General features: G+C 40.5%; 11 protein-coding genes across 13 annotated transcripts; 9 read left to right on the top strand and 2 right to left on the bottom strand.

The window, feature by feature from the left end:
• Nucleotides 1–28,098: 28,098 nt before the first annotated feature.
• Nucleotides 28,099–29,490, top strand: LOC310946753 (odorant receptor 131-2-like; the record flags this gene model as incomplete). The annotated part of the gene is made up of 3 exons (XM_083913307.1): nucleotides 28,099–28,110; nucleotides 28,230–28,319; nucleotides 28,627–29,490. The coding sequence occupies 3 exons, from the start codon at nucleotides 28,099–28,101 to the stop codon at nucleotides 29,488–29,490; spliced, it is 966 nt and encodes a 321-aa protein (XP_083769433.1).
• A 5,243-nt stretch (nucleotides 29,491–34,733) lies between these two features.
• LOC310946752 (odorant receptor 131-2-like) lies at nucleotides 34,734–35,672 on the top strand (the record flags this gene model as incomplete). Its single annotated transcript, XM_083913306.1, has 1 exon — nucleotides 34,734–35,672. One exon carries the CDS (start codon nucleotides 34,734–34,736, stop codon nucleotides 35,670–35,672), a length of 939 nt encoding a protein of 312 aa, XP_083769432.1.
• A 10,675-nt stretch (nucleotides 35,673–46,347) lies between these two features.
• LOC310946751 (odorant receptor 131-2-like) lies at nucleotides 46,348–48,061 on the top strand (the record flags this gene model as incomplete). The annotated part of the gene is made up of 2 exons (XM_083913305.1): nucleotides 46,348–46,833; nucleotides 47,585–48,061. The coding sequence occupies 2 exons, from the start codon at nucleotides 46,348–46,350 to the stop codon at nucleotides 48,059–48,061; spliced, it is 963 nt and encodes a 320-aa protein (XP_083769431.1).
• Nucleotides 48,062–53,423: 5,362 nt separating this feature from the next.
• Nucleotides 53,424–55,348, bottom strand: diabloa (diablo, IAP-binding mitochondrial protein a; the record flags this gene model as incomplete). Its single annotated transcript, XM_083913304.1, has 6 exons — nucleotides 53,424–53,629; nucleotides 53,923–54,019; nucleotides 54,154–54,264; nucleotides 54,534–54,659; nucleotides 54,800–54,911; nucleotides 55,212–55,348. 6 exons carry the CDS (start codon nucleotides 55,346–55,348, stop codon nucleotides 53,424–53,426), a joined length of 789 nt encoding a protein of 262 aa, XP_083769430.1.
• Nucleotides 55,349–63,890: 8,542 nt separating this feature from the next.
• Nucleotides 63,891–67,174, top strand: LOC310946749 (odorant receptor 131-2-like; the record flags this gene model as incomplete). Its single annotated transcript, XM_083913303.1, has 2 exons — nucleotides 63,891–64,825; nucleotides 67,159–67,174. The coding sequence occupies 2 exons, from the start codon at nucleotides 63,891–63,893 to the stop codon at nucleotides 67,172–67,174; spliced, it is 951 nt and encodes a 316-aa protein (XP_083769429.1).
• A 9-nt stretch (nucleotides 67,175–67,183) lies between these two features.
• LOC310947685 (odorant receptor 131-2-like) lies at nucleotides 67,184–68,149 on the top strand (the record flags this gene model as incomplete). Its single annotated transcript, XM_083914576.1, has 1 exon — nucleotides 67,184–68,149. The coding sequence occupies one exon, from the start codon at nucleotides 67,184–67,186 to the stop codon at nucleotides 68,147–68,149; it is 966 nt and encodes a 321-aa protein (XP_083770702.1).
• Nucleotides 68,150–70,706: 2,557 nt separating this feature from the next.
• On the top strand, nucleotides 70,707–83,839 carry p4ha3 (prolyl 4-hydroxylase, alpha polypeptide III). 2 transcript variants are annotated; one of them, XM_083913723.1, is made up of 13 exons: nucleotides 70,707–70,897; nucleotides 72,103–72,257; nucleotides 72,376–72,599; nucleotides 75,237–75,386; nucleotides 75,466–75,517; nucleotides 75,676–75,839; nucleotides 76,751–76,927; nucleotides 79,152–79,216; nucleotides 79,342–79,501; nucleotides 79,622–79,684; nucleotides 80,144–80,212; nucleotides 80,790–80,886; nucleotides 81,359–83,839. In XM_083913723.1, exons 1-13 carry the CDS (start codon nucleotides 70,710–70,712, stop codon nucleotides 81,427–81,429), a joined length of 1,635 nt encoding a protein of 544 aa, XP_083769849.1. In that variant the 5' UTR covers nucleotides 70,707–70,709; the 3' UTR covers nucleotides 81,430–83,839. The 2 variants fall into 2 exon arrangements, with proteins under 2 accessions (XP_083769849.1, XP_083769848.1); XM_083913722.1 differs by having other exon boundaries at nucleotides 76,748–76,927.
• A 538-nt stretch (nucleotides 83,840–84,377) lies between these two features.
• c2cd3 (C2 domain containing 3 centriole elongation regulator) lies at nucleotides 84,378–99,542 on the top strand (the record flags this gene model as incomplete). Of its 2 annotated transcripts, none has more annotated exons than XM_083914354.1 (33): nucleotides 84,378–84,502; nucleotides 85,068–85,337; nucleotides 85,415–85,572; nucleotides 85,713–85,891; nucleotides 86,009–86,172; nucleotides 86,269–86,401; nucleotides 86,490–86,642; nucleotides 86,728–86,875; nucleotides 86,993–87,093; nucleotides 87,319–87,522; nucleotides 87,604–87,707; nucleotides 87,788–87,906; nucleotides 88,354–88,485; nucleotides 88,582–89,016; nucleotides 89,151–89,302; nucleotides 90,195–90,438; nucleotides 90,820–91,003; nucleotides 91,100–91,283; nucleotides 91,426–91,598; nucleotides 91,689–91,824; nucleotides 92,319–92,587; nucleotides 92,990–93,067; nucleotides 93,155–93,754; nucleotides 94,143–94,472; nucleotides 94,552–94,690; nucleotides 94,789–94,853; nucleotides 94,937–95,142; nucleotides 95,231–95,361; nucleotides 95,473–95,622; nucleotides 95,720–95,910; nucleotides 96,593–97,379; nucleotides 97,546–97,654; nucleotides 99,405–99,542. In XM_083914354.1, exons 1-33 carry the CDS (start codon nucleotides 84,451–84,453, stop codon nucleotides 99,540–99,542), a joined length of 6,618 nt encoding a protein of 2,205 aa, XP_083770480.1. In that variant the 5' UTR covers nucleotides 84,378–84,450. The 2 variants fall into 2 exon arrangements, with proteins under 2 accessions (XP_083770480.1, XP_083770479.1); XM_083914353.1 differs by having other exon boundaries at nucleotides 95,228–95,361.
• Nucleotides 99,543–100,354: 812 nt separating this feature from the next.
• Nucleotides 100,355–106,940, top strand: LOC310947282 (dicarboxylate carrier UCP2-like). Its single transcript, XM_083914065.1, has 6 exons — nucleotides 100,355–100,822; nucleotides 101,514–101,721; nucleotides 103,292–103,495; nucleotides 104,657–104,758; nucleotides 105,348–105,528; nucleotides 105,648–106,940. Exons 1-6 carry the CDS (start codon nucleotides 100,697–100,699, stop codon nucleotides 105,760–105,762), a joined length of 936 nt encoding a protein of 311 aa, XP_083770191.1. The 5' UTR covers nucleotides 100,355–100,696; the 3' UTR covers nucleotides 105,763–106,940.
• A 6,548-nt stretch (nucleotides 106,941–113,488) lies between these two features.
• Nucleotides 113,489–120,819, top strand: camkk1b (calcium/calmodulin-dependent protein kinase kinase 1, alpha b; the record flags this gene model as incomplete). Its single annotated transcript, XM_083913302.1, has 16 exons — nucleotides 113,489–113,728; nucleotides 113,810–113,857; nucleotides 113,952–114,005; nucleotides 114,109–114,160; nucleotides 114,243–114,352; nucleotides 115,325–115,361; nucleotides 115,453–115,474; nucleotides 115,617–115,705; nucleotides 116,111–116,310; nucleotides 116,507–116,560; nucleotides 116,647–116,720; nucleotides 118,117–118,204; nucleotides 118,309–118,437; nucleotides 119,211–119,314; nucleotides 120,347–120,397; nucleotides 120,726–120,819. The coding sequence occupies 16 exons, from the start codon at nucleotides 113,489–113,491 to the stop codon at nucleotides 120,817–120,819; spliced, it is 1,446 nt and encodes a 481-aa protein (XP_083769428.1).
• Nucleotides 120,820–130,310: 9,491 nt separating this feature from the next.
• ywhag2 (3-monooxygenase/tryptophan 5-monooxygenase activation protein, gamma polypeptide 2) lies at nucleotides 130,311–136,950 on the bottom strand. The gene is made up of 2 exons (XM_083914662.1): nucleotides 136,701–136,950; nucleotides 130,311–133,560 (listed from the first exon to the last, which is right to left on the bottom strand). Exons 1-2 carry the CDS (start codon nucleotides 136,785–136,787, stop codon nucleotides 132,904–132,906), a joined length of 744 nt encoding a protein of 247 aa, XP_083770788.1. The 5' UTR covers nucleotides 136,788–136,950; the 3' UTR covers nucleotides 130,311–132,903.
• Between the last annotated feature and the right edge of the window lie 7,229 nt (nucleotides 136,951–144,179).

Genomic DNA, 144,179 nt, shown 5'->3' with positions numbered 1-144,179 from the left:
TTATCTCCGCTGGACAGCGTGTCAAATGTTTCAAAACAAAGATCATCAACGTCACACAGTGCGCGCTCTAGCGCATCATCAGCATCCGCATTAAAGAGGAAACGAGAAGAGCAGCCTTGGTGGCAAAGGCAGCCGCTTTGGGACAAAAGCAAGCACTGGCATTAAAAGAGGCACAGCTTGCGGCTGAAAAGGAGGAGCTAAGGTTTCAAACTGCCCTAGCGGTGTCTAATGCAAAGATTAAAGTGTATGAAGAATATGATTCTGAAACAATTGATGGAATGAATGAATATCTTGATGAAGCAGTTGTTTCACATGTTCAAAAGGATGTTGATGTGCAAAAGGTGACAACTCCCCCCACATATCCCATGCAGCCTCCAGTCTCATCACTGGGAGCCAAACCCAAGGTTAAAGGGCCATATGAGACAATCACAATGCATGAGCCTAATACTGGTCATCAACGAATAATAAATCATGACAATAAATTATATGATGTTATAAAGAGGCAGACGGATATAACAGAATTGCTTGTGTAGGAATTTTACACACAATACTTTTACACACATACATTTATGCTTGTTACAAAGGCGTGGTTATGTGTCCGCTTGTGCGTGCATATGTGTATTTCAGAAGTAGCCGCTGCTCCATCTTCCATCTTCCACCCCCGCGCGTCGGGGTGTCATCTCTTCCGCATGACTCGTCTTCTTTATCTGTGAAGAAAGCACTTATTCTCATCCTCCCTACAGCCTGTCTGCTTGTATGGTTGTTCCTGTCTCCTTATATGGTTGTTGTTTGCAAACGGCAGTTCTCTAATCTCAACTAGTTGCCAGGTGCGTTTGTGCAAGCTGGCTATTTCATTGTCTTTGTGACCTTGACTGCCAAAAGTTTGTGTGCTGATGTTTTGCAGAAAGCTTTGAGCCTGGCAGAGGCAAATACTATCACACTCTTAAAGGATTATACTTATTGCATCTTATTATTACACTCTCATCAATCATTACTAATACACACGCTAACGCTCATGATTATGATACTTCACTCATTGATTTTTAATTCTTCGATTCCCCCTGTTGATCACGCACCAGAGTGATCATTCCTCTGAGACCACAAAATCCTGGGTGTCTAAAGGGATGTCACGGACGTGGCCTGCCAAATTCCATAATTCTAACAATTATCTGACTATGCCCATCAAGATAGATTACCACTAAAATAATCAATATTACAATATACACACTAAGTGTCCACACACACGCTGTTTGTTTTTCTGCTCCTTTTCTTTACCCTATTTATCCACTCTATATACAGTGATATTTTTTACTAATGGTGTACGTGGATCAATCATAGATTATATGTATTTACAGAAGTCCCTTAACCCTGTTCGGTTAGATCTGTTCTGACTTGGTCTAGGGACCTTTTGGGCTCCTCCCCCTGTCTACACCTTGAAAGGTGAATCCACTTGTCACTTCCCTGTATTTTTACTGCTGTGGTTCTCTCCACCACCTTATGGGGTCCTGTCCACCTAGGGTGTGTCCACTTTCTTTTAAATGTCTTTACATATACCCGAGGTTCTCCTAGCAAAGTCAGTGGGGCCGGTACTGGTCCTGACCCCCCTTGGCTTCGTGCCAATGTTTTTACCCAGCCTTGGAGTTGAGTCACGTAGGACCGTGCCAGTCCTGGTGTGGCCCCTGGCTGCAGCGGTTCCTGTTGTCTTGGTCCGGGGATGGTGCGACCTGTAAATAACTCATAAGGGGTAAAAAATGTTTCTCTGTTCACACTAGCCCTCAAAGAGTGTAGTGCCATAGGCAAACAGTCTAACCATGAGAGACCTGTAGTTGCCATCAATTGTTGCTATTTTCTCTTTTAGAGTCCTGTTACATCTTTCTACTCCTCCCTGACTCTGGGGGTGGTACACGGTGCCATAGGTATGTTTGAGCCCAAACAACCCTTCCACCCGTCTAAGGTCCTTTGATCTAAAGTGAGTGCCATTGTCTGAATGGATCACTCGAGGCATCCCATGTCTAGGGATCCACTCATTAGTCAACCATTTGCACACTGTCTGTGCATCCTCTTTCTTTGTAGGTACGGCTTCTACCTATCCTGAAAATCTGTCATAGATTACCAACAGGTATCTAAAACCGCTGCATGTATCAATCATGTCTGTATAGTCAATGCATATCTCCTCTCCTGGCCCTGTCAATTTTGGACGAGATCCTGGCTGCTGTATCCGTCTACTCTGTGCTGTGACCTTTACATTTTACTACCGAGCTTCTTTCAGTTTCCTCATTTCCTCCTCATGCTTAATAGGCAGACCTGAAGGTGTCACAAAACCTGCTCTCTTTCAACTGACAATGGACTGCTGCACTGGCATATGCAGACTCTGCATGCAGACTGCACAGCAACAGCAACGCTGAGCGACGCTCAGGGAATAAACTCACACTACTCAAAGTGACCTATCACTGAAATGCACCTTTATCTCTCTTGCACAAAATCCACATAGCACATTGTAATATAGTGTTTATCTGCGATACTGTACTTTTATTTTATTTTATTGTTGTTCATATTTTGTATTTTATATTTTATCTTATTTTTAGTACTTCTGATTGCTCTGTACCGCTGCTACGATGACCTAATTTCCCCTCAGGGATAAATAAAGTTATCTATCTATCTATCTATCTATCTATCTATCTATCTATCTATCTATCGATCTATCTATCTATCTATCTATCTATCTATCTATCTATCTATCCATCTATCTATCTATCTATCTATCTATCTATCTATCTATCTATCATATATGTTCACTCTCTTTCCCTCACCATGCTTACAAGCTGCTGTCACTGCCATCACTTCCGCTAGCTGAGCTGACTTTCCCTGATCTTTGGTAACCACTGCCCATGCTGCGCTTAGTCCTCCATTATCTTCTCTGAAACAGCAGCCGTCTACATAGAAGTCCATGTCTGGTTCTTCCAGTGGTTTTGCATGCAAGTCGGGTCTCACTTTAATGGCTTGCGCTGTCAGTGGAATGCAGTCATGTGGGTTTTTTCTTCATCTGGAACTGCTAAACAGCTCGCTGCATTAACTCCTTCGTGTGTGTACGTTATGTTTGGCGCATTTAAGCCGTCCTCTACTTTTCTCAGTCGAGAGCCTGATAAAAAACGGATGATGAGATTAACGCTATTACACTATGCCTGGTCAAAATTTTTAGTTTTTGCCCTGCCACTAGGTGTTTTTCCTTTGCTTTTACATTTGTGGAGTACTGGGGTACCCAAACTGGTGGTCCTGGTTTTACCTTAAATCTGGGTGGCTCTGGCGGTTCACATCGTCCTACGTCATTTTTTCCCTGTGCCCACACTGTGCTAGGTATTCTTCCTAACATGGTTTCTGTCTGTTCATGATCTGTACTTTCCCTGCCCTGTGTTCGTGTGATTATCTTTTTCTCTAATTCGGATTGTGAGGTGGTGTTATGAGTGATCTTGTACACCTATCCTTCTTTGGAGTATGTGACTGCCGGGATTGTGGTATGTTCCCAGTCCTGTAACTGAGAGGCGGTTTTTACCATGGGCCCTAAATCTTTAGCTTGACTTCCTGCTCCTAATGCTAAGCTAATATGGGGTGCTGCACTGTCACCCATGTTGTACCACTCTGCTTATTCTGCAGTGAGCAGGACTTGTGCTACTACTCATTTCTTTGATACATATATACAGTCCGAAGTCCGAAGAGTACTGTGGGGAACGTCAGGGACTGTGAATCCACGGTTTCCATTGTTGATACAGTTTCAAAACATTGGTAATTGGTGGGTCTGGGACCTCATTCAATCGAGCCCAGTAAACATTGGCGGATTGTTGCTGCTGATCAGGATCTTCCCCTAGGATCCATTGTCCATTGTTACATCTTGAAGTAATTGTCTCTAAACAGTCTATTTTTACCCCATTAGGGAAATGAACTTGCACCCCCTGTGGGCCACATAGGATAGATGCTTTGAATCTGACTAGGACATCTCCTCCTAGCAGTGAGATTGGGCATTGCGGCGAATATACATAGCTTTGATGAAACTGGTAACCAGCTATTTTAGTGGTGAGGGGTTCTGTGAAAGGGAGTGGCATTGGCTGTCCTCCAAATCCCACAAGGTCTATGGAATATTTGGAGAGCTGTTGACCAAACTGGGGTTGTATCAGAGTCGAATGTGTTGCTCCTGTATTGATTAAAAAGTCTGTTCACTTCTCCCCGTAGCAAGGGGTCAGCCTCTCCCCTTGCCCTTGACCCTGGGCACCCCTAGTATTGGTCTGGATACCAGGTGCATTGGGGCAACTGGTTACCTGGGGCCAGTTGTGGTTGTGGCGGCACATGCGGTTGTTGCTGCTGTGGAGGGGGTCCCCCTCTTGGTGGCCCTCTCTGGTTTTGTGGACAGTCTCGTGCCCAATATCCATGACCTCCACGCACAAAACACCCATTGTCCCTAGCCTTCGGTGGTCCGCCCCTGCCCCTTCCATAACCTCCTCGAGGATTAAAGCCTTGTCCTCTTCCTCCTCTATAATGTGATTGTGGTGGGCCCCATGGTCCTGGCGGGTTCTATGGTCCCTGGGGAGGGGGTCCTGTATAAAATTGGCCTGCCCTTTGTGGCTTGTGCCTTCCTCTCTTGCTTTTGCTAACTGTAATTTGGTCAGTTGTATTTACAAATTATCTATCTCTGTTTTGCTCACAGCCTGTCTTTCATCTGCTCTACGCATGTGATGTTAAAGTGTCCTGATCCATATGTGTAATGGCTCTGTCTGCTCTGGGGTCATCCTCCATCTTGGCCTGCACCTCCTTGTCTGTTCCTTTCATAACTGCAGCTTTAAACATTGATCCCTGCAGTGGATCTGACCCTGGGTTTGTTCCTGACCTTTCCTGCCAGTCTTTCCTGCATCTAAATCTAATTGGTCTGATGTCCCTGATTCGTATTTCTGTCCAATTAATCCTCTCACATCACCTATGCAGGGATACCGGGACTCTACTAAGGAGCTTTTCACAAAATCTAATATTTTAAAATTTATGGATATAGTCAAGCTAAAAATACTTGAAATCTTATTCAGAGCTGTAAAAAAAAATCTCCCTACAGGTATTCAATCTTTATTTAAATTAAGAAACAATTGCTATAATTTAAGAGGACTGCTTCGATTTGAAACAAGAAAAGCTAGAACTAACATTAGACAAAGATGCGTGTCCGTTATTGGTGTAAAAATGTGGAATGACCTTAATGATAAACTGAAAGTAATTACAACATGACCGATATTTAAAAGGACCTTGAAATTTGAAATAATGAATGCATATGTATAAATTTTATAATTGGAAAAGAGAAAAATAAATAAAAAAAGGGAAATGTTATTCATTTTGATTATTGAATACATGGAAATGAGAAAAAAGTAAACCTTATTTAAGCAAATATGAATTTAGATTTTGCAGATTTAGATTTTTGCTTTGTGAGTATGTATGTTTATATGTATAATATGTTTAAATGTATATAAAGTAAGTAAATTATTTCATTTATTTAGGTATAAGTAAATAAACTTTTAATTAAATATATGTTTAATCATAAGTAAATATGTTGTGTTTAAACAGTTAGAACTGTGATGTTACGGTGGGCTAATAAAAGCAAGTTGCTTCAGCCCAATCCTTTTTTTTTGGTTGAAATTGTCAAATTATTATGTCATTTTATTTAACATCTGATGTATAACCAAAAATAAAATTAATTCATTCATTCATGGTGAGCTCTGTGCTTACGGTTAGACCAGCTAATTTCTGTAACCATATTCCAGCTCCGTCACTAAGTGGTGGTAGTTGTGCATTCATGTGTTCCTCGTCTGCTAAACTAAATGGTTTGTATATCGGCGGTCCTGTCCCTTTAGAGCGCCCTAGAGGCATCATGTGAGATCTTTTATCACGTGTTCTAAACGCTACTGGTCCGTCTGCTCGATGCTGTGCCAGAAGTAGTAACTCATCTTCTAATTCTCTTCGATTCTTTCCCACTAATTCTTGCATCTCTACTAATTGCTGCATATATACTCCCTCATCCTCACCATCACCCCTGTCCTTCACTTCCCCGCCCCTTCTTTTCCTTTCTTCCTTCATGTCTCGTCTAGTCTTAGTTCCTGGTCCTCTGCTTCCGCATTCTGACCATAGTATCTCCTCTTCCTCCCCCTCTGAGCCAGAACTCATCATACTGATTTTTAGATTTATGTGTTTGTTTTTAAATCCCTCTCTCTTTCTCCCGCGTTTGTCGCTTTTCCGGCTTTTACAGTCATAGTCAGAGTGGTCTGAGTCAGTTAAGTCAGTCTCAGGTTTGGGTTTTCCTGCTTTGTGTCTGCGTCTAAGGGGTAGGTGCTTTTTCATTAAACGGCAGTTTTGTCCTTGTTGCTGCTCCCTCTATTTCTCCCTCTAACTCTTCTCCTAGTATTCCTGACTTCCCATGTTCCCTTTCATACTTTTTCTCTTCCTCATACTGTCTCTCCTTCTCATACTGTTTTTTCCTCCTCCCACTGTCTCTCCTCTTCTGTCTGAAGTCTCACCCTCTCAGATTCACCTGTTATTATACTATAGTCATCCTCTCTTTCTTCCCTCTTTCTCCTACCCTCATAATCTGCATTTCTTCTCATTCTTACCTTCATACTTCCTTCTGCCTCAATCGTAGGTAACTGTAAAGACAAATCTGAATAAATGCTGCTTGAGGGTGGGGCTGAGGGTGATGGGGGTGGGTTTGGATAGGGTGGGGGTACTGTTTCTGCCTCCTTCTTTTCTTCTGCTCCTCCTTCTTCTCCTATTCCTTCTCCTCCTTCTTTCTCTTATGGCACAACCTACTAGTTTGTTATTATTATTATTTCTGTTTCCCACTACTTCTTCTCCAACTGAAGTATTTTTACCATATTCTCTGGGTCGCCCTCACCCCATCCTTTACCCGTCTTTAAATATTCCTTCAAATCTGTCAATCTAGTCTCATGTTTCTTTTTATCCTGACTATGAGTAGGCCTTTTCGGAAATGGCCTGTCCTACTACTCGCTGCCAGTACTCATCCAAACCTAATCCTGGGCCTGTAAATTACCTTTAATATAGCACATCATATTCCCAAAATGTGTAGTTGCATTTTCATGAGAAATCTCTTAAAATTAGTTTTTTTTTTACCGTTACTTCCTGTTTTTAGGCTTGTGCTTTTATTTTGATATAGTGTAACCGGAAAAGAGAAAAAAAGGACAACTTTACAGAAAGTTGAGTGTATTGCAAATGGGTCTATCAAAAGTGCACAAACTTAAGGAAATGTAAACCGACAAGTTTGTTTAGCACCTGGCTGATAAGGGCACAAGGTTTGTCATCATTTTGTTTTAATGTGGTGCTTAATGCATTATCAAAACGGGATGTCCTTGTGTTGCTTTGCATTGTTTTATACAAGTCTATTTTAAGCTATCAGTAACGCTGTTTTGGCGCGATTCAGAGCATCTGTCTTTCTGAAGGAGACAATTATTGATCTACACTGCTTGCTAGTATTTAATAAATACAGCATTATTTTTGTGTGCATTAACAATCTTTAGAAGTTAAAGCTGCACACTGACAGTTATAGTATCATTTTTTAAGTTATTGCACTCTATTCTGAGTTTGTAATTAAGATAAAATAGGTTCAAAGGGATACTTCATGATTGTAAATGACAATTCATTTTCTGTAAAAGGTTAAAAACACACTATTTTGATATTGTTGAACATGATATTACATAGATGGTAACATATTATTTTTGTTTTATTACATAGCTCTTACACGGTGTGTTCACGTTGTGTTCAGAGTCTTCAAGGTGTCAAAAGATTTAATGGAGCAACGGTATCATCTATTTTGCCCAAAAATAAACACTTGTGAACCATCAGTTAAAGAGTCCGACCATCAATCAGCTGGGGACGCTACGGGGCCTGCCATAGTTATTTCAGCTGTTAAAGTACTATTTACAGGTATTTATTTATTTTTTATTCACACACACTCGTTATCCGGTCAGTGGATCTAGTCCCCAGTGATCCTCCCCTCACTCAAGCTTCTACTCTACCGTGATAGAGCGGAGTGAGACAATAAATCACCAGTTTTAATGACCAAAAGCCGAGTGTCACAGCCCCGTTATTTATGTACCCCCAGATAAGAGAAGACCAGTGGTGAGTTTAATCGTCAGGCTTTTCTGTGATGTCTGCAACAAGCTTCTACTATCAGCGGTTCCAGACCAGGTGTATCTACCATCACAGAAACCTACTCACACTTTTATCTGTCTCTCCCACACAACAATCCCACAAATAAAAACAACTAGTTTAGGTATTTCTTATACTTTGGTTCCCAGAACCTAGCTCCCAGAGCTACAAGTCGGTGGCTTTCTAAGCTCACCTAGGGGCTATCCCCCTGTGGCGCTTTTAGTCCTTAATGCCTAATGTATATTCGAGGGTCTCTACAGCCTCCGGCCTTTCTGCGTTCCCTGAACATTTTACTGAGCACCGTTTATGCGCCTAGGACCTGTCAGGATTTAAGATCCCAACTCTCTTTTACCTTTTACTCTAATACTGATTCCAAATCAGTTTACCAGGCCTTTCTTTCAAATCGTCAGTCCACTGGCTAAATTTGGATCGAATTAACCTCTAGGAAACATACTGACTTTCTCCACCAATTTAGATTATAGGCCGAATCACATTCTTTACTTCTTAAGAAGAATAGGTGACTGCTTACCTTTCTGAGTGGTGGGCGCCCTTGTGGAGATGTTCAGTCGGTCCCAGGAGGTTCCCAGTGACTCCGTTTGGTCACCGATCCAACCTCTGAAGCTCCTTTTACCTGAGCCTCCTTGTTAGAATCACGTCCGGGGTCACCAAGTTTCTCTGTAGGAATTTTACACACAATACTTTAGTCAAATCAGAAGGACCTCACAGAGTATATATTGCGTAATTCAAATTCTACAGGAGGCTTTCTGGAGTCGTTGGCAGTTTAGTGCGCCAGCAGGCATTTATTAGCAGAAGGACATCGGATGAAACAGACGTCTGGAGAAATGTTCTATCTAGAGTAACTGTGTGCAACACAGTACCCGTAATCAGAGGCAAGAAGTTCTGATATCTATTCTAACTACTCCAGCATTTATGCTTGTTACAAGGCGTGGTTATGTGTATTTCAGAAGTAGCCGCTGCTCCATCTTCCATCTTCCATCTTCCACCCCCGCGCGTCGGGGTGTCATCTGTTCCGCATGACTCGTCTTCTTTATCTGTGAAGGAAGCACATATTCTCATCCTCCCTACAGCCTGTCTGCTTGTATGGTTGTTCCTGTCTCCTTATATGGTTGTTGTTTGCAAACGGCAATTCTATAAACTCAACTAGTTGCCAGGTGCGTTTGTGCAAGCTGGCTATTTCATTGTCTTTGTGACGTTGACTGACTGCCAAAAGTTAGTGTGCTGATGTTTTGTACAAAGCTTTGAGCCTGGCAGAGGCACATACTATCACACTCTTAAAGGATTATACTTATTGCGTCATATTATTACACTCTCATTAATCATTACTAATACACACTCTAAGTCATGATTATGATACTTCACTCAAGGATTTTGAATTCTTCACTTGTCAAACAACAACAGTCAACTCGTTAATCCGCTTGATTTCAGATCTTTTTTGAAAGCCTTTGAAAATGTTATCGACTCAAAAACTGAGAACAATGCAGATAAACTCTTCTTCTTGGAGCAGTTTACTAAAGGTGAGGCACACGACCTGGTGAAAAGTTGCCAACATATGCCCTCTGGTCGGGGTTATAGAGAAGCGGTGCGCCTGCTGGAGGACCGCTATGGAAACCCCCTTAAGATTGCAACGGTGTTGGTTGGTAAACTGTTAAACTGGCCGCAGATCAAATATGAGGATGCCAAAACCCTCCTCAGTTTTTCCCTTTTTCTCGTGACCTGCATGAATGCTTTGGAAGATGTTGACTATATGGAGGAGCTGGATAATCGGGCCAACATGAGAGTGGTGATTGTAAAACTCCCATATAAAATGAGAGAAAGATGGAGAGCTGTGGCCTTTGACATCATGGAGAGAAAGCAAAGCCAGGTAAAATTTGTGGATGATTGATGATGATTTGAAGAGGCAAGAATAGCAAATGACCCCTTCTTTGGCGACCTGCATGGAATAGCAGGTGAAGGAAAAGAAAGAAAAGTATCCGTTGCTGTAAAAATGTCAAGGAAAGAAAATCCAAGAGGCAGTAGTTTTGCCACCAGTGTGTCATTGTGCAGTGAACCTGTCAATACGACCTATGCATTCATCGATCCGGGGAGCTCCAGAACCTTTTGTACTGATGCACTGGTCAAACAGCTTAAACTGCATGGTAAAGGAACAGAGATAGTTTTAAGCACCATGAACTCAACCAAACGTGTAAAGGGCTGTCTTGTAAGAGACTTGGAAGTTCGTGGGATCAATGAGGACAAATACGTGACTCTCTCAACGTTGTTTGTACAAAAGAGGATTCCCGTTGGAAAGAAAAACATCCCTTAACAAAAGGACATTAACAAGTGGTCTTACCTCAGAGACATGAAATTACCACACATCGATGCTGATGTAGGACTCCTTATTGGTAATGACACACCTGAAGTTTTTGAACCTTGGAGAGTAATTCACAGTCGAAACAATGGACCGTATGCTGTCAAAATGATCCTGGGATGGACAGTCAACGGACTAATAAGGGCACATGTGAAAAGTGAACAGCAGGCTGTCACAGTTAACTGGATAGCAGTGGAAAACATAGAAAAGATGCTGCTACAGCAGTACAGCATTGGTTTTCCGGAACACGGTCGTGATGAAAAACTGGAAATGTCGATCGAAGACAAAAGGTTCATGGAATCCGTTTCAAAGTCTGTGGAATTCAAGGAGGGACACTACTACATGGAGCTACCAATGAAAGACTCGGAGATAAACATGCCGAACAATCGAGACGCGGCAATCCAGCGTTCACTCACCCTTAAGAAAAGGCTCAACAGGAATCCTGACTTTCATAAAGAGTATTCTAACTGCATGGCAGATATGTTGACTAAAGGATATGCAGTCATGCTCCCAGAAACGCAGTTAAAGGGGCAGGTCGGCACAGCTTGGTATATACCACACCATGGTGTATACCATCCACGGAAGAAAAAGCTTTGTGTTGTATTTGACTGTTCTGCTAGTTACCAAGGGGTGTCTCTTAACTTAAGGCTGCTCCAAGGCCCAGATTTAACTAATACACGTATAGGTGTGCTGACTCGCTTCAGAGAGGAAAGCGTGGCCATGATGGCCGAAATAGAGGCCATGTACCACCAGGTGAGAGTCCCGGAGAAGGACACTGACCTTCTGTGCTTTTTCTGGTGGCCAGACAGAGACCTGTCCCGAGAGATGGCTGAGCACAAAGTAGTAGTTCATCTTTTTGGGGCCACCTCATCTGCCAGCTGTGCTAACTTTGCCTTGCGCAAAACCGCAGAGGACAACAGGACAAGGTCATTACCAGAAGCTGTGAAAACAATAATGAGAAACTTTTACGTTGCAACTGCCTAAAGTCAGTAAGCAGTGAGAAGGCTGCCATAGCATTAAGAAAAGAGCTCACAACACTATGCGCTGCCGGAGGCTTCGAACTGTCTAGATGGGCGAGTAACAGTCATGCACTTTTGAAATCTGTGCCGGAGAACGACAGAGCAAAAGAAGTGAAAGCATTAGACCTTGTTAAAGACGCTCTTCCCATAGAAAGAGCTTTGGGTGTGTTGTGGTGTGAAAACTCAGACTCTTTCAGATTCAAAGTTTCCATGAAAGAGAAGCCAAACACAAGACGAGCAGTTCTTTCTACGGTCAGCTCCATATATGACCCTCTTTGGTTTCTTGCCCCTGTCATACTCCCTGCCAAATCCATTCTGCAAAGGCTGTGCAAGGAAAAAATCACCTGTGATGACGAAATTCCTCAACACCTTTTGCATGACTGGGGAAACTGGATGAACCAATTACCCCAAATATCCAACTTCCAAATAGCAAGGTGCATCAAGCCAAGGGATTTTGGTCCGATTGCCACAGCCAAGCTCAATCGTTTTTCAGACGCCAGTGAGAGTGGCTATGGGACAGTGTCATACCTGAAGCTGACAAATAAAAACGGTCATGTTCATTTCGCCTTTATGATGGGTAAAGCTAGAGTAGCCCCGCTGAAACAAACCACCATCCCACGCTTGGAGCTTACTGCAGCGGTGATGGCTGTAAACATGGATAAGGTAATGAAAAGGGAGCTCCAGTGGGACCTCCAAGCCTCAGCTTTTTGGACAGATAGCACAGCTGTGTTAAGATACATCACAAATTAAGCACTAAGGCTGAAAACCTTTGTGGCTAATAGAATTGCCATCATTAAGGAGGCCACAAAGGTTGAGCAGTGGAACTTTGTAAACACCTCTGAAAACCCAGCGGATTGTGCCTCACGGGGACCCACAGTGGACCAGTTTTTGGCCAACCAAACATGGCTGCAATGGCCTGCCTTCTTGCAAATTGCAAATATGGGAGCGGTGGACAAGCCTCAATGCTTGAATCTTGGTGAGGATGATTCAGAGGTGAGAAAAACAATCTTGGCGTTCTCTGCAGTCACTGTGGGCTTGTGTGCAGTGGAAAAATTGATAGACTACTACTCGAGCTGGTGGCGCTTAAAACTGGCCATAGCCTGGATGCTGAGAATAAGAGACTATCTGGTTTCAAAGACACACAAAGGAAGAAAAACTGTAAATTCTGCTTCCCCCCTTCAAGGGCCGCTGACTGTGGAAGAATTGAACGGAGCAGAGGTGGCAGTTGTGTGATACTGTCAGCGTTGCAGCTTCCAGGCAGAAATCTCAGCTTTAGAAAAAGGAAAGCAATTGCCAAAAAGAAAAAGCTCCATTTACTGATTGGATCCTTGTCTTCAGGATGGCCTGCTCAGAGTTGGTGGACGATTACATAAATCTGCCCTGCCTGAAAGCTCAAAACATCCCATAATAATGCCAAAAAGTCTCCATGCTACTAACATGTTATTGCAAGACATTCATGAAAAAACTGGACACTCTGGCAGGAACTACATGCTTTCTCCACTTCGATAGCAAAATTATATTTTGTTATGTTGTTTGCAGAAAATATCATGCAAGAGCTCAGGAGCTAAAGATGGCAGACTTGCCTGTGGATCGGCTGATTCCTGACAAACCCCCATTCACACACGTAGGGATGGACTACTTTGGGCCCATAGAGGTCAAAAGAGGTCGCACCATCATTAAAAGGTACGGTGTATTGTTTACCTGCTTAACAAAACGTGCTCTGCACATCGAAGTCGCTTACAGCCTGGACACAAGCTCGTGCATATATGCTATCCGACGCTTCATGTGTAGAAGAGGACAGGTGGACCTCATCCGATCCGATAATGGGACAAATCTAGATGGGGCTGAGAGAGAGCTCAGAGCTGCAATAAGAGAAATGGATGAAGTCAAGATCAAAAACGCTCTGGCAGAAAAAGGAATACAGTTGCTCTTCAACCCACCGGCTGGACCACACTTTGGTGGAATATGGGAGAGGCAAGTAAGACTGGTGAAGAGAATATTAAAGTCAGTGCTGGGTGAACAAACTATGGACAATGAGTGCCTACAAACTCTGCTCTGTGAAGTGGAAGCAATTGTTAATGATAAGCCCATAACCACTACATCTGATGATCCAGGTGATGTAGAGGCTTTAACTCCAAATCGTTTGTTGCTACTTAAGAAAAAGCCACTGCTTCCCCCTGGTCTCGTCAGTAAGCGTGATTGGTACTCCCGAAGACGGTGGAAGCAAGCCGAGTATCTGGCCGATTTATTTTGGAGGAGATGGACCAAAGAGTATCTCCCAAGCCTTCAAGAGCGCCAAAAGTGGAACAGGATAAAAAGCAACCTCAAAGTTGGAGATGTTGTCATGATAATGGATGAAAACTCGCCAAGAAATTCCTGGTTACTAGGCAGAGTGGAGCAGACTATGTTGGACACCAGAGGTCTTGTTCGTCGGGTCTAGACTAGGAACAGCACCCTCAAAAGGCCCATCGACAAGCTCCGCCTTGTCTGTGAGACTGAGACCTGACTAATAACTAATGACTGACGACTGATTGACATTTACAAAGGGGTGTAAGCAGATCGCTGCCCCAGAAATCACTATTTTCTTTTTTCAGCATGGACCCAGATGATCAAGGATAAAGTATACTTCTGTATTGCTATATTATGATATGTACATGTATGAACCATAAAGACGAAAAAGATAGTATGGTTTAGAAAGTATATTAAGTAGTTAGCAAATATTGCCAAAAGTATCATAACAGTCATGATGCTCTGCTTAAGTGAATTATAAGTTCCCCGCCCTATAATTAGGGGCTGGGTTGTAAAGGCCATTTCGTTTCGTTTGTTTTCTGGGGTGCTTGTGGGCGGGGAGGAGGGGACGGCGGACGCAGCCAGGGAGAGAAGCACAGGTGATATGAGTTAGGTGCTGATTACTGTCTTTGTACAGATTCAGCGGTAGCGTCACGCCAAATCCTTTGATCGTGAGTTAAAACTTTTGATTGTGAATTAAATAAACAAATAACTGAGACATAAACAAAGCCATTTTTGGTTTGTGGACGCGCATCAAGGTCGGACTCTCGCTGACTATAGTGTCACCTAATTCACCTGGAAGGTGTCACTACACCTCCCATTCCTCTCAAAACTACTGAAAAGACCCGTCTCAACACAGCTCAAGCAATACCTCTTCTCCAATAACCTGTACAAAACATTCCAATCCAGCTTCAGAACCCATCACAGCACTGAAACAGCTCTACTCAAAGTAACCAACGACTTACTCTCCTCTGACTCTGGCTCCCTCACCATTCTCCTCTTTCTCGACTTCAGTGCTGCCTTTGACACCATCAATCACTCTATCCTCCTCAGCAACCTGCAATCCATTGGCATCATTGACTCCGCCCTTTCCTGGTTCACTTCCTACCTTTCTGAAAGATTCCACTACATCTCCATCAACAACCAAAAATCCCACATCCTCCCTGTCTCACACAGAGTCCCTCAAGGCGCTTGGTCCAATCCTCTTCATTCTGCACATGCTCCCACTAGGTCACATCATCCGCCGCCATGGTCTTCGCTTTCACTGTTATGCCGACTATACCAGCTGTACATCACCACCAAAGCCATTACTCCCGCCACTCTCTCTACCCTCACCGACTGCCTCATTTACATCAAAACCTGGATGAACCACAAATTCCTGAAACTCAACAGCAATAAAACGGAAATCATCATCTTCGGCCTAAAATCCATCCTCCCCACCTTCCAGAACTTCTCCCTGTGCATCAATGGCAACTATGTCACTTCCTCCCCCCTGGTAAGAAACCTCGGCATCATCATGGACCCCACACTCTCCTTCAAGTCACACATCAACCACATCACCAAAACTTCTTTCTTCCACCTTCGCAAAATTGCACGCCTTCGCTCATCTCCCTCCTCCTCAGCCGCCGAAACACTCATCCACGCCTGCATCACCTCCAGACCTGATTACTGCCACAGCATCCTTTATGGCCTCCCCTCCACTGCACTTCAAAAACTGCAATATGTACAATACTTGACCGCCTGACCGCTCACTCACTCCACCTCCAGAGCACACATCACTCCCATCCTCCGTGAACTTCACTGGCTTCCCATACAACAATGTATCAACTTCAAGATCCTCCTCACCACCTACAAACCCCTGAACAACCTTGCACCCTCATACCTGACTGATCTCCTCCAACACCACTCCCCCACTTGCTGCCTCCACTCTGCTGATGGCAACCTTCTCACCCCCATCACCAAAACCAAGTACCAAACCCTGGGGGACCGAGACTTTGCCAGAAACAGAAACACTCCCATCATTCAAGAGTCAGCTTAAATGCCATTTCTTCAGGATCACCTACAACAACTAAAATCCAACATCTTCCTCCCTCTGATTGTTCTGCCCTGAATATGTTTAATATGTTTAAAAGACACTCAAAATGACTTTGCAATGTTAATTTACTGTTTTCTATCTTTATATGAAATAGCGGCGCTTTTATTTTGAAAATCTCCTGACTAAACGGAAGAAGGAAGTAGAACATAAACAGAGGAAAAAACGTGTCTGTACATCGTCTCACAGCAGCATCAATGCAGTTTATCTGCCAGAAAGCAATGGTTGTAAGTGTGACACATCGTTTACAGGTGTTAATGTGTTAATATCTTTCAATGGCATTTTGTGTATTAGAGTAACAGTATGCTGTTGTGGATTGTGGGACAGTAGTGTGTTTACTTACTTGCAAATTTGCCGTGTTTTCTAGCCTGTTGAGTTAATATTAAGCAGCTGATACTGTAATATGTTGATACTCTACAATACAAAAGGATAAAAGGCAACGTCAGTAACCAGCTTAAAGCGCACATCTTCCTCCAGGCATTCAGTGGCCAGTGCTGCTGCTAAGGCCAGAGCCGCAGCTGAAGCTGCACGCACCATAGTCTGATACTGACAAAAAGAGTTGGAATTAAAAAAGCAGCGAGCCAAATTGGATTTAGAAAAAGCTACACTAGAAGCAGACCTAGAAGCACCAGAATTTAAAAAGGCAGCTGCTGCTGCTAATGCAGAGGTTGAGATTTTAGAAGCTGCAGCACAATCAGAATATGAGGATATAGGGAGCGTCATCAGGAGTGACACCTCACCCCAAGTAATTCAAGGACAAACAGAGGCATATCTGGACCATCAAGCTCAGACCAACTTCAGTCCTAACACACCTGCACCAGACACACTGCCCCCTCCCCAAATCAAAGAGACACAGCCAGTGACAAGGCAGGAGCCCCCTGAATTAAGCCCCATTCACCGCCATGATTGTTCACCCACAACACCAAGGCACACAAAGGCTTCTGCTTTTAATCCAGCTGCTAACATGATAGACTTTGCTAACTATCTGGCACGCAGTGAGTTAGTAACCACAGGTCTTACCAAGTTTGATGATCAGCCTAAGAGCTTCAGAGTGTGGCAGTCTTGCTTCCTTAACGCCACTCAAGACTTAGACCTATCATCTGAACACATTAAAAGAATTTGAGCAGTACATGTCACTAACCCTGAAGCAGCACTGCAGATGTCTTGGACAAGGCTCAGAGAGTGCTATGTTACCCTTGAAGTGATAGAGAGTGCTCTATTCAAGCACTTGGCCAATTTTCCTCGTCTCACTTCAAGGGAGAATATTAAACCAAGAGCACTTAGTGACCTGCTCATGAAGCTGCTCTCAGCAAAAGATGATGGGTACTTACCTGGACTCAGTTACCTTGACACACCTCGGGGCATTTACCCTATTGTTGAAAAGTTGCCAATAAACTCACAAGAAAAATGGCTTGATACTGGGTCAAGATATAAAGAACATTATGCTGTAAGTTATCCCCCGTTTTCCTTCTTTGCTGACTTTGTCAACACTGAGGCAAAAGCTAGAAATGACCCAAGCTTTGTTTTAATGAACAACAGCCACGCTAATCTCCATAATGAGAGGCCCATAATAAAGAATGATGGTGTGAGAACAACTATATCCGTCCATAAGACAGACCTGTCAGCAGCAGAAGGTTCAAACTCAATCTATAGAGAAGAGACAGAGAAGAAAAACAGTGATGATCCAGCTAGATACTGCCCACTTCACAACAAATCTCACCCTCTGGAAAAGGGCAGAGCCTTTAAAATGAAACTGCTGACAGAGCGCAAAAGATTGCTGAGAGATCAAAGACGATGTTTTAGATGTTGCTCTGCTACCCACATGGCCAAAGACTGTCTCGTGGAGCTGAAGGCAACAAGTGAGAGTGGTCGACACTGCACAGCCATGCATCCAGACATAGACTTCTCAACAGCAGTGTCATCTGTAACAGAGCCAGACACAGAGCAGCAAAAAAACACGCCTTCAGAGGTTACATCAAGGTGCACTGAGGTCTGTGGAGAGGGTCTCCCAGCACAATCTTGTTCAAAGATATGCTTAGTTCAAGTTTTTCCACAAGGACAAAAGGAACGCTCAGTCAAGATGTATGCCATCCTTGATGACCAAAGCAATCGCTCGAGTTTTTCCAGCTTTTTGGTATCAAAGGCTCTCCTTCACCCTACCTGATGGGATTCCAGGTACAAGCAATAAATGATGAAGTGTGTTTATACTTACTGCCACTCATTGAATGCAATGAGTTCATGAGCAATCAATCAGAAATACCCTCACCAGAGGTTGCTCTTCCCACACCCACCTGAGACCTGTGGCGCCTTAAATTCCAAAGCCTGATCTTAAGGCGCAGATCCTGATCTTACTAGGGAGAGACCTCATATGTGTCCACAAGGTGAGACAGCAAATCTGTGGGCCCGACGATGCACCTTTTGCCCAGCGTTTGGATTTAGGATGGGAGATAGTGGAAGAAGTTTGTATTGATAATGCTCACAAACCAACTGTAGCCGAGACCAACGTCCTGCAGAATGGACGTTCGTCCCATCTGACGCCATGTCAGAAACACATCAGCGTCAAAGAAAAAGGGAGCTACTGCGGGGAGCACAGACCCATCAACTCTACTCACCTCTCCAGCTATTCTGGCAACAGTGTGGCAGTTCAAGACAAACTTGCATGACAAACAGAGAATGATGACAAACCTGCATTGTCTTTCAAGGACGTAACATTTCTGGAGGTCATGGAAAAGGAGTTCCACAGAGATGAAAAGAACAGCTGGACCGCTCCTCTACCTTACAGGTCACAGAGACCACACCTGCCAAATAACCGGAGCTTGTTTACCTAACTGCCGGCATCCAAAAAATGTTCTATGGATTCTTGGTGAGATAAGACCACAAAGAATACTTAAGATTCCTCTGGCACAAGGATAACGATCAGACTAAGGAGGTGATGGAGCTCAGGATGCGAGTACATGTGTTCGGGAACAGCCCTTTGCCGGCAGTTGCTATATATGGCCTCCGGAGAGCTGCCCAAGAAGGTGAACAAATGTATGGCTCTGACTCTCGCCACTTTGTTTAGCGACATTTTTAAGTGGCTGATGGGCTCATCTCCCTCCCATCTGAGACTGAAGCCATTGATCTGCTCAAGTGCACTCAAGCTTCGCTAGCAGAATCAAACCTGAAACTGCATAAAAGCGCCTCTAACAGTGTCACAGTGATGCAAGCCTTCACACCTGAAGACCTGGCTGCAGGCCTGAGAGACCTGGGCCTCGACAAAGAAGAGCTTCCAGTGCAAAGAATTATAGGTCTGTGCTTGAACATAGACTCTGACACTTTTACATTTAAAGTGGCAGTCAGCGACAAGCCATTTACCCGTCGTGTAGTGTTTTTCACGTCAACGGACTCTTCTACCCATATTGCTTGGTTGCTCCTGTGACCATCAAAGGGCAAGCCTTGCTCAGAGAACTTTTTGCCGACATTCACGGGGACACAGAACTTCCTGCAGACAAGTTAAACAAATGGGAAACATGGAAAGAGTCATTAAAGGACCTGAGTGCCCTCCATCTTCTCCGCTCATACATACAACGGTCCCCCTCTCCAGTGCCACATACACAGAATTATGTCTTTTTTCTGATGCTTCAAACTGGGCAATAGGGGCAGCAGCTTACCTCAGAGTTGTCATGACAGATGGACAGTGCCGAGTTGGCTTTGCGTTCAGAAAGGCTAAGCTGGCTCCTCAACCCGAGCCCACCATCCCTCGCCTCAAACTGTGTGGAGCTGTGCTGGCCGTCGAGATGGCTGAACTGATCCTTGTCGAGCTTGACCACAAACCAGATGCAGTGAGGTTCTATTATGATAGTAAAGTTGTTCTTGGTTATATATACAATGAATCAAAGCAATTCTTTGTGTATGTACACAACCGTGTTCATCGTATACGTAAGACAACTTCCCCTCAACAGTGGCATTATGTGCCTACAGGACAAAATCCAGCTGATCTGGCCACAAGATCTGTTGCAGCATCCCACCTTACCAGCAGCATGTGGTTTACAGGGCCAGAGATTCTTCACAAACTGTTTCTGGCTGAAACACAGGAGACCTTAAAGTTGGTGGATCCTGAAACCCATAGAGATGTGAGACCTCAACTGACCACCCTTGCTACCTGCATTGATGAATGTAAACTTACCTCAGGACGTTTTCAAAGCTGAGGGCAGCTTCCTTCTTGATCCATCAAACTCGTTTGCTCAGATCTGACTCACCAGCGACATGTAAAGGATGGCATCGATGCAGCAGACTTCGTACACCAGAAGAGCTGACAGCATCCAAGCGGGTCATACTCAAGTATGTTCAAAGGGATGCTTATCCAGAGGAGTACACTGCACTACAGGAAAAGAGAGCAAATTCAAGAACAAGCACAATCCTGTAACTTGACCTGTCCATGAATGATGGCCTCTTACGGATCAGAGGACGTTTGAGACATGCATCGATCAGTCAAGAGGTGAGAAATACAATCATTCTCCCAAATCAACGTCATGTCACAACACTACTGGTGAATCATTACCACATGAAAGTTGAACACCAAAGGCGACAATTCACAGAGGGTGCAATCAGGGCTGCAGACCTGTGTTGCTGCAAGAGGTTGATAAGTTCAGTCCTTCATTGCTGTGTCACCTGCTGCAAGCTAAGGGTAAGACTTGGGGTCCAAAAGATGGCCAACCTACCTCCAGAGCGCCTGAGCTCATCAGAGCCATTCACCTATGTAGGAGCAGACGTTTTCGCCCCTGGGAGGTTCTCACTCGACGCACCAGAGGTGGCGCAGCTTAGAGCAAGTGCTGGGCCATACTTTTCACATGCATGGGTACCAGAGCTGTGCATGTAGAAGTTATAGAGTCGATGGATGCAGCCAGCTGCATTAACGCCCTCCAAAGGTTTACCACTGTAAGAGGGCCAGCAAAGCAAATGAGATAAGATTGGGGAACAAACTTTATCGGAGCCAGCTCCGAACTGGGTATGAGACCGGATGATCCAAAGCAAACAAGCACTTTAAAGTACTTACACGGGAATGGTTGCACATGGGAGTTCAACCCCCCCACATGCATCCCACATGGGAGGGGTGTGGGAGCGCATGATTGGCGTGGATACGTCTCAGGTTCAAGCAACTGAAAACATCCAAAACATAACAAAAGAGAGAAAGACAAGAGTTATATGTTTTACTTGCAAGGAGAACGGACAGAGATGCGTTCAGTTACAATCTTCTACCGCTCTGAAGCACACTCTGCGGAGCCCTTTCTTTTTATTTCCTTTAGTCCCTTTTTACAATATGTGTTATAGCTCTAAAGGTGAGGGGGCACACAACTGCAACTCGTCACATATAAACAATTCATTATCTTTATAAGGGAGAGTGGGCACATGTTGCTCTTCCTTAAAACACGTTCTGTCTTTAATCAGTTGAGCAGTGTCTGTTTTTGCACAGATACCTCTTTGGTGACTCATCAGCAGTCATGCTTATCTGATTTCTTCGACCTGTAAAACAACTCTACAAAAATTAGCTGTTCACACACACCAAGTAAGGTTAGATTTTATGTAAAGGCAATTTGAGTAAATATGAGATTACTTTATGTACAATTATTCCAACATTTCCCTCCTGTTTATCACATATTTGCTCAAATTCTCATATCACTTTCAGTCAGCCACGTGTCTGATTTTCAGCTGTAGGATTATTTTCACGAGCACAAATACATTTACACTCAGAAGTTTCTTAATACTTGTCAGAGTCATAGTCTGTTGGATCAGGATGCAGTTCCGGCAAATCAAAAGGAGTTTCCTTGTCGTTGTCATTGTTGCTTTCATCATCACCTTGGGGATCGCTGCCAAGCAAAGGATACATTTGCTCCACTTTGTTCTCCATGGGTGAAATAGCTGTAGTAATGAGACGGTTAAGCAAAGCACACAAACAGGGAACACAACAGCATCCACACAAGGTTAAAATTGCAGCAAAAACTGCTATGGAGACTAGGACAGAGGACACCAAAGTTCTATACTTCCCAAATGCATCTATCCAGGAGTCCCACATAGTGGTATCGACTCCAGAGTGTTCCTTCATCTTACTGTTGAGAGTACAGAGCCATTCTATGGCCTTGGTGAGGCTGCCATCAGCAGCAGTGTTGTTAGGGATGAAAGTGCAGCACTGTTCACCGAACATTGCACATACCCCTCCTTTCTCGGCCAGCGTCCAGGGCTATTCGGTTTTGGAATGCCATGAGGGAAGTTGCAGCTTATTGATGGTGAACTGCTTCGAAGCCACTGTGTGTTCCTAGCTTTTGCACGTTGTAGTGGATATAATTGATTCTGTCGACGTTCTTGTTGTACACCACAAGCAAAAAATAGATTCAAAACCTGAAGATATCTGGTGTGCTTCTTTATATTCATCTGGCACCCCTCGTGGAACTCCTATAGCATCAATGTATATTGGATCTCTTAGATCTATCCATTTCGCAGATCTTTTCACACGTTGCCACTGTTCAGGCTTTACGCTGGATCGATTAGCTGCTAAATCTGCAGCAGACATATGATGAATAGATATTGGCAAGAGCAATGTTAGGAGAGCACAGTATCCCGTCACATCTCTCGGTAATTTATCAAACAATGTCTCGTCCCCACACCACCACCAGATGTCGATCCGTGACACAGGTTTAAATTATCCATCTACGGGCACCTGTTCTTGTGCAACCAGACACTAGCCTCCAAGTCATCGTCGAGGTGGACGCTTCAGATCTAGGAGTGGGGGCGGTCTTGTCCCAGCGAGCGGTTTCCGACAAGAAGATTCACCCTTGTGCGTTCTTCTCTAAGAAACTATCCCCGGCAGAGAGAAATTACGATGTCGGAAACCATGAGTTGCTAGCCGTTAAGCTAGCATTGGAGGAGTGGCGACATTGGCTGGAGGGGGCAGAGGTTCCTTTTGTGGTGTGGACGGACCACAAGAACTTGGCCTACATTCAGACGGCCAAGAGACTTAATTCCCGTCAAGCCAGGTGGGCCTTGTTCTTTGGTCGATTTAACTTTACTTTGACATACATTCCAGGGAGTAAGAACATCAAGCCTGATGCACTCTCGCGGCAGTTTGGACCTGCCGAGAAGGAGGAGCGCGGTTTGGAGAACATCGTCCCTCCATCGTGCATCATGGCAGCATTAACCTGGGAGATCGAGGCCACGGTCAGGCAGGCGCAGCGCTCGCATCCCGACCCAGGTGGTGGACCACCGGGATGTCTGTTGGTTCCTGCCGGTGTTCGCTCGATCTGTTTTTTTAGTCACTAGTTTAGCAGCTAGGAGGATTGCAGTTTTTTCTGTCTTCCACTATTTTTTCTTTTTTGTTACTTCTGATTGTTTTGTACCGCTGCTACGATGACCTAATTTCCCCTCTGTGATAAATAAAGTTATCTATCTATCTATTTATCTATCTATGTATTTATCTATCTATCTATCTATTAGTTATCTGCAGGTAGTCCTGCAGGCACCTATGTCACATAAAAAGGTAATAGGTTTACCGTTCGCGTACAAATGACCTCTGGTTTTATACTATCCATAGAGAGCCGGTCCTGATAATTTAACAGCACTTCCCCTGTGTCCCTGTCTGTTTTGCGCTCTCTGAAACCTCCTCTACCCCTAACTCCTTGGTAGTAAATCTCCTCTTCCTCGTCCTGAAAGAATGTACTTACATAATCCCTGCACTACGTCCATTGGCCCTGCAGCAACCATTGGCTTTGCAGCAGCTCCTTCTTCTTCACTTTCCTCATCCCTATGTCTCTCCTGTCTTCTTGTCACTGGCCCTGTCTCATCATCCTCCTTCCTATGAAACAGCACCTCTTTTGCTTTAGCTTTCTCTACACTTTCAAGTACCGGTCTTTTACTTTTTCTGTCCCTCTTCTATTTTTACCGCTGCCTTCATCCAATATTCCGTATCCTCGTACCCTTCTTGTTTAATTTTTTTTGGATTCTTTTTGGTCTTTGTTTTTAATTGTATCTTGTAGTGTAGTTATTTTTGTGTGTTCAGCCGGCCTTCAAATTTGTATTTTTTTATCCATTCATTGAGATGTTTAATTTTATCAGGATCCTGTTTCTCTATAAACTTCCAATCTTTACTTGACAATTCATCTTTTGGTTCGATTTTGCTTCCCCCTTTTCCCATTTTTGAGATTTTGGTCCAGTCCTGTTAACACCTAGGGTGTTCTAAAAACTGGTTTTAATCAGCAGGGTAGCGATTAAACTACCTTTTGTGGTAACTCTCACTTCAGCTCTTTCGAGTGGAGAATTCTTGCCTTTGCATCCACAATAGGTTCGCTACTTGTAGTCCTACTGTTTTGCATGAGGTAAAATACCTAGTGGTATTTTGATCTCCAATCACACTCACAATCACACTTTCATTCACACAATTTTACCGATTTTTACTTCTGAACTTTTAAGACGTTCGGACCCCACTTGTCCTTTTACACAGAGCTTTCTGGTCTCTGTCTCCCAGTGGGTTTAACGACACAGGACCCCGCCTTCCTTTACACAGAGTTTTTGATTTTGGCGGGTGGGCTGATTTCCAGTCCTGGAAAAGGATCTTAAAAGACTTTTCCAGGAGTCCCCCACACCCGCTGGAATCCTTCAGGCGTGTTGGTATCCGGCTCGAAGGACCAAATAAATGTCAGGTTGAAGCAACCTAAAACATCCAAAACATAACAAAAGAGAGAAAGACAAGAGTTATATGTTTTACTTGCAAGGAGAACGGACAGAGATGCGTTCAGTTACAATCTTCTACCGCTCTGAAGCACACTCTGCGGAGCCCTTTCTTTTTATTTCCTTTAGTCCCTTTTTACAATATGTGTTATAGCTCTAAAGGTGAGGGGGCACACAACTGCAACTCGTCACATATAAACAATTCATTATCTTTATGAGTTTACAACTCTAAGGGAGAGTGGGCACATGTTGCTCTTCCTTAAAACATGTTCTGTCTTTAATCAGTTGAGCAGTGTCTGTTTTTGCACAGATACCTCTTTGGTGACTCATCAGCAGTCATGCTTATCTGATTTCTTCGACCTGTAAAACAACTCTACAAAAATTAGCTGTTCACACACACCAAGTAAGGTTAGATTATATGTAAAGGCAATTTGAGTAAATATGAGATTACTTTATGTACAATTATTCCAACAATACGCGTTTCCATGTTGCTGCGAACCAAGCATACTCACCTGACGCATGATGTGCTATGTACTCTAATGGCAGAGGTGTGGGCTATAATAAACACTAGACCTATAGTCCCGGTCTTCTCCGATCCCTCCTCTCCAATGCTGCTGACCCCTGCTATGCTTTTGATCCAAAAAACAGGTGTGTCTTGTCCACACGGCAGTTTTGGGGGAAAGGATCTTTTCAAGGGTCAGTGGAGGTGCAGGCACTTGCTAATGAGTTTTGGAGCCGATAGAGAACTGAATATCTCCATACCCTTCAGCCAAGGCGTAAGTGGCGCACAGCCACTTACGACATGCTGTGGCGCACAGCATGTCTCCTGGAAGTCGGAGACATTGTGCTACTTAAACAGAGTGATTCCCCCCGCAACAAGTGGCCAATGGGCCTAAACACATCTACCAGTCCAAGCAGCGATGGGAAAGTCCGCAAAGTTGAGGTCAGGACAACATCACATGACAGACTAAAGACATTCTTAAGGCATATCACTGAGGTGGTCTTACTCCTGGCAAAAGAAAGCCAGACGGTTAAATCTTAAGTGGCATCAGTAAATGACAGACGGGGAGTGTTCTGCCCTGAATATATTTAATATGTTTAAAAGACACTCAAAACGACTTTGCAATGTTAATTTACCATTTTCTATCTTTATATGTAATAGCGGTGCTTTTATTTTGAAAGTCTCCCAGAAAGCAATGGTTGTAAGTGTTACGAATTGTTTACAGGTTTGATGTGTTAATATGTTAATATATTTTAGTGGTATTTTGTGTATTGGAGTAACAGTATGATGTTGTGGCTTGTGTGAGGGCAGTGTGTATACTTACTTGCTAATTTGCTGTGTTCTCTAGCCTGTTGAGTTCATATTAAGCAGCTGATACTTTGATATGGAGCAAGCCGCTCACTTCCCTGGCTCTTCAATAAGGAGTTTGGCTGGCTGTTTATCTGTATTCACGCAAGAGCAAAACACATAGAGAGAACAGTACAGTCATGTTCTTTTGTTCTTGTGTCGTTTAACATACTTCCTGTTTGATTGTCAGTTTTTTTATGTGTAAAGCGTCTTTGAGTATGGAAAAAAACGCTATATAAAATTGATCTATTATTTTAATTATTATTATTTTTATTATAAATCCAGTCTTGCGAGACAATCCAGATCTTGCGAGCTCAATTGTATTTTATATATTTTTTTTAAAAATTGGAGAAGATTGTCCAAGCAACCAAACCAATCAGCGTTGGTTTTGAGGCGGCTCGAAGTGTGACGCAAGAAGATGCGACTGTTCATTGTAAACAGCGGTGGCTTCCTCGATTGAGGTGAGCGGAGCTATCAAGCAGCCACTCGCTTACGCTTTTTTTTGTTTTCTATCTTTCTGTTGGAATATGGACCGGGCACCTGTTATTGTGCCTTTTATCCATAAATTCACATTGCACAAATGGCAAATATCCTTTCCTGACACGTCATAAGCTTTGTTGATCTGATTAGTTGATTTGGCCTGTCTATCACAAACAGGGTTGGGGAGTAAAGGATTACTTGTAACAGCGTTACGTATTTAAAATACAAAATCTGAGTAATTGTATTCCGTTATAGTAACAGTCTAAATTGGTGTATTCGGAATAGATCAGCTATTCTCCGGAGTAAACAAAAGGCAGCGTGTCCCGGTCGAAGCAGCATTATTAAAAACAGCATTAAAAAACCTGAAAACAATCTAAAGTAACCTCATTGTAGAGGGCAGAACTTCAAAGGAAGTTAGGGTGAAGAAAAAGAATGAACAAAAAGAGAATAAAAGTTAAGAAAGTTTAAAAAAGCGAACTCAAAGGCTGCAGTAACAGGCAGCATGCAACTTTCACGCATGCGCACTAGATGTGATGGGGCACATACATTTAGGACATGTAATCAGTAGGGAATACATTTTAAAAGTAACCCTCCCAACACTGATCACCAACATAGGTGGTGATAGACAGATGATTTATCCGATCAGCAACCAGTATTTCCGCGTCTTCCAAAAGAATTTCCAACCGAGAGTTCCCAGATGAATATGCAGCGCAAACGCGAATTATGCGAATTATGTGAATTATGTGAATCAATCCATCTGGTGGAGTGAGGTTGCCATTAATCAGAAAATGCTGTCAATAGCCATAGTAAATTAAATTGGGATTTTAGGAATAATATCACAATACCCATCCCTCCATACATGCAGAAGATGGGGATGCCACACTGCTTGCCTTTCTACACTAAATATTGCCTATGATAATAGGCATAAATAATAGAGTATTTTATTTTATTACAAATATCATTATTTAGAGGGAAAGGTAATTCTTTCTCTGCAGAAATAAAACAGAAATAGAAAGAGTGGGCTAACAGCATCTCCATATCAACTTAAAAAGTGAAAATATGTTCAAGTTTTGGTCTTGTTTCTGCTGCTGCTCCAAAGTGGTAAATACATTATCAAACAGAGGCCCACATGACATATGTAACATTCCTACACATTATTTGTAATATTATTGTACAATCTTTTCAGGAGAAACTACTATTATAAACTAAACCAAACTAAGAAATGTCCCCTTTGGGGGACTAATAAAGGAATATCTTATTCCCCCTTAATATTTGTTCAGTGTAAAATCGTCATATATTATGAGGATTCCATCATGACTGCTGACAATGTACATAATTTCCCTCAGACACAAAATAATTGGGCCTCCAAAAACCTTCATCAGGTAAAATAAAATAAAAACATTGAAAGGACTGTCCCCATATTTAAAAGATCAGGTTAAACCAGTTTTAACCCCACTGTGGTTTGTTGCAGTTTGGATAATTTTAATGGAAATGTCGAGCATCTGCCCTAAAATTTGCCCTGTAAACCTGAAAAAGTGTAAAGTAGATGTGCATTATGAGAAGTTTGCATTTCTTTGTGAAACAATCTCTCCAACACACACAACAAGTAACTATAGTTACTATGGCCAATGAGGTATGTTGGAATAGAATTGCTATCTCAGCAATAATTGTGATGACAACATTGTATTTAGCGAAGTCTGATTTGATGTTCCCCTTGTGTTATAGTTGCTCCTATAAAGTCTTCATACACAGTCCTCTCTCAGAGGGCTGCACAGAGCACCGCAGAAGACCTTCATCTATCAGGCTGTGTACCACAACACCACATTACTGAGGGATGGTTTGGTAAACTTAAAGATTTTTTGTTCTTTGAGTTGCTGATATGTAATTGTCACATTCATCATACATATATACTACTGGTGTGTATTGTGTTTTCTTTGGTCAATAGAAATCTTTATAGAAATAGAAATCAAACCAGTTGCAGCTGCAAAGACATTTATATTGAACTTTTTATCCTTATTCAGCACAAAGAAATTGGGCATCAGAAAGTAAAAAAATAAATAAATCAGAGAAATATATGGCTGATAATACCTCGTTGGGTGGTGGCAAATCCTTAATACGAAGCATTAATTACAAGGTAATTTCAATTCAGTTTTTTGTAGCACTTTTCCTTTGCATAAACTTTTTGCTGATCACAACCTTTTTTATGAAGGATTTCTTACACACAACCATGCGCTACATCTTATTTGCTAATACATTGGTTTCTGATAGTTTGATCTTGATTCTATCAAATCTCTTGCTCATCTTAGACCACCTTAAATTGACCATGCAAATATGGTTGTGTCTCATTATCTACATTTGTTTAGCCCTTTACAGTTTAGTCACGCCAGTTACTCTGACAGCAATGACCCTGGAACGTTATGTGGCCATTTGTATGCCCCTGCACCATGGAAAACTGTGCTCCACTCACAACACTATGTACTGTATCCTCATCATTCACGGCCTCAGCTCTGTATCCTGTATTGTGGTTGTCACCATCTTCTTTGCATCAGCCTCTCTTAGCTTATATAAACAGTATAGGGTATGTACAGCTGAGGTGTTCATTTTATTCAGATGGCAGGGTCATATATTGTCAGCTATAAATCAGTTTTACTTCTTGATTATGTGTATCATTATTGTATTCTCTTATGTCAAAATAATGAAAGTGGCCAAAGCTGCATCAGGAGAGAATAAAAAGTCAACACAGAAAGGGCTCAGAACTGTAATTCTTCATGCTTTCCAGTTGCTGCTTGGTCTCATCCAACTTTGGTGTCCATTCATAGAAAGTTCTGTACTTAGCATTGATTTAATGTTATACATTAATGTCAGGTATGCTAATTACATAGTTTTTTATCTTTTTCCAAGGTGTCTGAGTCCTCTCATTTATGGCCTCAGGGATGAAAAGTTTTTCCTTGCATTGAAATACTATGTTCTCTGTGGTTTGGTCAAGAACAGTTCTTTTCATTTGACAAATTAGAGCACTACATTTTCTATAGGAATTAATTTTAAATCCAAAGTGTATTTTTGTCTCAGTTAATATTGCAGTAACTCCAATCCCTTCATGACTGTGTTTACATTGTTGAGATGACTGCACCATTCAGCTATTAACCCCACAGTCCTATTAAATCCACACAATCTTTTGGGCTGATTGATCAGTCATGCAGCTAATGACCCATGAAGATCCCTAATAACTTCATCCACATGGTACGTTGCATTGATATCCTTTTTATAATGCCATTTTCTCTTTTCATGTGTCACTCAAATTCTAATACCCCTTTGCCCCTTTTTATAATGTATTGTCATGTTTGATATATCTGTTTTTACTTGTACGTTTCGCCTGTTGTATGTCGCTCAATAAATGTTGATTGCAAAAAAAGCATGTTGGTATTTTCAATTTAAGCTACATTTGTGACAGGTTACTCTCTTTTTTATATATTCTGCATCTCTGTTTGTTTGAGATGACTGTATTATTTCAGACTTAGCTTTTACATATACCATGTTGATTATGATTGATTATGCCTTTATTATTATTAACGATGTAATTTTAGATAACAACCTAGACAGCATTCTCCTTACAGAGACATGGCTTGGCACTGATGCACCTGTTGTTCTCACGGAGGCTTCCCCACCAAAGTTTCACTTTTTATTTTCTACTAGAGGAACAAAGAGAAAGACAAAGAGGAGGCGGAACTGCGTCAATCACCAAAGACACCATGTTGTCAAATGACGTCTTTTTTATCATTTGAGTATCATGCCTCTGTTTTTAGCAGCCCCCCATCCTCTGTATGACAGTCTACAGACCACCCCGCTATTCCACCTCTTTTAACAGTGAATTCTCAGAGCTACTGTCAATAACACATAGCATGTATAACAGAATACTAATAACCGGTGATTTTAATTTACACATAGATAATTCCTCAGATCCTATGTCGAGAGAATTTTTAAACCTTCTCCATTGCCTTGATTTTAATCAACATATCACGCAGCCGACCCACAGCAGGGGGCGCACCTTGGACCTGGTCATAACCTATGGCCTGTCCATTGGTGCGCCCTCTGTTGTGGACCTGGCTGTGTCTGACCATTTTTGTGTGTTTTTTACAATCACCAGTTTTAACCAGCCAGAGGCCCCAGTGAGAACAGTGAGGAAACGCTATCTAACTTCTGAAGTTGCTGCATATTTTATCCAGATTTTACAGAGCACTCCTGCAGAAATTTTACCAGCACCATGTGATTTTATTGTTGACAATTTTAACCATAAAATAAAATCAACGCTGGACTTGGTGACTCCACTCTCAATAAAAAGAAATATGACAAGACCGACACCCCCGTGGAGAAATGCAGAAACTAAAAAACTAAAGAGAGACTGCAGGAGTGCTGAGAGGAGATGGAGAAAAACAAAACTGACAGTTCACTATGAACTTTTAGTAAGTAAATTACTTTTTAATTGCAAACAACATTTTTGAGAAGTGTCAGTCTGGTTTCAGGGCGAACCACAGTACAGAGACAGCCCTTTTAAAGATGTTAAACGACATCAGGTGCAACTTGGATAACAATGAACTCACAGTCTTGGTACTACTGGATCTAACCGCCGCCTTCGATACAGTAGACCATCACATTTTATTAGATAGACTGAAGAACCTGGTCGGCCTCTCTGGTACTGTTCTTAACTGGTTCATTCCTTACCTCACAGATCGACACTTCTTTGTAAGTATGGATACATGTTCCTCAGAAACCCACAAAATTAAGTGTGGTGTTCCCCAAGGGTCAATTTTAGGTCCAACTCTTTTTAATCTTTACATGCTTCCCCTTGGGGACGTCATCAGGAGGCACGGCATCAGCTTTCATAGTTATGCTGACGATACGCAACTGTATATCGCTGTGTCTCCCGATGACACAGGACCTATTGATGTCCTTTTTAACTGCATTTTAGATATCAAGACATGGATGGCAGGGAATTTCCTACAGCTCAACCAGGACAAAACAGAAATTTTACTCATTGGTCCTGAGGGCCAGAAAGAGAAACTTTTACCAAAGTTACAGAAATTTAAACTATCACAATCTGTAAAAAATCTGGGTGTGATTTTTGACTCTGAGCTCAGTTTTATTCCACACATCAAAAATATAACAAAATAGTTTTTAACTATCTTAAGAACATAGTCCAGAGTCCGCCGGTTTCTCTCTCAGGCCAGCACGGAGGTGCTGATGCATGCTTTTATCTCTTGTCGTATAGACTACTGTAATGCCCTGCTCTCTGGCCTTCCCAAAAAGAGCATTTCGAATCTACAATTATTACAAAACTCAGCTGCACGAGTGCTGACAAGGACCAGAGGGCGGGAGCACATAACACCAGTTTTAAAGTCGCTGCATTGGCTCCCCGTGCGTTTTAGAATTGATTTTAAAGTTCTTCTACTAGTTTTTAAGTGTCTCAATGGTCTTGGGCCCTCTTACCTATCTGATTTGCTTTTACCTTATCGGCCGACGCGGACCCTGAGGTCCTCCGGCACCGGCCTTTTAACCATACCACAGGTTAGTTCAAAAAAGCACGGGGAGGCGGCTTTCAGTTATTATGGGCCCCCACTGTGGAACAGCCTGCCGGAGAGCCTCAGGGTCGCGGAGACCGCTGAGGTTTTTAAAAAGAGGCTTAAGACCCATCTTTTTAACCAGGCTTTTAGTTAATTGATTTCTTTTAGGCAGTGCTAATCAGAGCACTTTTTATCCTTTTTTACTGTTTTAATCTCTGTGTTTTAGCCTTCATGCTTTTATTTATTTTTATGGCCTCATGTCTTATGCTCTTATGCTTTTAATTTCTATTTCATGTTTTAGCCTCTATGCTTTTTTGCTTTTATGTTTTAGTCCCCCGTTTCTAGCCTCCATATTTTAACCCTTTACTGTTTTAGGCAATAGTTTTTAATCTCCAGTGTTTCCTCAGGGGGCCTGCCAGTTTGGGAGTTGTCTCTGATCTGGCCACGGGGGGTGCTGTCCCGTGGACAGTTCCGGCCCGGGCGGCTAGAGGGCTCTGCACCTTGGTGCGGAGGCTCCTGTCTGCTCGGGTTTGGGTGGTCTCTGTTGCGGTGCTCCCTGTGACCTTGGACTGGGATCTCTCCCGGTGTGGTTGGCCCCCCAAACGGTAGCTTCCTCTACCCTCCTCTGTACCTCAGGTCTCGCTGCCCGGCCATGTCTCTGTAGTGACAGCTAGTGTTGGTGTAGGTGTGAGTCTGTGTGTCTGTGTGTCTGCATGGCTGTGTGTGTTTATGTGAATTTGTGAATGAACGTATATACATTTGTGTATGTCTCTTTGCATGACTGTGGGAGGGTTGGGTTCTTTTAACTTTCTTCTCCTGATTTTATTTGATGTTTCTCTTCTTCTGTACATCTCTGTAAGACACTTTGCGATTTTTTCTTTGACTTTTCTGTATGAAAAGCCCCATATAAATAAAGGTTGATTTGATTTGATGCTTAACTCTTGTTGAATTAAAAGCCATTAACTGAAATCAGGAAATCTCAGAATTAGAATCACCTTCAAGGGGAGACAAGGGTGAATAGAACATGTTATAAATAATAGATATCACCATAACGCTTTCCCAGTTGATTACTTAGATTGGGACTTTATTTTTCCATTTTTTTTAATCACAAGTTTAAACTAGTAAATTAATGCATTTTTTGGACATCTACTTTTATCACTCTATCTTTCAGAAAATACTATCTATAATAAAATCTTCCAAAAATCAGGTTATATAAATTATATATGAACAAACCTTTCTGTAAAAAACTTCAGAGTATTTTTAGGAATAACACTATAAAGTTTGGTTTATCTAAGGACTACAGAAGTGGAGACACACGCCCTGAATCAGCACTATGTGTGGCTGCCTCACTGAAACTGCCGTGCCTTGCCGTGCCTTGTTTCCTCACATGCAACGCTGCAGATTTCCTGAAAAACATTGCTTCTTTCATACTGCTCCCAACTTTGTGAGTCACATTTAAGTGGATTTTCCATACATAAGTCTTATGTATATTTCAACTTCTTTTTTTTAAGGGGGGGGGGGGGGGGGGGTGTTACAAATGCTCTAAATATTGTAATTCCCTCAAGGATCTACACACTACAGCATTTGGTGATGCGGCACTGCTTATATTTCTACTCTTTGTGATTTTCACCTAAGATAATGCCCATAAGTAAGAGCATATTTAATTTCATTACAAATATCATTATTTTAGACGGAGAAGGTTAATCTTTTCTTCACAGAAATAAAACAGAAATATAAGCCAAAAAATGTTGGCTAACAGCTTCTCCATAACAACTTAAAAGGTGATAATGTGTTTAACTTGTGGGCTTGTTTTTGCTGCTGCTCTCAAGTGGTAAATAAATTATCAGTTATTGAAGGTCTGAGCAAACAGTGGCCTATGTGAGGAATGTGAACTTTCTTACACATTATTTTTAATATTGTTTATTCATTTTCACATGAGAAAATACTATTCGCCCATAATATCTGTTCATTGTAAAATAATCATATCTGTTGCCAAATTTTATGATGATTCCATCATGACTGCTGAAAATGTACATCCTTTTCTTCAACCACAAATTGATTGGGCCTCCACAAACTTGCACCTGTACAGGTTCCTCAGGAGAAAACATAATGACAACATTGAAAGAATTTTCCCCATATTTAAATTTCAACCCCACTGATTTCCCTGTAGTCCTGATAATGTGTAGATGTGCATTATGAGTAGTTTGCATTTCTTTGTGAAATCATCTCTCCAACACACACAGCAAGTAACAATAGTTACTATGGCCAATGAGGTGTGCTGTAATATTGCTACATGAACAATAATTGTGATGACGACATTGTATTGAGCAAGGTCTGATTTGATGTTCCCCTTGTGTTATAGTTGCTCCTATAAAGTCTTCATACACAGTCCTCTCTCAGAGGGCTGCACAGAGCACAGCAGAAGACCTTCATCCATCAGACTTTGTGCCACAATACCACATTACTGAGGGATGGTTTGGTAAATTTAAAGATCTGGTGTCCTTTGAATTGTTGATATGTTTTTGTCACATTCATCATACATATATACTACTGGTGTGTATTGTGTTTGCTTTGTTCAATACCAATCCTACCAGCTGCAGCTTTCAGGTAATTTATATTCAACATTTTTTAACCTAATCAGCACAAAGAAGTTGGGCATCTGAATTTAAAAACAGTTTAAACCAGAGATATACGGTATATGGCTTATAATAACTCAATGGGTGGTGGCAAATCCTTAATACAAAGCATTAATTACAAGGTCATTTTAATTCAGGTTTTTGTAGCACTTTTCCTTTGTATCAACTTTTTGCTGATCACAACCTTTTTTATGAAGGATTTCTTGAACACAACCATGCGCTACATCTTATTTGCTAATACATTACTGTCTGATTGCTTAATCTTGATTCTATCAAATATCTTGCTCATCTTGGACCACCTTCAATTGACCATGCAAATATGGTTGTGTCTCATCATCTACATTTTGGTAGCTCTATATCTTTTAGTCACGCCAGTTACTCTGACAGCAATGACCCTGGAACGTTATGTGGCCATTTGTATGCCCCTGCGCCATGGAGAACTGTGCTCTACTCGCAACACTATGTACTGTATCCTCATCATTCACGGCCTCAGCTCTGTATCCTGTATTGTCGTTGTCTCCATCTTCTTTGCATCAGCCTCTCTAAGCTTATACAAACAATATAGGGTATGTTCAGCTGAGGTGTTCATTTTATACAGATGGCAGGGTCATATTTGGTCAGCTATAAATCAGTTTTACTTCTTGATTATGTGTATCATCATTGTATTCTCTTATGTCAAAATAATGAAAGTGGCCAAAGCTGCATCAGGAGAGAATAAAAAGTCAACACAGAAAGGGCTCAGAACAGTAATTCTTCATGCTTTCCAGCTGCTGCTGTGTCTCATCCAGCTGTGGTGTCCATTCATAGAAAGTGCTGTACTTAGCATTGATCTAATGTTATACATTAATGTCAGGTATGCAAATTACATAGTTTTTTATCTTTTTCCAAGGTGTATGAGTCCTCTCATTTATGGCCTCAGGGATGAAAAGTTTTTCCTTGCATTGAAATACTATGTTCTCTGTGGTTTTGTCAAGAACAGTTCTTTTCATTTGACAAATTAGAGCACTAAATTTGGCTGTAGAAAATAATGAGATATATATTCTCTTTTCTTTGTCACTCATAAATTCTAATACCCCTTTGCCCTTTTTTATAATGCATCATCATGTTTGTTCTATCTGTTTTTACTTGTATGGTTTATCTGTTCTATATGGTTCAGTTAATGTTGATACCAAAAAAAAGTATATTTGTGTTTTCAATTTAAGCTCCAGTTGAGACTGCATACTCTCTTTTTCATAGTCTTGCATCTCTCTTTTTCTGGTGTTCTTCGAGTTGTTGATATGTTTTTGTCATATTCATCATACATATATACTACTGGTGTGTATCGTGTTTGCTTTGGTCAATACAAATCCTACCAGTTGCAGCTTCAAGGTCATTTATATTCAACTGTTTTTGACTTAATCAGCACAAATAATTTTTTTAAGGCTACTAATAACTCATTGGGTGGTTATCCTTAATACAAAGCATTAATTACAAGGTGATTTTAATTCAGGTTTTTGTAGCACTTTTCCTTTACATCAACTTTTTGTTGATCACAACCTTTTTCATGAATTTCTTGAACACAACCATGAGCTACATCTTAATGGCTAATACATTAATGTCTGATTGCTTGATCTTGATTCTATCAAATATCTTGCTCATCTTGCACCACCTTCAAGTGACCAAGCAAATTTTGTTGTCTCTCATTATCTAAATTTTGGTAGCTCTATACCTTTTATAAACTAAAAATAAAATGATTGTCTCTTTTTGTTGAGACAAGGGAGCACATTTCATTTCAACATTGGGGGGCACACATTAAGATTGGAGTGTGGGGGCCCAACCTGCATTCAGGGGAGGGTATATGCAACAATTTATTTTGGTAATGTTTTTATTCCTTTAAATGAAACACAGAAATGTAAATATTAAAATCTAATAATATGACTTGAAGCCTCCTATTCTTTATTGACTTTCTTCTCAAAATCTCAGATTATTATACTTTTTTATCTGACAGGGGCTCTAATATAAATTTGCGGCTGTATTTGAATCTTATGCCTCAACATCACTTCTTCTTATGTTTTATGGCAGATTGAACTGTTGCTTTTGCATACTGCCCTTGTCCCATTCAAACAGTTCTTCAAGATAAAAGTTTGCTGCTACTTTGATGTTGTTATTGTGGGGGGCGAGGGGACAAATACACATGCTCTAAATATTGAGGGGGACATGCGTCCCCCCTAGATCTGCACACATGTGTAATGTATATAAAATGTTTACCGAAGGAAAAGTAAAGTGAATGATAACATGTATAATGCACACAAATTTGCTCTTTTGATGTTTTGAGAAGATGCGTTGAAAATCTTTATTTCTTCATGTTTAAGCATCATTTGCTGTCTGTAATCCATTGCTTCTGTATAGATATGTGTTTTGATTGCTCTGGCAAAATTATATTTATCAAACCAGAAAAGAAACAATCACTTAGCTACACTTCAAACATGCATTAGGGAAATAAAAACCTGGATGACCTGCAATTTCCTATGGCGATGATGGCGCAAACCTGCTTTTACGGGACTGGCTGCTCTACTTAGAGACGAGGCCTCTGTCTCGGTGGAAGTTAGTAGCCCCATTAGCAAGGCCTCTGTCTTTGTCTCTTGCTGCAGGTTGCTCATTGGTGGGTGACACTGTGACAAAACAACTAGGCTCCATGGGAGTCTTCAGGACTGCACCGAGTCTACTCTTCTGACTGGCCAAGGCTGATTGGCTGTGGGGGTACATTGTCGCGTGACTCGTCTGAAAAGTTCAATATTTTCAACTCGCCCGGTGGACGCAATTGTATTGATCGCAATCATCTATTCCCGCCTAACTTGACGCACATTTTGAAGTCGCTTCTGTACATCGACTTTGTATGTAATCCAATTGTTTTGTCACATCTGGCTTTACTTTACTCTGCATGGTGTTGGGTTGTCCTCCAGCACCACAGTAAAGAATTTGGGTGTTATTTTTTTATCAGGATATGTCCTGCAACTCCCACATAAAACTAACAAGAACTTAATTTATTCACCTGCGTAACATTGCAAAAATTAGGAACAGTGGGTTACAGAAAGATGCAGAAAAACTAGTCCGTGCATACGTTATTATCTTATTATCAAGTCTCCAATTGGTCCAAAATGCTGCAGCTTGTGTGCTGACTAGAACTAAGCAAAGAGATCATACTGTATTTCGCCTGTATTAGCTTCTCTGCACAGGCTAACTGTAAATTAAAAAAATTAAAATCCTTCTTCTTACCTACAAAGCTCTTATTGGTCAGACTCCATCATATCTTTAAGAGCTCATAGAACCGAGAATGCAGGGCTACTTGTCGTTCCTAGAGTAGAATGGGAGGCAGAGCCTTCAGCTACCAAGCTCCGCTCCTGTAGAACCAACTCCAAAGTGTTGTCCGGGTGACAGGTCTCTGACAATCGTGGTGGTGCCTGCTGCTGTGGTCCTGCATGACGCCTGCTGCTGCCAATATTACTATTATTCATATACTGTATATTATCATTAGTTTTAGAAATTCTAAAAGTCATAGCCATAAAACATTGTCAGTCGTATTTCTAATTTTATCTGAGCTGTTATTACTCCTACTCATATCATCGATCATATTTATCATTATCATATATCTCTCACCTTAGCTGTAGTTGTTTCTACTATTTATATCACTCTGGTATATTAATTGCCATAACATGAAAGTCATACTTACTTTTGTTGTTGCTTGCATCTCTGGGATTGTCTGTCTGTCTGTCTGTCTGTCTGTCTTTGTGTCTGTCTTTGTCTGACTCTTTCTCTCTCTTTTTCTTTCTCCCCAACCGGTAAAGACTGATGGGTGTCCTTCATCCAGCTGGGTTTGTTTTGAGAAGGTTTTCATTGCCACTGTGTGCACAAGATTGCTGGATTAATACTGTCTGAAATAACTATAATATTTTAATTATGATTATTATTATTATTATTATTAACGATAGTGCTACTTGTTGTTGCTCATGGGGGAATTTTTGGGTCTCTTTAAATTATGAATAAGTCATTGAGTGTGGTCTTTACCTACTCTATATGTAAATTGTCTTGAGATAACTTTTGTTAGGATTTGGCACATTAAATAAAATTGAATTAACAAGCTAGGCTAACAAGCAAGCAAGACTATTTTGCCAGGGAGGAAAGCCAAAGACAGCAGCCTGGGGACTAAGGGCGTACTCACACTGTCCTTCCGCACCGCGACCCGGGCTTTAGGGTACTTGTCCCCCCTCCCTCTCCCCCCGCGCCCCAGCCCCGTTTGTACTCACACTGCCAGGGCCAGCCAATGCTTCTTGCTGTCCATACGCCATCACGCCGTAACACGTCACACGCATTGATCGTGTGTGCGTGGCTTTGTTTACAAATCTTTCCACAGACCTCTGAGTTTTTGTGCGTCTTGTCGACTGTTTTTGAATATTTTCATCCGACCAAATCTGCAGTAAACACTCCACCTCCGCATCACATCAACGTGAACCTTTCACTGCCATTGTTGTTGTTGTTAAATGTCCGCGCATGGTCCGTCCTTCTATTTACATGTCCGAACAGGCGGACATAACTCTACTGCCGTAGGGCTCATGCTCGTGCTCGTGCTCGTACACGTGCGCACGGCTCCGCTAAAGCCCACCTCTTTCAAGCGGGCCGTGGATGGCCCGCTGGCTGCAGTTATGCGCGGAACGGGTGCACTCACACTGCTTAAAGGTACTAGGCTTTAGCTGAAAAAAACGGTTTTGGCCCCGGCCAGAAGGACAGTGTGAGTGCGCCCTAAGTTACTTTGTGGTTGTAACAACTTAAATTCCAACATTCTGGTCACAGCAGACTGGAGGCAGTCTGATCCTGGTGCAGGAGTTTTTGCTGTCTGAACCTCGGCTACTACTGTGGCTAACAGTCTCCATATATCTCATCTCTCATCTCATCTTCATCCGCTTATCCGGGGTCGGGTCGCGGGGGCAGCAGCTTTAGCAGGGGACCCCATACTTCCCTTTCCCAGGCCACATTAACCAGTTCTAACTGGGGGATCCCGAGGCGTTCCCAGGCCAGTGTGGATATATAATCTCTCCACCTAGTCCTTGGTCTTTCCCGAGGCCTCCTCCTAGCTGGACGTGCCTGAAACACCTCCCTAGGGAGGCGCCTAGGGGGCATCCTTACTAGATGCCCGAACCACCTCAACTGGCTCCTTTCAACGCAAAGGAGCAGCGGCTCTACTCCGAGTTCCTCACGGATGGCTGAACTTCTCACCCTATCTCTAAGGGAGCCTCCAGCCACCCTCCTGAGAAAACCCATTTTGGCCGCTTGTACCCGCAACCTCGTTCTTTCGGTCATGACCAAGCTTTCATGACCGTAGGTTTTTTTATCAACAACTACAGACCAATTTCAAATCTACCATTCATAAGTAAAATAATTGAGAAAGTTGTACTCCAACAACTAAATCACTTCTTGGCTTCTACTGGCTGCCACAACAACCTCCAGTCAGGATTTAGACCTTTTCATAGCACAGAGACGGCCCTTATTAAAGTTATAAATGACATCCGTCTTAACACAGATTCTGGCAAAACTTCAGTACTAATGCTATTGGACCTCAGTGCTGCATTTGACACTGTCGACCACTCAATACTTTTGGACAGGTTGGAAAACTGGGTGGGGCTCTCAGGCACAGTCCTAAACTGGTTCAAGTCATATCTACAAGATAGGAACTATTTTGTTTCCATTGGCGACTTTGTATCAGAACAAACCAACGTAACGTGTGGAGTCCCCCAAGGTTCAATCTTGGGGCCGACTTTATTTAATATCTATATGCTCCCACTAGGACAAATCATGCAAAATAATAACATTGACCACCATTGCTATGCCGATGACACCCAAATCTATGTAGCGCTATCACCAAATGACTATTGCCCCATAGATCTACTGTGCCAGTGCATTGAGCAGGTCAAACACTGGATGTGCCAAAATTTCCTTCAACTAAATGAGGATAAAACTGAGATAATTGTTTTTGGTGCTAAGAAAGAAAGGTCTAAAGTCATCCAACACCTTCAATCACTGTCCCTGAAAACCTCAAATAAAGCCAGAAATCTTGGGGTTATTATGGATTCTGATTTACATTTCGACAGTCACATCAAATCAGTAACAAAATCGGCCTACTATCACCTTAAAAATGTAACAAGACTTAGAGGGCTCATGTCAGCTCAAGACTTAGAAAAACTTGTCCATGCCTTTATAACCAGTAGGCTAGACTACTGTAACGGTCTCCTTGCAGGTCTTCCCAAAAAACTGTCAGGCAGCTACAGCTTGTTCAGAACGCTGCTGCTAGAGTTCTAACAAAGACCAAAAAATGTGAGCACATTACACCAATTCTTAAATCATTACACTGGCTTCCTGTACGTCAGAGAATTGATTTCAAAATCCTCCTGCTCACATATAAATCACTTCATGGTCTAGGGCCGAGGTATATCACTGATATGCTCCCACTACATAAGCCTTCTAGATCACTAAGATCCTCTGAGACCAATCTGTTAGTGGTTCGCAGAGTAAACTCAAATCAAGGGAAAGCATCTTTCAGTCATTATGCAACAAACAGCTGGAATAAACTTCCTGAAGATTTGAGACTTTCACCCACTCTGACCACTTTTAAAACTAGACTGAAAACTTTTATGTTCACCTTAGCTTTCTGCTAAATCTTCGCACTTTTAACGTCCGCACTGTTTTGATTATTGTCTATGTTTTTATTCTCTTTGTCTTCCTGTAATGCATTTGAATTCATGACATGTTGTGCTGTGAAGCACTTTGAGTCTGCCTTGTGTATGAAAAGTGCTATACAAATAAAGCTGCCTTGCCTTGCCTTGCCTTGCCTAGGTAAGGGTAGGAACGAAGATCGACCGGTAGATCGAGAGCTTTCCCTTCCGGCTCAGCTCTCTTTTTGGCCGCCCCACCTTACAATGGATAATCTTTATTGACATAGTAAAAAGGACATTCATAAAAAATGGGGGAGGAGACTTTCACAGGGAAACGGCTACTACATGCCATGAAACCCAAAACAGGCTCCAACTGGTGTCCACTGCAAACAGTCTAACACAGGGCCAGACATCTGGCTTAAAGCACACCACTCAGCATGGTACACTGTCACCCTCTACTGGAGGAACTGCAATTTACACATGGCCCGTAACACTGCAACTCACACCAGCCCAGGTTGTAGTCGGAACTCCCCACTGCACTCCCCACCCACGCTGTTAAACATCCAAAAAGCCTGTGAATGTTCTCATTTGTCCAGGTCATCGTTATCCCCAAAGCAATTTCAGTCAAAAGCAACTGGACTTGGTTATTTGTCTAGGAAGATGTTTCACCTCTCATCCAAGAGGCTTCCTCAGTTCATGTACGCAACTGACCAGGCTGGGACTGGTCCAACCTCTCACAAGGCCTATGATGTCACAGGAAACCCTTTGTGCTCCAAGTGCCAACAGCCGTCGTTAGAGTGACAGTCGTTGGTGGGAAGTAGGTTTCGACTTTGTTAGTGCTCTATTGAGTCTTAGGGCACAATAGAGTACTGTACTGTACTGTCCTTCCGCACCGCGCCCCAGGCTTTAGGGTACTTGTCCCCCCCCCCCCCCCCCCCCCCCGTTTGTACTCACACTGGCTGGGCCGCCGTAACACGTCACACGCATTGATTGACGTCGTTGCGATGCGTCGCTTTGTTTACAAATCTTTCCATAGACCTCAGAGTTTTTGTGCGTCTTGTCCGACTGTTTTTGAATATTTTAATCCGACCAAAATCTGCAGTAAACACTCCACTTCCGCATCACACCAACGTGAACCTTTCGCCGCCATTGTTGTTGTTGTTGTTAAATGTCCGTGCTGGCCGCAGTTATGCGCGGAGCGGGTGCACTCACACTGGTCGAACGCACAAGGCTTGACCCGAAAAATCTGTTTTGGCGCGGTGCGGAAGGACAGTGTGAGTGCGCCCTTAACGACAGTCGAGTCACAGGGGGCCATTTGTGAACAGTTGTTCTTTGAGGTTATATTGTTAAATCTCCTGGGAAGGAATGAAAGGGCAGCATTGTAAATTGGAGATAAGTGGTGCCTCAGACCTCCTCTTCTGTTCAGCAATGGTTTCTCTACTTTTGCATAGATGGCTTCTTTTACTCCTCTTTCAAACCATCTGTCCTCTCTGTCCAGGATATGGACATTGTTGTCATCAAAGGAGTGGGCTTTCTCCTTGAGGTGTAAGTGGACAGCAGTGTCCAGGCCTGAGGAGTTAGCTCTCCTGCGTTGGGCCATGCGTTTATGCAGTAGTTGTTTTGTTTCTCCAATGTAGAGATCTTTGCATTCCTCGTTGCATTGGACAGCATAAACCAGATTGCTTTTGTGGGTGTGTGGTGTTCTGTCCTTGGGATGTACTAGTCTCTGTCTGAGTGTGTTACTGTGATTGAAATACACAGGGATGCAGTGTTTGTTGAAGATCCTCCTGAGTTTCTCTGATACCCCAGACACACACGGAATGACTATGTTGTTTCTCTTGTTTTCTTTTTCTTTTTTAACCACTTGGGTTTTCTCTCTGGAAGCAGCTGCCGGTTTCACAAAGGTCCAGCTGGGGTATTATTTATTGTTTTGACACCGATAGAATTCCCAAGGGGACTGGAATTTATATTTAACGTTGACAATTAATGTTGCTGTGCAAGATTTTTATCTTGACGTAAAAAAGAAATAAAAGGAAAGAAAGAGAAAGTTCTCAAAATGGTAATATAAAAGACTAACTCTTATGTCTGAAAAGTGACCTTAAATGTTTCTTAAATGTTTTTTTTACTTGGAATAGTCCTAATATTTAAAGGAAGAGTGTTCCATAACAAAATGGCTCTATAGACAACAGTGCTTTTCATTGAAATAGTTATTGTACTTATTTCATTTCAATCTTTCATTTCAATCTGCTGCTAAACTGCACAGTGCGTATTGTTGTATATTGTATATACCTACGCTTAACCACAATGTCTGTTGCACTCTGTCACACTTAGTTCATTGCTTGATTTATTTTACATTAGCTTTATTTTTGATTTGATTTATGTTTTATGCTTATTGTTACTCTGACTCTTTCCCACCTTTGTATTGAAACTGTTGCAAAATAATTTACCTCGGGATAAATAAAGCTTCTTGAATCTTGAATCTTGAATAGGCCGTGGTAGAGTACACCTTGAGTTGAAGCTCTGGTACTGTAGTGGTGAACATCAGCATTATAACCAATCTGATTAGAAAGAGCTGTAGGATACTTGTGATTAATGTTTCAAATAAATAACAATGAACTGTTGGATAACCTATGAATAACATTCAGTCATCCAAGTCAAGAATGCATTCCGTCAACACTAGATCTATAAGAACAATAAAGAGTAAGTCTAGCTGCCCTATTTTGAGCTGTTTGTAATTGTGTAAGCTCATGGGTGCAGAAGCCCAAAGAACTGAACAGAAATCCAGATGACACAACACCAATGTGTGTACTACCTGTCTTGGTGGCAATTTGATTGATATGTCCAGACCACGAAAGTGTATTACTAAGAGTAACAACCAAAAGTCTTACTTTAACATCTTGTTTGATTGACTGTCCTGAAATCTGTAAGTTAAGTGTAGGATTTTTTACTAGACTATGTTGTGGACCAAAGACAATACTTTTACTTAAGATATTTAAAACCAATCTTTTAACCCACTCAGAAACAGCATCTATTTCCTTTGAAAGGACAGAGTGAAGTTATCCTATTGTAGATGCAGCATGAAATACCAACCTGGATTTTGAGTCAAGAGAGTGTAGGATAAGGAAAGAACTCTACACGTATTATAATTAATTCATTGTTCACCTTATTAAGTATTAATTAGGCTAATTATATTATTCCTCGTCAAAAATATAGACAGGTAATGAGGACTAAGCCCGATGGAAACCTAGTCACCTGCAAGAATTACAAGAAAACGTTTCTATCAGTTTCTTTTATCAATTAAATGTATCAATCTGAAAACATTTGTTCTCGTAAAACAGTGACCTCAAAACTATGCAAAACAGAATGAAAGCTCACAGACAACAGCTGAGGTAGGGGGTTTTTACTACAAAAATATGAATATGAATATATTTATATACACACATGACACACATGAGCAGTCTTCAGACGTGCAGTATCCCGGGTCTTCTCCCGAAGTTCAGGGCAGGCAGAACCAGGTCGTCAGAGGCCAAGGAGTGGATGGCCTGTCCAACAGGGTGGCATGTGATAGCCTCTCAATAGGGGGTCGCTTCACTGTGGCACAGATATTCAGCGTCAAAGAGTCCCTTTCGTTGTGATCCCTAAATCTTCAGCTTTAGGCCAAAAAGAGTCTCTCTGGAGTCTTCAGCTTCGACAGCTTTCAGTTTGGTGGATGAGAGAGTCAGTTGGTCTCTTCTTGCGAGCTCTTGGTGAAAACTGGACTTTGATATAAACTTAAATAAAAATAAGCTTGCTCTCAAAAACAAGAGCACTAACTTAAAGCAATGTTTGACTGATTAATAAAATGTTATTAATCAAAATAAAAACACTGAACATCATTGAAACAAAGTCAGGCAGAAAGTTACTTGTAAAATAAAGACAAAAATAAACTAGATCGATGTTACAAAATAAAAGACTGTACAATAGGCAAGACTAAGACAAAAACCAAGACAAGACTAGGATTCTAAAGACTGAGGAGACAAAAGAAGACAAAAGACTGAAGAAGAGAAGTGAGAAATCTGAGGAAATCTTCTTCTGAGGAAATCTTCTAGCAATCTGAAGAGACAGATGGGGTCTGCTATCTTTAAGTAGACCTGAATAATTAGATGCCTTCATTTTCCCACTTAAACTGGAAGAGATCAGTTTTCATATAAATTTACAAATCAGGCCAAGTGTAGGAATTCGACGGTGAATACAAACATCAACACATAATGTAAACGTTCCTCTACATCAACAGTAACATCAACATTTTCATTAGAATAATCATTTGGTGATAGTGAATATATCTTGATAATGTGTTAAAATAAGATCCTCAATGATAATATTTGGTATGATTGAATGATACATGCATACAGACTGGGACAAACTTAAAATATAATCCTTAGTGGATCCTTAATGTCAGTACTTACATAATCAGGTTAAATATCACCACATTTCTGTAACTGGAAAGCTTGATCATAGAACGACCAGAGTCGTTCCAAACAACACTAATTTCTTTAATCAATGAATCACTTTATTAATCACTTTATCAATTATCAATTTGGCTAATTATGCCGACCTTCGACCTCTACAGGATTTCTTTTTAACTTTGGCATAGGTTAATTACCTGTTAAAGTAGAAGAATACTTTTATCAATTTCTTTTGTCAATTATTTTATCAATTTCAATCTGAAAACGCATATTCTAATAAAACAGTGACCTCAAGAAAACAGAATGAAAAGATCACAGACAACAACTTGGGTTTTGGGGTTTTACTACAAAAATATGAATATATTTATATACATATATTAACAATATAATAGGTTATAACATGAAATGACACAACACCACACTACTAAGATTAAATTGTCAGACACTTTTAATCATAGGTGAGTTAATGGATTTTTTAATGTCTTTAGATCTACAGTTTATGAATTGTGGTAGTGTCTAAAAGATTTCTGGGGGTTTATAAGAGAGTAATGGCGGCCAATAACTCAGTGAATGGTGGTGAATCCTCAGTGGAGATTGATTTTCAGGTGATTTTAGTTCAGTTTTTTGTAGCATCTTTCCTTTGCATCAACTTTTTGCTGATCACAATCTTTTTTTTTATGAATGATTTCTTGTACACATCGATGCGCTACATCTTATTTGCTAATACATTAGTGTCTGATTGTTTGATCTCGATTCTATCAAATATCTTGCTTATCTTGGACTACCTTAAATTGACCATGCAAATATGGTTATGTCTCATTATTTACATTTTGGTAGCTCTATACCCTTTAGTCACACCAGTCACTCTGACAGCAATGACCCTGGAACGCTATGTGGCCATTTGTATGCCCCTGCGCCATGGAGAACTGTGCTCCACTCGCAACACTATGTACTGTATCCTCATCATTCACGGCCTCAGCTCTGTATCCTGTATTGTGGTTGTCTCCATCTTCTTTGAATTGGCATCTCTAAGCGTATATGTCACACCGCGGTGAGGAATGTCCTGTCTTGGGCTTTTTGTCTTTTTCATGGTTTTATTTTGAAAAGTAACTCTCCTCTCGTTTCAGGTCACTTGCCCTTCCTCTTGTGTCACCGGTCTGGTGTTTCCCTGATTGTTTCCACCTGTGCTCCCTTCCCTGGTGTATATATTGTCTTTGTCTTCCCCTGTCACGTCGCCAGAGTATTTCGTCATGTCATGAAGCTCCAGCATTTCACAGCCTTGCCACAGAGTTGCCTTGTAAATTGATAAGTATTGCTTTGCTTGTTTTTCTGTTTCCTTGTATACCTCTGACGAAGAGTGATTTTGATTTTGATAAAGTTTTTTGGTCAGTTGTGAACCCTTTTGTTTTCTAGATAGTCATAGCCCTTTGTTTTGTTCCTCCCTTCTTGTGGAGCGCTTTGATTTTGTAATTATTCTCAGCACAGCGAAGAGTAGAAAATTTTATAGCCTTTTGTCCTTTTCCTCCTCGAGAGTGATTTTTTGTTGTAACGTTTCTTAGTTTATTCATTATTAGACCAGTGTAGAGTTTTTGGTTTCTCCTCCTTCGGGAGCGAATTTCAGTTTCTAGCCCTGTTTGTTGTTTTCTTGTCTATCCTCTGTCTGTTGACGAGTTAGAGTTTAAAGCCGTTTTTGTTGTCACTTACAAGAGTTTAAGATACAAGAGTTTCAGAATAAAAGCTTGTCATACTCGTTCTCTGACTGCATCTGAGTCCTCATTTCGCCAGGCCTTGACAGAATACAAACAATATAGGGTATGTACAGCTGAGGTGTTCATTTTATACAGATGGCAGGGTCATATTTGGTCAGCTATAAATCAGTTTTACTTCTTGATTATGTGTATTACTATTGTATTCTCTTACGTCAAAATAATGAACGTGGCCAAAGCTGCATCAGGAGAGAATAAAAATTCAACACAGAAAGGGCTCAGAACAGTAATTCTTCATGCTTTTCAGCTGCTACTCTCTCTCTTCCAGCTGTGGTGTCCATTCATAGAAGCTGCTGTACTTCAGATTAATTTCATGTTATACATTAATGTCAGGTATTTTAATTACATTACCTTTATTCTTGCCCCAAGATGCCTGAGTCCTCTTATCTATGGCCTCAGGGATGAAATGTTTTTTCATGCACTGAGACACTATGCTCTCTGTGGTTTGTATAAGAAACAATCACGATTTATTTTGATTGATAAATTTAAATCATGATGTTACGCTACTAAAATATATGTTTTATACGTGTCTCTGGCTTTATTTGGGGGGAGTAAATTATAAACTAAATATTATAAATGTTTCTTGGAATGTTTAATGTACATCTGTTATTCATGGACGTGTGTGTGACTATATTGCACGGATGTACTTCACATCCTGCTCCCTGTACATTCAAGTGATCCCCAATCTCATTCTTCAAAACCCTTTATGGCTTTTAAAAGTATGATGATTTGTTTGTTTCATATCAGAAACAAACAAATCAGTCTCCGCTATACTCAAAGAAATGGGACTGTACTATCATTGTAAAACATTACAAAACATAATTTATAGTTGCAATGAGAACTGTCGTGAAAATAAATGTTCATATACAGCATATTTAAATGTGTGGGCGTATCATTAATAGTGAAGCCTCTGCTTTATGCAACCATTGCTCTATGGTTTGTCTTCTCAAACTGTACCCTTGTGAATGAAGGTCAAAGATCAGAAAGTGCTATTACATTTCCTGCCTGGAAGGCAAAACTGCACTGGCCCCACCTTTTAACCCCATTTCTTCCTCACCTCATCCCGGTACTAGATTAACTTAAAAGGTCTGTACTTTTATTTACGTGTGAAAATTTGTTATTAGAATAATTGTAATCCAGTTTTCCAATTATTAAATCCTGACTCGGTGGAAAATAAATATCTGTCATTAGATGCACTGAATTTGTCATTAAGCTTTAAGGCCACTTCCACTGGGCACTTTTTTGGGGGTGCAAAAAAGAGCACATGCTAAGGCCTTGATGCTATATCGTTAGTTTAAAAAGTTAATTTCCAATCAATTTCTTACGGCAATAATGACTAATCATTTGAAGATAGGGGATCAGGGGGATTCTGCTGCTTATTTGGCTCATAATCCTTATGGAGGTTATTGATAGGTTGTTTTCACATGAAGTCCTTTTTTAATGAACCAAACTCTGTCCTTTTAGGGTGTTTAAACACTTTAATGTTGCTGCTGGTACAAGGTGGAACTGGCTGTGATATGTGTAAATAATGAAATAATTATTTACTAGTGAAACTTTTATCTTTAAGCTTTTTTACCTGTAGTTATAAAACTGGCCCAAAATGATGTGAAATTGAATATCTTGTTATATCTTGTATATCTTGTTCCAAGTGAAAACTATCCATAATTCAAAGCAATTAAACTCTAAAGGAATGATATATATGAACAGAAAGAGGACTGAGGCCCAATCATGGCTTAAATGGAAGAGAAATTAGTCATCTTTTATATGAAGTAACAATGTGAAAACAAGAAGAACTGGTTCCCTTTTCTGCTGGTCCCCTTTTGTGTCCACTTAAAGATCCTGTTTCTATTTGGTATCAACATCTGATCTGAGTGATCCGATCTCAGGTATGTGACTCTTGTCCACATTAGGGACTGTCTACTCAGTTGACCCCCTCTACCCGAGCCGAAATACGTGCTAATTCGTGTGACAAAGGCGTCATAAAAGTACACAGCTGAAGGTAAACAAACAACAGAAGGACAGGCACGTCCACAGTCACATACACACGGGGGACCGACGGTCAAAGACAAGCTCAAGAGATTCACGCAAGTATGGCTTAAATGGAGTTTAAAACAGTGCCAGAAAAAAAATGTTTAAAGCAGTAATTCACATATTTTGATATTCTAGGCTTATGTTCGGAAGAAATATAATTATTTTCCATGTAACAGATGCTCATATCTCAAAGTGAAGTATATAGGTGGGAGAGGGTAAAGCTTATTAATATTAGTATTTTTATTTATTTTATTTTCTTCTTGGGCATATCCTCTGTTCAAAGCTTCCCTTTTTTAACTTCATTCAGTTTTAAGCCTAGTTTAAGTTTCTGGCTAAATTCATTACAAATGAGGACCCTCTTGCAGAAGAGAGGCTTTCCTTCTCCAGGGCCGCACCCAAACACCTCACACCAGGTTTTTCTTTTAACCCCACCTTTAGAAACCCTAACAAATGTTCTTAGTTTATAAGAGTTCAAAACTTCATTGGTTGTTGTTCTGTTCATGTGTTTGCTGCAGTTCAAAGCAGAAACAGAGATGTCACACACACTCCATCTAAAAACTAGAAAAAACAATCTTAGTAATGGTACTGGCAAGTAATACGTTGAAAGTGGTGTAATTTAATGTAAATGGTTTACTTAATCCTATTAAGAGAGGCAAGATATGTCAAAACTGAGAAGGGAGGGTGCTCAGGTAGCATTCCTTCAGGAAACGCATTTATCTGAAACTGAACATGCTAAACTGAGACGTGGAGGCGTCAAGCATGTATTTTATTCATCCTGTAAATCAGGACGAGGGACTGCCATTCTTATTTCAAATCAAGTCCAATATGAACACATTTCAGAGAACAAAGACAGGGAAGGCCGATATGTAATGAAAGGAAGGATTAAAGGTCTGATGGTAACTTTCTGTAGCATATATGCTCCTCCTGGGAGTGATTGGACCTTTTCATAATAAAATATTTGATATGATGTCTACTGAAGCTCAGGGTATGCTTATATGTGGAGGAGATATGAAGATAAGATTATAAAAAATGGGATCTTCCACCTACAGTTTAGGACAAAGTAAACCCATGATTAATACAATAAACTCAATAATGAAAGAAATTGACATAGTAGATGTTTGGAGAGAGTTTAATCAAACAGGCCGTGACTACACTTACCTTTCTGCACCTCAATCTACTTATTCAAGGATTGACTTTTTCTTTGCATTTAAAAGAGAATAATTAAGAATTCAGTCATCTGATGTAACAATTGATGTGTTTGATCATGCTCCAGTAGTAATGACAGTTGCTAACAACCGATAACAGTTGGCAATAACCTAAAGTCTACACTATGGATATTGAAATCATATATGAATAACCCTCAGGTAGAAGAGGAGTTAGAAAAGGCAATAGATAACTGTTTTAAAGAAAACAATAATGGAGAAGTGTCTACCCTTTATTTTCTATGTATTTATTTCACCTTCATTTAACCAGGAAAATGCCTCTCTTTTACAAGAGAGTCCTGGCCAAGAACAACAAAGGTAGCACAGTTCCACAATTACAGACAAAGGTTAGAAACAACAGAGAACATATAATTATAGTCACAATAAGAACATCATCAACATCAACAAAGCATGTACAGACAGAAGAGTCTGTTTTCATTGAAAAGAAGGGATTTAAATCTGTTTAGAGAAATCAGCTCCTTCAGCCCCTATGGTGTGGGATGCATTTAAGGCAGTCCAAGTTGTGTTGCTTGATGGGAATATTTGCATGTTTAGTGAGTGTTAACAGGATTTTGCCAACAAAATGTGCCATTTTGTCGATAAACTTTTAGATCTGCGTGTGAACTGTTTTGAAAATGTGACTTTTGAGTGGACCAATGTGTTCAAGTGAATGAGAAAAAGAATATTGGCATAGAGGCATATATCTGGATGTACATGTGTGTGTGTCTGTGTCAGTGGTAGTTGAAAGTTGGTAGTGTGTCTGCACAGCAGCAGATCAATGTCCAGGGGCCTCCTTTACAAAGCTTGCTGCACACAAAAACCTTGCGTAGACAGGCGGAAATGTTCAGTGGCAAACGTTGGTATTCATAGAAAAATTATTTGTGGTGAAGCGTGCGTATTCCTACGCCAACTATCACCTATGGTGACAGGCTGTCACCCCACTGCAGTATCGCACAAGTGTCTGCGCATTTGTGCGTAAATGGGGGAGATAGAGAGAGAGGGAGAGAGAGGTATGCAGCAACCAGGTGGGAAATTCAATCCAGAATCCTTGCACAGATAATTTTCTCCGCTGCATTCTGCTACACCACTGGATAAAAGTGACTACTGTACTTTGCCATGTTGTGGTGGCGTCTCCTGTAGTCTCCTGTGACGAGGTGAAACCGAAATGACTTGAATGCAACTTCAGTTCTATGACTCAGTTGTAGTCCATTGTCACTTAATATTACAGAGTCAATGACAGAATGTAAACATAGTTACTGTATATGTATAGTAAAAGCATGATACGACCATATCACATAATATAATCATCTGGTGGTCTGAAATCTTATGCTTAACTGTAAATCAAAACCCACACTGTACGTTGTAAGTATCAACTGCAGGATTTTGGTAACCTCTTGTGTCTACTATAGAGCCAGTGTTGCAGAGAGAAGGGCTCTCACTGTCTGTTTGTGTGCAGTTTAGTGCCTGGCTGTCATGGACCTGCAGAGGGCGCGGATAGGGGACTCCACCAAAAAGGCAAGTTGCAGTTTACATCCAAACTGTTACATAATATATGTAGTAACGACTTTGAATGAATTTAATAAAAGGTATTAATTGTAATTTTTGGCAAAACATGGATATCTTACACACATCTTTAACCTTGCAGCAGAGAAAATCGATACAATCACCAGTTTCGAGATTACTGTCAACAATTCAGTATCAGACCAAAGTGCTCCTGTTCTATTCCTGAGTTATGCAGTCCTTGACAGGGAGTGGCTGGGGGACCTAAACTCTTACATGGACACAAACTGAGAAACTTGGGGAAGGGGGTTAGAAACACTTTATCTGAAGCTGAATAGTCCTTTTTATTGTATGTCTGTGATATTCATGGATTGTTCATAATGATTACAATCTGGGTTGTGCATTATTTTTCTATACCACCACACAAGTTGTTCATCCTTAGGACTGTGAATGTTCAGTCCCAGCCTGGTCATTGCGTACATGAACTGATGAAGCCTCTTGGATGAGAGGTGAAACGTTTTCCTAGACGAATAACCAGTCCAGTTGCTTTTGACTGAAATTGCTTTTAGGTTCATCTTTAGAAAACTTTTCAAAGGCAAAGAAGTAAATTGCTTCAAACCCTCTTTGTTGTGATGTAGGAGAGGTCAGCCGTAACCACAAAGCCATATTACACTTATTTAGGATCCTGTGATATGACAAGGATCCATCGCATAAATACTAAACTAAATACTCAAAGATTAATTTGGTTTTATGAAAACTTTATTACAACAAAACTTACAATAAACAACATTGTGATCAGATGCTGGATAAGCCCTACCACAATATATAGGCCTGCTATAGATTTGATAATCATTTTCCTGAAACTCCAAAAGCAGCTGACATTCACTAATCAAATAAATAGTCTTAAATAATGAGTTATACAACATTAAAGAATTACAAATTGTTAGCTATTTATTTCATTCCGTTTTCAAATTCAGATCTTCTCTGTGTGAATGCAAACATGCAAACATCTTCGAGGCTAAAAAAAAAGAAGGTGGAATAATAGGGAAATCAAACACAGAAAGCTCAAAGCTTTCAAAGGTGAAAATATACACTTATTTTTTGCAATATCTCTGTCTATTTGTTTTAGTCCTCTCGTAGATACGCCTCATGAACCTCATGCCCCTCACTATCCTCTAGAAAGGCAGCATATTCTGCCATCCTTTGGATCTCTTCTACTTTAGTCTCGGCCAACTTCTTGTCTGCATCCGCTGACAGTTTCTGAGCTTCCCCCACCTGCGATTGGGCCACCTGAATGTTTGTCCTCACTGTGATGGACGCCTGTTCGGCTCCTGGAAACACACAGATGCAAATACATTTTTAGTCAAATTGTTGAGAAAGTTCAATGGTTGACATAACACCTGCTTAGGTTAAAACATTTGATGTTTGAGTGACCTTATGAGGGCAGTGCTGTCCACTCCATCCATTTAGTTTAAACTAAAGCTCTACTGAGTGAAAGCATCTGATCTGTACATTTTCAAGTGTTTAGGATTTTAATGCCCTCATTATTCCATCATTATAAATTGAACAGTACTTCAGCAAGCATTGAGAGATACAGCTGTACTCAAGCACACATTTTACAAACCTGAATTATGTGCTGCCTCAGCTGCCATTTTACACAAGTTGACAGCATTGATCCAAGTTGACTCAAAACGTTTGCATTCATGTAGTCTGTCACTTATCTGTTCAGACAAAGAAATGAGACAAATGCAATATATAAATGTATATTTTTTGATTGTTTGTTTTTGAAAAGAGTAAATGCTAGAAAAAAATATGCTAAGGGACATTTAGTCTGTTTTCAACAACACAAACTGACCTCTGCACGCTGGCCATTGATCACCTCCAGAAACGAATCCTTCTCTGCTGGGGTCAGCTTTCCCAGGGTGGCTAAATACCTTTTTTGGACAGCAATGCGTGTGTGCACAGCCTGTTAGCAAATTTGTAAAATGAAAGTCTGTATTTGTACATGTTCAAACTGGAGTCATTATAATAGAGGTATTATCCTCACCATGAAATTATAGAAAGATGTAGAGATTCAAATAATGCTAATTTTGTCAAGTCTATGTCAAAGTGGACATTATTGAACTCTTCTCACACTAATGTTTAATGTAGTGTGGGAGTATTTAGTCCCAAGTGATGAATTACACTGCAATTGTAAGCTGTGAATAAAATGTTTCACATAAGGTGAAAACCTACCTTTGAGTAGTCTGTAAGGGCATCTGTGAGAGCCAAGGTGGTCTGAGAGAGGAAAGTGCTTGAACTGTCTGTAACCAGCGAGGCTGCTCTTCTGATCAGGGAGTCAGGAGAGAGGTTTTCCATTTGCTACAGAGAAGGGGCAAAATATTCAGTGTTTAAACTCCTTCATTCAATGTCTCCAAGTACTGTACAAAAGATGAAGAACCAGAACAAACTTTTTTCCAAAAGGTTGTAATTCATTGGTCTCCAGTGACAGACTGACCCACCTGTTTAAAAGGGATAGCATGAATCCCACGTCCAACACTTAAAGGTGCTATGCTCTTGTGTCTGAACGTCTGTACTCCAGACTTCCTGCTGCATAGGACACTCTTAGAACTGCTGTAGGAAAATGAGGACAGAATAAGAACAGGTTATTAGTCATGATCATTAATATTTTAGCTCAAAGTTGTTGAGGACTGAGATAAAAATCTTCTGGTTTGGATTTTCTTAATCTTCAGCCAATGTTTGAGAAGTAAAACTTTAAGTTGATGTAAACAAATATTATAATCTCCTGAAAATGTTAAAAGCTTGTTTAGAATTTAAAAAAACATAAACAAGATAGTTGCAAAGCTTCAATAGGTAACACTGTAGCAGAGACCGATGTTTTCCAAGTTATATTGCTTAATATTACTGGCCTACCTTAAGAAACGGATACAGGCAGCTCCTTTCCTGAGTGCACTCTTGTTGGTTCTCAGCAGTAAAAAGTCTGTCTGATTTCTCAGAAGTCCTCCAGCAGCATGGCTGGCACACATTGAACACTGACCAACAGCTTGCATTTTGCAGATTATTTGATCTGCTGCGTTTGAAGATATGATGGATGTAAAATTAGTTTCTAACTATAGATTTTCTGTTTTCCACAATTCAAACTAATCTGCTGTACTCTCACTTGTCTTTGTAAAATCAGAAAAATTGTCTTGTTCAGTGCTTGTAATCTTTCAGTCCGCTCGACAATGACCAACTGTCATGTCCTGCAGGTATTTGTAGGGATCCAGCACCATTTCATTGCGTAAAACACATTGATCTGTTGACTTTGCCTGCAAATGTGCGTATACGGCATTATCTGAAAAAACCAACAGGGACAGGTATTACGTGCCATTTTTTCTATTTCTCTCTCTCTCTCTCTCTCTCTCTCTCTCTCTCTCTCTCTCTCTCTCTCTGTATTAATGAGTGCATAATGCCCACATCGCTATGGCACAGACCTGGATTAAAATCAGTAAAGTATCCCTTAATGAATAAATGGAGCTCCAAGTGACAGTGATCCTCAGTGTGTAAGGTGTCAGTTTTTAACGCCACAAAATGCATTACATTTTCATGCGATGTGATGAAGAAAATCTATTATACCATAAGCATTTTGACTGGATGTATATATTGCTTGTTTTGTATTCATCATTTGTTTTGTGTAAAATATGCCAGAGCAACTTCTCATTTAATGCATGATTGTTAAAACTCAAACAACACGACTGTAGCCCACTACTAATCTCTGCTAAAGGCTAAATTAGCTGCTATAACACATTCAAATCACCGACTGAACGGTTTGTATTTGAGTTGCATTGTGGGTTATAAGAAGAATATGTGTAATAAAAATGATGATGTCTCTGATTCTTCTGCATTGATTTGGATCTTTTTTTCATATCCATCATCTGTCCGATAATTAGGGATGGGAATTGATAAGATTTTACTCATATCCATGCCGGTATTGATTCTGCTTAACCTTTCTTCTGGGGGAAAAAAGTAGCCCTTCTAAAACTGTTCTGCAGTGAAGAAGAGAATATTTTATCAGAATTTATGTCCATTCAGGTTTTCTGAGTTAAAGAAAAATCTGCTTGCTCGGTTGGGAAGCAGCGGCACTTGTGCATGGTTCTTCAGCGATAATGAGAGACCTATCTCCCAGCCCAGAGACTCTCGACTTCACTTCATGCAACTGTGGCCCTTGGCCTGTTTAAACTATGGGCAACATTCACCTGGAATTTATCCCTGACATGCCCCCAGCATGGCCCCGACATGGTCATACTGTGGCACAATGTCAATGGAAAAGTGACTGGCCTTGGCACACTCCAGCTCTGTAGTGGAAAGATAGTTAATTCTGATTCCAATTTGTTGGATCTTCTACTGCAGGGGTCCAGTCCTGGAGGGCCACTGTCCTGCATGTTTAAGTTTTCTCCCTGCTCTGACATACCTGATCCTAATGATGTGCTCGTTATCAAGCAGCTGAATCATGTCACAGGTTGGAAAATTGTTAGAATTAGGTGAGTTAGAGCAGGGAGAAACATAAAACATGCAGAGCAGTGGCCCTCCAGGACAGGAATTCTGCACCCCTGTGCTACTGGAACAGGTTCTCAATTCCCATCCCTACAGATAATGCTACAGGAGTGCTGGATAATACTAAAGGGTGCTCTTTAGATGGCATCATAAACATCATCATGATGCTATAATGGAGGTGTTATTGATTTCCATTTTATACTAAAGTTTTACCTTCAGACAGCTTAGAAGTAAGAGCATGAGAATTTGAATGCACACAGTACTTATATTACAGTGGTTTACAGAAAATATCTTAGTTTTATTTGTCACTTCTTGTGTCATTTAATATTATACTTTTGTTCTTGCTGCCAAAAGTTTGGCAATATAATCTATTCTATCTGATAGCAGGGAAATGTTATCTGCTGAGATTGCACCCACTGGGGTTCAGAGACAGAAAGTTTGTTTTGAGCTCAGTTTTTGGTCCAATCACCTGCAGTCCTGATTACTGACGCAGAACTTGCGTAAAGAGCTGACGAGCCCCAGTGAGCTGGTCTCAACAAAGTCACCTTGTTTGCCAAACAAATGAAAACGTCAAGTTGTGCAATTAGACACAGGAACTTTAGGTTAATAATCAACCAGTCTGTTAATTAATAAGCAGGGGATATGTGATAAACTCCCTAACCGTGCTCTGGAGATATCACACAGTACCTCATTTACACTACGGAAACATCTCTTCATGGGTTTCATCATCTTCTTCAAAACAATACTGATATTGCACCTGAAGGTTATGTCTCTATTATAAAACATTATGCAGTGGATCCCCATGTTTCGTGTCAAATCAGTGTTTTCTAACACCTTTAGTTTGTTCACCTTTTGCCGTTCACAAACATCTGAGCAGCCTTAAACATACCTCTGGTTGCACTACCGCATTGTAACAAAAATATATAATACATTCTGTAAAATGTAATTAATCAATATTGAGATCATAGTTATTTATCACAATATTCATTGATTTTAGGGACATTATATTTTTATTGGATACATTTAAATAAAATGCACTGCTTTCACTAATCTACAAATCTTTGAATCGAAATGAGACTTTATTCACCTGAATTCAATGCATCTCCTAGAAGGAGAATATAACTAAAATTGTACCTAAAATGGACTACCTCTTCAACTTATGCTCCTGACAAGCTGACCCTCTAAGTCAAATAATTGGTCATTTTTTACTTAATCAATGAAGATTTCTTAAGTTGATGGTTGGGGATGTTCAACGGTAGTAAGTGCCACTTTATACTCTGTTACAGTCATTCCCTATAGCTGTAATAACAGAATATATAAATAATGAGGCCTGCGCAGTATGCCCGTGTTAACGTGACAGGCTGGCTGTTACTTTAGGAAACCTTTCATTTGATATGTAACGTAGTTTGCTGTGAGAGGAGCACACATTTTAAACATTGATATAAAGTCAATCATTTTCATTTAATTGTGGGAAGCCTAAATCGTGATTGCAATTAATATTCGATAAATTGTGCAGCTCAGTGATCCCAACCAGCAGAACTGTAATCAAATGTTTGTCTTTTTTTAAGTTGAATATCCATTTTAATTTTCTCTGCAAGAAAACAAAAAAGCAGCTTGATATAATTGTAGGTAATATCGCTCTTCCCTAATTAGTATTGATACTTTAAAGTGAAAACAAACCGTATGAATCTAAGATAGATCGCAGTTTATAATTTTGCATATTTTTTTGATTATCTAATCCACAGCAATTTACAAGTATTAATAGTTCAAGGCGCATAATGTCAGGATAATAAGCAACCAGTAGAAACATACAGTCCTGAATGTACTGATCTTTGTATCGACTGTCAACAATATTTACCCCCACCCCTCTATGGTAACATATGTTCAATCAAACACGCTTTCAACAGCCATCTCAAGCGCAACGTCCTTTGACCCTGACTTAAACCATGAACCTGTCATGTGCCCGAAAGTAACACATGTTGTTTATGTGTCTGAACTTTATTTTAACTTAACTAACATTAAGGTTATATCAGTCTATTGCTACTTTGACCAAGTCTGCCTTATCAGTATGGCCTACTCAACATATGTATACAACTGAAAATATAGGCCAGTTTCACAAAAACGGCGATATTGTCAAAATCTTCTATCACGATATAGTCATTTAATACAACACCAATATAGCATGCTAACTGATGATTCAATAAATGGAAAAGCCTATTTTTGTACACTGTATGAATTAAATACTTGAAGAATGAAAATGAAAACTACTGAGTTTTTCTCAATTTAGTAAGCACTTTAGTGCAAAATGAACATAATGTGTAAAGATTAGCACATCATCCAGATGACGTTAATATTACTGTAAAGCAGTTAAGCTGCTGGTTTTCCGGCATCGCAAAATATATACAATAGACATTTGTATATGGATATATATATGTATATATATATGTCGGAATATTGTTTAGTCATGCATTCAAACTTTTTTGTGCATTTTTTCATTATATGTATTAATAATGTGAATATGTAAAGTAAGTCGTAGCTTAATGTAGTGGTGTAAAATTGTTTCCCTCTGAAATGTAGTAGCCAAAGTATAAAGTAACATAAAATATAAATAACCAAGTAGCCTTATGTACAAGTATCTCAAAACTGTACTTTATTACAGTATTGAGAACATTAACTTACCAGTTACTTTCCACCACTGGATAGTGTTTTACTTGACTAACCTAAACTAAGAGGAAAATTAGGACTGGCCTAACACCAAGGCCTTTTAAGAGTCAACAGTGAAGTTCGAGTACACCAATGTAGTGACACCCATTTGGCCCAGTCACAGTAAATATGAAGTAACGTAAAAGAAAAAAAAAGTATTGAGGGATGCTGCCAAAACACTTTGGTCAACAGTTCACAAACTGCATTATACAAGTCACAGCTGAAAGTCCACTCAGCAGAATTACCATAGTGCCAAAAATCAATGAGAGCCCTCTTCCAGCTGGAAAAGTTTCAGTTAAGTGAAAATAATTTGCATCAGCAAAAAAAATACTTAAAGGGGACATTTTGCAGCTTTGTGTATGTCCAGTCTGTCCTGGAGTAAAAGTTTCTCTAAAACAATAATCACTTCGATGTCAATCATTTTCATATATGTTCACCAGCTCTCCTGCACACAATTCTTGTACCGGTATTACTTAATGATTATAGATGATGAGAAGATAATTATTCAGCTGGTTTAGTGCTTGGGTGGATTGCTCCATCAGTCGGTTTTGGTTCACATAAACATCGAATCTTGGTGGCATATGATGTTAATACAGGTTTCCAGCAATGCACATATTACATTACATAAAAAAATGAATGTTGGTAGTTCTTAAATCCCAACGCTAAACAAGACATTTTAAGGTGACCACAATGTTACAATTAACTTTTAATGAAGTGAAAGTGAAGTAAAAAAAGATTTTGCCTATTTTACGCTAACCGGCCTGGAAACCTCCTGCAATGGCTAGTCAGGCAGACAGCAATATTACGTTGTTGAAGAGGGATCTTTTTATATGGATAAAATCAAAGCGTTAGGGATTTTTTTGTCCAGTTCACCGGAGGAGAAGTGGGTAAAGGAGCCCACTCAGTGTCCAGAGGTGACATACCCAGACATTTATTCCTACCTCATTGAATCACCAGGTAATGCAGGCCGGAAATGTGCTGTCTTTCTCTCTCTTACACACACACTCACTGCATCTTTCAGACATTCTATCAATAAATATGGAACAATTACTTGTATTCCCCTTTATTTTCACTGGAAAGGTGGCACGGCCTTTTACATGACATAGGGTTGCTCTCTTCCATATAGAAGTGTTCTATGGGCGGTTCCCCGGCCAGTGTGGACATATAATCCCTCCACCTAGTCCTGAGTCTTCCCCGATGCCCCCTGGGCCTCCTTACTAGATGGCCCAGGGGGCATCTCACCCTATCTCTAAGGGAGACTCCAGCCACCCTCCTGAGAAAACCCATTTCAGCCGCTTGTACCCGCGACCTTGTTCTAGCTTTCATGACCATATGTGAGGGTAGGAACGAAGATTGAGCGGTAGATCGAGAGCTTTGCCTTCCGGCTCTATTCTCTTTTCGTCACAACGGTGCGGTAGAGCGACTGCAATACCGCCCCCGCTGCTCTGATTCTCCGGCCAAACTCACGCTGCATTGTCCCCTCACTCGTGAACAAGATCCCAAGGTACTTGAACTCCTTCACTTGGGGTAACGACTCATTCCCTACCTGGAGTAAGCAATCCACCAGTTTTCTGCTGAGAGCCATGGCCTCAGATTCAGAGGTGCTGATCCTCATCCCAGCTGTTTCACACTTGGCCGCGAACTAATCCAGTGAGTGACCCCCTCACCCCATACTCCCTTAGCACCTCTCACAGTATCTCCCGGGGGAACCCGGTCATAAGCCTTCTCCAGATCCACAAAGCACATGTAGAGTGGATGGGCATACTCCCAGGCCCCCTCCAGGATCCTTGCAAGAGTAAAGAGCTGGTCCGTTGTTCCACGTCCAGGACGGAAGCCGCATTATTTATTTTCAATCTGAGGTTCAACTATAGGACATACCCTCCTTTCCAGCACCTTGGAGTAGACTTTACCAGGGAGGCTGAGTAGTGTGATACCCCTGTAATTGGCACACACCCTTTGGTCCTCCTTTTTAAACAGGGGAATCACCACCCTGGTCTGCCACTCCCTAGGCACTGTCCTAGACTTCCACGCATTGTTGAAGAGACATGTCAACCAAGATAGCCCCTCCAAACCTAAAGCTTTCAGCATTTCTTGACGTATCTCACCAATCCCTGGGGCTTTGCCTCTGTGGAGTTGTTTGACTACCTCAGTGACTTCCGCCAGAGATATTGACAATGATTCCCCATAAGCCTCCAGCTCTGCCTCATTAAAAAAAGTGATAGTCAGATTAAGGAGTTCCTCAAAGTGCTCCTCTCACCAGCGTCCCAGCCTTACTGTAAACAGCTTGGACGGTTCCCCGTTTCCCCCTCCTGAAGTGTCAAATGGTTTTCCAGAAGCACTTTTGGTGCTGCCCGAAAGTCCTTCTCCATGACTTCTCTGAACTTCTTTGAACACCGTCCCATCTCATCCACCGGGGTAAACTCCAACACTGCGGCACTCAGCCGGGGGGTTGTGAGTATCCCCACACCCACCCGGCACCTCACACCCTGGGCAACTCCAGAGAAGAATAGGGTCCAACCCCTATCCAGGAGTACTGTTCCAGAACCGAGACTGTGCATGGAGGTAAGCCCTAACTCTAACTGGTAGCGTTCCCCCCTCCCGCGTTCCCCCTCCCGCACAAGCTCCGGCTCCTTCCCCCACAGAGAGGTGACATTCCACGTCCCCAGAGCCGGCCTCTGCTACCCGTGTCTGGTCCGTCGAGGCCCTTTACCTTCACTTCCACCCATGCAGCGGTGCACCCGACCCCATCAGTTCCTCCTGCGAGTGGTGGGCCCACAGGATGGAGAGGTGCCACGTCTCTTTTTTGGGCTGTGCCCGGCCGGTTTCCGTGGCAACCAGGCACTTGCCAGCGAGCCCTCCCTCTGGGCCTGGCTCCAGAAGGGGACCCTGGTCTTCCTCCCGGCAGGGTCTCTCTTCCTCTTCCTCTTCCTCGTTCTTCCATAGATTGTTTGTGAACCATTCTTAGTCCGGTCCCTCGCCTGAGACCACTCTGCAATGAGACCACTCTGCAATGAGACCCTACCAGGAGCACCAGGATCCAGACAACTCAGCCCTCAGTTTCACAGGGACACACAAACCTCTCCACCACGATAAGGTGATGGTTCCTGGAGAGGATAATAATAATAATAATAATAATAATTATTATTATTATTATTATTATTATTATTATTATTATTATTATTATTATTATTAATATTATTATTATTATTAAAGATAGAGCAACTTGTGGCTGCTCATGGGGGAATTGTTGGGTCTCTGTAAATCATGAATAAGTGTGAGTAAGAGTGTGGTCTATAACTACTTTATATGTAAAGTGAATTGAGATTTGGCACGATAAATAAAATTGAATTGAATTAAAAACTGTGGGAATTATACTGGCTGGAAATAGTAAATATTGAGTGATGCATTTGAAGTGCAGCGGCAAAAGGTCATTTTTACATTTTGACATGTGACAGTAGGAAAGGCACAGGTCTAGATAATGAAATTGATGATGGATGGATCCTGGTGTACATACTTTTCAGGCACTCTCAATTTAAAACAATATAACAGAGCCATCATTAGTTTTATTAGTTACATCTGTGTCTTTCCCATTATGCCAAGCCATAATGCCTGCTGTGAAAAAGGCCTACCAGGGTTATTAAATTTGAATTGTGAAAAAAGACCATGGTCATCAGTATGAGCAGTAAGTCACCTTAAAACAAGGGTTTTAAATATACAAGTACAAGTACAGTGTGATTTAAGAAGAATATGGGATTATTAGATGTTAGCCATGGGTTAATGTCTTTGCCTTGATTTTTGTAGCTGCTGATTTGATAAAAACATTCATAAAGTTTGTACAGGATACTATCTCCCCACGGATTATGAGTTCATGGTAAACATCATGCTGTATGACGATAGCATAAATAATATCCCTGGAGGAATCTTGCTTCATTCAGACGGATCAGAATTAGGCCCAGCGCTTCACATAAGAGGAAACATCACAGAGGTATTGTACATTGAACTCTTACAGTCAAGTCTTCTGACTGAAGACATTGTTAGGTAAGTGAGAGGCTCTTATTCTGAAGTTTGGATTTACCTACAGTTACAGTGGAAATATTCTGATTTAAAGGGTGAATAAGGAAAGACAAAATAGTATATTTCATTCTTAAAAAGTTGAGATTTTTCCTCTCAGTTATCAAGCATTCATATACAGTATGCCTCTCTTTTTATCAGTTCTATCGTGTCATCAGTATCAAGTTATTTTCTTATTGTAACTATTTAAAATATTACTGTATATTTTTGAGGATGTAATTTAGTGTGTATGGAATTTTAATGTGTTTTCTCTTTCACAGGTTTGCTCTAGTGTAGAGTTGGAAAATGCTGAATCTGACTGAATTTTCAGGCAATGAAACTTCCCACAAAAGTCTGTCTGTGATCATCAAAGTGTGTGTAGTTATCCCCTTCTTCTGCGTCTTCCTCTGCTGCATTCTTGTCATGCTGCACATCTTTGCATCTCACAGACAGTTCCTGGACACCTCACGTTACATCCTGTTTGCCTTCATGCTGATCAATGACACTCTCCAGCTCTTGTCCTCTGTGCTGCTCTTCCTCTTTGTCATGGGCAAGGTGACATTTGCTATTGTCTACTGTGTTCCTCTGCTATTCCTTTCCACTGTCACTTACCAGAACACAGCTTTAATCCTGGCCACCATGTCACTGGAACGTTATGTTGCCATCTTCTATCCCCTGCAGCGGCCAGCCGCCTGGCGCTCAGACCGTATCTGGATCATCATACTATGCCTGTGGCTCAGCAGCTGTATCTTCACTATGATTCACTTCTCCATTGGGAAGAGAGATCCTGCTATGGATATCTTCTCGACCCATGTACTTTGCAAACCTGTCATAGTCAACTCATCTCCAATCCAACCATTGTTCCAAGCTGTTATAAATATTCTCTTCTTTGCAGTAGTGGCTGTTGTCATCCTCTTTACATACGTGAGAATCCTGCTGGAAGCCAGGAAGCTGAGACAGGATAAAGTGTCTGTGAGCAAAGCAATGCACACTGTGCTGCTACACGGCTTTCAGCTGCTGCTGTGCATGTTGGCATTCACTAACCCCATCACTGAAACACTCATAGTACTGCATGCCAACTGGCTACCAGAGGACATTGCCTTTTTTAATTATTTCTGCTTCATCCTAATTCCACGCTTTCTCAGTCCACTCGTCTACGGCTTTAGAGATCAGAGTCTGAGGTGCTGCATCGAGAAAAAATTCCTCTGCTGCTCAAACAAAGTTCATACCCGGTGTGAGAGGCAAGCTGTGCGACAACTTGTCTGTGTCTTGAACTGGCTGATGCAAAAATTATACAAAATATGTATTTGTGATAAACATGGTTTCTGCAGGTCTTAAAATGTCTTAAACCTTGTATGGTATTCGGGTCAAATTGACTTGTTTCAAAATTAGTACACATATAAGTTTTGTCTACCTGAAACTCAATGGCCTTAGCTTAATTAATGTGATAAACATGTACAAACAAAAAAATCCTTCATATGGTCGTTTGACCCGCATACACAGAGACACACAAAAACATGCCCACACACACACACACACACACACACAGACAAAGATAATGTTACATTATTATATCTAAGCACAGAGAAGCTGTTTGCTCTCACTGTCCCTCACTTTTTACCCTCTGTCATGTGTCCACCTTTACCACTACCACAAAAAAACTAATGATACTTCCGTTGTTAATTGTGTTCTACTGTAGTAGAGACTGCTTACACATATTAGACATATATGTTATCTCTATTGATTGGACTTGAGATAAAGACATTATATGCTAATGGTTTATGAAGTAAAAATTAGTTTCAGACTTGTTTTTAAAACCCTAAATATGTCCTGGATCAATATGACCCAAATGATACCAGTGGGTCACAAAAAAGGAAGACCATACAGGGGTTAAAAAGCATTGAGTACAATTTCCTTTGGAAAAAAAAAAAAGCCTAGAAGGCACTTGAAAAGTCTTGAATTTAATAAAAAAATGTAGCAATTAAAACAATGCATTTCCTTGCCTGTCGCAGTCAGTAATGTTATGTATTGCAGCTGATCAAAGTGGAAAAAAGTGGGATTATTTGGACAGTGTTTGTGCACTGAAGAAGGTGTTCTTTCAGTCAGCACTACCAGACCTGCAGCACACACTGTCACTACAGCTGGCTACAGAAGCTCGGAAGCTTGTTGTCTCATAATGTGCAGGTGTTGATTTTTGCAAAAACTGAACTACTAAATAAATGTAATTAATGACTCCCTTTTGATTGGTTAATGTATTCATCCCAAGCTGTTTTTCCTGGTGTGATATATTATATGCATCTTCATTTTGCATAATCACATTTTCATGCTTTAGTATGGTCATGAAGCAGGTATTAAATTGCATTCAATGTGGTATTAAAGGGTCTTAAAACGTTTTTATTTTACTGATATGACAGTTTTTTTTAAGACCAGATCAACAGTTTTAAAGATCAACAGCTGTTAAACATCCACTAGTAACTGAATTTCTGTGCCAGGAGCATCAATAAAGATTTCTCGATTGTGTGTAAGAGTGTGGTCTATAACTACTTTATATGTAAAGTGCATTGAGATTTGGCACGATAAATAAAATTGAATTGAATTAAAAACTGTGGGAATTATACTGGCTGGAAATAGTAAATATTGAGTGATGCATTTGAAGTGCAGCGGCAAAAGGTCATTTTTACATTTTGACATGTGACAGTAGGAAAGGCACAGGTCTAGATAATGAAATTGATGATGGATGGATCCTGGTGTACATACTTTTCAGGCACTCTCAGTTTAAAACAATATAACAGAGTCATCATTAGTTTTATTAGTTACATCTGTGTCTTTCCCATTATGCCAAGCCATAATGCCTGCTGTGAAAAAGGCCTACCAGGGTTATTAAATTTGAATTGTGAAAAAAGACCATGGTCATCAGTATGAGCAGTAAGTCACCTTAAAACAAGGGTTTTAAATATACAAGTACAAGTACAGTGTGATTTAAGAAGAATATGGGATTATTAGATGTTAGCCATGGGTTAATGTCTTTGCCTTGATTTTTGTAGCTGCTGATTTGATAAAAACATTCATAAAGTTTGTACAGGATACTATCTCCCCACGGATTATGAGTTCATGGTAAACATCATGCTGTATGACGATAGCATAAATAATATCCCTGGAGGAATCTTGCTTCATTCAGACGGATCAGAATTAGGCCCAGCGCTTCACATAAGAGGAAACATCACAGAGGTATTGTACATTGAACTCTTACAGTCAAGTCTTCTGACTGAAGACATTGTTAGGTGAGTGAGAGGCTCTTATTCTGAAGTTTGGATTTACCTACAGTTACAGTGGAAATATTCTGGTTTAAAGGGTGAATAAGGAAAGACAAAATAGTATATTTCATTCTTACAAAGTTGAGATTTTTCCTCTCAGTTATCAAGCATTCATATACGGTATGCCTCTCTTTTTATCAGTTCTATCGTGTCATCAGTATCAAGTTATTTTCTTATTGTAACTATTTAAAATATTACTGTATATGTTTGAGGATGTAATTTAGTGTGTATGGAATTTTAATGTGTTTTCTCTTTCACAGGTTTGCTCTAGTGTAGAGTTGGAAAATGCTGAATCTGACTGAATTTTCAGGCAATGAAACTTCCCACAAAAGTCTGTCTGTGATCATCAAAGTGTGTGTAGTTATCCCCTTCTTCTGCGTCTTCCTCTGCTGCATTCTTGTCATGCTGCACATCTTTGCATCTCAGAGACAGTTCCTGGACACCTCACGTTACATCCTGTTTGCCTACATGCTGATCAATGACACTCTCCAGCTCTTGTCCTCTGTGCTGCTCTTCCTCTTTGTCATGGGCAAGGTGACATTTGCTATTGTCTACTGTGTTCCTCTGCTGTTCCTTTCCACTGTCACTTACCAGAACACACCTTTAATCCTGGCCACCATGTCACTGGAGCGTTATGTTGCCATCTTCTATCCCCTGCAGCGGCCAGCCGCCTGGCGCTCAGACCGTATCTGGATCATCATACTATGCCTGTGGCTCAGCAGCTGTATCTTCACTATGATTCACTTCTCCATTGGGAAGAGGGATCCTGCTATGGATATCTTCTCGACCCATGTACTTTGCAAATCTGTCATAGTCAACTCATCTCCAATCCAACCATTGTTCCAAGCTGTTATAAATATTCTCTTCTTTGCAGTAGTGGCTGTTGTCATCCTCTTTACATACGTGAGAATCCTGCTGGAAGCCAGGAAGCTGAGACAGGATAAAGTGTCTGTGAGCAAAGCAATGCACACTGTGCTGCTACACGGCTTTCAGCTGCTGCTGTGCATGTTGGCATTCACTAACCCCATCACTGAAACACTCATAGTACTGCATGCCAACTGGCTACCAGAGGACATTGCCTTTTTTAATTATTTCTGCTTCATCCTAATTCCACGCTTTCTCAGTCCACTCGTCTACGGCTTTAGAGATCAGAGTCTGAGGTGCTGCATCGAGAAAAAATTCCTCTGCTGCTCAAACAAAGTCAAACCCGATGTGAGAGGCAAGCTGTGGGACAACTGGTCTGCGTCTTGAACTGGCTGATGCAAAAATTATACAAAATATGTATTTGTGATAAACATGGTTTCTGCAGGTCTTAAAATGTCTTGAATCTTGTACGGTATTCGGGTCAAATTGACTTGTTTCAAAATTAGTACACATATAAGTTTTGTCTACCTGAAACTCAATGGCCTTAGCTTATTTAATGTGATAAACACGTACAAACAAAAAAATCCTTCATATGGCCGTTTGACCCGCATACACAGAGACACACAAAAACATGCCCACACACACACACACACACACACACACACACACACACACACAGACAAAGATAATGTTACATTATTATAATCTAAGCACAGAGAAGCTGTTTGCTCTCACTGTCCCTCACTTTTTACCCTCTGTCATGTGTCCACCTTTACCACCACCACAAAAAAACTAATGATACTTCCGTTGTTAATTGTGTTCTACTGTAGTAGAGACTGCTTACACATATTAGACATATATGTTATCTCTATTGATTGGACTTGAGATAAAGACATTATATGCTAATGATTTATGAAGTAAAAATTAGTTTCAGACTTGTTTTTAAAACCCTAAATATGTCCTGGATCAATATGACCCAAAGGATGCCAGTGGGTCACAAAAATGAAGACCATACAGGGGTTAAAAAGCATTGAGTACAATTTCCTTTGAAAAAAAAAAAAGCCTAGAAGGCACTTGAAAAGTCTTGAATTTAATTAAAAAATGTAGCAATTAAAACAATGCATTTCCTTGCCTGTCGCAGTCAGTAATGTTATGTATTGCTGCTGATCAAAGTGGAAAAAAGTGGGATTATTTGGACAGTGTTTGTGCACTCAAGAAGGTGTTCTTTCAGTCAGCACTATCAGACCTGCAGCACACACTGTCACTACAGCTGGCTACAGAAGCTCGGAAGCTTGTTGTCTCATAATGTGCAGGTGTTGATTTTTGCAAAAACTGAACTACTAAATAAATGTAATTAATGACTCCTTTTTGATTGGTTAATGTATTCATCCCATGCTGTTTTTCCTGGTGTGATATATTATATGCATCTTCATTTTGCATAATCACATTTTCATGCTTTAGTATGGTCATTGAAGCAGGTACTAAATTGCATTCAATGTGGTATTAAAGGGTCTTAAAATGTTTTTATTTTACACTGCAGGTTCACCTTTTCATGGTTTAATGCAGTGAACAATAATGTAATGTTTTAATCTGAAGATTTAAAAACTATATTAGAAACACTTTTGAATAAGAGAACATAAATATGTAATCTCAATGAATGATGAATTGATTTAACCTCTAGTACCCTGTAAAAAGCAATTCTGACCCTTTTGAATTGCAGATATGACAGTTTTTTTTAAGACCAGATCAACAGTTTTAAAGATCAACAGCTGTAAAACATCGACTAGTAACTGAATTTCTGTGCCAGGAGCATCAATAAAGATTACTCAATTGTGTAAGTGAATTTAACGCATCGCACACAAATTCTGGCATCTGCTGCTTAGATTCAACCTCACAGTCTCTCAATACGCTTGCAGTGCTGATCATGCAGGATTTAGAAATAACTATGTGACTGGGTTGCAGGCAAGATAGTTCTTCTGGCCTGCTGTAATCTTACACTATATTGTAGATATTTAAAAGCCTAAAATCACAAAAGTCTTGGAGATTATTGCAGGTTAATACATTGGTATCTGCATGCACAAATCAGTGTGTTGTTCCTGAAAAAAAACAGTTTGAATGCATAAACTTGTTCGATACAGGTCTTGTGGGTGGTGACATACATATCAGAATAATACAAAAAACATGAGTGTAACCCTGCAAGCACTGTCTCCTTTTGTGTAGTGCGTAGGCTATAAATGATGTTTTTGTACTGATATAATATTTGCATGTCCCATAAGAAGAAAACTTATATCTGCAGACCACATACTTTACTTACATTTTTTTCCGGTTGTGATCTTTTTGTGCATTCCTACCACTAAACCTATTATAAGAGTCACCACAGCAAGGAAGTCACTCAAAATGTCCTTACTGTGCAGCTTTAAAATGACAGTGTCAATGCTGTACAAACATTCACCTGCAGGTGGTGCACTGACTCCAAACTCAATATCTAATGCATCCAACTTTTTTTGTCAGTGAACAAATGATTCACCGTAACCCCCTTTAAAGTAATAAAAAAATAGTTAAATTTAAAAACATGCTACATAAATGATATCCTGGTTTAACCCATTCCCATTATTTAGGCCTATATGCATGAATCAAATCTCAAACTGAATGTGCAACCTTAAATCGGAAACAGCTTCCACAAACTGGCGCGGGGATTTAACTATGTAGTCCTGTTATTAACAGCGAAAATAAACATGTTGGGTACGCGCTGGAATGAGAATTGTCCAGCCTGAATTGAGGCTGCAGGTCAGTCCCATCCACACAAGGGAGAAAGCTGATCTCAGAGCGGATGAGGGAGATCCCCGTGTGGATTTCAGAGGTAGATCAGTTCAGGGCAGTGAGTGAGGGGCTCACTCTCTGAGGCTGCTGCAGAAGAGAGGGAATAGGTTTATTATCTGCGCCAGAGATGAAGTGCCCCGCGTGTGTCTACTTCAGCTGGAGTCTCCTGACCGTCGCTGTGATTCCCGTGTCTTCAGGTGAAATGTATACGTCGCTGCTGAACGTGAAGCAGGCGATTAGTGTTGAACGGAAGCTGATCGATTACTTGAGAACTTATATTGACCAGGAGTTAGAGAGACTGGAGGACGTCAAGCGGTGAGTGACATGCATGAGGACACGGCGGGGGTGTGGGGCGGCAGTGCCCCAGTCTGTAAGAGGCGATAGGGGGCGTTTTAAGGGGCATAGAGCATTACATTGAAACCATATGACTGACTGACAGAGAGCATTCAAGGATGTGGGGCTTTCCTAGGTATATTATCAATAAAGGGAGATTTCTCCGCTGTAGTGCAGAATTGCTCTACATCCAATCACCGAAAAAATGCAATTCTTACAGAAATCTTCAGTTTCAAACGTTTTTGATACAAAAGCATGAATTTGTCTGTGGTGTTTCTCAATGTCTGGTTGTCTTAATGTGGTATTTTGGAGGGAGGTTTTTTTTCATAATTTTAAACTTCAATTCTGAAGTGGTAAATACATTGTTAAATTGTGCAGCAATCCATAGAACAAATGGTATCAACCAAAAATCTGCTGCCACAACTTTTGTGATAAAATAAGAGCATTAGAATGGGAATCATATACTTCCATCATAATGTTCTAAGCCCTAATACACTCTAAACAAACAATAGGCACCTTACAAAACTACAAGGTTTAACACAGATTTATAACAAGAAGAACTTAACACAGTGCTGAGCTGCATCTCAACATAATCTTCATGTTCCCAGCTTTCAGATGATGTAAACCACTAGCCATGAATTGTTGACCTGCTACCTCTAAAATCCTATTATTTCATGTCATTTAGTGTGTGTTTTTACAAGAAGAAGGTTTAGTCAGCTGCACTTTCTTCCAGTCTAGAACCAGGATGATTTTTTTGTGGTGTGAGGTTGGAAAATAATGTCATGCATCAGCTTTATTCATCTGTTTTTATGATATGTAATGATGATTATGTGGTGAACATTGCAGATGCTTTCCATCCCAACATGGCACAACACTTAAACACTTTTTTTATGAACAACCCTCCTAATTGTGCTTATGTCATCATACTATGTGACACTAGTTGTATGGTAAATGTTCATTTTTATATTTTATATCAATCAATGTTTTGGTACCTATGTGATAGCCGTTAATATGAAATTGTTCAGTTTTTTAAACCATTTTACCCGACTGTGCCAAAGAGTGTCCAAAGAACATTCTCTTGTCTGTGACCTTATGGTTCCCAGGACTCCCTTGTCTCATGTGAAACTGTCTTGGCACTTGGTCTCTTCTATTTTTTTGTAACCAAAGTCTACAATCTTCACCCACAGCTTTTATGCCAAAGTGTCAGACCTGCACACTGAACTTTACAGAGGCCGGGCGACTGTGATGGCAAACCCGCTGGTGGCGTTCACTCTGATCAAGCGGCTGCATTTAGAATGGCTGAATGTAATCTACAGAAACGAAGCCTTGGAGAACGTACAAGGTAGGCTCACTGCCTCCTCTACAGACACATCTGGTGGTGATAACTAACCGCCTCCCCTCCTCTTTACTGCTGTCACCACCCAACCCCCCAGTTCACCTTTTGGCCCTCTGCTGTCCAGCCCTCAGGTCCAGTTATGAGGAGGAAGAGGCCGATCTGCCCAAACTAGAAGACCTCCAGGGGGCTGCTAAGGGGCTTATGAGGCTGCAGGATGTGTATGCTCTCCAAGTTGCGAGCCTCGTAAGGGGCTGTTTCCAAAGAGTCACCAATGGAAAGCCTGTGGATATCTACCTGCCTGCAGTGTCTGTCCCGCTGTCTGGTGATGACTGCTTTCTGGTTGGAAAGGTACACAATCCATTATTTTCCTTCGTTATTTCCTTCCATTGTTTTTACTTTGTAAGTACTCAGACTCAACTCTTTACTAAAGAAAAAGTATCAAAACAATCTAAAATACTCCATTACAAGTATAAGTCCCATTTCCAAAAGCCTACCAAAGTAGAAGAACAGAAGAACAGATATATTATCAGCAAATTGGTATATTATCCTGATGCATAAAAAGCATTTTACTGTTTGACTGTACATAGATTTTAGAGGTTCCCAATCTAAGAGTCACAAGATAAATCTGAGGGGAAGTGAGACGATTAATGACAAAGGAATGAGGAAAGTTCTGCTGCACTCATGTATTCATTTTTTTAACTTTTCTCTTATGTCTGCTTTTATTGTGAAATAAAGAAGAGTTATACCTCTGACAGTTTTATCTCTTGAAATGAAACTATCTGAGAAGGGAAATGACTCATAACTCATTGACATCTGAAAAGTGACAGGCCCTAACTAGACACAGCTTTTTTGTCACAAGACGAAAAAAGGTTGGGAACCAAAGATTTGATCTTCAACAATGTATCAGATTTCTCTCCTTATCTTCTGTATCTTTATCTGCTAAGCAAAATAGTAAAGTACGGATACCTCAAAGTTGTACTTCTTGAGTATATTTACTGTTTTGCTTATTTGTCCCCTATGGATTTCATAAAATGCAGCAAGGAAATGTAATGAGCGTGTGTTAAAACAAGTCTGTCATTGGTCATCATTTTTCAGAGGAAAATAAGCTTCAAGTGTTGGTGAAGTATTTTAATGAAATGGAAGATGTTGCTGTGAAAAGACCCCCCCCCCCCCCCCTTCTCCTTGCACAATATTTGTAACCTGTCAATCATTGTGTGTTGGGAATCCAGTCAGGCTGCTTAGAAAGAGTGGAATTCTTCCCACTGCCTTCCTGGGAATCAGTTACATGTGAAGATGGATATACTATAATACAAGCAGCAAGGGGGGGGGGGGGGTTCCCCGCTATAAATTCCACTGTGTAGAGTGTTGACGTGTAAGGGCAGAGCACTTGTATGGAAAAGCCATTATCTCACGTAGGCTGAGATTGTCTGAGACCATCTGTAAAGAGAGATGCTGAGTTTTAGGGTGTTGTCAGTAAAAGAGCAGCTTGCACGTGCTTTTATATGTCTGTTAAACCTCTCCTCAAAACCACCAGGGTTTGTTAACAGACGTTTGTAGCTAGTCGGTTTCATTTGAAGGCATTTTAAAGCAGAGTAACTTATACTTCCCTCAGGCTTTATTTAGATCTTCAGAATATTAACTATTTTTAAGAATTCATTGGTTCTTTAGAGACTAACAGCTTCCAAATCATGGGGTGCAATGTTGTGACCTGGGTGTGTGATAGGGTAGATAAGTTGGCATGTGTGATTAGTTGAGAGTGTGTTTTTGAGAGGTTGAATGGTACACTGGGATTTTTGTTTGTGTGCTGTCTGGAGGGGTTGTGGATATAATCTGTGATGCAGGCAAGCTGCATTTCACCCTCTTTCTGTGGGTGCTGTCAGGCCTGTAGCCAGCACCTTTCAAGCCAAGATGGACTGTAGCCACTGTTCAAGACTTTCTTCCTTTGAAAATGATCATCAAGGTTTTCTTTGATCAGCAGACATCTTGCTCTATAAGTTATTTAAATACACTCAACTTAAATATACTTTGGACAACACATGCTATTTACCTTTTTTTACTAAACAATTGTAACCAAATAACCAAGAAAAGATCATCAGATTAATCGTTAATATAAATAGTTGTGAGTTAAAAAAAAGAGACCAAAAAGTCTAAGTTAAAATTGGCAGATAATACTCTCAAAAATAACAGAAGTGATTGTTACATCACATCCTGTAAGTCAAGTAATGCTGCTGTCATTATAATCTTTATTTAGTCAGGTGATCTCATGAGGATCAAGGTCTCTTTTGCCAGAGAGACCTGGTTACAGCTGAAGAAATAAGAATATAGATGCACGACAAAACACAGCCAGACAAAACGCATCAGAAACACTCACAGACATCTCAAGAAAAAGTTTTAAAGCATTTCTTCTGTTCTCCTACCTGCCATTAGTGGAAAAGTTCATTCTTTTTGTTAAAGTAGCCAAAATGGTTTGGCCCAAGGGCTGCCTACATCCAGCCAGTGTTGGTCACATTATGCCAGCTGAATGACGGGATAGCATCGGCTGAAAAAACAGGTCTGATCAAATCAGATCTAGTCTTATATACTGCTAACTGGATGTGATTTTCAGCTCTTATCTACCCCATTACCCATTGGCACCTTGTTTAAATGTACATATATTTGTTGTTTTTTATGCTGTCCTGTTCATAACTTATGTATTTATTAATTCTTAGTCACTTTCAGTCATTGTTTTGTTATTTTTTTGTCATTGCACCACATGCCTTACGTTTAATTACCTCCTGGGGAAAAATAAAGTTTTCTTGAATCTTGAATCTTAAATCATTCATGGCCTCAAACCTAGCCATATCTAGCAGACATGCATGCACCTGGACCAGAGCCGGCTAGCATTTGTTCTTCAAGTCCAGAACCTGAACACGAACACAGCTGGACATGGAGACACCTAGCTGCCTTTGAAAGGACTGACTGTAACCCAGCTGTTAACTTACACAGGTGGCGTACGAGCAGGAAGACTACTACCACTCAGTGCAGTGGTTGGAGGAGTCGGTACGTCTCTTCAGGGGAACAGGAGGCGAGTGGAGCCCTGAGAATGAAGGGACTTTAGAGGATGCTCTGGATCACTTGGCCTTCTCTCATTTTAAAGTAGGTATAAGGACAGGAAATGCACATTTGGAAGATGTTTCATGGATTGTACTGCCCAAAATTTCTTATATTGTTACAGACAGGAAACGTTTCCTACGCTCTCAGCCTATCTCAGGAGTTACTGCATCATGGTAATTTCTTTCATTTAACTTGTCCTTGTACTTTAATCCTGGCTGTGGTGCATAAAAACCCTCTTTACTTCTGTAACTTGCCTCTCTAAACTGAAGTGTGCACTGTTATTAAGAAACATTCCCTATAATGTACAGTATTTACCTTTTTTTTTTCTCAGATCCAATGAATGGAAGAGTTTTGCAGAATGTTGAGAAATACGAGAAGCTGCTGGTTACAAGTCCACCCATATCAATGAGGGGCAATGGGCTGAGGAGACCCAACTCCAATCATTTAAGGACCAGGGACACGTACGAGAGGCTCTGCCAGACCCAAGGCTCTCAGGTATTCATCACATTTAATCATTCTGAACACATACTGTGTATCTCAAATATCTGGAAGATATCATGGATAAGTTAATACAACAAGCTCTTAATTGCATAATACTAACCAAATGTGCATTGGAATTCTGTTTTTCAATAGCACATCTATTCCATGTTATGGGAATCATCAGTGTTGTGTTGTGTCCAGCTGGATGTGCAATACTAAAGGGTGTAACTTAGAAAGAGGCTTTGAGAAAAGCTTTACTTTTCTTTGTGTGGTTGTATTTGATGATATTACACAGCACTGTAATGTATATGTTTGGATCTAAACAAAAGTCTACAGCAATGTTGACTGTTAGCTTTGAGCTTTATTTTTATGTTGGTGACCATCTTAGTTAAAATGTCAGCATGCTTATATTAGCTAATTAGCACCAAATGAGAATTTCATTATTTTGTGCAGATATTTAGTCATAAACCAAAGTACTGCACAAATGAGAAGTTCCATTAGGATTTATTCTCAATTTATGGATTCAATTGAGTGATAATTCATTTCAGCAAAAACAAAAACGTCAACCTCATGGTGGTGCTGGAAGAAAAATCAGGGGATAACCAAAGTCAGTAGGCTTAATCCTCTGGGAAACATTCATGTCTGTACAAAAATCTCCACCCAAATGTTGTTGAGATGTTTCAGTATGAACCAAAGTGGTGGGCTGACTGACGGCTCAAGATCACCGCAAAAAGCCAAAAGTTTCTTAAGACGCAAGTTTGTAATTGAAGTTTCCTTGGCCATAAACTGACTATAATTATTCTAAAGTCATACTTGCTTTTGTGGAGAGAGAACAATGCAAAGAGTAATTGTTTGTGGATGAAAAAGCAAATAAATTTGTGTCCTGATCTTGTTAAAGACCATCAGATTCCTTTTTCTCCCAGCAGCCAATGAATTTTGAAAACCCCAGACTTTTCTGCGACTACTTCACCAACGGGAATCCCGGACTGCTACTGCTGCCGGCAAGACGTGAAGTGCTGAGCCTGCAGCCGTACGTGGTCCTGTACCACAACTTTGTCACTGACACAGAGGCTGAGGACATCAAGACGACCGCCCAGCCAGGAGTAAGCGCATTTTCCTCATCACTTACAGGTTAAGAAATAATTAACACGCGTCAGCTTTTTAGGAATTAAGAAAAACGACCAGATTTATTTTATTACAGTCAACACTGAATTTGTTTTGACCAAATGATTCGTAATCCATGTTTTGTTTCCATGAGTTTTCTCTCATATGATGCGCAGCAAGTGAGGCTGCAAAGTATTTTTCCTTGACACAAACAGGTCAAGACAGTTTGTTGAGGTTTTTTTTTTAATCAACAAATAAACAAAAATATATTTAACATTTTGCCATTTAAATGCCTTGTATCTTTGCCTTGAAGTATGTTTTTTTGTTAACAGATTGTTTTAAAAGTTAAGACACAATCATCTACAATTACCACAATTATTTTTTTGTCCTTGTTTATATTGTTTGTTTGGAATTTATTGTTTCTTTCCACTACTGATGTTGGCTCTGCTCAGCAAATACGACCATTGTCAGACAAATAAATGGGCATTATCCCAGACTGTTCAAAAGTGATGACAAAAGGTGTCCTAATGGCGACTGTTACTTTTATCTTTGTCAATGGTGGACAGTAACTACATTTACTTAAGTCCTGTAATGAAGTACACTTTTGAGGTAGGTACTTTTACTTGAGTTTTGACCAACTACAACAGTAAAATGCTGCCTATAAATCAATGCAGGCAAATAATAATTTAATTAAATGATATATACAGTATAACAGTATAATGCTCTGAATGGGACTATAATGAGTAAACATTAAGAACAATCTGCTGATTATACTTATGAGGAGATCTGTGTCTGCTGCATCTGTGTCTGTCTCCTTAAAAATGGATCTTGTTATTGGATCTATTCTACAATGATTAGGGGCTTTGACTGGGATTCCCTAGGATCCCAATTCTTTAAAGGCACTTATCAAAACAGAAACAGAAAACAATTATATTAAGTCATTAGTAGACTGACAAATTCATTATTAACTGTAATGATGGAAAAAAGTCCCAGTGAGATATGACAGAAAATTTACCTCAGGTCTGTGTGTAGCCTAGTCGGTAGGATGAGGGTTAAAGGTGCCTATTAAAAACATTTTTTATAAACTTCCATATATTGCTTAATAATCTGCTCTGCTGTGGGTCTCACTGACTGCTGGGGTCTAAGCCAACTTTCTCCGACTGAAAAAAGAACCCTATGGAGGAAGAGTTGGTCAGCGTCCAAACATTTAGGGAGGCTTAAAGGAATGAGGGATACATTACTATAAAAACTTGGCTGAGCGCCTCTAACTGTTCAAATAACCCTGCTGGGCTACTCTGGTAAATATTCAGTCTACTACCATGGAGCCTCAGTATCTATATGAAGCAACTATCCCTTTTCTGCTCATTTAATGGTAAGTAACACTGCATGGTCCTCAGAGCTGACTCAGTTACTTTAGGGAATATTTGGTGGGATAACTCAATTGGTGCCCTATAGTTTCTGTGAGGGTTTGGCATTGTTCAGTGAGATTTCCATGCCTTTCCTCAGATGGAAACCCCTGTACTTATTTCATCATTATGTCAGCCTGTGGGTTTATTGAAAACAGGCCCAGGGTACGGTATTGGTTTGGAGCAGTGAGCAGCACTCGTTAACCATGAGCTTGGTTTAAACTTTGCTCATGCTGGATCCCAGAGCCTATAACACAGGTCTGGAGTTAACCAATCTGTAATTATATTGATTTCTTGATGATGAATGGATGTGTGAAATAAAAAGTTGTTCTAAGTTTTTTTCCCCTCTGTTGTGTAATGCCCTTAGAATTGACATGATGTCTCGTGGCCATATTGTCTCAATATTGTTTGGAAATTAATTTCTATGGCGAAAACATATTAAATAAGCAGCAGAACGCTGTGTGAGAATTCTGCAGTCCGAATAAATCTTAGAGGCTCAATTTAAAGAAGGGCAGACTTTGCAAGACGACAAGAGAAGATAGGAGAAACTTAAAACTGATACAGTGATACCTGTAGGGGATCAGCTGGACTCCATAACCCCTTTGGCATGCAAAATTAGAAGAATATTGGATGTCTGTCATCAGGGCTTTTTGAATCCACATACTTGATTTTCTCATATCTGCTCTCAGTTTTTATTTTGAACACTTCATTGATTTTCATGCTGTTACGTTGTGAGGGCCTGCAGCTGGACATCAAAGTTTGGCTGCTGTAACAATCACGCACTCTTAAAATGCTGTTTTCTGCCTTTGCTGACAAGTTGAGACGATCTGTGGTGGCAGCTGGAGAGAAACAAGCATCAGCAGAGTATCGCATCAGCAAGAGGTTCAACACTTATTTATTATTATTTATAGTACTTTTAGTCGTTATAAATTAAACTTAAAACATTTAACAGTGTGCAAATCATGTACAGACTACTTGTGCTATTTATCAATGTGTCTTATTTGTAGTGCATGGCTAAAGGGCTCAGCCCACTCCACTGTTGGGAAGCTGGACCAGAAGATTTCCATGCTCACAGGTCTGAATGTGAGGCATCCATATGGCGAGTACCTCCAAGTAGTGAATTATGGAATTGGCGGTCATTATGAGCCTCACTTTGACCATGCTACAGTAAGTTGAATGTTATACTTACTTTTTAACACGTTCCAATACTTCTTTATATTGCTATAGACTTCGCATGTTGTCTGTGCTTACATTAATTATGGAATATCAACTGTTTACATTTTCCAGTCGCCTTCAAGTCCTGTATATAAGCTGAAAAGTGGGAATCGAGTGGCAACCTTTATGATATATGTGAGTAAAGTCTTACTCTAACTATCTTATTACCTTGTATGACCCAGATAGCAGCCAGAGGTTCTTGGGCAGGTTCCTGTTTCTGCTGCTCCAAAGTCTAAATTAAAAACACAGAGGTCAGGGCTTTTCCATGAATGCTACAAGACTTCGGAACAACCTGCAGCGAAGCTCAGTTTAGTTGTGACCTCAGTGCTTAAATTACACTTTTATAGATGTTCTTTCATGCAACAAACTCGAACCAAACTAGTTCTTGTCTTATTTTGCCCTTATTTTTCTTTTTGTTCCGTTCATTTAAGCCATTTTTAATTTGTAACTATCTTGAATCTGTTAAGTGCTGTTTAAAAAAAAGGAGAAAGCTTTTTGTGAGTCTTTGAAAACAGTGCAGCGGACAGAGTGGCTTTTCATAACACATGCACATAAACACAAGACACAACTCTGAAGGAATGTCCTTTTCCACAGCTCAGCTCTGTCGAGGCAGGTGGCTCCACAGCCTTCATCTATGCCAACTTCAGTGTTCCTGTAATGGAGGTAAACAGTCTGTGAATGTCTAAGATGAGCTGAAAGCCGCCTCTTTTGTCTTTGTGACATTTTTGCGCCTCAAGCTTATTTTCTCTTCACTCTTTGCCTCCCTCACATTCTCGGGAGCAGCTGTCAAAATTCTAAAAGGTCAGATCCTAGCAACAACAGCAAAGATATTTTTTTTTACGACAATACAGCTATTGTGCATAGTTGAGCCTCAGTGGGCGTTGAAGCTGTTTTTCACTTGATAAATTAAGTGGAAGGTTTACCAGGCCGTTCCTGGGGTTTAGCCTCTTGCTTTTCATTTTATTGAGACTTCCTGGCTGTTTATACAGAAAATAACTGATCCTGATAAATAAAAATGACTCTTGTGCTTGAAATTAAGCTCTATTTAAGATTAAGTTGATAGAAAGATTTATGGTAATTAATAAATTGTGAGGATTTTCAACTTTTCTCTGTCCTAACTTTTGGACTGACGGTCAAACAAAACAATTGTGAAATGTTATCGACCATATGATTAATCAGTAAACCAAGAAAATAATTGTCAGATCGATTGATGATGAAGAAAACATTTTTTATTTCACAGAAAGCTGCCATTTTCTGGTGGAATCTCCATAGAAATGGTCAAGGAGACACAGACACGCTGCATGCTGGCTGCCCTGTGCTTATTGGGGACAAATGGGGTAAGGGTCAACAAACAAAAAGTGACGTGAATATGGAAAATACTGTAGCAAGGCACAGCAATTAATCAGAGTCCTTGTTCTCTGTTTAACTTATTAGGCTTTTTTGAATCATCATGGTACGTTTCCATTGTTCATACAGGAGCTAATGTACAAGAGCTAGGTAACATCTGTGCTTCATTATGCATTTAGAGATGATACAAAGTGCAGTGAACATCTGCTGCCGTTGGCCCAGAGAACATAACTCCTGAAATATGTGTTAGGGTCCCAGTTAAACTTAAAGAAGGATATTAATCACCACAAAGCAGCTGCTGAAGCATTTGGTGGTTGTGTTGTTTTAGCAACCATATAATCAGAAATGTATGTAAGGCTTCAAGCACAATTATCCAAATGTTTAAAAAAAATGCAAAGGCAAGTTAATTTATGTCGTTTTTAAGATTTTAAAACATAGTTTGCATCCTTCTGTATGTTCCAGTGGCAAACAAATGGATCCATGAGCACGGCCAAGAGTTCCAACATCGATGCAGCCTGAATCCTGAAGAGTGAGAGGGGTGGAGCGATAGCTGGGCCCCTAGGAGTACAAGAGCCAGCCTCTACAATTGAGAGGCACGCTTGCAGGCGGGAATAAGGAGGTAGCCAGAAAGTGAGCACACAGGCAGGGGAGGGGAGAGCTGTATCTGTGATTGGAGCCCCAGGCCCCAGGGAGCCTTATGCGTTCAGTGCTGCATTGGACATGGAAAGCACAGGGCTGAGAGGCGGGGTAGGAGAGGACTGGGGCAGTTGGCAATGAGCCCCCAGAGGCCAAATGCTCTCTTGCTCCTACTGGCCAGATCCTGCAGATGGAGTGAGGCCTTTGCCTTCGCACACAGTGCTGGTTTCAGTTAACCGTGCAAGGATGTTTGCCTCTCCCGCTTGCTTAAAAACTGACATCTTATGCAGCCCTTCTCCTATACTGGGCCCACTCTAGGGTCTGTCATTACAAATCCACAGGGCTATACTTTGTGCAGAACTTTATTTCTAATGTGTAGATGCAGACATTTACAAAGATACCTAATGTTTCTGAATTGCAGTGAAATGTGTATAAAGTGATGCACATGACATTTTGGACTGACTATCTGATGTAATTCTGCAGCCCAAAAAATAAATAAAATGCTGTTTTTGAATTGTATTCAAGTCAGTTTGAATGTGATAATGCTTCTATGAAGTGCTGGAACAAGAAAATACAGAGCATGCGATGTTGTTGTTTGGAGTGGAAAAAATGCATTATGACCTAAACTATAATGGCTGTACTCAACACTGCAGATTCTGGTTGAAGTTCTTCCATGATGGGTCATCTTAGACCTCAGGACGGCAGTTTAGACTGGTGCTATGAGTCAAAGGAACAAGTCATTGTGAGTGTGCTTTTTTATACACAGCTGACTGAATGATGTGGTCATAGCTGCCTGTGGGAGACGCTTTCAATAACTGCCTGTCTAATGGAAAGGATGAACCAGATATGTCAGCCCCTTATTGAGCTTCAGAGGCTGGGAATCATTAATCATGTTGACGTCCAAGTGATTGGGAACACGTCTGTTTCAGATTTCATGTCTGAACTCACACAGCCAGTGCTGGCTGCATACCACTCAGATATCTTTGTTTAAATCGGATCACAGTATTTAAGTTCACTGCGTGTGAGCTTAGGTACTATGAGGCCTTTACAGTATATGTCACCTTTTTGAGGGTCATCCTACAGATTGAATGAAGGGATCTGTTAAGAAAAGTTAAGAAAAAGTGGGTGGCAGAGGAATAATACTTTCTGCTTTCTAGCTCCCCACAGTACATACAAACAGACAGAAAATATAAGAACAGGCTGTACAGTGTACTGGATGCATATTGCACATTCCTGTGTGCGCACTAAACAGCAGGACTTGATTATTTTCCCTCCGATTTGATGGATAACAAGATGCTGCTTTTCTGAAGCTCTAATCTGTTTCATTGCAAGTCATTCCATTAAAAATACAATTATAGCTACATTTAATAAATGGACACCATATTGTTAACAAAAGGTTTGAAACTAGTACTTTGGCCATATTTATAGAAACACATATTTTAGCTTCTAGTACAGATACAGTCAAATCAGAAACATAATTTACCCGGAAACATAAAGAATGGATGGAAGAAATGTTTTCACAGGTCGATCTGACTTTTCCCAGAATTCAAAGGGCTTTATTCTGTACTTTTCCTATACACCCTCAGCGGCCCTCACTGTTACCATGATCACCACAACAAACATGACTGTAAAGAGACTTGTTGCTATGCAAGAGAATAGTCCAAATCACATAAAGCACAAATGGCTACTAGACCATACTGTATATCTAGTACATTTTCAAGTGCATACAGTAATTCTGCGTTTTTTAACACACCAGGGACCATCCAAACTTGTGAAACATTTTGAGAACTTGTTGATTGCATGTCACAGTGTCAGTTTTTGCACAATGCTGACTGACATAGAAGCTGCCCAGCAACAGTTAAATAAAGTGAAGCAGGAAGAAAGTAACTTTTAATCTAACGTTAGAGAAAGAAAATCACTACATAGTCCTGTTAGTGAGCAGCTTCTGTGTACAGGGGTTGAAAGATCAGTGCTACCCTCTGCTGGTGATGTAAAAGAAGACTGCATGGAGTTAGAGAAATGTCTTTTAAAAATGTATATGCTGCTGTAATTGTAAAGGTTCAAAAATAGTTGATATTGTTTTCATTTAACTTTTTGAATATCATTGAATGTCCAAAAACACGCAGGTTAGGTTTATCAGTGACTCTAAATTGCCTGTAGGCATGAATGTTTTGTTAACGTGGTGGGTCACTATATGCAACCATAACACTGTAACTTTTTATGATGCATTAAATGAATTGCATGTTTTATTGCTTTTACTGTATTTTTATTTTCATTGATTGCCTCTTTATTCCTCTTGACAACAAATGTGCCAAAATAAAAATATTTGTCTCACAATGTGTGTCAGATGCATTTCGGGGTAAAATGAGAGCATGTATTTCACTATGAAATAATAAAACTTAAAACCTTCCGCTGATATAAATGTGTGACCATTGTACTTTGACCATTTAACCTATTATGAATTAAAACATAATAACAATTTCCACAATATTTGGATCTAGAAGTTACCAACAGATTGAAAAGATGCAATATTTGATAATATGCATTTGAACTAAACTTGCCTAAATGTACGAATGTTATCGCCATTTAGATGTAATATTATATTATCATCACGTAGCGGTTACTAAATCTACATAAACATGACTTTTTGACCTCCACAACGAAATAAACTCAATTTCCCAGAGTGCATCTGTGAAAAGCAGCGGCAGCGGAGGCGGCACGTTGGGACTTTGTTGCTCGGAAACAGTTTTGCGCGCTGCCGTTTGTATGTGTGTCTGTGTGTGTGCGTGTAGCTTAAGTAGCTCTTTTAAACGGATTAACAGTTAACAGCTAGCTGCGGTGTGATAAAAATCATGCCTGCTAACGGTTCCTGCTTTGGCCAGGTTGTCAGTCACAACCTATTTTCACTGAGCTGAGGGATGAAGAGCAGAAAACAGAGGTCCGTCAAATCTGGAGGCAGCAAAAAGAAAGGTACACTGTTGTTAGCTTAGCTACCTGCTAGTAACGGGAGCTAGCTGTTAGCGACAGCTGTCAGTCTCACATTAGCATGATAGCTTACTAATGTTATGCTAAGTTGCTCTCACTTTCTCTCGGTTTGTACTGTTTTTGCATGTGTAATCAATGCTGTTAATGTGCCTCACTCAGCATTTGTTTATCAACTTGTAACGCAGTGAGTGTGTGGGTTTGCCAAAGTATATATTAATAATTATTAATAGTATTGTAATTGTTGGCTACCTCAAAAACTACAGCGCAGTATTACAATCTTTTTTTTTATATATTATATTAATTCCACTTTACTCAGTTGTCTAAAGTAGTGGGAATGTTTCTGTGTTCCTCTAGTATGTGCTGCTGTGTAGTCTATAGTCTCCCAGTAAACACTGATATTTAACACATGCACAGCATGGGCAGACAGCGGGAATCAATCTAAACTGGCATCAAATACCACTCTTACCTGTCCTGTTACATGGTGACCTTTGACATTAGTGTTTGCATGGTTTGTGTCTTGACTTTGCTGTAATCAAAAATAACACTTCAGTCCCCAGTGATGTGTCCCCCGCCACCAGCCTCCCTCCTCTGGTCGAAGGCCAGCTAAGATGCTTCCTACGCGTGACAGTGAGCCGGGTATTATGGACAGTTCACAAGCCTCCACCTGCAACATTTGTGAGGCTGCGCTGGTGGGGAGAGTCATCCAACGGGACACGCTTCTTTCCAAGAGATGGATCACAGCCGTCACAGAAAACCTTCAAGACCACAGCTCGCTTCCCCATCCGCTGTGGGCCAAAGCAGTTTACCGCATATCTTACAGGTAACTAAGAAGGCTTTGATATGTTTGAGTTTAAAATGTTGTTAAAAATAACTCACTCACTTGTCATTGATGAACAGATATGAGCTCTCTGGTGCTTGAAGTTCTGACCAAACCGGATCATTTGCCAATCGCACGGGCTCAGGTTGAAGGCATCTCACGTCTCTCTCTGTCACACCCCCTCAGTGGATTTTACACCCTTGTATCGCCGACATCTGATAAGCTGGGAGAGTTGCAGGTGAGTGGAAACTTGAATTTACATTTACCTGCCAATTGCATTCGTGGAATAATGTTTGCTATACTGAAGTGTTGAATAGAAAGACTCCACTTAAACAGGACAAATGCTTGAATTTCCCTTAATGGTTTTTACCCTTTAAGGTTTCCCTTAATTTGGAGCCTCTGACAGAAGCCTATGACAGTAGCAGCTCAGGTCCCATCACAGATATCAGCATTAAAGGGGCGCAAGTCACTGCACTGACTGTGCCCACGCAGCCCAGATCGCTCTCAGCTGGCAGTGGGAAAGAATCAGCTGGGTGCAGCAGTGGAAACACTCCAAGGTTTGAAGTTGTTGATATTCATAATCCTGTGTCTTGTTATAAGAACTCAACATCTAATGATATGATATAAACCAGAGCATAATAATCTTACTTTATATATTGCTGTTATATTTTCAGAGGGAAAGACCACTTATACTTCCAAAATGCCCAAAAAGACATAGGCAAAGAAGAGTTACTGGAGAATCAGATGCCGACCGCAAACAGATCTCTGAGCAGTCGAACGGCTGTGAATCCTTCAAGTCAGGAGCCTTGTGACCAAATAACTAATGATATTCTCTCAGGTTGGTAGCAGCATGACTACATATCAGATGAACATAACCACAAATGCATGCATATACTGTCTCTTAACAAACACCCAACATTTTCTCTCCTCTCAGTTATTCTAGAGCGTGGGAACAAGCTCAGAAATGCTATGGTAGTATCAGCTTTGAAATGTGACATGGATTCTGCCCCGGCTCTGAAAGACACCCCTCTGCCGCTCCCAAAGGATAACATCCTGCCACTTTCCAAGTTAGTGTTAAAAAAAATCAACAACAACCGTGTTTTTTATATAATATTATAGTGCATAATCTATAATACTTTGTTTCTGTGTCTTCAGGCCCTTCCCTTCTCCCTCTGGGATGTTTCTTCAAAATATTCTTCATGCTGATTCCGCCCTCAAGGACTCCGAAGATGTTGCTGCCATCTCAGACTGCAGCTTGGACCGTCCTGTCGACATAGATAACAGAGCTGTGGATCTGCTCCTGGGCAGGTACTTATTCGCCTAATTTATTTTCCAAGGTGACAGAAAATGTAAGAATTTTTACTCTTAAGATTTATTTATGTTTTAATTTCAGCTTGAACACATCCCCTCTTCCTCTCTGGGATGGAGATGGCTCGTTCCCTGAATCCCTGTCTGGCCATAGCAGTGTGTGTGGGGATAGTGAGCTTAATGATCCACAGTATGATCAGAGCTTACTGGAAAATTTGTTCTACAAAACTCCTGTAAGTAAATGATTTTCTGATGATTGTCAGGGAAAAACAACATGTTATGCGCTATATCACTGTCAGTTTACTTGGGGAGGGTTATTTAAAGTAATTCTTGTCTTATTGTCTTTTCAGATGTCAGATATCAGACCAAATGACACTGAGACGGAGGGTCAACGTCCAGAGTCCTCAAATAAAGAACAGCTGACACAGCCTGCACCAAAGATTACTGGAGGGTAAGAGCCTTTACTTGCTCCCTAAACCAAGCTACTTGGACAGTACAAAGCTCCGTCCAGTTAGAAAGAATGGAGAAGGAAATGTACCAGCTTCATTAACAATTTACTTTGGATACACACCAGAATAGCATATAGCACAGACAAAACATACAGAGTGAGAAGATATAACCATCCCACCATTTGTACATGTAAGACAATTGTTCACCATATTTTGTCTGTGTCCAGTCTAAACCGGGAGCCTCAGCAGTCTGCAGATGCTGGTGTTATCCCCCCTGGCGTGAGTGCAGAGCAGTTAACTTTGCTGAGATTGATCCGGCTGGTGAGAGTGACCATCGACTCCCTGACTGTACCTACAGACAGTATAACCACCTCACCTAAAAAAAACTCTACTAAAGGGAAACCTCCTCGACCATCAACCAGCAAGAAGTGGTAGGGTGAAGCATTTAACAGTTTTTTGATCTCATTAAAAAAGTAATATTGAAATTAATACCGCCTCTCTTTTTGTATTAGCACGTATTTCATCGAGTACGCGTTACCGATGGCATCCAGTGATCGTAATAAGGGTGGAGATGGGGAAGTGACCAGAGCTGTTGCCAGCAAAGTCTCAGCAGGAGGTATGACATGTTACAATCTGCTTTAATGAAACGCACCTTTTTGTCACTAAATCTGACATACACTCTCCTGTGTGTTTCAGCGGTGAAGTTCCATCATCCCTCTGTGTTTCCTGTCCACTTCAGTACAGCAACAGTTACAAAATGGTGGGAAGTTGATCTTATTTTCAAGATTTTCTCACGAAAGAGCGACCAAAAGAAAGTAAGTAGCTTTGGACTAAACATTATTCATTTGATTAGTTAAGATGAGTTATAGTGGGTATATAATGTTCATCTGTTTGCACAACACGGATGGTTTTGAATAGATGTTTATGATGTTGTGCAAATGGTATATAATTTATAGGGATCATATGGGTGCTGGAAATCCTTGAAAACACTTCCCTACCTGGAGTAAGCAGGAAAAGCATGAAATTTGAATATGCTTGAAAAGTGCTTGAATTTGACTTGAAAGATGCAGAAACTCCCAACTTATCACCACACAAAAAGGTTCTTTCTTATTGTGTGTCTTTCATGAAATAGAGCTACTATATAAAACACATAAAAACTGACTTTCTCTTCCTAATAAATGTCTAGGAATACAGGTAGACTTTAATTACACAAAGTACTTCAAGGAATGTGCTTGTGATGACATTGACTTCTTCTGTTGCAGCCTGTTCCCATCGGTAAGGCCGTTCACCCATTGCGCTGTTTGCTGCAGACCAAGCAGCTGAGTCAATCTGTTGTCTTACCTGTACAGAGTGTGGAAGGAAACTGTGCAACACAGGAGATTGGACCCCTTAAGGTAATATACTTTCATTTTTACCCAGGAATTATTGTTTGCAAGCCTGATTTGTTACACAAGTGACTTTCCTAGAAGTAATATTATTATTGTTTTCAGGTGTCACTAGAACTTGCTACAGACCTCAAAGATTTCTCTTCTGAAAAAAGTAAAAGCAAGCTTGCTAGAAGAGACACATCGCTTTCACAAAGTGCACCCAGTCCACAGAAAGAGTCCAGCTCCAGATCTAGGGAGGAGCTACCACATGGCTCTTTTGAATATCCTAGGCTGAATGTTTGGAGTCCTCAGAAACCCTTGAAGGAACCCACTCCCCATCCCAGCCTTCACACATCTCCTCACAAATCCCGGCAGCAAGTGGAGGAGGACCCGGAGGTCCTGCTGCATACGTTACTCATGGTGCCAGATGGAAAGAACTTAAACTGTGGGCACATGCAGGCTCCAAATTTGTACTTGAACTGTAAACTATGGTGTGATGAGACAGCGAGATCTGTCATCAGCTGGGGTCAATCAAATCCTTCTTTCAACTTTGTTCAGGTTAGTCCAGGAGATCAAGGCATGTAACCACATCTTTATTTATTAATTGGGCTACAAAGGAAGCAACATTCTCCTAGATTGTAAATACAGCATCCCACTGACCCGCATGGCTTTTTCTCCATCCTTTGTCTCAGGTGACTCCTGTGGCCTTAACAACTAAGCTGCTGGAGCGGATGAAGAATAACGTAATTGTAATCGAGGTGTGGCAGAAGACAGGGAGTTCAGGGCAGGATCGACTCCTTGGTCTCGTTAAATTACCTCTCCACCAGTTCTACATGTCATTTCGGCAAGTCATGGAAAGACAATGCATCTTTTTTCTTTTGAACAGAAATCAGTAAAAAACAAGTTTTTGTCTGCATTAAGATTAAATTGAAAGAATAAGCACTAGATATTTCAACTTGTAGTGGTAACGTTTTATGGTGAAATTAGAGCTAAATGAGGAGTGATTTACTCATTGAAGTAATTTTTCTGCAAAAGTACAGACAATTAACTGATTCACTGATTTTGCAGCAGAACGATGCCTCTTTTTGCAGCCTTCCCTGTACCCTCTCTGTCCTGAGCCAATAGGAACGCTCTCTCTCTTTCTGAAATGACCTGTGTTTGGCTTAAGTCCCCTGTCACAGGCTAGATTTTCTAAAGCATGAAAACGGCCAAGAGGAGGTGCATAACTAGTTTTCTCTCAGAACACTTGATAACATTATTATGCAAGATTACATATGGATTTCTTACCATCGCCAAAAATGAACTGCCTACCCCAGGTTTAGATGTGAATATTTGTTGGCTTTCTTAGTCCTCCATGATAGTTAATTGAACATCTTTGGGTTTTGGGCTTTGTCGGCAACAATTTGATCTTCAGCTCCTGGTAAATTGTAACAGACACATTCTTTATTGATTATTCGAGGAAATAGTCAGCAGATTAATAATGATAATTATAATTAGTTGCAGCCCTAGAAATTACAAACACAACTGAGATCAGAACAGGCACAAATATTATTACTATTTTATTTAACCTCCCCTCTGGAAGGCGCTGTGGTACTTCAAATGGAATATGTTGTTGTCTTGTCCTACGTGCCATGAATTCCTTGAGTTCTCAAAATGAAAATTTACTAAAATATACCTTTCACAGTGATGCTGCATGTGAGACCAGTAACCCTCCTGTCTGTTTTTCTTCCTTCCAGGGATCCAAAGATCGCCCACCTTCTTCTCCAGGCGCAGTACCCTGTTTTAGGGGTGGACTGCTACATGCCAGTCATTGATGTTTTCTCAGGTAGCTGTAAAGGACACCTCAGGGTTGTTATGGCTATGGGCCGGGGAGAGCAAATAGTTGCCCTCCAGCGCACGAGGGATGAAGAATACGACTCTGTGTCTCATGTCGTGCGACCAGTTCATCTGCTTGATCACCAGCCTCATTCACAGAGAAAAGTCAGTGTTCATTTTTGTTACATAATGCATAAATATATTTTTTTGTGTTCTTGTCAAACAGGTAGTTGCAGGTATTTAGTGAGTAAACTAGCCCTGTTTGTTGCTGCTTATATTTAGATATTTAAAAAAGGACTTGAGTATGTGTGAAAACATGTTTGCCTGCATTGTCTGATTCATGTCTGTCTGTCTGTCTGTCTGTGTGTGTCTGTGTGTGTCTGTGTGTGTCTGTGTGTGTGTGTGTGTGTGTGTGTGTGTGTGTTCCAGGTCATTCAACTATGTGCGTGTCTACTTTGTTTCCTTTCAGTGACGAGTACACACGGGCAGTGCAGGCAAGTTGTCGAGTCCCTTTTACCAATTTTTACAATTATGTTTGTCCTTCAGGCGATGGCATCACAGGAGGAAATTACGAGAGAGCATTTGTTTGTGATAAGAGTGGAGAAGGTAAACGGGCTGACACCTCTGCAGTCCACAGTGTGGGGTGAAGCTGACTGCTACATCCAGTACAGCTTCCCTTGTCAGGAGGGTGACCCTACTGCAAAAGTGGACCAAAACCTCATAGAGAGTAGTAAGGCCATTTTATTTTGAGAAAAACAATCTAAGATACTCCCAAGAAGTGTTTATTTCCTCTGCGTCTCTCTGACCTTTACCTAATCACCAACAGGTGTGAACCTGAAGCCGTTTCGTACCACCACAACTCTCTGTGTCCCTGACCCAGTTTTTGGCCACAGTGAGACTCATGTGCTTCTTGCTCCTGAAGGAGTTCCTGTTCAGAGGCTGCTGCTTAGCTCTCTTACAAGTCAAGGCCTAAGCAGTGGAGGGGGCATCCAGTTTGAAGTGTGGTGCAGGTTTGTGGTTGTCTTGCCCTATTGGGGAAAAACATTGGAAATTAAAATGCATTAATAACAGCTAAAATGTTATCACCCTGAAACTTCCTGTGAATAAATCCTTCTCTGTGTTTTTAAATGCAATTACATTGTGTAACTGCAGATATTATTATCCAAATGTTCGAGACCAGCTTGTGGCAAAAGGAATGCTTCCGTTGTCCAAGCTGTGTGCCATCGTCACCATGCAGAGACAGCATCCTGATGAGGCTCAAATGTTCTCCCTGCCCCTGATTCCAAGGACGGACAGTCCCACAGGACATCAGCCTCAGCCCTCAGGTACACAGACACACAGAGTTTGGGCAACTTAATTCAGTATTGACAAATTTATCATATTAAATGTTGTGACTGAACTGGTGTGTTCCTCAGGCTTACTAGATGTGTGCATTCGGTACAAGCACCGACCAGTGAGACCTGAAGGTCAGACTGGTAAAGGGGCTGCCTCTCGTGTTGTGACACTTGTGGTTCAAGTGCACAGAGCCTCAGGTCTGCAGGCTGCAGCAAGGTACATAACTTTTACTGTCCTCTTGGGAACTGTATTTGTCTTAATGAAATGGAAACTTTGCTCGGGTAAATGTGTCTGAAACCATTCCTAATTGTGTGATGACAAGTGGACAGATTGTGTGTTTGAATGCATTTTTTTTAAATATGCGAAGGGCAGTTGTTCACGCTAAAATACAGCATTTAGTAACTCTTAAAGATGGTGGTATCAGGGCATGCCATCCAGTTAACACAGTTTGTTTTATTTGCACGTACACTTCTGTCACCAGCCTAATTACATTGAAAGAGAAATTGCTATCAGGTGTTCTAACTTTAAATTTTGAGATCAATACACAAAGTAACATTCAGTTCTGTTATTTGATCCAATGGCAAGTGCTTCAGCAGCACAAACTTCACTGCATAACTCTGAAAGCCTTTGCTTATTTCTTCCTTAAACATTTTCATACATACTGCTCCGGTGTCTTCAGTTTGCTATTGTGCTTTGCCTCTCTGTTTCAGGGTTTTATCAGAACAAGATGAAAGATTCAGTTACTTTGCGGGTGTGGGAGTGAACTCCTATGTCACCGTTGAGCTCTCCTTCTTGCCTGAGCGTGAAAGGAGATGCACCCGGATAGCTGCCAGGACCTTCTCCCCGGAGTTCGACCACCACATGGAGATGTCCTGTGATCTGCTGTTTCAGAGGAGCAGTGGAGAAACCTGCAGCCTGGCTGAGCAGCTAGAGGAAGCATCTGCAGTCTTCACGATCTGGAACAGAGACAGTCGCAAAGGTTTGAGAAAGTTGACTCTGTTTTATTTCCCACAGTTAATGAAAATGTTAGAAAATGTATACATTATAGAGTATGTTTTTTTTTTTTTCAGTAACAATTAACTTCTGACATTTTTATTATTGCACAGGCAGTGAACATACTTTATCCATCTTATCCTTTAATAAAAGTAGAGGATACATTCAAATCAACAGTAAATTAGTCCACATAATTAGTTTATTGTTAACACAGCTGCTTCATGTTGTATATGCTGATGCTGAATACATTTTACCTCTTGTTTTGGACATCATGTTGTTACATAATTAATCTCTTAAAATAAATATTTCTGCATTAGTTCTAATGTCAGTCCATGATATCTGTCTGTTACTAAGTTACTACTATGTTTTGTGCTATTTGTTTTAACAGTGCACACTCATAAGCCTAAGGATGTGATGTTGGGGACAGTGAAAGTCCCTCTTGCTGATCTCATCTGTAAAAGAACAGGTATTCAGCACTCTCAGTAACTGCTCTGTCAAATAGAGTTTCTACACACTTTGGAATTCATTTTTGTTTCTTTTTCCAACCATAAAGGTATCTCTGGCTGGTTTGGAGTGTATATACCTCAAGAAACAAGATCTTCTCAGCACCAGCACATCTTGGTCGGGGGCCTCGAGATATCCATCAACTTCGCCCACCACTCAGACAGGGAAAGAGTCATTCAAGCTGCTCAGGGTTTGAGCTGGGAAATGGCCCAGAATGAAATGCAAGAAGATGAAGAAGCTTGGGGAGAAAGCATGAGAAAAATGTCTTTGACTTTTTCGATGCCTAGAGCGTGGATACCTGTCCACTGCTTGCTTCTGCCAGGCCTCAGTGAGCTTGAGCGCTCCACCTACTGCTACTTCAGGTACAAGTTCTATGACCAGGATGCCTTCTGCTCCCAGATGATGCATCCATCTGTTGAGGAGGGGGGCCAGGCCACGGTGACTTTCCAGGGAAGTAGAACTGTGGAGCTGAGGGGCACTCAGCCCTTGATGTGGTATCTTCGAGAGGAGAGGCTGGAGGTTCAGGTGTGGGTTGCCTTTACAAAAGACAAATCCCAAAGGCCCCGAGACACAGACAGACTGGTGGGTTCAGCGTTTGTTGATCTGTCTACTCTTGCAAAGATGCCCAAGCAGAAGCTCACTCTCAGTGGTAAGAAATTATTTTGTTATAATTGAACCGATTATTACTGCTGTTTACGGGGTTTAAAGCACAAGCTTTATTACATTATTATTATATCATTATTATATCAAGTCTTTGATATGAGCAAATACCGTATTGTTGTCCAAAGTCTGCCGTGATACAACTTCAATTCGATTCAATTCACTTAAAGGCCTACGATCAATATGAGACAATATCATCTGTCCATTTAACACAACCTGTTACTGTCTGTTACATTGTATAACAACTTAAATATCATTTGATAATTTTATTACTAAGCTCTTCCAGACATTTAAAAGAATAACAATGTTTTTTTCAAGAAGAGTGAATTTCAAAATAACGATGCAGCGAGGGTAATCACATTTTTGTGGTCTTACAGGTGTGTATCCGCTGTTCAGACGCTCAGCAGCAGATCTACAAGGGGCTGCTCTCAGGGTGCACATCACACTGACAGCAGGTTTTGTCCCTGTGGAGGTACCTGCTGGAGTTGACATCGAGATGGACTCGGACAGCCAGGTGGAGCTCTTATCAGAAGAGGTGGAAGCAGCAGACCGAGCCCCCTCGCCCAAAAAATCCTTAAGCAGACACAAGAATAAATCCTCCAGAACAACTCCAGATATCTCATCGGTGCCGCACACAGAAACAAGCATGGATGACTCTTTCCCTGTGACTGTTGCAGTGGATCAGGCGATGCACCTGAATCTGAAAGGTGAGCTTGTGACATGAAATAATTTTTTTTCACATACATTATCATTCATATTGATGTGTGTGTCATGTGTCTCTGGCAGGCTGTCCTCTAGCAGAGCGCAGCGAAGGCTCACCATGCTGCTGCGCTTCATACGTCACTGCAGACTCTGCTGAACCAGTGTCCACAGCAGTTATCGCCAACACCGACTGCCCTGTGTGGGACCATCAACATGAGTGCAGGTCCACTCATATCACAGACGTTAACTTAAATATGTATCTATAATACACTGAAACAATCGTATCAAATATCAGGCTGATGATTTGTTTTGAATTTCTAGGCTTTCGAAGCAGCTACTGGTCGATCCACAACAATCCCTCGTGTTCAAGGTCTGGCACAAAGGAGGTACAGGAATCCGTTTTAATATATGACGTTTATTGCATTTGTTTGATATTTGAATTTACTCTTGGGTTATTTTACTTCCATAGAAACGGAGAGGGTGATTGGATTTGCCTCTGTAGACTTGTCCCCCTTAGTCTGTGGGTTCCAGTCAGTGTGCGGTTGGTACAACATCACAGACTTCAGTGGTCAGTGTCACGGCCAGCTCAAAGTGTCCATCACTCCACTAAAGGGGGTCCAAGACCTCCGAGGACAGAGAAAATCTGTGAATGAAGAAGCTGCCAAAAACTCACCGGTGGGAGAAAGTATTCATACATACAGTAAAACAAAAAAAAACGTTGTCATGTTTAATTGTAATAATGATGAATGTATTGTATTAGCAGGCTTTATTCCAGTCCCTCCCTCTCAGCTACCATACCACAGCCACATACAGCAGTTTCCCCTGTCACATCAGCCGACACCCAGAGCAAAAGATCTCGTCGCCCGACCACGCGAACAGGCTTTTCTCTGAAAGGTTTGTAGAACAATTTCACATGTTCATTCGGTCATGATTTAAAATGTATCTCCACATGCTGTAAAAGAGCCTCCACGTTGTATTTTTTCCATCATCTTTAAATCTGGTCAGGTCCAGTGAGAGTGACCGCCACTTTGAGCACATGGACAAAGTACGTCTTTATCATCAGAGTCTGCAGGAGCACCCAGCAGCTCATTCTGTCTGCAGCAGCAGTGCTGGTGACCTTAATCCCTCCAGTTCCCTCCTGTTTTCAGCACTCAGGTATCATTCACATCCTCACATATACGGTCCATTACAGTCTCCATTCAGTGTTTTTTAAAGCCTGAAAACCTTTGATTACGACTCCTTGATTTTACAGGAAAAAACTAAGTGAGCTGGACAACATCCAGAGATACTTCAGCCGTAAGCTTTCAAATCCTACATTCCCGTCCATAAGTGAGCAGGACTGTCACACTGAACATGAGGAGCAGAGGGACACAGAGACAGACACGTGTCAGCTTCTTCTCAAGTCCGACCACTTAGTTGGACAAGTCAACAATATTATCAGTGGTGAGCTCTTCCACATGGATAATACATACCTTTTAAAAATGTCCAATCTTTAGTTAATTTACCATTTAAAGATGGTAAAATATTATTATTATTCTTGGCAGGTAAACTTTGTTCTAGTTTACCCAACCTTGGCAGTTGACCCAGAGTTCATTGCGGACACAGCCTACTGAATAGCTTACACACTTTAACCATAAAAGGAAGCATCACACTACTTTCTAATTTCTTGAGTCCTCTAAATAAAGACCAGTGGTGCTGAAATGTCAACCAGTGGAATAAAGTCAACACTGCATTGCTGTCACTCTAACAGTGCCAATGCTATTTTTAGTTATTATAAGGTACAGTAGGGCTGCAACTAACAGTTCTTTTCAGTTCGGATTAATCTGCAGATTATTTTCTCAATTAATCAATGTATGGTTTTGTCTGTATGATTTCCAAGGTGACAAAACAGGTTTATGATAACCTTATTTTCATGTCATGAAAAAGTTCCAAACACCACTGTCAAGCTTTGGTTTTATACATTATTGTAACACAACAGGAAAAAAATATTTCTTCAAAAGTATGACCTTGATCGCTGGGAAAAAAAACATTTAATGACAAACAAAGATAGTATAATAAAAATTTTTTAAAAAAGCCTTATGTTCTCAAGAGTAGTGCTGCTAAAATCTTCACTGTCCTCATCCAGGTCTACGAGCACACCACCTAGAAACAATTCCCTCGGATTCTCAGAGCAGCTCAACAGCTTCCCCTTTTGGAGAAAACAACCCTCAAACTATTGAGAGAATCTCCAGTCGACGCCAAGCTTCAAATTCTTCTGAGGAAGAAGTGTCTCCTCTGCACACACCACTGCCAAAGATGTCCGAAGACCATACAGACTCTGAGGAAGAAAAGGACAGACGAAACTATAAGGGTACTATGTCTGAGGACGAAAGCCAAGCTGAAGCAGACAAAGCAGGGACAGGTAGCACACGGGATGAGGAAGATAACGACGATGATGATGATGATGAAGAAGACGAGGAAGATTACGAGGAGGTTGTGGTGAAACCAAGGGCTCTCAATGAGGTGACCTCTTTAACAGACAAAACCAGTCCTTGGACCAGCATCCTGTCAGACCCTGATCTGTGTTCTCTGGAGAGCCAGGAGGCACCGGATGAGCCAGATCTGAGTAAAGATGAGGATGTGAAAAGGCAGGTGGTAAATCTGCGAACAGATGACTGTCGCAAGCAACATGAATGTTTCGGACGAGAAGAGAGTGAACATCAACAAAGTGAAAGTTGTAATGGATTATCAAGAGATGCTTCAGACACAGAGAGAGATGGTGAAAGGACACTACAATGTTTAGGTGAAAGAGAAGAACCCGACAGTCTCAAAGAAGGGTCAGGTGACAGAGCTTCTCAACCCACCCCACTTAACGCCACAGCTATCCAGGACGCTTCATGCTCCCTGGACAATCAAGACATTCCACTCCAACCGTATCCTTCATCTGTGTTTGTAAGATTAGTTTTTGCTGTTATCATTTATTTTAGAATGTCATCCCTGATCAAAGATTAATGGCAAAACTAGCTTTGACTGTCCTCTCTCGACCTCTAGGATGACGTCATACTATATTTACTTCTTTTTTTTAACATTCTTCATAAGCTCTATCCCTGCGGAGGTCCCGAATTTCTTCCTCCCCTCTCACCAAATGGAGGCATCTATGAGAGTCATACGTTTAGCTCCTTCTTTCTCCCAGATGGCCAGTGACCCGGTGAGTATTTGTACCAACTCAAGTTGTGGAGTACAAACTCAGCCTAGTTTTTGCATTTTTCTTTTTTGAAACAGATTACACACATCTGTAGACAATGCAATGTTATAATTATTATCTTGTTAATTGTTCTGCTTTGGCAACAATGGTTGTTTACCATTCATGCCAGTGAAGCATATTGGGATAATGTATTGTTCCCACCTTAAGAGATTTTTTGACAAATAAAGACATTAAAGTATCATTTGTAGTCAGTTAAAACCAGTGACAATGTGTACCAACCAAAGTTCAGTGCAATTTAACTTGCAGCATTAACAGCTTGGGGTCCACCCACTCTTTGTTATTTTTATTTTGACTTGTATTGATATTTCAAGTAGATGGCATGCTGTACATCCTGTTATAGGATCATGAGTACATCTGGTGTTCACTGTACCGCCCATTGTTTACACTGGGAAGAAAAGGATTTGACAAAGTAGTTTGAACAATCGTAAGATCAACAGAAAACTGTTTGTATCCCGTCTGTCACCTCCTTTACACTCTGACACTTAATGCTGCTGTGATGTAACCACATCTAAATACCTAAATACCTCACATTTAACAGTCAGGGCTCAGGCGCCAGTGCTGAACAAACGTTTTTACACATCAAAACCAGACTGGTAACACGTAGTTTTGTTTTTGAAAGGATAAATCATGTGTTAAACTTCACAAGGTGATTTGGTGATAAGTACTAATTGTAGGTGTGTTTTCAGATCTCACTTCCCAGAGGTCCAAACTATTAAATTTGTGTCTGTTTTTTTTATTCTTGCCAGGCAACAGAGTTGTCTGCATCAACGTAGTAGGCTCGGATCATATTTGCCTTAAAGGACCTTTTTAAAGAACCGGTTTGAGCCAGTCACTTGTTGCTGAGTTCAAGATTGTACTCAAACTAGACAGACACGTGGCAAGCCTCTTAAACGGTCTACCCATTACAATGAGTTTTAACCAAAGAAAGGCTTGCTCTGTTTGATCTGTCACTCATACAGTGTACCACTCACCTCAAACACACAATAAATGAAGAGCTCTTTTCCAAAACGAGATAAAAGCCAAATTTAAAAAAATGAGTTTGAGCCACTTTGCTGTATACAGAACCTTTTCACTGCTTCATCAGTGTTTCTGCCAAATCGCTATATTTCCTTGTTTAAAATGGTCTCAAGATGCAGTTCCTTTCCAAACCGCGACCAGCGCCAAACCTATTTTTAGCCTAAATGCGATACGTCCTCTCAACCAATCACAATTCAGTGAGTATTCTATGCAATCCAACATGGCGGCGCTCTGAAGCGGGAGAGTTTTTGGTTTCGTCCGTCCGTTCAACATGTTCAGACTGAGCCATAAAACCCATTTTGACAAGATACATTGAATATTAACCATATGTGTGGGTCTGGGTAAAAAAATGTAATTTTCCTGAAAACTATTAAAATGGATTTATAGCGTTTTGGAAAAGAGCTCCTCAAATTATCCTTGACTACTCCCAGTATGCTTGTGTGCTTTTTGAACAACAGGAAAAAGTATTCATGGGCTCAGTATTTGCAGGGCTTAAAGTTCTCAGGCACCATGCCTAATGTTGAGAAATTTAAAATTCATATAATGCTTAATTTTAATACATTGTACACATTTCTTCCTGGACCACTTTTCAGGCTGACAAATGGTTTCTTGCTTGAACACCTGTATTTGTGGCAGCACTCACACCGCAAGGTCATTTTTTTTTTTTTTTTTCCAGGAGCCGAGCTCTCAACTTCACAGCATTCCACATCACAGAGGTCCTCGACAGCGTCCCAACATGTCGCCATCCTCCATGAAAAAAGAGACTGAAAGAATAGCAAAAATATTTGCAGCTCACTTTGATGACAGTCACTAGTGCATGGTGGTCTTGTTGCTAAACATTTGTACAGTGGATTGAGATCATGTAAATTAAATGTATTATTTTATATTTTTTTATAAATAAATAGTAACTGTTTGTGAGTTTGTTTTGTTTTTTCGTACCTGAACCTGTTTCTTGGATCGGCCTCAGGCTACATTTGGATTTATGTCCTGACAGTTTGAACTTTTGCTTCATTGACTGTTGCACATTTTTGTCTGGCTAAAGGCCAAAGAGCTCAAACACATGAAGACATATTTTCAACATTTACAGTGCATGTTCAAGGGATATCTTGTACCAGTTTGTTGATGAATCAGTTCGTATAAAATTCTGTTGTAGAATCTACGTTGTTGACAGTGCATTGCAGAATAATACAACAGTATGTTAATTCCACTCACACTTATTGGTTTCAGGTTATGTGTGTCTGTAAAGCAACTAGAGGAGCAAAACGAGCTCTGCATAGAGTCAAAATGGACTTTGGACGGTGTGCTGTGTTTCCTCTGTTTCCTTTGTCATTCCTTCCATCACTGTGCAGAACTCTGTCATTCTCTAATAGGAGTCAAAGTCAAAAAACACTGGATGCAACATTTCCATAATGCAACTTATTAGTATATTTTACTACACCGCCCCTGCCGGGCAAAAAGTTTAATTTAAGATGCAAAAAATCCCTTCAATTTGATTGATTCATCATCCTGGCTTTCTAGTTTCTATGGTAACCACAACGCATTTGTCATTCCATAGGAGTGGAGCAACTTGTTTGCATGTGGTGTGTCCGTCCTGCAGGGCGGTGCAGTTCAGCTGCAGGAGTCCGGACACCGCAGCTTCAATCTGTCGCTCGTACTGCAGTCTTCTGCAGTACGAGTTTGCGTCGCTTTGCGGTTATTTGCGCGGATCGGCTGTTGTGTTTAAAAGTGGCGTGAGAGTTTGGAGCATTTATGGCTAATGGCGCAACAAGAGGACTGGGCTTTCAGAAGATAAACTTTTCGATACCTGAGGCTTGACGTCGGCTGCGGAAGCTGGCCCACCTGGATCTGCCATGAAGTTACAGAGGATTAGCTTGGTCCAATATTTCCATTTTAGGATCTGATTCTTTAAAGCGGGCTCGGGGCAGAAGCTGTTTCGTCTGTTCTCGGTTTATTATCCAGTCTTTAATCATGGTTGGTGGAGGAGCTGCTGAGCTGGACCCATCAGCCGCTGTTAAGGTCTTTTCCGCCGGAACAGCTGGCTGTGTGGCCGACCTGGTCACTTTCCCCCTGGACACAGCCAAAGTCCGACTGCAGGTGAGCACCATCACCTGTGTATAACGTCAACGCTGAGGAGACACTGTTTGAAATACTGAGGTGATCAAACCCCCAACCAGTCCTCAGATTTGTCACACCTAAAACATCTGTAGACCTATATTTACCTTTTTCTGCACATTTTATAGGCTTCATATAAATATCTCAACTGTTAGATTATATTTTCTTATGAAGGTCTAGATGCTACAAAAGCCCTATATGGTGGAATGTAACTAAGTACATTTAGTTCATATTGCACTTGAATACTTGAAAGCAAATATCTTGCTTTTGACTCCAGTACATTTAAGTTAAGCCTAAAGTTACTCTAATACAAAATGAAACATAGACATAATGTAATATAGATGAAGCTACCCAGCAGCTTCACATTTACCAGCTGCAACTGTCATGCTGTTAATACATCAAAAATTACAATCTACTAATACACTTCACATTATTAAAAAATGGCTCATTCTGCAGGATGAGTACTTGAGTACTTTTGAATGCAGGACTTTTAATTGTAACTGATTATTTCTACGCTGTCATTGCTGCATTTACTTTAGTAAAAGATCTGATCTGTGGTCATGATAGCAACACTCTAGGCACAGTTTTGTTTCTTCCAGCAGCAAATTCAAGACATGAATGCCCTGAGGGGGAATGTTTTTAACATTTTGTTGTACACTAAATGTGACTTTAGATTCAAGGTGAATCCAAGCCCTCAGTGAGGAGCCAGAGGATGAAATACAGAGGTGTGTTTGGCACCCTCTTCACCATGGTGAAGACTGAGGGTCCCAGGAGTCTGTACAGTGGACTGGTGGCAGGGCTGCAGAGACAGATGAGCTTCGCTTCAGTCCGCATTGGCCTGTATGACACCATGAAGCAGTTCTATGCCAGAGGGTCAGAAAGTATGTGTCCAAATGTTTCAACAGCCAATCAAACAGTGAAGTGTATTAAATCTATCCCTCTTTGGCACTAAGTTAAATCGTAATTGGCCAGTTTCAGTTACAGATGCAAACATTGGGTATTATGCATGTCATTGCATATATTTACTCAGATCATTACTTGGGTTGCAGCAAACAATTTCTAATTAGAGGCCTTCTTGTAATGGGATCACACCAGTTGCAACGCCAAATCGGGTCATGGGCGTAAAGGTGTGTGGCATTGGCCCTTCCTTACTTCCTATACCCCCTACTTCCAGCGCCTTTGCTCAGACCACAGCATCTTGAACACTGCCTTCATTTATATCTCAACTACACACTTTAAAGACAATTGACTGCATCGTACACAGTTGAGACAATATTGAGGTGTTTACATCTGACCTGAGACAGACACCTGGCAAAATACTCAAAACTGCCTCTGCGGTATTCCTGCTACAGCCTGTGTCTCCAGGACCATGTTCTGCCATGATGACATACTCATAAGGTGAAAACAATACCAGTGTCTTTGGTATATAAAACATCTACTGTATATCTGTATTGAAAATATATTCATTTTACCAAAATGTAAGACCAGAAATAAAAGCAAACTTTCACATTGGACCATTAAATATTTTGGCATTTTTGCTTAAATAAAAAAACCCACTTAGGTCCAATCACTTACCAGAACAGTTGTAGATTGATTTTAAATTGCTTTAAGTTAATTTCACAGTTGTGACTGTTTAAGATGCCTAAATGCATGTGTGGCAAGTCACTGCATCATCTTGAACATAGTTTTTTTTTAAAAAGGGCATAAAAATAAATATGTTCATGAAATAGAAACATGCCAAGACTTGCTCCAACAACAGCCAGTTTCTGTTGTACAAATTGTACAGAGCTTACTGAAGGAGAGCTGAGGCGCTGTTCAAACACTGCCTCCCAATGTCAGAAAATATCACCTACACTGTAGGATAAACTAATCAAAATCCTGGTCATATAACTGCAAAAGTCTATTTAAATGCAAAGAAAGCCTGACATGTATGCTCAAAATAAAAAGAATTCCATTCACACCAAAACAGCACCAGGATGTAGGGCACAGAGCGGATTCCTCTTTCAGGGAACAGATTTCTGTTTGTGCCGGAGGCCTTTCCTGTTTCACCTTCATCACGACAGCAATATTGACTTGTTTTCAACTTTTGCAGACCGGGTTCCATCTTCACTTCAGTGCATGTCATAACCAGTTCAACCAGTTTGAACGTTAACAAGCAGAATAGTTTATTTTTATCTTTGCAGTGTGTTCTCAAAGTAAACACTGTTCAGCAGTCTTACACCATTAATACCTGGGGTAAATAATAAATCAAATGCTTAAAATTAAGCTTAAGAATGTAGGGAAATCTAGGACATGCTATATTATTTATAATTGCTCTTTTGGTGGTAAAACTCCACTAGCTGTCCCACTTTTGTCATCATTATCAGAACTGCACTCCTGTTCAGTCTCTAATTACTGTGTTAACTTGCTTGTGGCATCAGAGGAAAACAAGTGTCTTTGCTTTCATCACAGATGCAGGAATTGGGGTCAGGCTGCTGGCGGGCTGCACCACTGGGGCGATGGCGGTGGCCTTCGCGCAGCCCACTGATGTGGTGAAGATCAGGTTCCAGGCCCAAGTCCGCCTGCCTGAGAGCGGCTCTCTGAAAAGATACAACAGCACCTTTGATGCCTACAAGACCATCGCCAGGGATGAGGGTGTTAGAGGGCTCTGGAAAGGTAAATTAAAAGAGAGAAATTATTTGACTGTACAGCAGGTATTTTCACCTGTAAATGGTAAGCGGCACTGCAGTTGGTTTTTACAGAGTCCAGCATGTAGGAATCAAGTTAACAACCATGACTTTACTTTTATTAATTACATTTGATTTGTCAATGATTTTAAACTTAAAAATACACCTTCTTGAAGGGGAACTCCAATTTTACACATCAAAGTCTGTTTACAGGTCTTGGAGAGAACTACTGCATATGTGGAAAGGTTTTAGAAAGCTTATTGTTGCTAAAACTGAATAAATATCTTCAGGTGATGTCACTTGAGGCAGTGTCAGTTTAATGCTGAAGACTGCACATTTTAAAATAAAATAAAAAAATCTCGAGTTGTGGAGTTAGAAAGAAGTGAGTTTATCAGACCTTTGTAGCCTATTCCTCATCTCTGCTTGAGACCGCTGCTACTTAACCTGACTATCCATCTGGGAACTCTCGGTTGGAGATCTTTTGGGAAGGGTCGGAAATACTGGTTGCTGATTGGATGAATCATCTGTCTATCACCACCTATGTTTTTCATAGACAGAAATCAACCAGTCAGATTAACAAAGTGTATGACGCAGTGAGTGTCGAGGCAAAGCTCAGAAAGTAAACAACAAGTAGGTAAAGGATATTTGCCGTTTGTGTAATGGGAATTTATGGATAAAAGGCCCAATTTCAGGTGCCCGGTCCATAATCCAACAGAAGGAACCAAGAGAGAAAAAGCGAGCGGCTTGCTTGATAGCTGAGCTCATCTCATCTGCAGAAGCTGACATGTTGTTTACACTGAACATCGTTGCGTCACACTTCAAACCGCCTCAAAACCAGCACTGACTGGTCCGGTTGCCTCTGCCGCAGTTTACCAGACTGATCTGTGAGTAAAGTACATTGGAGCTCGCCGCTACTAGCATAACACAGCTGAATCTCCAAACTGATTGTTAGAGTTTCAGTTGCCTTGTGGGTAATTACGGCATCTGGTTTTGACAAGGAAGTAGAATGTATAGAATAAAAAAAACAATATCTCTGGTTCTGCTGCATCGATTTTGATCGTTGGTCCGACAATGTTTTAGGAGTGCGGGGCTAAATCGTTGAATTCCTGGTTGAATTTGTATGTTTAGAAATGTTGAACTGTCTTTTCAGGCTGTCTGCCAAATATAACTCGCAACGCCATCGTAAACTGCTCCGAGCTGGTGACATATGACATCATTAAGGAGCGAATCCTGAAGTACAATCTGATGACAGGTAAGTGCAAACTCTTCACATTAAAGGGGACATTTGTTCTTTTCCAGCTTCATACTTGTATTTTGGGTTTCTACTAGAACATCTTTATATACTTCAATCTAAAATACGCATTATTTTTCTCCTCCTGTCTGAATACACCTGTATTCAGTCCGTCTGAAACGCTACGTTTTGCCGTCTGCCTCTGTAAGCCTCCCTTCTGAAAAAGCCCAGTCTGCTCTGATTTGATTTGTCAGCATTTCCAAGTCTTTCGCATCTGTGCTCTTGGCGTCTCTACACCATCATTGCAGTCGGAGAATGAATGTAACGGCACTGTAAATATATAGTAGTGTAGTTGTGAAATCCCAACCGTACAGAAGTCCTCACAGCTCGTTTAGAGGCACAGTATCGGAATAGGAGCTGTGTGCATTTCTCAGTGGATTGAGTGTTTTGATGCTTTCACAGTATTTATATAGCACCCCGACCTGTTTATAATGTGGGGAAAAAGACATGAAAATCTCACTTTTTACAATATGAGACCTTTCAGTCCTCCTCATTTCTGGCACCTTGTTGCTCGTCTTAATAACCAAAGCAAATATTTTGTTTCCAACAGACAACATGCCCTGTCACTTCACAGCAGGCTTCGCAGCAGGTTTCTGCACCACCATTGTGGCGTCACCGGTGGATGTGGTGAAAACCCGTTTCATGAATTCAGCGGCTGGGAAGTACAGCGGTGCTATTAACTGTGCCGTAACCATGCTGATGAAAGAAGGGCCAACAGCTTTCTATAAGGGGTAAGTAGTGTAGTCACCAAAAGTGAACATGTCAGAATCACTCATACTAAAGTTTAGTAAACATTTGACAAAGCAAAAAGTAAATGAAAACTGTCATTTTTCTTGATCCATTGTTATAGATTCATGCCCTCGTTTCTTCGTCTGGGTTCCTGGAACATTGTGATGTTTGTGAGCTACGAGCAGATTAAGAGAGCTGTCATAAGATTTCAACAGTCCAGGGAGTCTCCACTCTGACCTGTCTGACAGCTGGTTTAACATGTCGGCATCAAGAGAGACCAGACGTGTTCTTCCTCAGGGATTAACTGCATGTGCTTCTTATTAAAGAAGCTGCACTCCAAAGTATAACTGCAGGGATGATTAATGTTTGTTTTTTTCTGACTTGTGCGCGTTATTTGAATAGATCTTTTCTTGTAATGTTTCTAAAAATGTTTTTAACTGGCCCTTTTCACAGAGGACATGTACGTGAGAAAGGCACAGGAGTAAATGGGAAAATAATGTTGATAATTCCATTTAGCTGATTCAGTTTAAGAAATGTGGTATTGTGCATGTTGGCTCACTGTCACACTGCCATGGTTTACTGAGACACTTGTCTATAACCGAGCCATTGTTAATATAAGGAGCAATTGTGCTTTTCCTACATTCACATGTCAGAATATCTGCTGAGACAAAGGCCTGTTTACAGAGTAAAGTCAGTCGTGGATAGGAATGCAGGGTTTCAGTGCTATCTATTGAGCACAGTCATTAATTGTTTATATATATTTTCTTGTTTGGGTTTTATTTCATGTCTGGCTTCAGGTGAAACATTCCTGTTTTGGAGATCATGTGAAAAATATGCAATCTTTCATATTGATTTTTAGAAATTAGGGTTGCAATTACTGGTTATTTCTGCTCTATTAGAAAATGAGCCACAGTTCTGTACTGCCAAAGTACATTTTAGGTTTGAAAATAACCACAAATACTAAAACTACCAAAAATGTATTTAATACTCTGCAATCTATTAATGTCACATGTAACATAGATAGCCCTTGGCTAAGAGAATGCAAGGTGAATGACCCTTTAATCCACAAAATAAATACTGCCGGTCTGGAATAGACCAAAAAAGTCTGTTTGAAAGGGCATTTAAAAAAAACAAAAAAACAAGTGACAAGTGTCACTCCATATCTGCTCTACTACTAGGTGCTGTTATAGATACTCTTCGTATGAATCCCCCTGTACATGTGACCATTCAGGGGAACAATATGAATATAAAAAAACCCGGTCTGTGAGATATGAGTGACACTTTTCAGACATGACTCAGACTTTTTAAAGCAACTGTGTTTATATGAAGAGTATAAAGAGTATGTTTTCAGTGTGTTGCCATAGTTTTAGAAAATTGCCTAATGTTGCTGGTTATGTGTAGTAAATAAACAGACTTTTAGATACTTTCAGCGAGGCTGGCTTTGTTACAGATTGAAATTGAAATACTCTATATACAAGGAATAACCAGGTTATCCATCAAACAATGCAGAGGCACAGAGGTGAAAGAGGCCAAAAAGCTCAAAACAATCAGCTGACAGACAAGAAAATTGCCCAATTTGAGTCTTGTGGGACAAAAGCAGCTGCTGACAAAGATGTAACTGAAGTCTGTGGTGTAACAAAAGCCCCTGAACACGCTCCACCTTGCTAATCATCTCCTGTAGTGCCAGAGAGATTCTCCATGGTTGAATTAGTATGGCAAGCTGTGTTGGACCATATGGCACTCTGGCTAACCCTCATGAATGTTTAGGTGAGCTGATTGGGTCAGAACACACACAGATATTGAACAATGAATGAATTTTACACGATGACCTTTGGTCTTTTATGAAACATCTTACTGGTAAAGGCTAGGATGAAGATGGGGAATTGTGAGTAAATGAAGTGTTCATGCTCCTTTGCTGACCTCGGCAGGAGACTCTGCACACAGACGACCAGAGATATCGAGTGTCGGTGAACAGTTCAAGTTCACTGAACCCACTCAAAACAAAAAAATGCTCTTACAAGAGATTATGATTCTCTTTTTCCTTTTGTCATCAATTGTTTAAAATGGGTGTTGTTTGTCATCTGGCCGAACCAGTTGTCTCACATCCAGATGATGCAATACTGATGCCATCTTTTAAAAATGTTTTTATCTACAAATGAGAGACCACATGTGCATTGGTATTTTCCGTGCCAGTGTTACAGTAAGGTGTGTGTGTGTGTGTGTGTGTGTGTGTGTGTGTGTGTGTGTGTGTGTGTGTGTGTGTGTGTGTGTGTGTGTGTGTGTGTGTGTGTGTGTGTGTGTGTGTGTGTGTGTGTGTGTGTGTGTGTGTGTGTTTGTGTGTGTGTGTGTGTGTGTGTGTGTGTGTGTGTGCGTGTGCGTGTTCACACAACCTTTCCGTGGGGTGTTGGAAGACTTTTGGGAAACTCAGGACAACGCCAATGTCGAGTTGCCAAAGCAACCTAAAAAATAATAAGTTGCATATTTTTTATTTTATTAATACTCTGACCTTTCCTGAGTATTATGTTGAATAAAGTATTAGAACAGTGATGATTAGACAATTGGATTAAAGACCAGTGAGTTCCCAGTTGGATAGCGCTCATTTAGAAAAGCCAAGTCAAAAGTATCCAAATATATTGCAAAAAGATTCTTCAAAAGGTTGACATATTTATCCAAATCATTATTTAAACATCCAAAGCTCATTGTACCCTCTCAAGAGAGCTCCTAAAATAGGAGCTGCTGTCTGGCATGTAACAGCAATACATTGGCTTAACTCTCTCTATGATCAATAAATGATAAATCACTTCCGCTAAACGTTAGAATTCCATTAATTGTCCATACCCAGCGCTGTCTGGGTACCAACGCCAATACAATACCAGAGTATGAGATGTAAAAATATGTTTTCTTACCCTTCAAAAATATGTCAAACTTCTCTGTCCATCACTGTTTTTTAATGTTGTCCTAACACAAAACCATTCAAGAACTTGTTGATGGACGCTATGGAAACTTCCAGTAACTATTTTCACTTTGGTAACTTCAGTGAGATGCAAGACATGTATCTGAGGCTGGATAAGACTTCATTGTGGTGCTTGTTGATGCCTCTTCTGCTGCACCTTCAGAGGTTCAAGACGGACGGGTCTTGCTGGACATTTGGGGCTTCGTCCTTGCAATCGTGGGCGTAAGGGCTCCTTGTAATCGTGACAAAACCGTACGTGCTGTAGACGATGAGCAGTCTCTATGTGGGTGCCGCCGGGCTGCAGGAATCGAGGGTGGCAGCAGACGGGTAAGATGACAGCTGTGGTCAGACCGCAGACTGGAAGGCAGGTGTTATGGATCTGCTCTGCTGAGAAAGTGTCTTGGTGGATCTCACTGAGTCTTTCTGTTGATCTATACTCAATCATTTCCTGGAGTTTATTCAACAGGATTTGTCTGATGTGTTGGAGTTTACGCAACTTGAGAAAACCATCTAGGAATTCTGCCAGCAGCATTCTCCCCTCCGCAAACCTCTGAAACAGCATCTGTTAGGAGAGATATACGTTGTTTTCAAACATACACACACACACAATGGATATTATGTTACACCAGATTAGACCCCTCCTTTGCTTCTATAACAGCCTGAAATATTGTCTTTCCTCAGTGTGAAACAACTAGGCTGCATGTATTATTTGTCTGCTTATGTCTCCTGTCAAGTTATTTTTCTCCCACAGGTCTGACATTTCTGTTCTTGTCTTGTCTTTTATGCTGCCTTGTCCTTCAGGCCTTTTCTATAGGAGGAGTGGTAGGGTGTTACTGCCTTGCCAGATGGTGTAATATAATGCCTTGCCAGATATTCATATATACATACTGTATATATATATATCACCTGAAAGCAGGCCGATTCTTTACATTTAACGTAATTTAATATGTGACAAACAACAAAAAGTGTAGCAAAACTCTTATGTCTTTGTGCTGAGAATGGGTTAGAAACTATGGTCTTTCTTTAGGTAAAGTTTATTTGCAGAAAAGACCCATTAGCTTGCTCATAACCGTAGCGTTATTTGCTACAGATCTTTTTGATGTACTATACTAAAATAGTCTTTTTTTGATCATTTGTCTCATTATCCCTTAAGTTATTCACATGTTAACTGAATATAAGCTGTGTTTTAAGGCAAGACCGGGCAAGTTTATTTGTATATCATTTTTCACTGGGTTATTCCCAGTGCTTTACATACAACATTAAAAACATTGTACAGAAACTCGTAAAATTACATTAAGATATAAAATTACATTCAGATAAAATAATAAAAAAAGCAAGCAAATAATATAATTTAAAACAATGAAAGGATCGCAAAGGAAATTAATATTAGTTACAGTGCAGTATAAGCAATAAGTAAATCTGTAAATAAGTTAATAAATTGTTTTGTTTTACTGAAAGGCAGCGGTAAACAGAAAACTCTTCAGTCTTGATTTAAAAGAGCTGGAAATGGAAGTTTGTTCCAAATATGTGATGCATAAAAATAACACTCTTTTACAATACAGACTGATATGTAAAGCAAACTGATATGAATACTTGCCTCACTCTCCTCCTCTGCATGATTGATCTTCTTCAGGAGACTCCACTGAGCATAATGAGCACTGTATGTGTCTGCTGCAAAACAAAAAATAATAGTAGAAAATGGCAATGAAATGAATGAAATGAAGACAAATGAATGAATGACTCGAGGATATATTCAAAGACTCACAGAGTTGTTCTTGTTTGGCCTGGATGATGCTTGTGAGGTTACCCACTTCCTTGTACTTCATTGAAAGTAGCAACTTAGTATCTTTAAATTTGGGTTTTTGAGAAAGACCGACTTTTGCTAAATTTTGATTTGAAACTAGCATTTCCTCTGCAGCCCTCTGCAGACCCTGGAACTGAAAATGACCAGAAATAGTTTTTTAAAAAACAGTGAATCAAGTGAGAGTTATTTTTCCTAGAAGAATCAGAAGTTATATTATGGCCCACGCAGCATATGCAACACTGTTTTTGTCTGCGATCCAAATGATGTGTCTTTCAGTCAGAGTGAAATCCTGATGTTTGTTATGTTAATATCTCTGTCAGATACTCACCTTCTCACTGCACCTGATGATGTCATTTAGTTTCTCTTCATCCTCCAGCAGCTCTCGCAGCTCTCCGGTCCTCAGAGCACCGAAGTGCACCGACAGAGACATGCCGACTCCAGCCACACTGGATGCTCTTTGCTTCTTTAGAGTATGGTACCTGTTTGTCCCTGACGCGTCCTGCTGGGGCGCATTATGAGCTGGTGGTGCTGCATTCAGGGACTGTCAGAAAATAACACGACTAGCGCGCATTCTAGGTCGACATTAACAACCGTAAAAAGGGACGCGTCAGGTTTCAGAGATAGTTCCTGAGATATGACGCATTTAGGGGAAAATGAAGATGGCAAGAGTGCAAGAGTTTTGGTAAATTAATTCACATTTAGTTCCAGTTTCCTTGGCAATTAGCCTAAAATAAATTAGGCCTTATGTATTGTCACTGTTTGCAGTCATAAGCTGTAGCTGTTATTTGGTCTAGTGTTAAATAATTCCTCCTTTACACACTTCAGTTTTGTCCAAGCGGTAACCTCGAGTTTTTAAAGAAAAAAGAAAAATGAGGCCAATGTGGAAGCGCAAAAATCTGCAGTTCCTCCAATGGCCACTTGAGGCTGGCTCCAAAAGGAAGTCAGTCCCCAGAGACCCCCATGTTAAAATGCTTAACTTAACAGCAGAAATAAACATGTTTACAGCCAAGAAATGAATGTTTATACATACAAGAAATATTTCGGTCTCCATAGACAACTTCCTTACTCACGACAACTGTAAGGGGAGGGGGGGTTAAGTTATGCATAATTAAGGTCATGGGCACTTTGGGTGACAGGTGGCTGCCATCACAGGTTCCACTTGTTTGCTTATTTTTAGATCAGCTGGGAGTCAGGCACCAACAGGCATTGCCAGGCACTGGCTTTGGGTGACGTCATGGAGACTACGTCCATATTTTGTACAGTCTATGATTTTGTCGCATACATTTGTCTTTTATAATACTATGGACTTATGTGGGCTATAAGTTTTTTTTTTTAATTCCTAGATAATTTGAAATTCTCTTTTAATTTTAGGGTTGTAGTGGTGCCCATAGTGTTTTTTGTACCCGAAGACTTGAAAATTATATAAATTATCCCGTTCCACAATGTCTATAAATGTATATCCAAATGTTGTTTTTTTTAATTATTTTTTGAAGTGACAAAAACAAGGCAGGTGTGAATGAGGAAAAGCTAAGAATATTAATTTGATGATTCCACCTAATTAATGTATTCTACTTTTATCAGTCCTGTTGTTTTCATATCAAATCATTTTATTCTCATCATCCTCGTGTTTAGTGTTTACTTACCTTTAAAAAATGATGTCACTACTTTTGCAGCTTGAAGACTTGTAAATAGCTTTTCAGTATAGCCTTTTAATTACATACTTAATTACATTAATAACGGGAATCAAGAGATGGCATGCATTATGTTTGCTTGCTGTCAAATATTTAATTATAAACGATTAAAAACGTAGTCTACCGTATAACTATTATCATTGTATATATATACATACAATGATAATAGTTTTACGGTAGACTACTTTTTAAATCGTTTATAATTAAATTATATAGCATATGTATTTAATAAAAACTTATAGTTTTTCAGTGTAGAGTGTGTATTAATGGGTGTTATTGAAATCCTGTCATGGGGTTAACCTTCGGTCATGTGTATCTCCAGATTTCCAGATCGCTGTGTGTGTGTGTGTGTGTGTGTGTGTGTGTGTGTGTGTGTGTGTGTGTGTGTGTGTGTGTGTGTGTGTGTGTGTGTGTGTGTGTGTGTGTGTGTGTGTGTGTGTGTGTGTGTGTGTGTGTGTGTGTGTGTGTGTGTGTGTGTGTGTGTGTGCGTGTGCGTGTATGTGTGTGTGTATGTATGCGCCTCAGAATAACTCTGCCTCAGTTAATCCTTAAAGACGAGCGCTGCAGCTCATCAGTGAAAGTCCTGTACTGAGACACAGAGGAGTTGTCCCTCCTGAGAGCAACATGCAGATTAACCTCGACCGAGACAGGACGCCTCCACTGTGTGAGTAAAGCAAATGATTCACTTTATAATATATCACCCACAGTATTTTTATTTATTGCATTTAGTAGTGTTAGTAGTGTAAGAGTGGATTCAGATTAGTTTTACGCTTTCTTTGCATTCCTGTAGCTCTTGTTCTGGACATTTTAACTAAATGTTTCTTTACAAGCTTTACAAGTTGCAATGGTATATTATTGGTATATATTTGGTTAAAAAATAAGTGTACATACTATAATAGTCTTGCTTATTGTGTACATATCATGAATAGACTTGCTTATTAAAGCTTTCCTTGTTACATAAGAAGCTTTTCAGTTCTCCGTACTATAAGCAGGCAGCAGTGAGTCTAAGAGTCGACTCTTATCTGCAGCTAGATTGTTGTCAGAGGGACACATTTCTCCTTTTCTGTGTTTTTATTTCTAATGTCATCCTAAATTCTTATTAGAGGCTTGTTTCATCTGTTAAATTAAACTTTCGACAAGAGAACAATCTGTGTTCAAGCTTCACTAAACTGCAGTTTGGGAAAAAAGCAGAAAAGCAAACAAAGAAGACAAACATGAATCAAATGGGAACTGGGTTTCTTGTTTTAAAAAGGTTGGTGTGTGGTGACTCTCAAGCTTTAGAGTTTGGTGTGCAAGAAGCACTTCACTACAACGACACAGAATAGTTTCCACAGAAAGTCTGTCTTAGTCGACAGTTTCACACTTCTGCACGCCCAGCTGTATGGTCCTTTGTGTGTGAACTGACATCAGTCCATTTCTGCCTCCACACCTTTCAGTGTAGTGATGCATCCTCTGGTGATTTCACCACGCCAGCTCTGGGACGTTCAACTGTGAATAAACCAGGACTAACCGCCATGAGCGCCAATACTGTCTGCAGAGCAGATCTGGACTCTGAGAACAACGGCGAGCTGGCCGACTTGGTGGCAGCCATGAACGTGGCCGCCAACCGCATGACCCCGCCTAATGGCTACAGGTCCAGTGCTCCAAGGACCGCCAGACCCTCAGACAGGAAGATGTCACTGCAGGAGAGAGGGAGCCGCATTGCCCGACAGCCCACCATCGAGACCAAACGCGTGTCCATCACAGATTCTGATGTGAGGAGATGCGAAGTAGAACAGAGCTGGAGTTTTGACTTTATTTGAGACATTTTACCAATTGTATTTCATTTTCTGTAGGATTGTGTCCAGCTCAACCAGTATAAGTTGAAGAAAGAGATTGGAAAGGTGATGAATCAGTACTATAAATCATCATCCAATGAGCAAACAGAAGAGATGGCAGGATTTATAAAGCTCTAATGTTGTTATTCTTATACCCTAGGGTTCTTACGGAGTGGTAAAATTAGCTTATAATGAAGATTCAGAGGAGTACTACGTAAGTGGAAGCTTGTGAATTGTGCATTTATGGATTAATGTTATTAATTAATGTTTGCTTGCCAGTTTGTTGTTGCCATCGTTGCTTTATCTCATCTATTCAGGCAATGAAAGTTGTTTCAAAGAAAAAGCTGATGAAGCAGTGTGGATTTTGGCGTGAGTGGAAATCTCCATCTCTAACACTTAAATTACTAATGGGATTTCATCATTCCTCATAAGTTTTTGTGTGTAATTTCAGGCCGCAGACCCTCTCAAGGATCAACCTCTGTGTTCCCTCTGGAGAAAGTGTACAAGGAGATCGCCATCCTGAAGAAACTGGACCATCATAATGTTGTTAAACTAGTGGAGGTCAGTCAGAAGACTCTGTCCTCACCTGCTGTATCGCCTTACAGCCTGTTCAGCAGGCACATGTAACTTAAAGTATAACCTCACCCCCAATTCTGAGCACAACTTTGCCCACAGCATCGTTTAAAAAAAAATGCAACACAGTGTGCAGAGGGGGGCAGAGAAAGGGCGTGGGTAGGGGGGCAGAGAGAGGGTGAGGGTAGGGGGGTAGAGAGAGGGCGAGGGTAGGGGGGCTGCCCACCTCATATTAGAGGGCCTTAACATTTTTAAGTTTGATGATATAGAGACATCCGAATTGGTCGTCTCTACCTAATCATTAGAAATGTAAGGCTGGGGCTGATTTAAAACAGTAGGTGGCGTGTTCAACTCATAAATGCAGATTCCTATAAATCTGTGAAAATGTTAATGTCACACCACCATTGATGAGTTTTGTCACGGTACAGTCTAATCATTTAGTTTACAGCTCAAAAAACATGTTTCAGTGTACAGTACGAAGAAGCAGACGAAAAACAAATTATAGTGTAGTTTGAGGATCCCAATGAAAGCAGTTTGGGTTTGTCATTTTCTTCTGTAATTGGGCAAATTTCTGTAAGATATATAAAGAAGTTTTCATTCAATCATCCTTAAGAAAACACACACATTTTGCAAATAAGAAACGCAGAACAATACAATCAAAGAGACATGGAAAGATGATTAATTAAAAATCATACCCCTACAGGTATTTTATTAATATTATTATTATTACTGTTGTGGCTTAAGACCTGTGCTCAGGTTGAAGGCAGTGAAGCTAAGCTGGGAATCACAGCACATGTGGTCACTGGATTATATGTATTTAAATTGTCCCACAGAGGAGCTCTGATCACCTGGGTGGGTGTACCACAGGAGATGTAGGACCTTCAAACCCACATCATACTATAATAATTATTACTAGTATAGTGCAGAGTATGAAACCACTGAATGTAACGTGTTTTGCAGGTGCTTGATGATCCGGATGAAGATGGACTTCATATGGGTAGGGAGTCAATCATCGGTTTTAATGTATTTCAATTTAGTTACTTATGTGTCAATACAAAGTCATTAAATAAGGATTATTTGTCCTCAAGCCTTCGATTTGATGACAAAAGGGTATGTTTTGGTGCATTTATATTCATCATCATTCATTCATCATTCATTCATTCATCATTTATAGTCAGGCAATTAAATTGCCCAAAAGATATAATATATACAATTAACTTTTCCCCTCCTCTCTCCACCTCACGTGGGTCAGCCCGGTGATGGAGGTGCCTACAGATGACCCTTTCACAGAGGAGCAGACTCGCTTTTACTTCAGAGATATCGTCCTGGGAATAGAGTATTGTAAGTCTGTTATATGAAACAGAGAGTCAAAACATGTAATGTAATGTAATCTTTGCTTTAAAAAAACAACTTTGGTGCCTTAAACAAGTTGAAAGTAATGTCTTATTCAACACTAAAACACTGAGATTCATAAAGTCACATGTGCTCACATAAATCTAATTTAAGATCTTAAATTGAAAAATCAGTATTTGTCTTAGTGTCTGCATTATTTAGCTACCATTTAAGAAACATTTCTCATATTGTACTGTTCAACACAAAGAATCTGTCACTGGTGTTTTTCATTTCACTGAAAAGAAAGCTGCTTGGTATATGGCTACATTTACACCCAAATGCACCACAGTTCCTTTGCTGTTCTAAAATGACTGTAGAGCAAACATGTTTACTTTTCTGTATTACCTATCACAGTGCACTACCACAAGATCATCCACAGGGACATCAAACCCTCCAACCTGCTGCTGGGGGACGATGGTCACGTCAAGATCGCAGACTTCGGTGTGAGCAACGAGTTTGAGGGAACGGACGCCAACCTGTCGAGCATGGCTGGGACGCCGGCCTTCATGGCTCCTGAGATGATCACTGAACACGAGCAGAGCTTCAGTGGGAAGGTGAGACCAAACTCCTTCTTTTGGCCTACCGAAAAAAGGACAGTGGTAATCACTGAATCGTGTATGTTTTGAATCTAACTCATCATGTCAATCTGTGTTTTATTGTAAGAACTGATCAAGAAATGATGCCCAACCGCCCACTGAGAGCTTTTCAGTAATGAAACAGTCCAGATAATCATTTCTGTTTGTTTACTAGGCGTTAGACGTGTGGGCAATGGGAGTCACACTCTACTGTTTTGTCTTTGGGAAGGTAAGAAATCTCACAGCATGTAGAATAGAAAGTCCAGCATTTAAATTCCATATTTCAATCATTTCATTTTGATTGTCCTGTTCCAGTGTCCATTTTATGATGAATACATCGTCTCTCTGCACAACAAGATCAAGAACAAACTTGTGGAGTTTCCAGAGACGTAAGCAAGCTTTCAAATCACTTAGAGACCAGAATAGCTATGTGGCTCTTTAGAAGATAGGACTCATTTAGCAAGGACAAAATATCAGCATGGTTTCAAGACTACTGTCGTTAAAGAATTTCCCCAGGGGGCAAATGGCTGGCAGCTGCAGTCATCTTAATACGAATAATTCATATGAATATTAAACATTCTTAATGGACTAGCTTTAAAAACAATTTCCTCACTGGAGAGAAAATGAAAAGATTCAAAATATTTTGTTAGTGGATAAGACAGATAATGGTCATTTTGTATTTCTGTTCTGTGTCCTGTGGTGATAGCCACAGTAACATTATTTTATACACATTATCATACATCATCAAAAACAAAAAAAATGCCACGCCCATCGATGTTAGCATAAGACCAGTCTTGTTTCTTTATCGTTCCCAAATGACTTTTCACTGCTGACATTTTGACACTGACAATGAAATGCTACAATAAATAGTTACACCTGTGTTTGACAAGAAAAAGTGTCCGCTGTTGAAAAGGTCTATTCAACTCTTCATTCCACTTTGTTCCTCTTGGTCATGTGTCAGCTGGAAAAAGTTGCCGTTATGACCTTTGGTATTGTTTGTGTGTATCTTCTCGGTAAACTAGCTCTTCCTATCCAATCAGTGGCGCATTATCCACCTACAAAAGGAGGTTTGTCCACCTCCCTCACGCTCTCTCTCATGGGGAAGAGTCTCTCCATAACACTTTAACTCTTTTTTTAATATGTTACTTTAAGGACACACATCACGCTCATTTGTTTTTCTACTAGAACATTTTTACATGCTTTAAGGTTCAAAAACATGTTTTTTTTCATGCTCTCTGTCTAAATATACCTGTATTCACCCTCTGTCTGAAAGCCTCAGACCCCCTACCTGAAAAATCCCAGTCTGCTTTGATTGGTCAGTGTTTCTGGGTCTTCTGCTCGGTGTCTCTGTGCTGTCAATGCAGCTGGAAAAATTACTTTGTTCATTGAACAGTTTGTTCATTGGTAACTTTATTTTTCTGAGTGTGTTTTGCCTGATTGATACTCTATTGTTGGGTGTAATTTTCCTAGTATAGTTGTGACATCACAACCATACAGAAGTCCTGACAGCTTGTTTAAAGATAGTTTCTGAATACGGACTGTGTGCATTTCTTTGTTGATTGAGCATTTTGATACTTTCCCTGTATCTACTGTATATAGCACCTTCAACCTGCTTTATCATGAAAAAAAGACATGAAAATCCCACTTTATACAATATGGGAACTTTAATAAATTTGAAATCTGGTTTATCCAGCTTCCTCCTCCTTCTAAGCTGAGGTTGTAGCAGGAATGACTGAGAGAAAAATGTATCTGTGAAACTATAAAATCGTTTTGTGTTTTTCACAGACCATTAATAAGTCAAGAATTAAAGGAGCTCATTGAAAGGATGCTGGATAAAAACCCGGAAACCAGAATCACCATCCCTCAAATTAAGGTGACCGGGGATGGAAAATGATCTGATTAATATTATATAAAAGACCATATGTTCACTATCCATTTGTGTTTCTATTTTTTAATTATGTTGTTGTGTTGTTACAGCTGCATGCGTGGGTGACAGAGAACGGCTCCAATCCTCTTCCTCTGGAGGAGGAGCACTGTACGGCGGTGGAGGTCACTGAGGAGGAGGTGCAGAACAGCGTCAAACTCATCCCCAGTCTTTCTGCCGTGGTGAGTTGTACATCACTCCCTCACTGGTCACTATTTAACACTTTAATCACCATAACTGGCTGCTGGGTTAAGTATTTCAATTAAATATCTCAGTTGCCATATTGAGTTTTATTTCAGCAGATTCCTCAAAGATCTTTTGTTACCAGCAGCGACAGCGAGGCTGGTATTGTTTTCACCTTTATGTGTGTCAACATGGCAACATGTGAACCTGGAGACACCTACTGTAGTGCGAACTACCACAGAGGGAGTTTTGAGTATTTTGCTACGTGTTTATATGTCTGTCTGTCTGTCTGCGGAAAGATATTGTAACCGCAATAGTGTCGCAACCATGCAAGATGCAGTCATGAAACTTTAGTGTGTAGTTGAGATCAAATATAGGTGTGGTCAGAGCAAGGGAGGCGGAGGTACCGGGGTACGAAGTAGGGAACGGGCCATTGCCCCGCCACTTTACGCCTCTGGTCCGATTCGGTGTTGTAGCTGGTGTGATCCCACCGCATCTGGATTTCTATTTTTTCCCACCTGTGCATTTTCTGTCGGCAATATTTCTTCTCAATTGTTTTATCTTAGCATAATGGAAAATAAAGAACAAAGTACAATAATACACATGGGAGAACAGGCAGAGTAGGTGAAGGAAAGATATATGATATAATAGTATTAAAAAACTAGGAAGATTAACCACTCAAAGGTTTACAATTCAACCATTTAAATTTGGTGTCTAAACTTGACTGGTCAATATGACGCTTTACATTTGATATTTTCATTGTCCACCGCAGATTCTAGTAAAGGCAATGCTGAGAAAGCGGTCTTTCGGTAATCCCTTTGAGTGTCTGGGCAGACGGGCGGAGAGGTCTATGTCTGCCCCTGGAGGTCTTCTTACGTAAGTGGCCTACTCTGCAAATCCTGCTCTGCGATTAGGCCTCTAACAAAACAAATCAGCGGACAGATGCTTGCATAAAAATAGATGTCAGTAACATACTTTATATGCGTAGTGTGTCTCTCACTGATTATCTCGTATACTGTATTTGTTTTGTTTTGGTCCTGAAATTAGCAGCGTACTCAGGCAGATGATAGCATCTGTCCTCTCCTGATGTTTAATACAAGCCCCTGCAATAGCAGTAATGGCTGCCCACGTTTGTTTTGCATTAACAAGACAGTCCTGTCTGTTGGGGCCCGCTAGCACAGCTAATTACACCTCCATACAAAGAGATGTGGAGCTGCGGCTACATCCTCCTCCACACTTACCACCACCACCATGAACACCCGTACTACAGGACTGCAGTCTCCCACACAGGGGAAATCTGTGGAGATAATGTGACATGGAAATGGTGAAATCTTAGACAGCAGCAGGTGTGATGCACATAACTATACAGTATATATGAGCACCTGATGAATAAAGAGACACTATAATCAAAAAGCAATATTGGAGAGCGTAGTTTGGCTCTAGGAAGAAGATCAAAGTTTTAAATTGATCTTCTTAGAGGGATGAGGAATTGTAATATTATACTTTTCTGTCCTTTGTCTTCACATTATTATTTATTTCCTCTTATTTATGTTTTTGATATTGAACACTCTGGGTCTCAAACACAGTAAATGTAATCATCATCCGTTTTTACGATTTGTTTTTTTGTTTTTACAGAATAAACAGACAAGATATAAAGTCTTAATTCTTGAGCTTTAGAGGGAATCAAGCTGTTCCCAGTCTTTCTGCAAAGCTAAGCTAACCAAACGTCGTATTTTCTGTACAGACATGAGAGTGCTATCAATCTTCTCATGTAACACTTAGCTAAAAAGAGAATACAATTATTTACCAAAATGTCTGTCCTGCTACGATAATATCTGTGTTTATCTTTAACAGTGTTGCAAACTAACAGAGTATTAATTCCTTTTACATTACATCTCCTTCTTGTAGTGGCTCTTGGGGCTTGTTGGGGTCTTCGCCTCTGCCACATCCTTCCTTGAGGTAAATTTGAAGCTTGAGCACTAACGCCTCATACACGGCTCAGCTCATCAGTTGTTTGTTCAACCTTTAAGAGGATTCGAGGAAGACAAAGCTCCCAATCACGAGCTGTACCCAAAATAAATGGAGACACAAGGTTGTTGTTGTCTGCTTTGTCCCCGTCCCTCTTGTGTCCACTCAATGTGGATAAGAAGCGATGAGCTGAACTGTGGAGACTGCATGACATTTTTAGTCCAGTGTTACCGTTCCCCCCTTCTTCCTCTTCCTCCTCATCATCTGCATTCTCACTTAGTGCTTTCAACAACATGACTGAGCGTTTGTCACCCCACAGGAAAGTCAGCAACGAGGGGAGCAGAGACGGAGAGTTGGAGGATTTGTATGAAGACGATGCATTTATAGAGGGTACAGATGAAACTGAGCAATGAGCACAGAATAAAAAACGGAGAGTACAGGTGGAAAACAAGTTTTTGTACCTTTCTTTCTGTCCTAATTCTCACCTATTTTATTTCTTATTTTGTTTTCTGCTTGCTGTGCTTACATGCTTATATTTTTTTCCCACTTTAGAATATAAAAGTGCTAACTCTGTGGTGTATTTAATATTATAAAGACGGATATGGCGTAAATACATAAAATGATCAGAATTTACATTAGATGTGATTCTGTCAAATCTCCTTGTTTAGCGATGGAACGATGTGATGCATTTACTTTGGATTGTTGTTGTAAATGTAAATATGCCCCACAAAGAAGATATTTTTACATTTTCCTAAAGCTGTTGAATATAATTTTATTACTGAAGATAATAAAAGTTCTAAAAAATGACTTCACCATGGCAGTGTTGTGTTGAATATGAAACAGTAGATGGCAACCCTATGAAAACAAATGCATTGTTTTCTCTTTGTTGTGTCCTTTGCTTGCCTTTGTGTTTGTTTCTCCTTTTTCTCTATTTACTTTTCAGCCATAATATAATGAAGAATGTTCTGAAAAATGATATCTTAATTTATGATTAAATAGCCTACATAAATAAATACTCCACATCACTATGCATGCTAGTGAAACATTTAAAGATGCTCTACCTCAACACAGAAGATCTCACATCTTTAAACACACTCTCAAACCAGCAAACTGGCCTGTTTTTAAAGCCTGATTCAATAGCAAGTGCTTGTCATTCTCAAGACCAGTAGAGGGCAGCATTGTGTTATTAGTAAAGAGATCAACTACAAACCCCTGTTAATAGCAATCACCAATCCTGCTGAGGTGCCCTTGAGCCAGGCAGTGGGCCTTTTCTAGCTCTGAAAACTGGAAGCAGGATTACCATTATGTGACTGTAAAATTAACAGTATTTTAATGTCACTAAAATGTACAGCTTTGTACTGTTAATGAAAAATACAGTAAGAACATTTTATTACTTTCACAGTATGTTACTGTTAAATAATTTCTTTAAATAAATTATATCGCTTTTATCTTTCTTTTTTAACAGTATTTTACAGTTTACTGATTTGTTTAGTTTGTATTTTTTATAGATGTTTTAGTAAACCTCTTTGTACCTAAGTGAAGGCTGACTTTACAGGAACAGTCACAAAAATGATTAAAGGCAACTTTGTTAAGAAAAAGGCTATAATAGCTTAGCTGGCTACGAACACAAACCATAATTAAATGTTTTTTCTGTGAGTGAAGGACAAAGCAACATAACTGATTTTAAAAAACACAGCTTTTGTTGCACTTTATTCTTATAATTTATCATAAAGTTGGAAATTGCACATACAGAAACTTAAATATGTAGAAATTAAAATTAGCTTATTGTTTTGATTAATAGGCAGTCATCTATGAAATTCTGTCTAACTTCTGAATCCTACGATGACATGCACATATTCATGTCATCATACAGTAATGCAGACTTTATCCCTGACAGACTGCACCTTTTAATGAATTAAATAACATTTCTACTCAGAAAATAATTAGTAAGATAGGGAGGGATAAAGAAAATAATGAATCCAGCTTCACGTGAGCAGTTCAGGTGTAATTGCTCTTCCCAAAATGCAATGCCAAAATACCATATGACACTTTTACTCAAGATACTTTGAAAGACCAATTGTAAAAATACAAACCTGCCAAACTAAAAAGCTGTCTCTGTCTGAAAAACCCCATTAAGAAAAGAGCAACTTGTTTTTACACTTGTGTGCTTTTGTACCAGTTACAAGATACAACGTGGCTTTAGAGCCAGGCTAGCTGTTTCCCCTTAAGCTAGGCTAACAGGCTCCAGTCTGCACAGACATGAGAGTGATATCAATCTCCTCATCTCACTCTCTGCATAAGTGCATTTCCTAAAAATGATTGCTTTAACGCAGGGGTGTCTAATCCTGCTCCTGAGCCCTGCATGTTTTAGGTTTCTCCCTGCTCTAACACACCTGAGTCTAACAATGTACAGACCTGTGACAAGCTTCATCTGCTTGAGAATGAGCACATCGTTAGAATCAGGTGTGTTATAGCAGGGAGAAACCTAAAACATGCAGGACAGTGGCCCTCCAACAGCAGGATCGGACAACTGTGAACGGAACAAAGCACAATTAGTCCCTTGAGGGATTTGGGTGAGCATTCTTGGTTAGCATAACATTTGTATTATGTCATCAAAGCAGTAGAAATAATTTCATGGCATTATTAAAGAGAGATAATCTCTGCGTTTGCACAAAGTTTGACATATTCAGGACTGACAATAAATTATCATTACTCTGATCAGTTGAAGACATGTTGTATTGAAGCTGGAGCAGTTTCAATCACAGATAAACAGCAACAACATCCTCGAGTGTCCAATAGCCTTCAGTGCAGTACAGCCTAAAATGGTTTTGAATATGAAACAGAATAACTATGCATTTAAGCTCTCGTGTTACATTTTCTGTGTTCGCTGCTCTGTACATTTGTGAAAAGATCAAAGTCTTTTAGCCAGAAAGCTGAAATGGTTCATGCGACCATCTGCAGGCTATTCCTGCAGTCAGCCCATTTTTCTGCCGCTGCAGTTATGCGAAGACCAAAGAGTGTTTCTGAGCAAAGATTTCTGTGAAAACTGTTGCCATGCAACAGCACAATACTGCACTCGTACAGAGCAGTAACTTCACTGTATGACTGCTCTTTTTCCTGAGCTCACTGCCTGAGTAATCCAACATTGTATTCTATTTTACTCTATTCTATTCTACTACATTTTTATTTCAAATACATAATAAGGTCTTTATATCATGGGCTGTAACTGTGGTGTCATTGTTTCAAGGATGGGCAGGGGAAACTTCGCATCAGCGTCTGGTTCCACACCCATACTCCCTTCAGTTTCCACATCCAGAGGAGCCAACTGTAGTTCAGCCTCAGATATTTAGCTTAACACTGACCCTTGGCTCTCACTGTTAACCCTGTAATCCTATCATGGCACATTTCACCCCTTCAGTGTCAGCCACCACCCTCACCCTTCTCTCTCTCTCACTCGTTCACTGCCAGTTACTCAACAAGACTGACCCCACTTGCCCACTGTCAGCTGAGCTGTACATCCCCACAAGGCTGCAGAGGACGTTTTCTTCCTCTTCCCTGCACTGTTGGGAATCCCCTGTGCCCACATACTTGAGTCATCAGGCAGACCTACAAACACTGGAAGGTACAATTTGTCAACCAGTTGGCATCTGAGAGGCTAAATGTAAAACAAACAAGGCTGCTTAGATACTGTTAAAGGTAAAAGAGCAGAGAAATATAAAAAAAATGTGTGATAATGATATGCAGAAAGCAACAGACTGCATGCCTTTTCTTAAACCCAGTCCTCAACATATTACATTTCAGTCATTAACTTAAATATCACATTGTGAGCCTTTCTGTGGCAGGAGTTAAGACTTGTGTCGATTCACACCACAGCCTGCCAGACAAATGACCCAAACTGGAGAAAAGCTTTTCACACAAATGCAGCTAAATTTAACTGCTCTGCTGCATGTGGCCTCCTCGCTGCAGACGCCTCCCTGGTCAGCGCTTTGTCAGAGGAGGTCACACAGATAGGTCGCCTCCTCTGAGAGCTGACTGTGGAGGATGCACTCGCCGTACGACTGTGCAAGAAGGCTTTGGATGCTTATGGATGTGCTCCGAGAAGTCATTTACCCACCATCAGTGAATTTTGCACAAAAACAGGTCTAATACATTTGTTGTCAAAAAGCATATTCATCAGGATATGGCGTTTACAATGCACATGAATGTCATTCATATCCTTGTAAACAAGATCATAAGGGTGTCCAGGTTTCTGATCAGGTGTGTCTTGATTTCTCATCATCTCAGCTATTATGTTCTGTACCAATAAAAATTGCTTTACTTTTTGCGTCCTCGTCTCCTCTCCCCTCTGTCCCCCTGCCTGTGATATGGAAATCAATCTCAGCATATCCAGGTCTCTCAAAACTCGGAAGAGGTCTTATCCAGAGAACACGACCAGGATACTCCAAAACCCAGATCATTAACACAATACTACTGATATTATTAACATGAAGGCTATGTTGAATTACATTTTTCAATTTTTTCTCCAGTAGAAAAGCTTTTATTCGCATCTCTGTATCTTAAACTTCAAAGACTTTTAGGAAGAACTAGCAAACCGGAAAATGACATAAATAACGTTTCTAAAAGAAACCTGAAGACACAACAAGGACTGTTTAAACACACACACCCCCTTCTTAATACTATACAGTGGAGATCAAAATTAGAGAACAACTAATGAATACTTGATTAATTCTGAAATACTGTTATTTTTTATTGTCAGGACTCCAGTCTATCACAGGGTAAAGACAGCCATTCACTCTCACACCTACAGGCAATTTAGAGTCAAGTGTTTAAAGAAGTCAGTTAAATTTGGAGGAGGAAGTGTCATGGTTGGGGCCTCTTGTACAGCTACATGGCAGGGGGAATGCAAATGTTTATGGGAACCTCCTTCAGCAACATGCAATACCTTCACTGGAATTGTCTCCAAATGAGCACGCCATTTTCATGCAAGACAATGCCCCCTGGCATACTGCAAAATGGGTTAAGCAGTTGTACTAACATCATTGTCACTGACATTCAAAGCAAGGGCCTCTACACTTCCTATTCATTTTTTAATCCTATAGCCCTCTCTTCATTAATCTTTATTGTAAAGAAGTATTGTGGGAGAAAACAAATTTCAAAACTGTATTTGAAATTAAATGTTTAAACTTTAAGTATTTCAGAATAGACCATCAACAATAAAGTGAATCCTATTTATGAATTTATGTCATCAACACATCAAAGTTTAAATAATGAATTTTGAGAAAACTTGTGTTATTTTGATGATGGTATTTTGCGTCGAGGAACGCGGTGTGATGTGATCTTCCTGCAATAGGAGGCTTGAAAGAACATGCAGAGTGACTTAACTGTGAGACAGGCGGAGGAGTGGGGAGGACTTAATTATAGACTCACCCTTTACAAACATCTGTTCATCACACAAGCCTCTGAAGTTATGAACAGTCACCTATTATTATAAAGTGATTTGATCATTGAAAATGACAAACTATCTAAATGACAGAAGTGTATATGTTGCAGCAAGATGAAAAGCATTAAAATTATTTGGGGAGGTTGCAGCTACCCCGTAAATCACGCGATAATACTTTTCTACCGCCTATCCGATATTCTGCGATCTTTTGAGACGTGGTCCCTTAAAATAGTCTCGTAAAACCTTCCGGCTGAACATTGTAGCACTTTTTGATAAATAATACAAAGTCTAAATGTTAGTGTGAATAATTCATTTTGCAGCAGTCATGCATAACAGCTGTCTTTGTGCCTGGAAGAATCGACAGCAGCGCTCCTTGTCCTATCATAACGTTAGGAAAAGGAATAATGAAGATTAGATGGAATGAACTTTAAGAATGCAGCGTTGATTTTTGTGTTGTCTGTGTAATTTCATGCCATGTCATGTTGCTCAGTTGGAGGGAAAACTGATGAATCAGAATCTCTTAACTGAAGATATGAACTCTCACCATCCATACAGAGGCAGATAGTCTCTATAGTGGAGTGGCTGTCACATTGATGTCTCTGGTCTACTCACTGTCTACTCACAGGCTGCAGGGAGGCCTATTTATAGAGCTGTTCTCTGTTCTCCGCTTCTACATCCGTCCCCTCTTTCTCCTCTTTATCTAATGGGTTGATATTTCTGGAGCTGTACAGCTATTATCTTCTTTGCATCTTTGAGGTGCAAATCACGTTGAGTCAGATCATAAACTTTTCAAAATCCAACGTGTCTGTCTGTTTTATCAGTATGTGTGTGGTTGTCTTGCTCAGAAATATAATTTCTTCATGTCTGGTATCAGTGCAGAAGAATAGTGATTGAATACATTTGAGACCAATCAACACCTGATTGGTCTCATGCTGCCATGTTTCACCTTTCAGGCTTCCAAACTCATAAAGCCGTCAAATTAGACAAAATATTCTCAAGTTTTAATCACTTTTGAGTAAACCTTCAGGCTTGTTGTCATGTGTGTCCAGTTCACAGAGCTGCCACTTTTGCCCCAGAGCCCCAAAACTAGCCATGACAGCCATGTGGTTTGGTTGATGATTAATGGCTCATCAACGGCTGGGAGAAGCCCGAGCCACAGGAGGTTAAACGCCTTTCAGCGGAGGAATTTGTAGACAGCAAGAAATGCTGCATCCAGTGTGGAGTTAACAAAGGAAATCCATAGATTGCCACAAAGCTCAGACCTTGTAATGACCTCTTAGCAAAAATCACTGACCTTATGTCTTCTGCATAAAGAACAGCAAAAAAGGACTTATGAAAACACATAATCTGATGTTAGAGTCTAAAAATAAACATCAAAGAAAGAAAATAGTGTTTAAAAGGCCTTTACTGAACTGAAACAATACTAATGCTGTTTCCCCACTGTATGGCACTGTATTTTCTAAAATCTAGGTTGTGCATATTGTGGTTGCCTTTGTCGGTAGCTTAGCTATTGTTAGTGACAATTATAACAAAGCAGTGGTATGCTGTTTTTTAACTTCATCTTTTAGCATCGACTCAGTTCACTTTGAACCATGTCCTAGGTGGTACCAAAAAAAGTACCAGGTCGTTCTATCCACAACTTTTACTAATGGAGAACCAAGCAACCAACGGTAGAGTCTAGTTGAGTCGAGTCACGTTGTGTCATGCAGTGGAAAAACGGCATTTAAGTTTACAGCCATGCTAGCAGCTCTGTTTGGCTGCAATTTGCACAGTGGTTTTTTGAGCTGAATGCTAACGTCAGCATGCTACATGCTCATAGTAACAACAATAACATGCAGATGTTTAGTGTGTATAATGTTGACCATGTTCTTAGTTTAGCGTGTTAGCATGCTAACATTTTTTTTCAGCACTAAACAAGATGCATTCAATAATTGCCAAGGTATGTCCAAACCAAAAAATGTCTACCATCTTCTGGCTTTATTCGGAATGTTTGGGATTACCAAAGTCTGGTTTCATCCTCGTGGCACCATGAATGTCTGTTCAAACATCCAATATTTATCAGACTGACATTTACCATCCCTAGCGGCACATTGTTAGCATGGCAAAACGTGATGTTGCCATTCAAACAAAGTCTAAAATAACCATGAAGAAAATAAAAGGAAAAGCTAAGGATTAAGAATTTGACTTCTCATCAGGTCCAATCATTGCCTTTTTTTTCATTCTAATTTAGTATCTTAAATGAATAGTTTTATAACATGGGAAATACTCTTTTGTTCTTTCTTGCTGGGGGTTAGATAAGAAGATTGATATCAATCATGTCTATATGATATGAAACTGCAGCTATCAGGCATAGCATAGCTCTGCATATAGATTGGAAACAGGGAAATAGCTAACCTAGCTCTGACCAAAGGCACGAAAATCTGCCTACAAGCACCTCTAAATGAACTAACCTGACATGCTATAGCTTGATTGATTAATCCGTACAAAAACATTATGTTTCAACATAACTTAGATATTTTTGCTGCACTATTTTGCAAAAGCTCTCCAGAAAGCCACCACTCTCTGCAAGAAATAATAAACAACAGATGGATTTGTTTTTTGTTGCCATTTTGGACAGAACCAAGCTAGCTTTTCCCCCAAGTTTCCAGATTTTGTGCTTAGCTAACTGGCTGCTGGTGGTGTCTTTATTATTTACCGAACAGACGAGAGTGGTATTGATCTCCCCAGCAAGAAAGCAAATGAGCTTATTCCCCAGAATGTCGAACTATTTCTTTAAATCCAGTGCATACATACTCTTCATTTTCCCTTCATGTAATCTATTATCCTGCACCTGACGCACAGAGAAAGAGGAGGGGTACCCAACTACCTACAAACTGGTAGGAGCTCATGAAATTCAGAGAGGACAGAAATAAACTGCCTGTTTGATCTTCAAGATACACTTAGCTTCCTCAGTTTATTTTTAATCATCAAAGATGTAGATTAGTTTATGTAATCAACACTTTTCCATAAGATTCAGCTGAAAGTGACATCATAACGGTGATGCTAATGAGAGATTTGATCCCGTGATTTAGAGGGCATTCGCCTTTGTGTGACATGATTATGACTCGATGATCTCTTGTGCGTTGTCATCTCAGCTCCCCTCAGGGAAATAATGCTTCATGAGATGAAAGTGATCAAGCAGAGCAGTTATTGTATAAGTGGAAGTGATGCACGCCTGAACAATTTTATAGATGTGACCATTAAAGTATTTCTTCTCCAGGGATGTATTTACATCACTTAAATAAACTATATATATATATATATAGATATTTATATATGTATGTTTAATGTCAACAGCATAAACTACACATTATCATATACGGGGTACGTAGTTAGTTTTACTTTAATTTGACCGAATTTGTCATTAAACATGCTAAATTTAATCTGAAGCTGTAGCTGTAGATTCAATCCCATGTTCATCAGTAGGCCTCATTGGTTTTAAATGTGACCGACATTTAGCGATAATGATGACACCAATGTCCCTGAAAGTGTGGCAGTGCATTAAAACACAGGTTGAAAGATGGGTTGGTGCTGAATTCTAATGTCTCCTGTGTGCTTTGAGCTTTCTTTTTTTTTTTACAGGATGCAATAGGTGTCTGAGCAGTGCAGCAAGGAGCCGGGCTAATAGTGGGATACTTATTATAGCCTTAGCAACAGGAAGGGGATTGGTGGCTGCGGAGAGTGAGCCTGTCAGCGATTGGCTGGCGAGGAGGACCTTTCAAAGCACAGAATTTCATCTCATGAAAGGTTCAGTGCAGCAAGCTGCTGCAAGAGGCTGCAGTCTGATGGTGGGTGATCCAGCATCTTGCCACTTCAGCTTATCAATCATTGTGACTCCCAGTTTGAATCACACAGATCAGCCTATGTAGAATTACTCAGATAAACTTGATGTATAGATGTAAAGATATGACCTGCGTGTCTTAAACGCTAAGAAGCAGATTCTCCTTCCACTGTCCATCATGAGATGCAGGATTTTATTATTGTAGTGCTCCTCTGTTACGATCATAAAACCTGCTGTTTTGAAGCAATATTATTTGATCTATGCCTTAATTTAGTTAATGATTATTAAGACGGCCTTCAAAAGAGCCTCAAGTCAGACATACTGTAGTTGTTGTTTGAGCTGGCAGTGTCTCTGCACTGCAGCTAATGCAGACTCCATCTCATACGTTCACCCACACTCACTCAACATATGCAATGGTGCAGGCATATACTGTACACACACACACACACACACACACACCTGCTACGTGACCCACTAGGGGTTACATGAGGTCATATTGACTTCCTGTATCCATATTTAGGTTTTAAAACTCAACAGAATTGTGAAAATCTGTTGAATGAAGTTACAGAATGAAAAGAAATGAGCTGTGGTGCTTGTGACATGACTGTAAATGGGAGAGAAATCAAAGTATAGAATAATACAGATAAACAAATAACTTTAATGGGCAACAGATGGCAACCAAAAATTCCTCAGAGCATACAGTTTGTATTCCTGTAACCCCCCCCCCCCCCCCCCTCATCAGGTTGGCTCTTCTTTAATAATTTGTGATTAAAATCCAATTTCTCTCTCCTTATTCCTCTTATTTCGGTTTCATGTCACAGCAGATATGGGAATAAACATCCAAAATAATGAAAACTTTAAAATAAAAACACAAATCACAGAAAAAAACAAATTAATTAAAAAGGAAAAAAATGCATGTATACTTGGCAATGAGTGAAGGTCTCCTGACATGTTTTTTTCATAAATATTCAAACAAAAAAGCAAGAGAAATACTTAGCTTCCACTTTTTTGAAACACACAAAACTTAAAGCAATAAAATGAAGGATTTGTCTCCATTCCAATATTCAGGTATGCTGTGTGAGCAGTTGTGCAGATTGGCATAAGGATTTGTTTGCTTGTCTCGAGAGCCTTCACAACCACTAACACAGTGTAGAGGCTGACTCATGGTGGTGACATAATTGGCATATGTGAACAAGGATGTGTGACTGACCTTAAGGCTTTTGGTTTCTCTCTTAAGCCATTACATCTGAGATAAAAAATAAAACTGCCATCTATTAGGAAAAATAAAGTCCAGAAAAGTGCATCTTTATGAATATATTAATGTCATAATCTATAGAATTAGCAGCATTATGAAGATAAATCCGTTCAGCAGCTTTCTGTTCTCTGAAGCAGCTTCCTAGTGTCTAAAGTTTGTTCCGAAGACATCATTTATAACACTTGCTAATCAATAACCAATTCTATCTAATGCTTTCCCTGTGACTCTATTTGTGCATCCATGTTGAATATTCATAGCTATGTGCTGTACAGAGAGCAGTACCGCATGTAAAAGTGAGGAAAATATTACATCTTGCACACATGCTTCCAGGAACTTAAAATACTGGCAGGTAAATCTTTTTTTTCTTCTGTAAAGGTTAACTTGCAAATGAGGCATATTTAATAATGATTCAGGCACAAAAAGAAAGCACATACTGTACTCAGGGTACAAAACAAAGCATTAAAACATTATTTTTCTGAGAATCTTTTCCTTTAAAACATAATTTTTTATGGGTGACGATACAACAATACACTAGACCACCACAGAAATGGTGCATGTATAATTTAGTCATATTCTTTTTTATTATCATAGCTGTTATTTCGGTTCTTGTGCAACTGCTACATAATGACTCACATTCAAGATATTTTGTCACGCAGAAACAGCTCAAATGTATAAAAACAAACAAAGAAATGCATACTGTCAGAAATAAAAATGGTCCATGTTTGTGAATTCTTAACAGAAACATTGAGCCTGAAAACGTCACCATTAATAAAACTGGATAGCATGTCAGAAAAGAGTACTTAAATACTGTTCAAAGAACAAAATATATTATAATCATACTTCAATGTGACAAACACCAGCTGGTAAGATTAAGTGATCACTGGGGATTTTATCTTCCTTTTTTTTCTTTCAGTAACAAATTAAATACACATATTGCATGTCACTATAGCAACGCCCATTACAGGTCAATTTTTACGATCACCATTTTGGTAGAGCAAATCAAAGAACCATAACAAAACAAAATAAATTAGAAATCAAACATCAGACAAAGCCTGTTTTTCTCAATCATATGAATACTTAACACCCACAGTATAAGTTAATAAAGTCAAGCTACTGTATATAAATACATCACCAGCATGCACAATATTGAATAATCGATATTATTGTTGTCATCATCTTACACTGAAGAAACAGTATATTAGGCAAGTGCATTTAATAAAACAAACACAGAAGTAAACCACAAACTCTGAAGCTGCTTTTGTTTTTTGTTTTTGTATATATTTTTTTTGTTTTATATTGTTAAGTCTCTGCCTTTAATAATCTTCACCTCCAAAAGAATCTGTGGTTCCAGTGACGTAACAGACTAATCCGAACTTTAACGTGGGGAATCAATTTTTACTATCAAGTCCTTATCTTCACTCCTGTCAAATTTATCTTTTCAAATTTTTTTTTTTTTTAATAAATCATTTTAAAATGGTCTCTTTTCTCATTGTTTGTGTGAGTTTAACATCAACAGCATTCAGGGCCCTTACTCATATATAGACTTACTACTGGAACCAATGCAAACTAGATTTGTGAGGCATTCCCATTCAAGCATTTTCTCTCTCACGTGACTCAAAATGCATCTCTATCACGCAAAAACCTAACTAAGCAGCTTATCTTGAACAAGATCAGTTCCTATGCCAGTGTGAGGCTGCCATTTCAATCCAACAACAACCACTGCGGGCTGATTGACTGACATATCAGTGGTTTTGGCAAATGTCAAAGAGAAAATCAAGAAGACGGAGGCCCCTTTCAACTGTATATATATTTCTATATATATTTAAACTAAGATTTAACCTCCACTCTCACCTCTCTTTTGATTCTTTTCTTTTAACACATGGAAAAATAAAGAACTGCTGCTGCGGTAGTACCATCGGCAAAAGCGGCTGCCAAAGTCCACCGGCCCTTCATATATATTTTTTTCGAAGCGTGGTTTCTCTTTAATTGTTGCCCTCCCCTCCCTCGTCATCCTGCTGATCACTTGTCCAGAGTGTCAAGTTGTCTCGAAGCAGCTGCATGATGAGAGTGGAGTCTTTGTAGGAGTCCTCGTTGAGGGTGTCGAGCTCGGCGATGGCGTCGTCAAATGCGGTCTTGGCCAGATGACAGGCCTGCTCCGGGGCATTCTGGATCTCGTAGTAAAACACAGAGTAGTTGAGAGCTAAGCCCAGGCGGATGGGGTGGGTGGGCTGCATGTGCTCCTTGCTGATCTCGTGGGCCTCATTGTAGGCCTTCTCTGAAGACTCCACCACGGTGGCCCTCTTCTCCCCCGTGGCCACCTCGGCCAGGTACCGGTAGTAGTCACCCTTCATCTTCAGGTAGAACACCTTGCTCTCATGCTGCGTCTCGTTGCAGTTCTTGATCAGGAAGTTGTCCAGAAGGTTGAGCACATCCTGGCACACGGCCTCCAGCTCCTTCTCAATCTTCTCCCGGTAGGCCCTCACCATCTCAATCTTCTTCTCATTGCCGTCAGCCGAGGTCTTCTGCTCAATGCTGGAGATCACCCTCCAAGAGGAGCGACGGGCCCCGACCACGTTCTTGTAGGCCACGGACAAGAGGTTCCTCTCCTCGTTGGACAGGGCCTCGTTCAGCTCTGTTACCTGGAAGAAGGAGACAATGGACCATTTAATCAGCAGCTTCAGAAGTCAACAAGAAGTTAACAGCACCAGACTGCATATACATTGTATAAAAAGAATAACATATTATCCAAGAAAATCTAGCATTATTGCTAGAGTTGGCAACTGTTTTCGGTCAAAATGCCAAACATGTATGCTTCAAACTACTCAAAAGTGAGGATTGTGCTTTTATTTGTTTTATATCATTGTAAATAAAATATATTGTAATTTCAGATCACTGGTCAGAATAAAAGGCAATTTTAAGATGCCACATTGTATCCCTGTAGTTTGGAGATTAACACATCAAACACAAACTACAGCATCCCTGGATCTAGCCTGGTCAGAGACCTTTGTTGCATCTCTTTACCCCGTTTCATCTGTCTACTGTCCTTAATAAAGACATAAAAACCTCAAGAAAATATACTTTAAAACAAATGAAATCAAGAAGTTACCTTGGGCGTTCAGTTTTACAGTAGTTGCAGCTCTAATTATTTTTAAAAACGGTCTTTTTAGGTCAAAGACTGAACTAACGACAGTTCACAGCACAAAAGGTGAACAATATTTATATTGTCATGTGCAATGTCTCCATGCCAATCCTTTAATTTAGAGCACCACTCGCAACGTGGACAACTACTGCTAGTTAGTGAGAACAATATTGAAGATAGTCGGCAGCAGTGGGGGGTTGGGAAAGGCAAGGAGAGGAAGGAGGGCTTGAGATGGCTAAAATGTTCCCACGAGCAGTCTGGGGCAGCTGCACTGTAAGTGAAAACCATCACTGCACAGGCGGTTCACGTGTCCCAGTGACCTTCTCTCTGGCTCAAACTGACCTTTTTACCTGTCTCAAACACAGCGCCGGACATCACTCTGAGTTTGACTGTTAAATTTAGATTTTGACGTATCAGTTTGATAGTTGGATGGTTTTCAAAAGACTATGTTGCTATAAAAAGGCCACCTTACTCAGGATTATTTGATTGGAGAGGCAACCTTGTATTGGCTTCTCTCAGAACAATAAGTGCAAAGGGGCTGAAATATATCACAGGTTTCCCAAAATGTTAGGGCTGCTTTTTATCTGAAAAGCCCCGCCTCTACGTGTTAACATTTCTCATCTCTCAGTTTTGACATTTTCTGCTCCGGCAGAGGAGCACAAAGATGGCGCAGGATCGCTAACGTCACACATTCTGGGTGGATGAAGCGCAGGGCTCAAACTGTAGAGATGAAGGGACCTACTGGAGACCTATTGTCTGCATGCAAATGACAAACAAGAGTAATGTACTGTCAAATGATTTATATTAATCAAATGACTCAACTGTTTTAAAGGAAACCAATAGGTCATCACTCTAAATATAAAGCACTGATGTGCGGGAAGCTTTCTGCTGTGTCAAATGGATTACAGCTGTGCTGGTATATATGAAAAAAAAAAAAGCTGAGAATGCATCTGACACAAATATCATATTTCAAGGGCTTCACTTTGCATTAATCATAGTCCATGATAAATACTGTCTTCATCTTTTGTGGTAATAACTCTTTGGGTTTTGGTAAGAGCAAAAAATGCCCATTTTGCTATTTCCTGACATTCTTAAAATGTAAACGATATCGATTGAACCAGAAAATAATCTTTAGCAGTAGCCCTCGCATATCCATCATAATTCAGTCTGAGAAGCTGAATAAAAGGCTGTTAGGATGAGAATAAACCACACATCTTTTCCATGTCGTTTTGTCATTTATGGCTGGAATGTCAAGGGATTCCCTTTGATTAGAGAGTGAGAGTACACACCCGTGAAAAAGGGCCTTGTTTGGACCGCACTGACATGGCAGATTGTTTAAAGAGAAAGGAATCCCTCCCTGCACACACTTCATCCCACCTCCTGCAACCAGAAACCCCCGATGACACACGATCCATAGAGGCTCACTCCATCCCTCCTGAGGAACATCAGAAAGAATGTTCCTCCTTTAAAGCACGTATGACGATTTAACTCTGTAAGTGAGCTCATGCAGGCTCCCGGCTGAGTCTCCCAGGATGCTATTGGTCCAGTTTGAGCTGGTGTGACACAGCAGTTTTTTTTCTTTTTTTAACCCACTGGTAAATCCAATTGCCAGAATATCTTTGGAGGCAAAAAAAAGAAAAGAAAAGAACAGACAAAAGACTTTATCCTCAACACTAGCCAATAGAGCTGAGAAAGATCCTGTGAGGCAGGTAACCCTCTTTACATCAAATATTACACTTCATCAGGGTCATTACCCTAACATGACTTCTAATTGCTTCTCAGGAGGAATCTGACACAGAAGCAGCACATGCATGTGTATGAGGAATACAGTGAGAGGAGATAACAAAGCCCCAAGGTAAAATCTGATCATATTGACTCACTGCAATATGACAAAGAATATTCTAGAGAGACATTCTGCTGCCTCCTACGTTTGTTTGGAGGAAAGACCAGTCTAAAGGCTCCCTTTGGAGCATGTCTATAATGCTGCCATGCTCAAAAAATGCCTTTAAGCCTTGGACACTGGTATGAAAAATGAGCAGATTTTGATAATGCATCTTATTTGAATTTATGTGACAAAGAGAGGAGGAAGATGGGGAGGAGGAGAAGGGGGAGGAGGAGAGGGAGGAGGAGGAGGGGCAGCAGCGGCAGTTGATAGGCTTTTTCAGAGCAACCTCACATGGCTCCCAGCAGCAGCTTTTATAAATTAGGCATAATGTAAGGGGGGGGCAGAAGCAGCAAATGCAATAGAGAAGAGCCATTATACGGTAGGAGCCTCTTATTAACCGACAGATCAAGCTCAGGCCTGTGTGCACTTCATTGTAATACCCCTTCATTGAACGGTACGGCCGACAGAAAGGCACCGCCCAAGGAGCAGAAAATTTGACTTGACTCATAGATTAAAAAAAAAGTGCTGAGCTGTCAAAGAATTGTCGACAACACAATAAAGATGTCAAATATGAATTTTCCCTGAGCTGTAGCGCAGTAATATCAAGCCAGCAGCGCAACCCCCAGAATTACAGCCAACACAGCCGAGATTGCGGGACGCGCCTTTGCACAGAGAGAGCAAAAACATTAGAGGCTACAAGTCATTGTCTAATAATATTAATAAATATTATTATGTTCTTTTTTTAATGGACTTACCGATTTCATAGCAGCTGCCATATCATCATATCTCTCAGCCTGTTCAGCCAGCCTGGCTTTCTGCACCAGCTGCTCGCGATCAACCATTTTTCAAAAGGATATTTGGTTGCTATGTCGAGCTGCTCTACTGGAGTTTTTTGGGGATGAAATGACCGATTATTTAAATCGCAATGCAGTGAAATCCTACGCGGACCTAATGCTGCAGCTGTTCCCTGCTGTCTGGCAGTGCTCCGTTCAGACGGGACACCCTCTCCTCTCTCCCTTCCTCACCCCTCCTCACACTCTCTCCCCCTGCGTCATCACTCAGAAAGGTGGGTGTCTGTGCCAATGATGTAACACCCCATACACGGGAACCAGAGGCGTATAGGGATGGATGGATGGGAGCAGCTGGGCATAATGCATTGTGGGAAATGGAGTTCTCTGCGGCTGCATGCTGGAGCCAAAGGCCCTTCAAACGGATTGATTCTATGGGGGTGTAGGCGTGACACAGCATCTCACTGTGCGGGCTGCTGGTGGGGCAGGGTCACCGCTTAATTCCAATATGCGTGTGGCTGACTGGGTTTTAGGAATGTTTCTGATGGACACTGTTGTGGGAATTTTGGATATTTGTAATTCATAATCATAGTTTTGTCAGGTCAGACACTGTGTGTCTCCTCTGTCTCACCTTTTTTAATGGATAATGCAAATAATTAACTCATTATGATATATTGGCATATGTGTGCATCTGTACCCTGTGTTAGAGACCTTGTGATGAGAGAGGTTCAGAATGTTCAGAATTGTAATGTCTAAGGCATGTTTTTGTTTGGTCTAAAGACGTTACCCAACCAAGGCTATTGGCATCCTGTCCCTCTCCCTAAAAGACTGTGCGAGATTTGACGCATCGTCATTTTCTACTAGACTCTAACTTTGTGAGGATGTAGGGATGAACGTATTTTTGTCTGCAGAGGAAAATGCTTTGGCAAAATAAACCACGGAGAAAAAGCTGATCCTGTTTGTTGATCTTTATTGAAGAATCTATTTCCACAACAACACTTTTGTCAGCTCGGGGCCAAGCCATGGACATAAAAACCAGAACGGACAGCGGACCAAACATGGCGCCCCATTCATTCCTATGGAAAGCTGCTCGGTGGCGCAGGTTCCCCTAAGGCCGACGCCATTTTTGCTTCCCGACAACGCGGGGGGACTTACCGGATGTAGAAATGCCCGAGCGCCAAGCATGAGCGAGGCTGTCTCGAATAGGTGGCTCGGTAGTTAGTAACTTCAGTAAATGTTGTCCATAAACGTAATTGGCATATGTTTATATATTGATTTAAATTAGCCGAAATGGTTTGAATCCAGCAAAGTGTTGTTTGTATTCTTTAGTGAGCTTTTTTAAAGTTTCAATCCCCTGACTAAAGTATGCCAAAATGCCATCTAAAGAAAATAGTAATATAAGTTTTTCTTGGCTGTCTTAAGCACTATCTTGAATATAACTCTAAGCAGTATATTTGTATATCTTTATTCATTTATTTATTAGAAATAATACGTCTACCAAGTACTAACTAAATAAAATACCACAAGTAGGCCTATTTAGTATAGCCTAATGAGGTTTCACTACCCATATCATAATACACTTAAATTGTACACTGGCATAGGCTACATAGCTAAAAGAAAAAAAAAGGGTAGTGTATAAATTTATCATAATGTTTATATTAGCATACTAACAAGGTTAGGGAATTACGTGCCATCCTCTCCTATAATCAATACGTCCGTGCCTAAAACGACATCATTTCATGTAGGTCATGCTGTTAGAAAAACCTTTTACTGTGTCCATGAGATAAACACACTCACTTACTCACTCACTCATCTTCAACCGCTTATCCGGGATCGGGTCGCAGGGGCAGCAGCTTTAGCAGGGGATCCCAAACTTCCCTTTCCCGGTCCACATTACCAGCTCTAACTGGGGGATCCTGAGGTGTTCCCAGGCCAGTGTGGAGATATAATCTCTCCACTTGGTCCTGGGTCTTTCCTGAGGCCTCCTCCCACCGGACGTGCCTGGAACGCCTCCCAAGGTAGGCGCCCAGGGGGCATCCTTACTAGATGCCCGAACCACCTCAACTGGCTCCTTTCAACGCAAAGGAGCAGCGGCTCTACTTCAAGTTCCTCACGGATGGCTGAACTTCTCACCCTATCTCTAAGGGAGACTCCAGCCACCCTCCTTAGAAAACCCATTTTGGCCACTTGTACCCGCGACCTCGTTCTTTCGGTCATGACCCGGCTTTCATGACCATATGTGAGGGTAGGAACAAAGATTGACCAGTAGATCGAGAGCTTTGCCTTCCAGCTCAGCTCTCTTTTCATCACAACGTTGCGGTAGAGCGGCTGCAATACCGTAGCCATTCACTGCCATTTCACACTGCGAACCGATCCAGTGAGTGCTGAAGGTCACTGACCGACGATGCCATCAGGACCACATCGTCTGCAAAAAGCAGAGACGAGATCCTTAGCCCACCGAACTGCAACCTCTCCCCACCACGACTACGCCTCGATATCCTGTCCATGAAAATCACAAACAGGATTGGTGACAAAGCGCACCCCTGGCAGAGGCCAACCCCCACTGGGAACGAATCCGACTTACTGCAGAGGATCCGGACACAGCTCTCGCTTTGGGTGTACAGAGATTGGACAGTAATAATAAAAACATCGGACACAATGTTTTAAAAGTGTGAGCAGCAGAGTTGTGTCTCTGCCGGAGCCTTGCACTGGGATTTTACGGACACGGGAACTAAGCTGCTGAATGTGTTACGGCTCTTTTTAGCCACGCACCCGCCTTCTCCTGCCCATAACTCCATTTTGGTCAGGTCTAAAATTATGAAAACATAATTTCTTTTAGTAGAGGGTCTGAAGATAACCAAGAGCCTTTCGATTGGTATCTAAAAAAAAATTTGGTAGAGATCTCCACTTCCCCGCATGTATGGGAGTGAATGCGCGAATATGCTTCCGGGCACAGGACTGCCACTTAAACAGGGGAACTGTTTAAATGGCTGTTTAAGCCGCTTAGCCCATGGTGGCATACGATGAGAGCGCCGGATCTGGGGACCTGGGCCTATGCTCGGGGCACATATCGGGGAGATGAGCAAGTAGTGGCCCCAAGTCATTGTCTTACAAACCCACATAGGTGGATTATGTTCCAGATCTGGGCCAAATATTACATTTAATACAACAACAAAAACAACAACAAAACTGAACCAGCATCATATCAAGCTACGTGCATAATAATTCTGAAATCAAATAACACAAGTTTAAATACAAGGTATATATACAACAGAAAATATTATGGGAGAATGTCTGTGTGTGCGTGTGTGGGTTCAGCATTTTAAAACTATGGATAGAGTAAGTAATTGTGAATTCAGAGTTGAAGGACTTGGTTACAAAGGTTAACTTCTCCAGTTAACACAGACGTGTTTGTGTAAAAACTAGTTCAAAAACTTAAATATCACTTAATCAAAACATCAACGTGAAACAACTCTAGAGACCATCTTGCAATAGGATCCCACCAGCTGTGACGCCAGATCGGGCCATGCAGGGACGTACTTCCTACCCCCTCACTTCTGGCCCTCTTGCTCAGACCACACACATTTTAAAACTCAGTTTTCAAATGACACTATCGTGTCGGCAAAATGTTGCCGCAGACAGACACAGTATATAAATATAGCAAAATACTCAATAATGCCTCTGTGGTGGTTTCTGCCACAGTAGGTTTCTCCAGGACCACACTTTTCCATGATGAAACACATACACACAGAAAAAAAAACACATACACGCGCACACACAGACTCACAAGGTGAAATTAATAGCGGTGTTACTGTCGTGGCTTGTAATAAGTGATGACACCATCCCCGTAGAAATTACGACCTTGGGCCTGCACTACACAGGGAGTTACCAACTAGTTTTTTACTGTATGTGCTTGTAACACGACCGCTGGCACTCACAGTCCGCTGAGTTCCTCGCGGTCCAGGAGAGTGGTCCTCAGTGACCCTCAGACCAGCAGGGTCAGACGCTGTGTGATCTTGGACTGGCCATAAAAAGAGAGTTGGTCTCAAGCAAACGGGCAGAAAAATAAAGTTTTATGAGGAGCCCTAAATGTTAGATAGCCGCTGCCTTGTGGGCTAATCACCATGGTTACAAGTACAATAGTAAGCTTGGGATGCTTTTTAACATTTTGGGAAATTCTGGATCATCAAAGGAGACATTAGAATGAATGGATGATTATTTGCGCTTCCCCTTTGTTTTCTTAAATCTTGCCTATTCTACATACAGGGATTTCTCTTCATGGCAAAGCTACACATGTGGAAATTGAGAGTCATTCATGTCAGGTTTCATGTCTAAATGTGTGTTCCAGTGCTGTGCTGATAAGAAATCTCTTGAATCACTTTTTGAGCGCAGTTTGGTCTAAAAGGATGGATTAAATGACTACAGTAGATGATTGTTTTCTATAATCACTTTGTATACACGTAGTCTAATGTGTTAAACATAACATCCTGGATGGACTTTGTTCTCACATCTTAACTTTTATGATTTTTTTAAAATCATGACATAATTATTTTTGGAGGACAGCTCACAGGGTGTCCCTAAACTGTAACCTGAGATCACTGCACTTCCTGTCCTCAAGGCCGTACACTAGTGCGGTGAAAGGGGGAAAAAAGGAGGAGTAGAGGTGGTTGGATTTGTGCAGCTTTTTTCCAAGTATACTGAGAGCAGAGGCAGAGGCAGCTTAAATTTCACTTCAGTGTGTTAGAGTACATGTAAATTATTTTTGCCCTGGATTATGTGTGGAGTCTTTAGCAATATGAGAGCAGATGGAGAAACAACTGTTCACAGCTCCCTCTTCTGGTCAAACCTGGAGATGACTGTATCTGAGGGTAAGACTTCATGTTCTGCCATGAGGCGTGTAAAGTGAACTATGATGTTGTTGTGAAACTGTTCTCAGGTCAGTCGTTTATAACGACACACTGACGCAGAACAATAAAACACAATGCAACACAATTCAACTTTACTTTGCCCTGTAAGGACAATCATATGCAGCTCGCCACCAACATCAACAGATACAAACACAATAGAAGAAGGAACAAAAACGAAATACAATCAATGTGGAATTGGTAATAAATGGATATATAAATGTAAATGATCTAAATGATACACAAAGCAATGAGGCTGCAGAAAAACACGACAGCATTGAGGACATAACACAGGTGACTGCCTTTAATTAATTGACACACAAAAAACCTAATAAATATCTTAAATAAATGCTTGCAACAAAAGGGAAATGTTCATCTCACATTCTTTTTTTTATTTGCTAGTGACTTGTTTGTAAGAGCACACATGAAATGATAAAAAGAAAATAAATAATGATGTTTAAAGCTTGTGACAAATTCATGTAGAAAATAAAACCATCACATATATATATTTTTCGAGTGTCTCTAAGCCAAAAAAGTGGTCACAAAACACTCAGCATGCACTGCTGTCAGATGTTTCCACCCCCTCTTTCCTTTCCTTCTGTTTCTCTGCAGGAAGAGATTATCACCTGCTGACCTGACCTGAGGTCAAGAGAGGAAGTGTTGACTTTCAGTGGTGTGTAAACTGGGTTAAGTAGTAATAAGAGGAGCAAAATACTAACTCTTCACACTTAACCTGTTTCAAATAATATGACAATTGTACTGATATGGCTTCAACTATAGAATGTTTTTTTAAATTATTATTATAATTGTGATATGTGGTTTCAGTCAAAATACATTGTTTACCACCACAGGTATGCAGAAGTCAGTCCATAAGACCAGAATCCATGCAAAAAAAGTTTAATTCTAATTCATCCTCACAGCTATGCTTCAACCTAATTGTATTCTATAGTACATTTATTTACAGCGGCTGTTTTTTCTACCTTTATGGTTATATGTTATCATTCAGTGCATGTTTGGAAATCTGTTTTTTCAGAAATGTATTTATTATATACCCTTTAGTAATATTTAACAGGCACTATCCTCAAAGCAATTTCAGTCAAAAGCAACTGGACTGGGTACTTGTCTAGGAAGACGTTTCACCTCTCATCCAAGAGGCTTCATCAGTTCATGTACGCATCTGACCAGGCTGGGACTGGTCTTCCTAGACAAATAACCAGTCCAGTTGCTTTTGACTGAAATTGCTTTGAGGATAACGATGACCTGGACGAATGAGAACATTCACAGGCTTAACAGGCACTAGGAGATCTCTCAGCTGCCACGTGCAAGTTAGAAGTAGTCCTACATAACCACATGTTATTATCTGATCCAGATGATATATATGAGTGGTTTCTGCAAACCATTACTCCCACTGGGTTGCATTGCACAGTGTTACAGTACAACAGGCAGTGCTGAACTAATGAATCTCTCCACTTGCTTCAAAGAGGATTACTGCTCCTTCTGCTTAGCTAGTTACCTCAAATTAGGATAAAGGTAAGGATAGGCCTGCTGCTGCTCTACAGTGGCCATCTGTCTGCCAAGTGGACAGTCGAGGGCTCACGCTGCTGTAAATGGAGACGCTGGAGTTGGATGTTTTGATATACCCAGATGAAGTGAGGATCGCTACTCCAGAGGAACTCGCAGAATGGGAGCTGGAGACTGCGAGCCAGGTGTCCATACCTACCGTCAGACTCTTTGTGGCACTTTACCCATACAACCCAGCTGCAATGTCCCCCAACTATGAGACGGCTGCAGAGGAGCTGCCTTTTGTGCCAGGCCAGATAATCAAGGTAAAGAAAAACAAACATGTGACATTGTTTTACTCTATGTAACTTAATTTAAAATTAGAGGTGAGATGGTGTAAAATTCTTTTATGGTGCTCTTTAAGTGTGCTGGCAAGTATAACTCATACAGTTGTGTTGTATTTCCTCACTTCATCAGTTGAAAAGCTTCTTTGAAAATACATGATGGTGTTCCTGTTTGTGCTAGATTCAGGACAGCTGAGCGTGTACAAATATATCAGCTTCGTTCTCTATTTCCTGTCACCCTTTCCAACTGATTAATGTGATTTTCACGGAATCTGTCTGCAGGTGCAACCTGCAAACAATGTCTTTTCCTGAAAACAAAGTCTTAAAACTCTGCATTTTATAGGTGCATGGAGACACAGACTCTGATGGTTTCTATCACGGCGAGACCGGTGGTCTCTCTGGTTATGTGCCAAGTAACATGGTGGCTGAAATTCCAGTGGATGATGAGTACCTGAAGCATCTGCTTATGCAGCAGGGATTCCTCCCTGTGGACCACACAGGTATCAACCTCTGCAGGACACTGTGCTGTTAAATACTGCCTAATGTTACAAAAAAACATACTGCAACAAATGAGTCAAAGTTAAAGTAATACAGAAATAGTATATATGACAAGACATTAAATTAAACACTGCACTAATGAATTCTTTCAGTGCACTTACTCAAAGGTAGTTGTTCACTCAATATTCCAGCTTTATAAG

The sequence above is a fragment of the Echiichthys vipera genome (genome assembly GCF_963691815.1).
Source record: "Echiichthys vipera genome assembly, chromosome: 5".
NCBI classification, from domain to species: Eukaryota; Metazoa; Chordata; class Actinopteri; order Perciformes; family Trachinidae; genus Echiichthys; species Echiichthys vipera.
Note: the sequence above shows the minus strand (reverse complement) of the source record. Positions and strands in the feature narration are given on the sequence as shown.

Coding starts and splice junctions, on each gene's coding strand:
- LOC310947282 (XM_083914065.1), top strand. CDS start 100,697: ATGGTTGGTGGAGGAGCTGCTGAGCTGGACCCATCAGCCGCTGTTAAG. Junction 103,496..104,656: donor TGTTAGAGGGCTCTGGAAAG/GTAAATTAAAAG, acceptor CTGTCTTTTCAG/GCTGTCTGCCAAATATAACT. Junction 105,529..105,647: donor CCAACAGCTTTCTATAAGGG/GTAAGTAGTGTA, acceptor CCATTGTTATAG/ATTCATGCCCTCGTTTCTTC.
- ywhag2 (XM_083914662.1), bottom strand. CDS start 136,787: ATGGTTGATCGCGAGCAGCTGGTGCAGAAAGCCAGGCTGGCTGAACAG. Junction 133,561..136,700: donor TGGCAGCTGCTATGAAATCG/GTAAGTCCATTA, acceptor TCCTTCTTCCAG/GTAACAGAGCTGAACGAGGC.
- p4ha3 (XM_083913722.1), top strand. CDS start 70,710: ATGAAGTGCCCCGCGTGTGTCTACTTCAGCTGGAGTCTCCTGACCGTC. Junction 75,387..75,465: donor TGGCCTTCTCTCATTTTAAA/GTAGGTATAAGG, acceptor ATATTGTTACAG/ACAGGAAACGTTTCCTACGC. Junction 79,502..79,621: donor CTCACTTTGACCATGCTACA/GTAAGTTGAATG, acceptor TACATTTTCCAG/TCGCCTTCAAGTCCTGTATA.